At 36.2% G+C, this 103,552-nt stretch overlaps 4 protein-coding genes across 6 annotated transcripts; 3 read left to right on the top strand and 1 right to left on the bottom strand.

Annotated features, from left to right (window-relative positions):
- The first annotated feature begins 2,708 nt into the window (after positions 1 to 2,708).
- Positions 2,709 to 7,587, top strand: MS3_00010733 (uncharacterized protein). Its single transcript, XM_012937960.3, has 2 exons — positions 2,709 to 3,327; positions 7,330 to 7,587. Exons 1-2 carry the CDS (start codon positions 2,723 to 2,725, stop codon positions 7,514 to 7,516), a joined length of 792 nt encoding a protein of 263 aa, XP_012793414.1. The 5' UTR covers positions 2,709 to 2,722; the 3' UTR covers positions 7,517 to 7,587.
- Positions 7,588 to 8,037: 450 nt separating this feature from the next.
- On the bottom strand, positions 8,038 to 31,945 carry GTPBP6 (putative GTP-binding protein 6). Its single transcript, XM_051214224.1, has 7 exons — positions 31,759 to 31,945; positions 28,969 to 29,073; positions 21,342 to 21,500; positions 18,249 to 18,517; positions 15,509 to 15,698; positions 14,253 to 14,385; positions 8,038 to 12,881 (listed from the first exon to the last, which is right to left on the bottom strand). Exons 4-7 carry the CDS (start codon positions 18,281 to 18,283, stop codon positions 12,448 to 12,450), a joined length of 792 nt encoding a protein of 263 aa, XP_051067371.1. The 5' UTR covers positions 18,284 to 18,517; positions 21,342 to 21,500; positions 28,969 to 29,073; positions 31,759 to 31,945; the 3' UTR covers positions 8,038 to 12,447.
- Positions 31,946 to 50,265: 18,320 nt separating this feature from the next.
- Positions 50,266 to 67,329, top strand: ADCK4_1 (putative aarF domain-containing protein kinase 4; the record flags this gene model as incomplete). 3 transcript variants are annotated; one of them, XM_012937958.3, is made up of 9 exons in its annotated part: positions 50,266 to 50,831; positions 50,861 to 50,924; positions 50,954 to 51,019; positions 51,061 to 51,186; positions 51,553 to 51,757; positions 59,269 to 59,608; positions 62,102 to 62,209; positions 63,932 to 64,084; positions 65,853 to 66,143. In XM_012937958.3, the coding sequence occupies exons 1-9, from the start codon at positions 50,367 to 50,369 to the stop codon at positions 66,141 to 66,143; spliced, it is 1,818 nt and encodes a 605-aa protein (XP_012793412.2). In that variant the 5' UTR covers positions 50,266 to 50,366. The 3 variants fall into 3 exon arrangements, with proteins under 3 accessions (XP_012793412.2, XP_051067370.1, XP_051067369.1); XM_051214223.1 differs by having other exon boundaries at positions 50,865 to 51,019; positions 65,853 to 67,329; XM_051214222.1 differs by having other exon boundaries at positions 50,266 to 59,608; positions 62,102 to 64,084; positions 65,853 to 67,329.
- Positions 67,330 to 67,385: 56 nt separating this feature from the next.
- On the top strand, positions 67,386 to 77,849 carry MS3_00006111 (uncharacterized protein). Its single transcript, XM_051214221.1, has 4 exons — positions 67,386 to 67,536; positions 67,572 to 67,897; positions 71,678 to 71,777; positions 75,576 to 77,849. The coding sequence occupies exons 1-4, from the start codon at positions 67,452 to 67,454 to the stop codon at positions 75,713 to 75,715; spliced, it is 651 nt and encodes a 216-aa protein (XP_051067368.1). The 5' UTR covers positions 67,386 to 67,451; the 3' UTR covers positions 75,716 to 77,849.
- Positions 77,850 to 103,552: the final 25,703 nt, after the last annotated feature.

Genomic DNA, 103,552 nt, shown 5'->3' with positions numbered 1-103,552 from the left:
TCACATTTATCACGAGAACACGACTAGTTTAATAAAAACAATTATTATTATAACCAACTGTACCAGTGTTTGTTTTAACGTGCTTTTGTTTGACTGTGCTAATGACAGCTATTTTGTGCTTCCATTCTTATACTTACACTTTGATTGTAACTTCGCGCGAATTCGGTTACGTTCTGTAACCAAGCTTGTATCCTGGCACGATCTCGGTATCCTTTCGATGCCACGAGATCGCCAGCAAATAAACCTCGACTTGGTCCATTAATTGCCTTCTGGTATTCGGCTTCTCGGGGATTTTATGGAGTCATTTGGAACGAGCTTCTTACGCCTTCTGATCTATTTGGCACGTGTTTCTTGGTAGCGGTGTTCATAGTTAATCACAACTCGACACCACGCTACAGATTCGTAGTTCGTATTATAATTCAAATACTCCTAATCCTTATAGTCCCAGACCTGAAGACTGAGAACTGCATCCCATAATTTTACCAATTGCTTGGAGAGATTAGTTAGTTGTTTCTAAATGTATGTTAGGTTAACCATGAAGGATTTTAGCAAAGTTGTCACAGCGCGTTAACACTTCTAGAATAACCATACAATCCCATCATTTTGTTGAACACGCTAATGGATTGATCTTAACTGATGGGTTTTACATTGAAGCTCAATACTCTTGACATGCATTATGCCAGTCCGCGTAACCATATGTCTCAAAATGTTTCGTGATACATGTATTTTACTCTAATGTATTAATAAATTACATGAGGATAATAGTCTAAATTATAAAGTACTCCTAGCTGTTATATAAATCTTGACGACTGTGATGGTTTCAATCATCTAGGTTACATACTGTCAAAACCTGTCTTAGCCTTCCCTCATCTACTATCAATGTGAGTTGTGTGACCACTTCCCTTCATTTATTGTATTGAGTATTAGGTGGTATTGATCAGGGCATACAAACACCTCTCACCGCTGTTGCATACAAGCAGTAGAGTTAGGTAGAGTTGCCCAATCTCACCATTCCTCTTCAACTTTGCCATCGATGACATTCTGGAAACAGCTCTGATGAATGTAAGTAATAATGGTGTGGATCTGTTGCCTGGAGAAAGACTTCTCGACCTTGAGTATGCGGACGATATTGTCTTACTGTGCGATAATGCCCCAGGCATGCAACCCGCACTTAATCAGTTGACAATCAGTGTCCGTAGGTATGGTATGTGCTTTGCACCTTCGAAGTGCAAAGTACTTCTACAAGACTGACAGGATTCTAATCCTGTACTCACCCTGGGTGGTGAGCAGATAGAAGTAGTCGAGAAGTTCGTGTATCTAGGTGGCTACATAAGTGCTGGTGGTGGCGTGAGTGATGAGATCATTGCACGTATAGTGAAAGCCAGAGAGGCTTATGCCAATCTGGGCCACCTTTGGCGGCTTCGTGATGTTAGTCTGGCTGTAAAAGGTGGGATCTACAACGCGTCGGTGAGAGCAGTTCTGCTTTATGTTTGTGAAACCTGGCCTCTCCGAGTTGAGGATGTTAGACGACTCTGTGTTTGATGAATATTGTCTCCGAAGGATAGCTGACATCCAATCGCAACACCATGTTAGTAATACAGAGGTTCGGCATCGTGTATTCCGGCGCTGGGACAATTATTCAATTGGTGTCATTATCTTGAAACATCGACTTCGGTGGCTTAGACATGTTCTACCAATGCCGTCCCAGAGAATTCCATGTCGTGAGTTATTTGCCGACAATGGGACCGTTTGGAAAAAGAGAGCTGCTCAGTGTATGACATGGTATCGTGGTGTGAAAGAATGCTGCACGGTACTGGCTTCTGTTGGTCCTTCACAACTCCGCGGTTGGAGTCCGAGAGATGGTGTAACGCAGTGGCTAGAGACGTTATCAGACATGGCTCAGAATAAAAGCCAGTGGCGATCCTACTTAAACTTTCTTCATAAAAATGGATGCATTTTCTTTAACCCAAAGAATTCTTTCTTGTTGTATTTTTCTTAAATGAACTGTTTCTCATTATTATTACTTCACTCCCGTACATTAATTTCTGTTAGATTTTGTCCTTCTGATCACACGTACTATACATTTTCCCCTCGCAACCCTGTTGTTATCGTGTGGCGCATATGTATTTCATACTCACTTGTACCAGTGTTTATGTGATCAAATAATTAAATAAATGGAATACATGTGTATATATTGTTTTATGTAGTAATTTCAGCGCACGACAGAATTACTCACTAATGTGAGAGTCGCAATACTAAATTGTTGCTAACACTGCAATGATGAATACGATAAAAGATTTTAACATAAAAAGAGCAAAAAATTTTAGGGCTATCAAATTTTTCATGCCGAATCCATTAAACAATGAAACCATTAACATTTGCCAAACCCGCTAAAATTTCGTAGTCTCACTACAATTTTAATAAACTAAACTTAAGACTCGTTAACTTAATTTCTCTCTTCAAACTTGTCTCAGCCATAGTTTTTCGATTTTCCCCCATATTTCTATTATGATCTAACAAACGACAGGCATTTGACGAGACCTCTACCGGATTCCCACTACACTATCAGTAACCTAGAACCAGTAATAAGCGGCAGCAAACTGGAACGAAATAACGAATGAGTCATTTTACTGCATATATGTAATTCGAAAATGCAACTTTCTGGTATTGTACATCTGATTGTTTTAAGGAACAGTAGTGTGCATAATATATATTGTGTAATATGTTGTCGTGTACTACATTCTATGACGGGGACGATGAATGTTGTTTGACTGTCGATAGTCTAAGAGAAGCTAGAGTGGTGGGTCAGTTTGATAAAAAGTTTATCCTGCTGATTGCTAATGCTAAAAGTAGTCATTATCAACTGTTTGAAGAACCATTCTCCAAACCACATGGATACAGATATAAACATTCCTACATTATTGCAATTGATCAACACGCTGCACATGAGAGAATACTTGTTGAATTTTTTGAGAAGGAGTGCTTGAATCATTTTGAAATGTCTTCAAATAGAGCAACACGTGAACTCCAACTTTTGAAAATATTTTCCAGGAAAATATCTTTAAAACTATCAAGGCGATTGGTTCCCGATATCTTTAATTTAGTGAACCAAGAACCAGTTAAGTTATATTGGCTATTAAAGTATGGGTTCTCAGCTATTCTTGATTGTAACTCCATGGAGCAGTCTATTATCGTTACTATGATCCCTCGAGTAATTCCTCAAAGTCATTCGTCAGAAAAACTCCTTAAGAAAATCATCGCGAGTTGTATTCAGGTTATACTGTTAAATCAGGAGGAATCAAACGTCAGTATTATACACCAGATCATGTATGTCACCGGAAGTTATATGTATTTTTACTTTATATATTAAAAGTCCTTAATTGTATTATAATTCAGTCGGTTGTTGTGTTAAACTTTGCAATATCCTCGTAAATATCCAATATTCTTTTTCAAAACGGTTGTTGGTATTCAGCAATCGATTCCTCTGTGATAAAATGACAGTCCCAATATAGATTTATTCAGTCATAATTTCGTGAACTTCCGACAATGTTCTCATATACCAACGGCTGTCATCAGAGTATAAGAAAACTTATTGTCACCAAACTCATTATTAAGGGTATCGAATAATAACACAAGGTGACTCTGTACTTCAAAATTAAGTTAAGAAAAATTCCTAAGCGTTTCAGTAACACTTTCTACAAAATATTTGTTGTTACGGTTATCAAACTAGTATCTTTTATTTATCGAAATCCAAGACTTTCATTCTGATGGAGCTTGAGCAAACTTACATGTGATATTTTAGGCAGACTTGGTGAAATTATTAAACATATTTTAGACAAGTTTTTACAATGGTTCTCAAGTAGAATTTTAACACGTGAAACCCCTTAACAACTGCTGCATATCAATGTTCTGTTGTTTGCAATCTACGGTCTGGAATTACTCCCTAATTTGTTTGTTTCAGGACTTGTGGTGCTGATGTTTATTGCTACTATATCAAAGACTATTGCTGCGACTGACTTGAATTTGTAAACTCTTGCCGAAGTCAATTTTCATGCACCATTTTCAGGACCATCTTTGTAATCTACTGTTACCACCTTGTATTTTTGTGCTACTAATGATCACATAGAATTACATACTACGGTTAATTTCCTTTTACATAATACCTTGTATAATATCGTTAGATTTCTGTGCAACCTTACGTAAACCACCCGGGTGTTTTACTAGTTAATGAATAATAGATCAGTAGACGGACTGTTATCTTCAGCTATATCTCCAATCCTCTATCAAAGAGATTTGTTGGAGAAATATTTAGTACCCAAAGTACTTTATTCTGGTGCTAGCAGATTCTGTGATTGCATGAGATTAGACAGCTTGTCTTGAATCATTTTATTTTTTGAGGACGCTGGCAAATGTAGTAACCAAATTGATAAGGATACAATGACACGATCTATTTAGTTCAATCCTTAACAGAAGTTACCAGTATCTTCTAGTTCTCGTGAACTAATCCTAGGGTAGGGAAACAGCAAGAAACTCAACCAGTAAATGATTAGCAATGTCTGTAGAGATTAAAAACAACATAAAGTGTAATCATCTACAATTTGGATTTAGAGATGAAAGTCCATCCCCGCATACAAGTATAATAAGTCACTGAATTAGTAAGCTGTAAGAGGGATTATCGCTGCGATAATCAAATTTTCTTTCAAGACGTTGATGGGAAGTCCAAGATCCTGATTAACTTGTGTAAAATTTAGAATTCGGATTTTATTTCGATTATGTTAAAGTATTTTGTATTGGCTATATGGACTATCAGTCTCGTATGAAAAAAGTAAAAATGGTTCGTGATTTATTATATCGAACGCTTCTGTGAGATTAACTTATACTTGAAGATAAAAACTAGGAAACGTCGAAACTCAAGACCTAAAGTCAATCCTTACTTCCAGACATCCAAAGATGTGCCAGCTATTGTTCTAAAATATGGGCTGGCCGTAATTATTTAACTGAGGCCCTGTGTAAGTCGGCCATCAAAATCCATATATTTATATACTGAATCCGAAGGTTCTGAGAACTGATTATAAAATTTAAAACTATGGATTCAATATCTTTCAAATGCGCTCCTATTTTAAAGTCACTATTAATAATACGTCACAAATAGTTCCATCCGATTGTTAACTGAATTGTTGGCTAATCACTGGTATAAAACTGATACATAATGTAAACTATATTGATTATTTCATGTTTTATGAGATAGGTGTTAGACGCTGCCGCAGCTTTGCAGGTTTTGGTACCAAAGATATCTTAATAATATCCCTCATTTGTGTAGTACTAGAGCAGGGATTTTTACTAATGATGTAAGTCGTCTGTTAATCCAAGAGCGGCATAACGTGTGAGAGCAGCTAGAACATAGTTCAAGTAAAATAACTATCGCTGGATGCCTTATTAAAAGTGAATAAACCATTCATGTACGGAAATGTTTAGCCAATCCAAACTCTAGTGGTCATATACACACCATTCATGTGACAAACAGAAGTTTAGTTGACATTTAAAGCTAACACGAATATAATATCTAACAAGTTCTCACTTCCTGGTGAAAGTTTATTTGACTTTGGTAGTTTGCCTCAAATACAACACGGAGAACACCAACCTAATCACACTTGATGAAGAAACACTGGAAGATGTGGGGTCCTCCGCGTACCGCATCATCGATGAACAACGAGGATCGGATGCAGACGTAAATGTAAGGATCGAAAATATAACGGCCGCATTCCTACAATTGAAGAGCATATAGAATTCAAGACAACTGTCAACCAATGTCAAAGTCACAATCTTCAATACGAACTTCAAGACAGCCCTACTGTGCAGAGATGAAACATAGAGAACTACTACAACCATCATCAAAAAGGCACAAGTATTTATAAACATTTGTCCACACAAGATACTCAATATCCGTTAGCCGGATACCATCAGCAACAGTCTACTGTGAGAGAGAACGAACTAGCTGCAGTTGAAGAGAAAATCAGGAAAAGACGTTGGAAATGGATAGGAGACATACACTACGTAAATCACCAAAATGCATCATGAGGCAAGCCCTAACTTGAAATCCAAAAGGGGAACGGAAAAGAGGAAGACCGAAGAACACGCTATGTCGGGAATCGGAAGCAGACATGAAAAGGATGAATAGCAACTGGAAAGGATTTCCCAGGACAGGGTTGGATGGAGAGTGCTGGTTGGTGGCCTACGCTCCTCCAGAAGTGGTAACTGGCGTGTTTGTCTAAATAATTCTGAACAATTTAATGTACGTTATGGGTCTGTGCTAACAGCAACAACTACTCGTAACAGTGAGTACGCAAAATGTGTAAAGTTGGACCTAAAGAAAAAATAATTACAGATACCAAAAGATGATATTATAGGAACACTCCTACGACTAATTTTTGTCGAGCCCTTTTATTAACTTACTTAACATACAATATTGTTCGAACATTGAGAATTCGTATATTTACTTGTATTATTATGATCGCTATCATGTCTGTATAAACGTGTATACTTGATCACATGTGACAGCGTACACGCATATCTCTCCCTAACTTAAATATTACTCGATGAATCATTCTCTTCCCCATGTATATATGTATTCGAATAGCATTAATAACCTTTACCTTGCCTTGGTTCGATATGACTATAAATTCACATCTGTATTCGCTCACAAATACACTGGCCTTTCTGCTCGAATTCGCTCGATGTGCTTGTAACTTGGTTATCTGTGCTATCCGCTAATAAACTATAGCTGCCGCTTCTTATTGCCCTCCGAATTCAAACACCGTTGGGATTTATATAATAACGGTTATCAAGGTGATTGGTAGGCGAAGCCTACGGAATCATCTCGAAACCAAGCCACAAAAAGTTTTAGCATCCAAAAAAGGTTTTTGTTCGTATTACTCTGCGAATTGTAGTAACTAAAGGGTGAAATATAGTAAAAGTTGATGTTCAGTAGGAAAAAATAAAGTTGAGAAAGTCCCTACTGAGCAGGAATATTTCTCAGTCAGTTTATCATTGTGGTTACACACGATTATAAACATTAAAAAATCGATAGGTGTCATTTATATAGTGAAGGTAGGTATTCGAAGTAAATAATCTAGGAAGCCATTCAAGATGAATATCGATAGTTCCCGTTTGTGTGATAGACATGCATGTAAACCATGTAACAGGCTGAATAATATACTGCAAATGGTAAGTGTATAAGCACAAAAATCTTTACATGATTTTGGTGCGTTCGCGCAGTTAGAATTAACGTAATTTACGACTTAAATAAAACAATTTTTCTTTCGTTTTCAGGCAAGCGATTCATCCCCTTCTAGAAAGTCGAGCTTGTCATCAAGCAATTCGTTTCGGAAGAAAACTTAGCAGAAAGCAAATGGAGAAACTTATAATTGAACTTTCAAGATGTCGTATACCTTTCCAATGCGCACATGGACGTCCAACTTGTACTTTAATTAAAATAACTGATAAGGAATATGATTAAATTTTATACATAAAAATGTCCATAATACTAAGAAGTAAATATTTCAAAATAAAATCTATACAGTACTATAATTGTCTAGTTTTAATCTGTACACCTTAATCTGAAGACAATAGTGTGGTCGACATTTATACTTTTTGTTAAAACAAATCTTAAAAAATAATTTATGAAAACAGAACAATGTTACATGTCAAACAATTTGGAAAGGGATATGGTTTAAGAAGAAAAATACAGTGTTTGATATTCATGAAGTATATCACTATATGAAATATTACGAAACATTTTCAGAGGATGCCATTTTGAATGTTCTGCAAAATTTAATCCAACCGACAGGAGTGAATATTGCAGTTATTCTAAGCCTTTCTGAACTCGAAGGGGAGGTGTCCACGCTTGTGACCATAGCATTAGAATAAATCCATCTATAAAAACAAAATAAAAATCCACTCGTTGGAATTACATACTTGTTAATGATTGATATTAAAGATAGAAATACAATTTTTAAAAATCGCTATCGAAACTACCATCAAATGCTTTACAGTGTTGTACTACATATATTACGTATGTTATTTTTGCGTTGGTTGTAAACTTCTAATTTCGAATCGCTGAATTAAATGAGAATGATTAAAGTGCTTGTGCATTAATAGTATCTGATCACCTAACAGTTAAGATAATAAATATAGCTAGTCCGATTTATTCTCAGTTCCAGTAGATTCAGTTCAAGTTAAATTGAGGATTCTTCATTGTATCTAAACATATATATAGACCAGCACAAAAAGATTTCCGCTCAAAAAGTTCTACCTTAAATGTTCCTCTTAAACAGGTATCATTCCGTACTGTCATACTGTAGCCTGTTATATCGTAACCTGAGAGATGATAGGACATTTGGTAGTCGTAGGGCTAACACTAGGAGTCAAACATCTTATCTGTTTTAAGAGGTATGAATGAGAGATTTATTAATGGAAGTTGATTACCGATGTATATAATACACCTCTTCTGATTAGCTGATCTACTGATTGATCAATGTTGAGGTCAAGTACAGAGTTAAAAATGTATGTTAGATTATAGACATACTTAAATAGGACACTTATTAGATAAGTGGAGGAACTTTCTACATCGAAGTAGTATATTAGTTTGAGTGGACTTCAGGCAGGAAAAACTAGGGGTAGTATCAACAAAACAAGGTATCAATTCAGGTTTTGGCCATAATCCGACTAATAAGCACAATATACATCTTCGACATTTTCGCTGATAACGTTCACGTTAGTTAAATAATCACATCCACCAACCCGGTTATGAAAAATCTTACCGATTTAACTCTATGCACATAACCGAATTTCCGACTTCAAATGACCAGTATCATTTGAGAAAAGAATGACTATTATACAAGCATATATAGGAAAACTAAAATTCTTAAGTGTTTGAAGCACTTTTCACCTCTAATAACAGACAAATATGTTTCTACAAATTATTTGTATGTTCTTCTTATCTGAGATTTTATAATTCTGTAAATCTGACAGTTAATTTAGATACTACGGATGAAACAGATGATAGAATTACTATATTAGGATTACCAATACTCACTGAAAACTAGGACCACCTTGGCGAACATCCAAGGTGCGTGAAAACCATCCAAGACGTTTCATTAAAGCTAGTTGAACTTTTGAAGTCAACTCTTTCATACCTGTCCCAGTTTTAGCAGATATTAATGCATCAAATCCAGTGTACACATCATTTGATTCACTAAAAAGTACATACAAAAAAAAAACAAAGTAACTTAATAAGTACATAATATATAATGTTTATAGTAAAATATGTATCAGCTACTTAACTCCTACCATTTTATATATGGTGATTAATTTTAGTCAACTAAGTGTTTACCAAAACGATTTCTAATGTGCGTTAAACTAATGTCAGTAACTGTTAGTTTTGACTCTGATATCTGGATACCACAGCCTCTATTTTCCTTCTGGCCACAGCTACTGCAAAAACATCTTGTAGGGAAGACAAAAAGGACTGATTTAAGCAACCAATACAAGCGGATAACCACATTATCGAGAATGACCTTAAAAATAGGGCAAACTCTGCTATGGTTAAAGAGCTAAGAGTCAATTAAAAAAGTCTTTAAACACGACAAACTAAAGGATAACTACCGTAGGAAGACTTGGTGTGCAAAGTAGAGATTCAAATCTCTAAAATAACAAAATAATTAGTAAGTGATTTCTAGGGGAATTAACACATTCTGCCCTCCATCAACAATTCCGGAGTGAATTCCACATAAAAGATAGCCGATATTTCATGTCAGCGAATGATGATTTATTTACATGTCAGAGACGGGTGCAGTCAATCACTTAAGTCGAATGCAACGTAGAACCTAGCATGTGTGTACACCTGATCAGGTTTCCATACTTCATTAGCACAGTGGGATGAAATTGCTAGGCCAAATCCTGGAGTAGTAGAAGTGGTAACAACAGAGAAGACTAGGCACTGGATATATGCTTCAAGAAGATAGAAATCGGTGAAACAAAAACATTATCAGGAATTTAGAAACTTAGGATCTGGGGGAAGACAGAGTCGATGCACCTGAGCCACCGCGAACGATTTTGAGCCATGCCATTTAAAGTCTCTAACCACCGGTTAAAATAGTCACGCAGACCCCAAACGGGTAGTTTGCACCTATTAACATCCCTCAGTCCAATTAATAATGACTTTATAGGTGGTACCAAGTCTTGTTTTGACCACACCTATCTTTTTTTAACCTACTCTCAGATCAGACCACCCATTGAGGTAGGCAGTGGTCGTTTATATGAAATAGATGTTTCAACCACCTTATATGACTATAATGTACCACCCCATCAATCGATTTACCATCTTTATCTAGTATCATACGCTTAACCTCGGCATTGCTTATTCAGTAGAACTGAAATGCACGAGAAATGCTTTCAAGACACCTACGATTAAATACTAATAACCTACGAGTATCTTCAATTCTTAACGGCTGTTTCACACTTATAAAATAGAGCAGAGCGAAAGGCTGCACACCATACACGTTATTTAGTTGGCAGACAGATATCTTGTCTACGCCATAAATAGGTCAAGTTGGGAAAGGCCAATCGAGCTTTCTGAATTCGTGTAGAGATTTTGTCAGACACCAATCCACTAAGACTGGTGAAACTCTGAAAATAAGTGAAATGGTCGATACACGTTACTACTTCACTCCATATCATTAACTCAAGTGCTGATGCAGGTCAGTCCTGAAGTAACACTTTGTATTTAGAGGGGAGAGAATCACATTACAAAAATGCTTGCACTATTGCTCAAGTTGATCGCAAGACTATTTTTCAGTGTCTTTATCAAACAGAACTATGTCATTTGCAAGTAATAAGTTGGAAAGTGAATCTTCTGATAAGTGATCAACCATTGAGAAATCAAACGGGAGCGTTTTCTCGGAAGAATATCTATGATAAAAATAAATAAAAATAGGGAAAGTAGACAACCATTACGAACACCATTTGAAGTTAAGGATTTGAATAGCAGTTTCTAATAAGCTCTGACTCGACCAGTAGTGTTCGGGTAGGGAACCTGTACAGCGTTGGTGCATTTTTCAGTACGCCTTCGAATGACGGATACTGCCACAGAACCTGAAGGTCAGTTGGACTGTTTTACCCTTTAGTCCACTCTCTTGAATTGAGAGTGAATAATATTCGCATCTTTTTCCGGGATAGTTTCATTGACAGCCGGATTTTTAATACGCATTTCCTTGATAAGTCTAAATAGTTACCTGTTATTACCTATCACCGCTACCTTTCCATTTCATTTTCTTTCGCTACCTACCACTGCTCGCAATCATTGGGTAGGTTTTTTACCACCCTAAGTAAGTTGCTTCCGCTCTTCATCATGTTTAGAACCAGACAGGATAAGCTTCCAAGCAAGCATCAGTTCTTTAGATAATACACTTATCAGGTGATGAAAATATTTTTTAAGAAGTCTGCAAACTTAATACTGATATACATACAAATTACCTTTTTTGGCATTTCCATGCCAATTCATATATTCATACGCTTTTGATAAAGTCACGAATTCTGATGACTAAACGTCTATGATTAAATATGAGACCTTACAGGATCGCAAACAAAAGTTTCCCTTATTCCAAGCAACAACATTTTGGCGAAATAGCAAAGTGTACTTTATCGTATACACCTTTATATTCTAGGCAAGATTGTACTGTTATGTAACAAGAAATAAATTGACCTTATACTTTAATGATACCCTTATATTAATCTGGAATTCAGATATTACACATTCTCACAAAAGTCAACAAGAAAATGACCTCTTACTTTCCTTACATTCGATCTAGTTTGTTACCGATTTTTAACACTTGAGGTAGTTCAAATGCATTGAAATCGTTTGTATGTCCAGAATTTGTCGGTTTTTTTATAACACCAATATTGCACAACAGCTCCTCTACATGATTCACTTGTAATTGCCATTTAGGTTGACTTACATCAACTATGTGCAAAATTAGATCCTAAAATTCATGGATAATTGCATGAACAACAAAACGAACATAGGTTAAGTGAATGTAGTAACACAGGAAGAACAAAAGTTACGAATAGGTAGATTTCATTGTATATTTTTTGATTTACAAACTTCAAACATCAAATTAAAAAGCGGAGGTAAGAACAATCAATCCGAATTTTGGCAATAAGTTACATTCTTAAAAATACTGCAAGTCTAGTGAGCGCTAACATACAGTAGTATCTTCGAAACACGACAAAAATTACCTAATTGATATAAATGTGTATGTGTACGTATCATAAGTTTTGTCAGCTAGCACAATACAACAGATGAAAAACCCATAAGAATTTGAAATATAAGCTTGTGTCATCCTTTCGAAAGGGGGTAGTTTCTGAGATTCAAGGCAAAACATTTATCATTTAAAGTTGATATATGAATACCATTATAGTGGTAAAAACTCCTTCAAATGAAAACAACAAGCTAATCCGTAATTTGGTTACAACATGAGATTGTGTAATGAAAGAAATACAGACACGCAACAAACTCACTGCATCTAAACATTCATCTAAAGTAGCTCGAAACGCAGCCAATAAATTAGTTGGAAGATCAGACATAAATCCTATTGTATCCAACAGTAACATTTGTATCCCAGGCAACCCTATACTATTAGAACAACCACCATCGCTGCCATTCTCAGAAAACAACTGATCAGAAGTCATATTGTTCTCTTCTACTTTATTTGGAAGTATAGGCAACCGACTTCGATGATGTGTGATATCCAAAGTGGCGAACACTTCTGGGGATGAGGCAAGTTTGTCTGATTTGCTTAAATAGCGTATAAGACTTGTTTTACCTATGTAAGAATCAAAATGAAGTGAAATATTCATGTAAAAGTATAAAATTCAATTGGTGGGATATAAATTGGATTAAAGAATGTTCTGTGCAGGATTTTATTGGAGCACGCTGACGGGCTGTTTTTTGGCCAATCAGAGCTAGAGAATACTTGGAGAAGACACTAGAATCTTCTCATATAAAATTTTAAATAAAGTGACATTTTATTATTGTGATTCTTCCTCTCATTCGACCTTGTTTATTTGGAATATAATTACGTTCAACTTTGTTTTGATTTGGGGACTTTGTGAAATGAAATCAGGTGTTCGAAGAATGCTAGGCAATAAGAGTAGCTGGGTTGTTTTGAAAAAAATCATAATAGTATTGTGATTAGAAAACGATAGGCGGGAATAATTTGTGCATATCTAAACAAATGTTAATATTCGGTTATATATTTTCATGATTTAAAATGTAGTAAGCACTGGAAAAATAAAAATGTATATCAACATAGTCAGCCAGTCAATCACATGGGAACTTTTACTGAAGCTAATAAAAATATTACCACTTATTGCTATGACTTGAGACGCTAACTGATGTAATATGCTAAATCCAGCAATCAGAATTCTGAGTACAGTCATTTTTATCCCACGTCTACTATTGCGTCTAAGGTTTAGCTTCCTCAACTGAACAATTATATGTCTGACCTGAACAGTTAAACTTGGACAAACGCAAGCTAAGCAGCTCCTATTGATCCGCTATCCACGAGCTTTTTTCTATGCCATGTCTTGAGTCCAAAGAGAAGTCAGCAACAGTCACTTATCCGGAAAATTCATTGACAAAAGTCAAGTAAAAAAAATTATCTTAGAGACACCACTAAAAATAAGAGTGAATTATGGATTTAATAAAATTTAGTTTTCAGCAGCACTTATGCAAGTCGACAGATAATATTTAATACTACTTTAGACTACTACACCGATTCACAAAATCGGAATGAAAAGAATACGAAAAGCATAACCAGTCGACCGCTAATCATTTACAGTTCCAATAGACGAATGGAAAATACACTGAGTAACGATTAATCTAAAGCGGTACACCAACTTTGAAGAAGCCTGTTTGTTCTTTATTTAGATGATGACAAAATCGGCGGATACGCTTTCCAACATAGCACCTCATGGAGTCTGTAAAGTTTACTATATGGATAATATTCAATTTGCTCTCTTTTGTCGGTTTTTCTGTTTAGATATAACTGACAAGAGTTTGTTACCCAATGAGCTAAACCTTTGCTTATAAAACTCAACAATCTTGTTATAATTTGTTTTATGTTTACTGAACTGGAGAAAATAGACACTTGGAGATGGATCCGCCAAAAAAAATCTAAACTTATATATCTCACCAGCATTGGTATATCCCACAACAGCAACCAGTGGTAAGTGATGTTTCTCCATATCTCGTCTATGATTACGCCTATGATGAATACGTTGTTTGGAAATTTTTTCCAATTGATTTAAAAGACTAACTTCTGTTTGCTATAATGAAAGTAAAATTGAAAAGGATTTTCGCAATCAGAAAAACCATTAAAAATTTGTTTAAAATTGAATGAAAATAAGATATCTGACGAAACAAAAGTGACCTACAATCACTTGTTTGTTAACTGGCATTTTATCATGTTTGGGTATGCAATCGACATTCTGTAGATAAGCACAATATTTTACTAGAGAAGAATGATTTATCCTCATGACTAAAAATTCCACTTCTCTTGATAAGGGTTCATTCGGGGAACTTACGACAATAATTCAACCTCGTGACCAGTTATCTATCAGATACTAGATATCATCTATCGAACAATATTCTTATTTATTCACTCTTACAAACCCAACGAACGGGTCAGTGTAACTCACTAAGAAAGGCCACATCGTTATTGTGTTGCGAGGTTTTTGATCCTGAAACTGATAAACAAGCTCCATATTCGCAACCCCGACTCAGCACTTGAGTGAGAAGCAAGCGTTTTATTAGCAAAGGAGATCGAGAAATAACTACGTATATAAGCCATATTTTATTCCTTAGAAAATGACGTCAGATATTGACCAACGGCGTAGGCTTATCATTGAGTCGAGGTCTCATTGGTTTACTGTATCAATCATAATCTTAAACATTTATAGTTGATTGTAGATTCATTTTGCAAATAGAGTTTAAATAGGTTAAACAAATTGAATAATCTTTGACTAGATATAAATAAACTGGAAAAAGTCTATTTATTTCACATGACTGGTGTCTGCAAGCTACGCAACAGAAAGTAATACTGAGAAACGAACCAGATATAAGTGTTACTCTGTTACAATTCTGCTTCAGAATGCATACTTTCTTGACCGGTTCAATATCTACAATCAGACAGTAATTCTACACATATTCTTTTTATCTACTCAGATGAATAGTAGTAGAGAAAAAATATGATCGCCTGCTGCAGGAATTCAAATGCTATACAGTAAATTAGTCCTGTTGTTACATTGATTATTTTCGTACTAACTATTAATTGTGAGAGTAAAAAGTACACAAGAAAAAAGTTTCTTCGACTAAGAAACACAGCTTAAAAACCCTAGAAAACTTATTGCGAAACAAGTTTTTTAAAACAAATTGATAAATAACTCTTACATTAAGTATTTGTAATAAACGTTCCTTTGTAGCGAAATCTGACCTATCAACCAAGCATTTAATCATATTAGGTGTTTCAAAAAATGCTGGAATACGAGCTCGAAGTAATCCAATTTCAGCTAACTTTGCTTGAAGTTTTGCTTCTGGAGTACGAGATCGAAGATTAAAAAGCTGAACAACGAGGGTGTAACTGAAATTACAATTAACAGCAAAAAAACTAAACAGCTCTTTTTCCAGCAAATAAAGGAAATTAAGTTTCATCGACCAAAAAGTACAGCACTATCCAGTTGGATGACAGGAGATAAAGTCTATGTGACGCTTAGGAGGATTCCTGTCAATCATCAATATAGAACTAGTTGAGATCTACACACTTAGCAGCAGTATAACATAAGGAAATTATCACGGTGAAAGTCAAAGTTGGGATAATAATAGTAGCAACTTGAGTAAAGAAAATTAAATCGTACAGCCATACAAGGTCTCTAACCATAAACTACGATCACCAGACAGACTCCCATCAGGATCAGAAGTAATTCCAGTCAGATGCATCCACACTTTGTCTTACCTTAGATTTCGAGTTTTAAAATTAGCTGGTACTTTCTAATTCACGACTTTATTGTTTTTCTCGAATGATAGTATCTATGCCCAAGGTTTTCTGATACCATTGAAACTGCTATAAATGCCACTTTGAAGTATATATTGAAAAGTCTAACTCGCTTGTTCATAGTCATATGCAAACGAAGAATCAAGTAAATATGTGCATCTTTTTAAATTACCAAAACAAACTAAAATAATCAACACAAATCTCAGAGTAGGATGATTGATAACAATATTAGTAGTGGGGTAAACGATTAGGTATAAAAAGGAAAAAGAGGTTTAAGATTTCAGGACTTAGATTATAAGAGAAGACAGATTGAATGTACTCAAACCACTGTGAACGGTTCTGAGATATCAACCAACGTCTCCACCCACCGGTTATAATAATTACGCGAACACTAACCAGGTAGTCTGCATCTATCTACAAGTCTTGGTCCAACAGTCAATGAATTCATGAATCGACCCCTGACTTTGGTAAAACCTCAAAACATACTCATACACCAGTCATCATGAACAGCCGAGGTAGGTGGTAGTAACATATTAAGACATGTCCCAACAATGTCAGCTAATAAAAATTCACAACCTCATCAACCGATTTGTTCTCTTTACCTAATACTCTGAGTCCAACGTAAAAACTGCTTACTCGGCGGTCTCAATATACGCGAGTGATATTTTCAAGATAACTACGAATGAATACTATTTTTCTATGAATATTTTCTATTTTTAAAGGTCACTTTTCACAGCCATAAAATAGAGCAGAGTGAAGTGCTGTACAGTATACTCGATATTTATTTGGCAGACAGATATCTTGTCTACGAAATAAACAGGTCAAGTTGGGAAAAGCCCATCGAACTTTCTAAATTCGTGCAGAGATTTCGTCAGACACTAATCCATCAGGGCTGATGAGACTTCTAAAATAAGTGAAGTGATTGACGAGCTACACCAATTCACCCCCATTAGTAGATAAAGTGTTAACGCAAATTAGTTACATTTAGGTGGAGAGAATCTCATTTTAAACACCACTGTATCGTTGTTCAAGGCGTCTTCATCAAACAGAACTGTCATTTGTACATTATAAGTCAGCAAGTGAATCTTTCAGGAGATCAATTCTTGAAAAGTTAGACGACAAGAGCGTTATCGCTAAAAGAATATCTATAACGAGGTTGAATAAAATAGGGAAGGTGGACAACCATGAAGAACACTGTTTTACGTTGACAATTCATCTAGCTACACTGATATGGCGTGGCAACTTGAACCGATGCACATACGTACCAGGTTTCACGTTGCTTGTGGCTTGATTAACTAACTAACCAGGATTTCTATGGGCTTTTTGGGTTATATATGCTATGATTATGTCAATCCAGACATTATGTTTGAAAACTGGTTACGCTACCAGGGAAACGAAAACAAAGTAGAATGTGACAGGGCTATTTAGCGATTTAAGTTGTCAACTTAAAAAAAACAGCGGAAGACCAACTAGGGGAAAAACAAGAGTAATGGTGGCTAGGCCACTCAGTATACAACCACTAAAATTTTAAATCCACTACAACCACTTTAGTTCGAGCAACCAAATAGTACATCACAAACCTTCATATGCAAACACCACAACTTGAAACCGGGTATATAAACCTGTACTGGTTAACAAAATTCACGAGATTTGAAAAAATAACATGTATACATTAATGTTTATCCGGCATACTCTGAACTATGCGATTAAATTGTGAGTTTCTGTATTGTTTTTTTTCGTCATGATTATGAAGTTTGTATTTCTGTACACAATTCAAGTCAAAAATCGATGTTGTGTTCTGACCATAATGCGGTCTCTTCTATCCCGTTTCTTTTTTAGTTGTTTACAGTGAAACAGCTATCCAACGCTCACTAGTTTCTAATGCTTATTCAGATGTCACTTAGTGAAGAAAACTATTTCTAAACTAAGCTGATTTTCCACAAACTTACAAAGAAAATAATTAAACGAGATCACACATAGGAAACAGATGAATCTTAATTAACAAGTACACCAGTTTAAGTTGTTTTATTGAGAAATATTAAGATCAAAGAAAAAACCCACAGAGATCTTGCCATAGTAACAAGCTAAAAACCTAATAATTCAATTATTAATTTTCAGTAGGTTCAAAATAAAACTAACCGATCATAAACAGGCATTAGCCAGGCCTGTTGCATAAGTTCCAGTTGTAGTGTTGTTAAACGAGGCCAATTTACGAGGACTGCTGTTGCTCGCTTTTTAACTGTATGATCAGAGGATGAGTTATTTTTTTCGTTAGGAAGTGTATCACCAGTTTGAACAGACTGTTTCCCATCACGATAAGCAATTACAGACTCTGATACATTTTGCCATATACCTTTACTAAAAAACGGTCCTTTGTTAGTTTTGGTGGCTTTTACATTGCAAAATATCTAGAAATATGATTTAAAGAATTAATGAAAATATCATCACTTATCCAATACTTCTCAAACTAACAAAAACAATTTCCCACTTCGGGATAAAATAGTAAAACAAATTTGCATTCACAAATAAATATAACCAAATGTGTGATAACGCATGAAAATAGTTTACATAGCAAACTGATATCAATTAGTGAACCAATGGGGATCGGGAAGCACCAGACAGGTAGTTGGTTTTTGTTTCAGTGTTCTCAGAAGTTGTATACTCACAACACATATGATAAAACCTGGGAGAATGTCTTTAGATCGGTGGGTAAGAAGTCAAGTGTTCAGTTTTTCAACCTCAGTCATATTAGATTAATGAACAGCATATGGCATAAATCATTTATCCAAACTGGATATATTATTTATACAAATCCCTATGCCTTGCCTGATAGTTACATGCTCATAAACCTGCTATAACTGGATAAATACTAAGCAATGTAGAACTTTCAGAACGGTCCTACCTGAAGTCATTTGTAATTTTGGTTGTATAATTACTAAATAGTTGAACTATTGTGTTTTTGTGTTCTCCTACTTGCATGTTTTCCAGTAATGTATATACTGATATTATGTATTGTACCTTTTCCAAGCCACTGCTGCTTATTTACGGACCTATTACTCAGTCCTCACCCACTTACGGCGTAGTTATGCGGACATTGCAATCCCTCAATTATATTGACACATGGCCAGGATTTTACGCTATATTACTGTATGAGTGACTCATACATTCAACTGTATAATCAGAGAGAGAATGGAAAACTACAATTCGTACCAATAGTCATTTAATGTTATTGTCGTTTGTTATCTCACCATTGTCGTGTCACTGGTTAACCGTCGATTGACACTAGATAGACAGTCTAAGCGAACCAATTAACTAGAGCGATATAACTGCTTTACTGTATAACGGTTGGACTAAACGGGCCCTAAAAACAACTAGCAAAAAACTTAGTTCATTTTTTTTTTACTATCACATCAAAAAGACAAGAAATCCTGACATCCACCCTCGTGATTTAAAAAATGAAAATTATTGTGCTAGCTATAAAAAATCCTTAAGCTATTCTACTCTACTCCCTAAGATGTAATATTTGTAGTCTAATTGAGAACCCATTGAAATAATTACTGTGACGCCTGCTACTTTAACAAGAGGAAACTTTAACGATCTAATATTGAATTAAATTTGCCGAAAGAAAACATGAACTTTCAAGTCAATATTATCTCTCTATATGAAATATTCCAAAACAAACAATATTATATGTAAGCTAGTATTAATTTTTCATCATTAGGTTAGTCACAAAATTAACAGAAATAGAGTAGAATATGAATTCGACCATACAGCAATCGCTTGTTGGAAGCTAGACTAGCAGTTAATTTAGAAATGTGTTACCTATGTTGTAAACGCTTATATTAGTGGAATCAGAGATAAACAACCGAATTACCATATAATCCTAATGATAATGATAATAATAGTAATGATAATATTGTTATTATTATTACACAACTCATTTACCAAAAGTACAACCATATTGGCTCTGTTCTACAAAATCCACTTATTCTCATGACGCTCAGGCCATAAAAGAATGTGTTATTTCTAGAGAAATACTGCAGTTATCAACTCAATGTTTACAATATAAGGAAGTATAATTGATTTGGTGAACCATTCGCGGTTTTACAGTTTTGAGGTATGGGTTTAGACGTAAACAGCCTCATATATGAGACTAATGAAAGGATTAACCAATTTGTTCACATCTATATACACACTCCGAAGAAAGGTAATTTGTTATTATACTGGTTTTTAGGAGAACCAAACATTATTTTGGCTCTCTACAAGCTGAACAGAACAGTTTCAACTTGCAAGAAAACCACACAGGTACCAAGATCTTGAGTCATGTGATCACATTACACTTATGTATTACTTTCGACCAACAATCCCATTAACCAGTTATGCGCAGCATAAACAGGACAATTCTAATCTATTTCGATCACACAACTGCTAAACTTAATATTATAAGCAACAGCGATATGGATTTAATCAATCAGCTACAATTATATGGATTACGTCCTAATGAAACAGGCTCTTAAGAACGCAGAAAGGGATTGCCGACATCAATGATGCCAGTTACCCAACAAATCAATCTGAGTATGAGAGGCTATTAAAATCTGGAGAGATATGATGAACCCTTCATAATATCACTAGCGAACATTAGGTTACTTAAGAAACCCTTAGCTCTTTACATTAATATAACTTATGCTATGTGCTTTAGGGTTCTTACATATAGCGATTCACAAATTACCACATTAAGATCTTGTATACATGCCTAGAAGACAACATGTATTCGTGACCATTAGTTCTACATACACAGTTAACATGCTAAGTGCTCTTATAAGTAGTTGGAAGAGTCTTTTATGCAAACGTAGAATACTAGAACAAACAATTATCTCTGGAACTAAAGTAATGAAATTTTAAACAATGTTAAAACAGCCTATTGAAGATGAATATGAGCCTGAATATGATCAGATGAGACTTCTTGATTCAATAATTTTGTGGTCAACACGAAGAGAAATGCTACATAACAACCTGTTTACATCGCAGTAAAATTCTAGTTATCTTTACTTTATTCACCTATTTTTATTAGCTGATGTTGAGGAACTTTTCATGAAATACCGCAGGATATATTAAAGATTAAAACGAATAACTAGATGGAATAAAATGTTTTCTTTACATCAGTAATGCAGTATTCAACCTAGAAAATTTATGATTAATATTAGACTTTAATGAACTAATAATTACACTTACCACACCAACGGTAGTCCAAAATCCTAATGAATCCACAAGAGCGATAGCTTCGTCTACATTGGGATCATTTTTAGGTGAGTATGATAGGCTGTTGTTGATCCTAGTGTAAAATACACCTTTTAAATCTTTAATGTAAACATTAAACAATTTGATAAGTTCCTATTAATAAATAATATTAAAAGAAAAACTACTAAATAGACAACTAATTTGTTTTTGTTTAAAACTCTATAATATTGTGTATCTATAATATTATATATATATTGTGTATCTCCCGAACGAAGCTGTTACCTTGACGCGGTAGTCGGGCTTGCCTATCGTGATGACCCAACCGAGCTGTATTGGCTGGAACATATGTTTCTGTAGGTTCTACCATGCCAGGCAGGTCGACTGGAGAACGTTAAGACTAAAAGCAGCAACTCAAGGTCTGAGGGCGAAGTCGTACTGCTGACTTTAGAGGGGTGTGACAGCAGTAAGGTGTTTCCCTCGGACAACCAGCATGACAGCGATGCTGACTTCTCACAAGGAAGGAAAGTGTTAGAAAAGGTCGACCCTAAAAATGTCATACCTCACCTTACCTCACGGATTTCCGTCTCCGGCGGTAAGGCCCTTTGAAGAACGGAGCTAACACGTCAAAAACCTTCCACAAAAAGGCCGTGTGCGACCGGCCACAAGCAGTTGTCCCTTGGGCTCTGCGGTCACGCTCCCAGGTCGTCAAGACCAACACTAATCCAATTTCCTTTTCAGGTTCCTCAAGAAATACCCTTCCACGGTGTGGGCAGCCGGGAAGTGATATCAGCCCACATACCCGTAACAGCACAAGAGACCAAGGTGGTCACATTCAAATCCCTCCTACACCTCCTAATACCTCTCTTATCTCCATGACTTACCCTCCTCACGTCTCTTTATCACCTCGCACAGCTAGGGCAAACGATTCGAGTACGCGGAACGCTATTCCTGGTCTCCTGAAACCACGCTCCAAACTACACGTAGGAGCTTTTAACGTCCGAACACTGTGCCAAATAGGACAACAGGCTTCCTTAGCTAGGACTTTAGAGTCCCGCGCCATCGATGTGTGCTGCGTCTCCGAAACGCGCATACAGGATCCGAGTAGCGTCATTCACTTGACTTCACCATGCCAAAATAAAGAACCGACTCGATCCACACTTCGTGTATCTGGAAGCCCTGATTCTGCTTCCCGTGGCCTCGCCGGCGTAGCTATCCCATTGAGTCCTAGGGCAGAACTAGCTCTCTTAGAGTGGATCCCAGTAGACAGTCGTTTGTGCACTGTCCGACTGAACGGAACAGTAAGGATCCGAAAAGATAGGGACACTCGTCGTTGCCTCTTTGTCGTCTCTGCCTATTCTCCCACTGACTGCAGCTCAGATGATGTAAAAGATGGGTTTTACAGAAAGCTCTCCGACCTCCTCCTAAAAGCTAGGCGCTCGGATGTAGTAATAGTGGCTGGTGACTTTAATGCTCAAGTAGGTAAACTAAGCGATAGGGAAAGACACCTGGGTGGATCTTATGGTGTCATGGCTCAAAGAACAGATAATGGCGACCGTCTGTTGCAGCTATGCTCAGATAACCGCCTGTTTCTCGCAAATACTAACTTTAAGCATAAGGAAAAATATCTTTTAACATGGAGACCCCCTAATTCGTCCTAACGTTGGACCCAAATAGATCACATCGCTATCAGCCACCGATGGAGGGGCTCGATAGAAGACTGTCGCTCACTCTGGAGCACATGCTTAGATTCAGATCATGCTCTAGTACGAGCGCGTATCTGTCTGCGTCTTACTGGACGTAGGAAAGACGCTGCAAGGAAACCTCTTAGGAGCTTACTTAATGATAGTTAAGCTAAGAGTATATTTCAGGAACAACTAGGAAAACAGTTAGGCAGCCATATAGGTGATGCCCACCCCGAGGCAGCATGGAATGATATCCGAAAAGCTGTGGAAACAGCAGTGATATCTGCTAGTACGGTAACCCGTAAGGTTAGGGAGCAACACTGGATCTCAGCAGCATCTATCGAACTGATAGATGCTCGGAAACTCATTCCACCTGGCTCTGAACATAATGAGGAGCGGAGTCAGCTTAAGCGCAAGCTCACAAGAAGTCTACGCAATGATCGTGAACAGTGGTGGGTAGCGAAAGCAAGAGAGATGGAAAAGGCAACGGCAATAGGTAATAGCAGACAACTGTTCAGGCTTGTTAAGGAAACCGGTATTAGGAAACCGACTGTTAGCGAAACACTCTCAGAGAAAGATGGACATATTATACATTCTCAATCCAGGAGATTGGATCGATGGGTAGAACACTTCAGGGATCAGTTCAACTGGCCTTCAGTCACACTGCGGTTACCCACGATCTCCAGTCAACCTGAATGGCAAGTTAGTGTAGGTCCTCCAACTCTTTACGAAGTTGAAAAAGCTAGAGGAAATCTCAAGCGAGGGAGAGCAGCAGGCCCTGACAGGTTTACTCCTGAGATTTTTAAGGATGGTGGTCCAGTATTAGCAGTGAGATTAACTGAGGTTTTAGGTAGGATTTGGGAACTGGACGTAATCCCATCTGACTGGTCTCAATCACTGATTGTGCCAGTTTTTAAGAAAGGACAAAAGTCCTCTTGTGACAATCACAGAGGAATCAGTTTGACTAATATGGTGTGTAAAATATTAGCTTTAATAATACTTCGACGCCTAACCAAAGCTCGCGAAGAACAGACTAGAGAAAATCAGGCTGTTTTTCGACCTGGACGTGGTTGTATAGACCAGATATTCACACTACGTCAGGTTCTAGAACACAGACACACGTTCGGACGCCCCACAATCGTAGTATTTCTCGACCTTAAGGCGGCATTCGACTCTCTGGATCGTAAGGTTCTATGGCAGTGTTTGTCAGTGAAAAGAGTACCAAAGAAGTATATTAACCTTATAAAGGCTCTCTACTCGAACACAACTGGTCGAGTGAGAGCTTATGGCGAACTGTCATCAGAATTGATTACCTCAATTGGTGTTCGTCAGGGCTGTTCACTCTCTCCATTCTTGTTTAACATTGTCGTTGACGTGTTTTTAGAGATGATACTTTCCTCATCCGAATTTCCAGGGGTTGAACTTCTACCAGGAGATTCACTTGTTGACTTGGAATATGCCGATGACATAGTTTTATTTGGTGAAGACGCTGACAAAAACCACAGTGGAGAAGATTTGTAGCTCACGTGGATGATTTTGATGGAGTTTTGTTCTCTGAGCTGGATGGTTTGGTCGTGGAGCTTTCATCGTTCTTCTGAACGACATCATCAGCACAAACTTCAGATAGAAGTGAAGTGTTCGAATTTCTCCATATGTGTTTCACAGCTTGTTCTGTGCACCTCGATGTTGATTGGTTCTTGTTGACCTTAAATTTATCATTGTTTACTTCTTTGTTTTGGTTGTGTCTCCCATTGGTTTGATTTTTGTTCCCATATTTATGCATGGTTTTCCTGATTGGTTGATAAATTGGATTGATTTCAATATGTTTGTTGATTGCTGATTGACCTGAGTGCCAGGCTTCTAGAAATTCTAGAAATTCTAGAAGCCTGGCACTCAGGTCAATCAGCAATCAACAAACATATTGAAATCAATCCAATTTATCAACCAATCAGGAAAACCATGCATAAATATGGGAACAAAAATCAAACCAATGGGAGACACAACCAAAACAAAGAAGTAAACAATGATAAATTTAAGGTCAACAAGAACCAATCAACATCGAGGTGCACAGAACAAGCTGTGAAACACATATGGAGAAATTCGAACACTTCACTTCTATCTGAAGTTTGTGCTGATGATGTCGTTCAGAAGAACGATGAAAGCTCCACGACCAAACCATCCAGCTCAGAGAACAAAACTCCATCAAAAAAAAACCACAGTCTTATGACCACTCTAAGCAACAATGCACGCATGTTCGGGATGCGATTCTCCCCCTCGAAATGCAAAATGTTGCTTCAGGATTGGGTTGCATTGACACCCGAACTAATGATAGGGCGTGAAGTAATTGAGCGTGTCGACCGCTTCACTTACCTTGGAAGTCTCATCAGCCCTTGTGGTCTGGTATGTGACGAAATCTCAGCACGGATACAGAAGGCTCGACTAGCTTTTACCAACTTGCGTCATTTATGGCGTAGGCGAGATATCCATCTATCAAACCAAAGGACGTGTTTACTGCGCAGTAGTTCGTTCCGTCCTACTTTATGACAGTGAAGCATGGCCGGTAAGAGTAGAGGATATTCGTAGGTTAATAGTATTTGATCATAGGTGTCCTCGAAACATTGCTCGTATATCCTGGGACCACCGAGTAAGTAACGCAGTTGTTAGGAAACGCGTACTAGATAAGGATAGCAAATCAATTGAAGTAGTGAAACTTCATCAGTTGAGATGGCTGAGACACGTGTTACGTATGCCCAACGAGCGACTGCCTCGACGTGCGATGTTCAGTGGTATAGGAGTAGGTTGGAAGAAAGCTAGGGGCGGCCAGACCAAAACATGGCACAAGTCCATGAAGTCACTGAAAAGTGGGCTGAGTCATGTCGGTAGGTGTAGACTACCTGGTTGGGATCGGCGAGATGATAGCAAACGATGGTTAGAGACCCTGAATGACATGGCTCAAAATCGTTTGCAATGGCGCAGGTGCATACAATCTTTGTGTTCTCCCAAATTTTGATCTCCTTATTCCTCCATGTCTCTTTTTTTCTCTTCCCAAATTTATTTCGCTATATTATACTTTTTAAATAACATCTCCAAACACTAATTTTCCTGATTACTGCTTATACTCTTATTACCTCTACCACTACGGGATTTGAATCGACCACTGCATCTCTGTGCTAATGTGGTGTGGCAACTCGAACTGATGTACGAACGTACGAAGTTCTACGTTGTTACTGACTGACTGACTGATATTGTGTATCTTAAGTCTCCTTTCATAACTAAACCCAGAATCTTCAGATTACTATTACATATGCATCACTGTTTGCTTACCTAAAAGAAATGTTTGATGCTTAGTGGTATTTTACAGATTCAGATGATCTATGGAATAGCGCTGGTACTTAACAAGTAAAATTATCATGTCTTTTCCAGTGAGTTTATTAAAATCCATAATTACTAAATGCGCTATCAATTTGGCTGGAGTTGTGAGGTGTGACATTTTTAGGACCAACCTTTCTTAACCTCTTCTTTTCGTTGTGAGGAGGCAGAATCGCTGTAGATGCTATTGGTTGTCTGAGGGGACCAACTTACTAGTCACACCCCTGTACATGCTAAGTTATAATGTAACTAACCGGAAACATTTGTGATGGAAAGTCAATATTTAGAGAAAACCTTGGATGCCATGGAATTTAGAGTAATAGAAGTTTGTTGCAATATTTTATACTTTTGTGCTGAGGATTCTTTGTACTGAATAAACAGTAGTGAATAATGAATACATAATTCTGTCAGCTTTTATATCGATTTACTTGTTTGGTACCATGTTGCAACGGATTCGAAATACAACGCCAGTTTCTAGTATCGAATTTTCTTGATTTTACATGTTATTGCCGATTCTGGTCATTATTAAGTGTATTAAGTAAATTCTATGGGCTCACTGAGTTTTTGGCTCTTGTTTTTTTAATAGTTTCCTTACTTTTCAGAGTTTATACACGCTGTTTTGAATGCTTCTACAGTACAAAACGTAACTTCAGATGACACACGAATCGCTATACATGTGACTGAAGTGCATCCTAACAGTCTGAAACTATAAACTTCTGGTACTGATATTTTTGGTGAGACCATAATTTATGGACGACCTTTGAGCGACGCCAGATTGACCTTGAGTGTCCACTTAATAACCAAGACCAAATAGGGGTTATAAAGCTGTGTGGGGAATTAGAATTTACAGTTGATGATTAAGGTTAGGAATTAGATTTCGGGTTTTCATCACGAACTGACATCAGCAATATTGCTAAAACTCTGTTTATCCAAACGGATAAATGAATTTCGCGCCAAAATCCGAGACCTGTTACCTTATATCTGACTGGTCCATTCATAAATTATAGTCTCGCTGATATTTTTTTCCTTAAAAACGAGGAAAGAAAAAGGAAGCCCGTATTTAGTTCATATTTTAAACTGGATTCATTCAGAGTATTTTACGGATGAACCGAAAAAGCTAAGCATAATTAACCGGTAACTTCAGATCACCGAGATAGGTTAGGAAGAACTAGGCTGATATCAAGTGATTTGGGAAGTGGGACAAGTATTGGAAAAGTAGACCTGCAATTAACAATGTAGGCTGCTATTTACTACCAAAAATATCCACTTATTTAGGAAAGAACAAAACTCAAAAAAGAATGAGTGAAATGTATATATACCAAGTAGAGGAAAAAGCCAAATATTGAGTGAGTATTGCTCATGACAACAGAATCGTAGTGTTTGACCTAAGGAATAACTATCAACCAAATATTCTGTCATAGGCAATTGGAGTAAATCAGCTTGTAGATCACTAATTCTCCAATTAATTAAGACCTGACCAGGAGACTTAATTTTTGAGAATCTGATCACATAGACAGATTAAGCTGTCAACAATCCGATTTGTAGATGACAGAAATAACTGGAGACATCGGTAGCCTTAAGCCCCATGCCTACTTAGATGAGCCAGTTAGATGGTTACAGAGCTTGAGTATGGAGAATAATTCTGGAAGCAGTACATCAACACAGAAGAGAATGGTGATATCTACCAGCACACTATCAACAGAACAACTTAACCAAAAAAGAATCTCGCTAAAGAAGTGTTAACCAGAGTAAAGTGACTAATCAATTTAAACTGCTTGAGGGGTTGCAGGGTCTTTATGTGTTATGTCCCGACAAGCATAATAAATGGTAACTTTGAGATCCATTTATGGACCAATACCATGCGTATATTTTTATCGTATAATTGTTATGTAACTAAACTATACATATTCATGTGCCTCTTATTATGAGCCTTATTTTGACCTATGAACTATTATTATACGATTTACCATTCTTGGTCGGCTATTAATAGACCTTTCGATTGATTTTCTCCCAAAAAATGCATAGCCCTCAGCAAAGACCATGAAAAATGAATTACATGATAACTAATCTCGAAAAGTGTAGGGACATAATCTTTTTGAGAGCTGGTATTTCAGTTTACTACTTTTATGTAAGTCGAAAGTCCTATCCACTAGCAATTCCTTTAATAGTATACCAAGAGTATGACAGAAAATCCAGCTTATTTTCTGAGTTATTACTATTCACATAGTGTTAGTTATAGGACTTGTTTGACGAGCATATCAGGTTATGATATAATTCCCGTCTATATGAAAAATCATCATGAAAAACTAACAATGTGACTTTAAAGACCACTTTAGTCGCTGAGATTTCTTAATATTGACAAAATTTTGTTGATCTAGCTTGACAACAGTACTGAATGACATAGGTTCTAATCTTAGTGGACGACATGAAGTTCCCTGAATGTTCTAACATAAAAACTCAAATACGGAACCGGAGTCGGTCTCGCTGAATTAGTGTTTACAAATATGGAATATAACTAAATGGAACCAAAAAAAATCAAAATTTAAACAAGGAAACAACATGCAACTTACGTGGTTGAATAATCACAACATTATGCCCATTTTCAGGTAGTAAGTATGATTTCTTCAGTAACTCATCGTACACTTTATTTGAATCCACATCTACTAAATTTGAACCTAGATAATGAACATGATTAACAACAGAATAAGTTGTAATCCCATAAAATATCATTATGAACGACGGCTAACACAAAACACTATAAGCTTTTAAGAAATTAATGAACTGAATCATTTATTGAATACTGTAATTGAATAATAGGTTTAGAAAAGACGTAGTCATGAGCAAAGTTAACGTTGTAGAACTGTAGAAAAAACACGGATGGTCGTCGTGTGTATATATCACAATGAAGCTAAGACAGTTGTAAGAAAACTTCAAAACATTAATGACTTAAAAATCCCTACAGAATATTTAAAAACAAAGAGCATTAGTGCGAACGATAGTTTTCGGTAACTTCTCCATCAGGCTCTGCAATTATATGTCCAAAGCTTTCGTTTTTGTTTTACGATAGGCAAAATATTAAAGCTGAATTAACATATGTTACAAAGCGAAAATGGAAAACTTCACGCCAATCGAGTCATAAATAGTAAAAATTACTGACAAAACATCATTGGTAATGTCAAGAAAATGTCATACATAAAGGATGAGAAGAATCAAGTCCTGATTAAGGTGATGAGTTGTAATCAATAAGATAAAATCGTATGCAAAATAGCACAATATCGGGAGCGTTATGTTATAGTTGTGTGGTGTTTGTATGAACTAACAATTCATTCGTACTTGTTGAATGCTTGATTTCGAATTCCAAATACAGTACATTCGTTCGTGCTTATCTCAGTCAGTTAGTCAGTAACAATGTAGAACTTCGTACGTACGTACGTACATCAGTTCGAGTTGCCATACCACATTAGCACACATATACAATTGTCGACTCAAATCCCATAGTGGTAAAAGTAGTAAGAGTATAGGTAGTAGTCGGAAACATTAGGGTTTGAAGATGTTATTCAAGGAGTATAATTCAGTGAAATAAATTTGGAAAGAGAAAAAAAGGGAAATGAAGAACTCAGAAGATTAGAATCTGGGAGAACACAAAGAGTGGATGCACCTGCGCCATTGCAAAAGATTTCAAGCCATGTCATTCAAGGTCTCTCATCACCGGTTGCCATCGTCTCGCCGATCCCAACCAGGTAGTCTACACCTACCGACATGACTCAGCCCACTTTTCAGTGACTTCATGGACTTGTGCCATGTTTTGGTCTGGCCGCCCCTAGCTTTCTTCCAACCTACTCCTATACCACTGAACATCGCACGTCGAGGCAGTCGCTCGTTGGGCATACGTAACACGTGTCTCAGCCATCTCAACTGATGAAGTTTCACTACTTCAATTGATTTGCTATCCTTATCTAGTACGCGTTTCCTAACAACTGCGTTACTTACTCGGTGGTCCCAGGATATACGAGCAATGTTTCGAAGACACCTATGATCAAATACTATTAACCTACGAATATCCTCTACTCTTACCGGCCATGTTTCACTGCTTCACTGTTTCGTGCTTATCTAGTCCTTCTTGATCCGATTGCGTTATTTCTGGGAATTCTAGCTTGTACTATAATTCAAATACTACTAATTATCATAAGTTGCTGTGATAATAGTAATAATAATGACGTAATGGCAATATTAATAATAACAGTAATAACATCATTAACAATAACTATTGATGAAAGTATAGTGTAATAACTCATTCCAGCTGAGTTTACAGCAGAGAAAAAACAATTTGCCACAGCAGTGTTTCAATATTCTGTAAATGTCATGCTAGGAAAAATCAAGTAATGGTAACACGTTAATTAATAGTTTGAAGTAACAAACAAAGAGTGTATTTCCTGAACTACTTGCTTACGAAATAATTAAAAGACAGCACCCTTTATTATGAAAAAATTTAACACAAGGCAGTACATCATCGTCCTCAGAAATGGACGAAGAAAATGCTATCGGCTTGTTAGCCTAAGAAATTGCGAGAAAACTTTCTGCAACTGCAAGAATATGTATCGAGCACACACAAAAAAAATTTGAAAGCCACCTGGGTTTTTAAAAGCAGTTTTTTGTGAAGACTACAAAAAGTAGGTAACAAGGGACAGAGGGATCATGGCAGAATGTATATAATCATCCAGATGGAAAATGTTAACACAGTGAAGACGTGATATAAGAAACGCACCATACAGAAAAACGCAAAAAATGAAGAATGAAACAACGGTATGCAACAAACAATACAGTCCCAGTAAGACATTTCATTTAGTAGTTTGTATCTTGATCTTGGTGACGAATGAAAGACTGGAGATTTGTTACCGGATTTTAATTTGAATCATGTTCAGTGATATTTCAAACCACTAAACTGCACGATCTCTAGGACCTAATTTAGGAAAATATAAAGAAATGTTAGGTGAAAACCTGACACATTTGTCATCCAAACTCCAAGCAGTCACCTTTTGTTATACGGAGATAAATCTCGTCTCATACACCACTTCTGAGTGACGTTAAACTAACTTTGAGAGTGTCCACCGAATGAGGGTTATAAATTAGTGTTAGCAAGTAGAATTATGGTTTAGAGTTGATGGTTAATGTTAGGGCTTAGGTCTAGGGTCATCATTATGGACTGACATCGGCTACAATGCCAAAACTCTATTTAGCCAGATGGGTGAGTGAACTTCGCTCCAAAATCTGAGACCTGTGATCTTATACCTGATTGGTTCGTCCATAAATTATAGTATCGCCGAAAATTACTTTAAATAAATCCTTTATGTATTACTTACATCTTCTGTCAAGAGAGTATCGAAATAAACGCCCAACATTTCGAAACATTTTATTAAACACCAGGTGATTATTAGTAGAACTAAAATTTACATAATTTTTGTAGTCAATGCGATTATGACTATCACATTGATGACCCACAGGAAGCCAACCAATTTTAAAATAGCGCCTTCTATGTCTCAGTTTCAGTCTCAGTTTGGAAAGGATAGGAGACTAGATGGCCTGTGTTAGTCCTGGTAATGGTGGTCCCTCAGTTGACCGATGGAGCCTCAACCACGTGCTGAGTTAATGAATTCCACTCGTTGATAATTCGATGGGAAAGTCCATAGTCAGCTGACAAGTAATTTGTTCTAGGCTTGTGAACATTTTTGGAGTGTCCTCGTAAATTCTCTGTTTTGGAAGACAAGAAAAATGAGGGCATATAGGTGCGAATTCGGCACTAAGCAATTTGAAAACTGCAACCAAGTTGCCTCTAGTTCTGCGATATGACAACGGGAAAAGGTTCAGCTTGGCCAGTCGAGCTTCATACGGAAGCTTCTCTTTTCCGAGAATCAGCTTAGTTGCCTTCTCTGAACCTTTTCCAGAGGCTCACAGTCTTTTTTTAAGCAGGGGCTGGTCGCTTGTATGCAGTACTCAAGTTTAGGACGTACGAACACTGTATACAAAGTCCAAAACGTCTTAGCGTCGACATGACTAAAAGCCCTACGTATTGACCATAAGGTTCTAAAACTTTTGGTGGCTATTGCGTGGCAGTGTGCAGTAGTCTTTAAGTCTTGGCGAACGATGACTCCTGAGTCATTATGTGTCTGGACGACAGGTAGCTCAGTGTTATTCATCGTGTATGTATCTGTACCTTGATGACCGATATGCATCACAACACACTTGGAAGTATTTATCGGCAACTGCCAGGTTTGAGACCATTCAGATAACTGCTTCAGGTCATTTTGGAGTTCTAAGCTATCACCCTCACATCGTATCGTTCTCCATATCTTGACATCGTCAGCGTATAGCAAGGCCGATGATGATAGGAGACGAGGAAGGTCATTTACATACAAGAGGAATAGCACTGGCCCCAAAACTATGCCCTAGGGCACTCCACTAAGCACAGTTTCTCAGCTAGATAACTTTGAGTTCACTCGAACTCTTTGTTGACGCCCAACTAAGAAGTCTTTTATCCACATAAATAGATTGCCTCCAATCCCTACATTTCTTAACTTATATAACAGCCGGTTGTGCGGAACCTTGTCAAAAGCTTTGCTGAAATCAATGTAGGCTACGTCTACAGGTAACTTTTGGTCCTTAAGAGCGCACCAGACAGGGATAACCTATTCTGAAACCGTGCTGCTTTTCCGAAAGGATCCAGTTTTCATCGAGGTACTTAAACATCTCCTTCCAAATTATCTTTTCTAAGATTTTAACAACCACACTAGTTAGGCTAACTGGCCGGTTATTCTCAGGTTTGTGTTTCGTACCTGTTTTGAAGACAGGACTTACTATGACGTTTTTCCAGTCTTTGGGTAAACGACCTTGCGTTACGGATAGATTAAAGCATATACTTAAAGGTTTCGCAACGAAGTTAGATAATTCATTTAGTAGCCTAGGCTGTAATTCATCGGGCTCCGTGGATATACCTATGTCAAGCTTATTTAGTGGACCAAAGACATCGAGTTCCTTAACGGTCACGCTATCCAGTGTATGTGTGGGGGATCTGTATGCGCTGATGGGAAGGGTGCTTCTATGGTGTATACATTGCTAGAGTGGTTTGAGAACACTTGAGCCTTACCAAAGTCATCCTCCACTAGTGACGCGGCAGTACTGTCTCCCAATAGAGCAGGAATATTTCCTCTTCTCTTTGTCCTTTGGTTTATATAAGAATACAAGCGTTTAGGACATTTTATGGATTCCTTAACAATTTTTTCTTCGTACAACTTTCTAGACACCAAAGTAATGGTGCATTGAGCATGCTTTAATCCAGTCTATGTCCCGCTAACACAAGCCCTTTCAATTGAGGACTCTGGGTCTATTTTCTAATGTTCTAACAATGCTAAGTGCATGATATCTGGTATGTTTGCTTCACAGATGTTAGGTCTGGGTTGAGCTAATGCGTGCTCGTGATTGACAGTTATATGGATGTCGAAAATTAAAACTGCGTGATCACTTTTACCTAGGGGTGGCATATAATGAAGGTTCGCAACGTCATCCACATAGTGAGTGAGTATCAGATCTAGTAAGGATGATTCAGTGTCCGGGTCGTACCTAGTCGCTTCTTTCACATGTTGCACTAGAGCACATGTGATAACCACACCAACCAGTTCCCGATCGAAGGAATTTTCTGACGATTCAGTTCGCAGATTTTACCAGTCTAACATAGGTGCATTAAAGTCCCCTAGGATTAGACATCGACCACTTTGTGACCAAGCATTGAGACTGCTTAGAAGGACTTCATTTATCTCAGAGCTTGGACTGCGATAGACCAAACCAATCAGCAGCTCTTGTCCCTTGCATTTCAGGCGGCAACTTACTAATTCACACGTCCCACTCTCATGGGATACACTGTCGATAATGGCAAATGAGATAGCATTCCTAATGAATAGAGCTACTCCCCCTCCTTTGCGCTTTTGTATTATGTCGGCCCTTACTAACGTAAAACCCTCGAAATCAAGTTCCATACTATCTATAGCATGTGTCAGCCAGGTTTCTGTGACTGCGATTATGTCTGGCTTTGTAGAGTCAATCTGTACACTTTGTTCCGACCGCTTATTGAGCAATTTTCAGACATCTGTGTAACAGATTCGAAACCTACTTAAATGACTTCGTGTTGCATCCAGCATGGCTTCGACATCATTCTCTGTCGAAGCCTCACAACCCGGAAATTTACATTTTTCAGATCCTTTTCGTCAGCGTCTAACCTAATTTGTAGTTATTTTTCGGCTCCCCGTCTTTTTACGCGGTCTGCCAACGGTAAGTTTTTACGGATAAAAGCTCCTGAACCCTTTAATTTATGTCCATTCTGTAAGATTAAACCGCGTTCATTCGAAGATTTGAATACTACTTTAAGCAGTCTGGATTGATTAGGCTTCAAATTCGCTAGACTACCTAGTCTGTACACCTTTAGCAAGGTGACTCCGGAGATATTTTGAGGCACATGTTGACTAAGTAGCTATCTTATCAGCACAATGTCATGCTCAAAACGAGTTTTTGGTTCAGAGCTTTCACTCTCCTTGATTCTATGAAAAATAACTGATCTGTCAGTGTGATCAGCCTTCGATTTCCCGACTACTTTTTTGGGGGCGGGATCCCATTTTACATCGTTATGCTGTTTCCTCTTCACAAACTGTACCCATTTATCAACCTTGCTTGAAGAAGCAACCAAAGTCGCGTCAAACATGCTGTGGGATTCCGGAGGGTTGGCAACGATTCTGGAGGTCAGATTATGTTTACCGATTGAAACCGATCGAGCCTTGCGATTGCGGCTTCTACGCGTCTCCTGTGGGATCCCATCTGGGAGACGGGGAACAGAAGAACCTACTTTCCTTGAGCTTTTGTTTAAGATATACCTCTTTGAAGACTGCTTTTCCTCCTTTGGTCAGTGTGAGTCACCAGTGAAATGGCCTCGGTTAGCAAGCTGTTTTCGTCCGAGCAGCAATGCTGTCAAAGCCATACTCAACCGTCTTTACTGAACCGTTTGAAAGCCGCATGCGTTGAATTCGTGCAAACTTCATGGTACCAGCCTTTGCACTCATCGCACTTCATGCCGTTTTCAACGGGATAACAACAGCCCGGATGTTGGCAATTGCTTTTTTGCACTGTCCAGTCATTAAACAGAGGTCTTCTTTTTTTAAAAAGAAGAATTGGATGCAATAGTACTCGGAGACAAAAATAGTTTATGACCAACAAAATTGGAAAACTGCAGATTGTTAGAGCCAAAACTACTAACAGATACAATGAATGAGTAACAGGCTCCATATATGCAAGACCACTGGTAGTAGGCAGTCGATTGTGTGGTTTTCTTCAATTTTTAGGGTAGTAGTGAGCGTCCGTTAGCCACCGAGTTCAGTTGAGCAGCATCGATAGGTCCAGTGAGTTGTCTGTCTACTTCAAGTATAAAGTTAGCGGGGGAAAGTATCTAATACAACTGCAAAGTAGGAAAGTAAGGCAAATGAAATTAGAGTCAAATTTGGTCTATACATGTAGAGAGCCTATGATATCTGAGTGGGATGCAGATGTGTTCGTACGTGCTAGATCAGTGCAAGCGAGGGCTTGATCAATAAGTCTTACAAGCAATTATAATTCACCTGCCATATGTATCTCAGGGAGAAGACTGTTCCATATTAATTCATACTTGATGAGGACGTTTTCCCGGGTTTTTGATTTTTATTTCTCAATTTTGACCGTAGATACTTTATCTCGAAGAATGTATTCATGTGAGTCTTGGGCAAGAACTATATTACGTGTGGAATAAGTAAGGTTTTTGAAGGGCTTGAATTAGATAATTAAATCGGACCCAATTCGTTCTTTCAAAGGGGTTCTAGTTCTAAGATATGGCGTCGGGAACTGCAGTCAATGACTGATATGGTCTTAAGCATTTTGCGGGTGAAATCTCATTGTATTCCTTTCAACTTAAGTAGGCGTATGTTGGAAAATAAGAGTGAACAGTATTCAACAATAGGTCTTACACAGACTTTATAAAGAATGATTTCAGACTTATTTTGAAGGGAATTATAATGAATGAAACCAAGCAATTTACGCATTTTACATGCTTTGGTTGAGATATGTCCAGATAAATTAAGACTATGTGAGTAATGTACCCCTACGTCAGTTACTGATGTGAGTTGAGGCAGCGTGCTCTTGCTAAGTAAAAGTCTTATTCTAAGAGAAGTGTCTCCAACACATAGCCAGCCGCATTTCTCTGTGTTGAGCTCCAACCTCCGGCGTTTGCACCAATTGTCAACCTTGTTGAGTTCATTTTGGATTGTTTGCACAGTACTACGTACATCGCAAATGTCAGTTATATAGATGACTTTTAAACCATCAGCGTAAGGGTAGGTCTTACCTGTGATAAAGCACCTGCATATATTGTTGATGTAGATTGTAAGAAGCAATGGACCCAAGACACTACGCTGCACAACACCACTAGTTATCGGTCGAGGTGTAGATGTTGTAGAGTTAATCTTAGATATTTAGTATCTGTTTGTGAGAAAAGACTTGACCCATTGCAATGGGGGTTTGTAGTTCCAATTGACTGAAGTCTGTTGATTACAAAATTATAAGATACTTTATCAAAGGCTTTCTTAATATCGAAAAATGGTATAACCAAAAGTTTCTTTTGGTCACGTATGCCAGTAACCTCGTTAGAGGGGTTTATGCGATATGTACTGCAGTGTAGGATCCAAACTACGGTTTGGATGTTGAAGAATAGCCGACCGAGGATTTTAGACACGCGCCCTTTCCCGTCGAAATCAGAACAAGTAATCGGGTAACTAGCGGTTCTATAATTCATAATAAATTTAATGTAAATCATTACCTAAACAAATATTATCACCCGGCTATTCAACCAATGATTGTTCAATCAATTAAATCTAAATTACAATAAATAAAGAAGTTGATAGAAGATGAGGAAAAATTACCAATCACAACAAATGAACGTTATTCTATCCTGACTGGATAGATCACACACAACAGGAGGAACAAATCAATATGGCTACCGCCAAGAACAAGTGTCAAGTAAAACAACGCAGATGCAGTTCAGGAAGAAACACAAACTTAGTGAATGCGTAATAAAAACAAAAACTATAACAAAAATACAAATATTAACAATTCAAATGTGATCAAAATACAACAATGTACAACTAATGTGATCAATAGGAATAAAGTACAAGTATATACATGGAGGGATTTTCACCAACACACAACACATTCAAAATGGATCTTACACCGGCCCCCAAAATCCCTCCATACCACACAAGCTACCTTGATGCCTACGGTCATGGTTCATTATATAACATATCACACCATAGGAACGAGCGGGACTTACAACAGTACGCCTACTCGACCTAACTACATTAATAACAACAAAGACTAATCCAAAGCTTCAAGGAGACCCGCTTCACCTGTTCTCTGATGATGAACAATAACAGTCGTGATATAGACCTAATCACTCTTCCCCAAACTCCACCCATGCTTTTGGATGAGAGCCTCGCTGACAATTCAATGTTTATCTTCTGATTCGACTGCTGCACAAACTTGCTTAACTCAGAAACTGTCCCCACGAAGCTTGACGCACTGACACTGTAAATCTCTGGAGGTTTCCTTCTTCTTCCAATAAAACGTAATAGAGCCATTAAAAATGAATCAGTAATCAAACTACACATCATTTCAATATGTACTGCCCATGTTTGCAAACAAGTAAACATATATCCATACCCTTTTTCTAATGATCTTCCTACGTGTCCTTGTTCTTTATGACAATGTCTAATTATAATTTCCGTCACTAAGTGTCGACTAGGTGAAATTACTGGATATCTAAAAGCATTTGGGAAATCTGAGTATCTTAGTCGACCTCCAACGCAGAGTAACCCATCAAGCATTATCAACGATAAACCTTTCAGACCATCATGACTTACTACTTTACTGCTGTTTTTAAATTCACTAAGTAATTCTCCATACACTTCTCTCTGAGCCATCAATAAAATCTTACGCTTGGCAATCTCAAGCTCTTTGACCTTTAAACATCCTAGATGAACGGGTCCTTCACAACTCGGCAAACGAAGTACCATCAGGAATTCGATGAACCTTTTAAACCAGGTTACAGCTCTGACTAATTTCAACCACTCGGAATAATAAAAGAGAACAGGTGTCTTGTTGTACTTTATACTACTCAAGTTAACCACAGCAGTTTTTCTAAACTCAATATCGTCAAGAGTAGGTTCCGTACAGTCAGTGATTGTTATATAAAACTCGCCATGCAATAAAATAGGACATTTGAACCAAGATTCAAGATCGGTCATTTTTTGTATACTTCCTCTACATAATAATTCACTTATATGCTTAACGAAACTCTTTGCTTGATCACAAGTGGGAACAGATATCAAGCAATCATCAACATAGAAATTATTCTTGACAGTATCTACGACATAACTATCATAATCGTCAGAGAATATTTGGGCCGTCTTATTCAAGGCAAGGTTAGCACGAAAGGGCGATGATGTGGCACCAAATGCATGAGTTGTCATTTGAAACTCAGACGGTTCTCTCGACATGTCCCCCTCCTGCCACCACAGAAATCTTGAAGCTCCTCGATCAGACTCAGGGACATTCACTTGCATGAACATTTCTTCAACATCTGCAGGAATTGCAACTGCCTCCTTGCGAAAACTTAATAATATACACATTAACTCAACGGTAGTATCGGGTTCTTGATAAATCATATCATTTCGGGGGACCCCTGCAAGCTGGGCGGCACAATCAAGGACCACTCTAAGATCTGGTTTTTTCATGTTTAATACTGCACGATGAGGTAAATACCATCGAGGGCGATAATAAGACTGCAGATATATTTCAAAGACCCTCTCCGCATAGGTCTTAGTAAAATCGCTTTCAGTACTTTTGATATACTTGATGTGCAGACTGACATCCTTCGACAACATACCCTTCAAACTTTGTAATCTACGGTTTGCTACTTCATAGTTATCCACTTTCATATCTGGATTCTTTTTCCAAGGTATAGAAACTACAAAATGACCGTTGCCGAAGCGCGTGCCACCTTCCACAATCTTTATAGCCACCTTGTCGTCTACTGATAATGATTTATCACTTGAATAAGCATCTGAAAACTCTACGTCATAAGGCTTACGTATTTCGTTCTCTAATGTCTGTATCTTACTGGTATGATTAACAACTCTTTTCCTATATTCCGGGCATGATGGCTTATCATTTACGACGTTGCTTGTCGAGTCAGTGTGCAGCAGAGCGTGATGTCTCCTCCCGCAACTGTCAACCTTACAGAGCCTTGTCATCTTACATTCATTAACCTTATGTCCTTGTCTAAGACAGACGAAACAGATACCCTTGCTTTTAGCGTGAGACCATCGGTCTTGAACTGTAAGCACTAAGAACTGTGGACATTTATCAATGGCATGGTCGTACGAACACATACTGCATTTAGTTTTCATTGTCGAACTATTCCCTTGCTCTGATTGCACGTGACAGTTCGTCTTTACGTTATGTCCTTTTCTAGAACGGTTTGGTAACCGTCCAAATCTACTACAAGCCACTCTCGCACGCGATGCGATAAACTGAGTGAGCTCGTCGAAGGTCGGTTCCCTGTTGTCTTCAGTCAATTTATCCACCCAGTCCGCCCACTGGGCTTGCATAGGTTGAGGCAAGAGTCTCACTATTCTTTCCAAGGTAACTAAGGAATTTAGATCAGAAGTATAATTCATCTGCTCCAAGACCATGGCACAGTTTTCCATTTTAATAGCCAAATTTGATAGTTGGTCCCCGTCAATATACTCAAAATTCACAGCACTGAATAAGTCCTCTAGTGTTTCTCGAGCAATTACGTGAGGCTGTCCGAAAAAACGTTTTAAAATCTCCCTTGCTCTTTTATAGCCAGAGGATGCCTCCATCATGACGCAACCTACATCATCTGACATCGAATTAAGGCTAGAATCACTGCCATGATAATTAACCCTATTTAAGTCTGAACCATGACCCTTAAGGACGTCAAAAGGCACTTGCTTGACAATAGGGGATTCTTCGTTAACATCGACGAACTTTGAGCCTGATCTCCTTCGACGATTAACTGGCATTATAAGCGACACGACCAATTATTTCCAGAAAATCCGTGAACGATTACCAAAGGATTTCGGCCAAGTAATAATTGTTTAGAACTGTAGGATCCAAACTACGGTTTGGATGTTGAAGAATAGCCGACCGGGGATTTTAGACACGCGCCCTTTCCCGTCGAAATCAGAACAAGTAATCGGGTAACTAGCGGTTCTATAATTCATAATAAATTTAATGTAAATCATTACCTAAACAAATATTATCACCCGGCTATTCAACCAATGATTGTTCAATCAATTAAATCTAAATTACAATAAATAAAGAAGTTGATAGAAGATGAGGAAAAATTACCAATCACAACAAATGAACGTTATTCTATCCTGACTGGATAGATCACACACAACAGGAGGAACAAATCAATATGGCTACCGCCAAGAACAAGTGTCAAGTAAAACAACGCAGATGCAGTTCAGGAAGAAACACAAACTTAGTGAATGCGTAATAAAAACAAAAACTATAACAAAAATACAAATATTAACAATTCAAATGTGATCAAAATACAACAATGTACAACTAATGTGATCAATAGGAATAAAGTACAAGTATATACATGGAGGGATTTTCACCAACACACAACACATTCAAAATGGATCTTACATGCAGGACCTTATTCTAAGTAAGCCGTGTTGTGACGGGTTTATTAGATCTTCCTTAAATAGTGGGTAGTTGATTTTGCATCACTTCTATTATGCGTGATATAACTGGAGTGATATTTATAGGTCTGTAGTTATCGAATAGGTTTCTCGGTCCTGATTTTTGTTTGAGAAGAACATACGTTATCTTCCAGGTTTCAAGATATGTACTTGCCCCTAAAGTTAATGTAAATATTTTGAGTAATAGTGTCTGTATGTCCGGTCCTGACATTTGATGAAGAATTGACTGGGTTTCATCGGCACCAGAACTCGCATTCGGCTTAAGGGTTTTGATGGTGGTATATATGCTTTCAAGATCAAGGTTAACGGTACTCAAATAATTTTTGCTGATGCACTTTATGTTAGTATCTGGGGCATGAGATGTATTCCCACTGTAGGAATACCAATCACTTAACAGCTCACATATGACGGTTTGGTCATAATATGTTAAACCATCGTTCAGTAAGGAGTGGATGTTGTGATTTGCGTTCTTTCCTATGCATTTTTCAAGGAAACGAGATAAGTTTTGGGCTTTAGATGCAGCAGCGAGTGCAGTACGTTTCTATGCCTGTTTATGTTTGTTGTGTTGATTTTGTACTCCTTCGCTCTGCATTCTGCGGCAAGATGACGGAAATAAGTTGATGTGTCTCAGTTTGTTTTCATAAGATAGGTCAGAGAGACCTCTTACCAAGTTAGTCCCTCGTTCAAGCACATCCGCCTCATACTTGAAACAAGTACTCGCTGCTTGAATCTCATATTCCAAATGCAGTCTCACGAATGTCAGATATAACAATCTAAACACTTCGTCCAAATACTGAAAAAACTCACGAATAGCCTGTAATACCCTAAAGCTGTTTGCAGCAGCAGCCTTAAAGTTACTCATAGTTATGAGGTCGCTGCTTACTATAGCTCGTAAGTCTTTATAGTTTATTACTTTGGGTAATACGAATCTGCGTATTGTGTGGTGATACGAATCATAGCTATTTAATTACATCACCACACGCTTGTTAGAAGTCAGTCCTAGTGACCATCCGTCCACCTATATTGTCAATTAATTGAGATCGTCCTGTGATATTATTCTACCTAACATACATTACATGAGTCTGTAGTGGCATTGCACAATAGCCACACAATCCACAAAGCTGTGAACACGAGACTACTCAGGAAATAGATATTCAATATTTAACGCGGAGAAATACCTAACAATGGAGAAGGCGCGAAGAATGAATTGAATGGACTGGGTTTGATCGGATGGCATGGCTCGTCCATGCAGGCGTGGTCCATCTCAATGTTACTTTATATCTTCTATTCATATTAAATATATTGTTCTTTCTCTAGCCTAACCTTGTTCTACATCATGTATTGGTAATTGATACGATACAGTGAGTTGGTGTAGTTGATGGTGTGACTTCAACGTAAGATCTTATAGATTAGGCAGTTATATCATGACAAATTTAGGATTAGGTCTATTATAAGGGCAGTACTAATATCATAGTAGACCATGAGTCTACATTGGTGAGGCCAACTAAAGAAACGCAACCTGTTATTGTTAATCCTTATTTCCACCTTAACCTTCTCAATCGGTTTTTATTTTTGTAAACCCAGTATTCTAATAGTCCTTTGATTAATGGTCACATATATTATCGTAATGTTATATCTATCAGTTCACATAACTTACTAGCTCAATCGATAATAAAAGTTGATCATCTATATCAACTAATTAGCTTTGATGGTTCGTTAACAAGCTTTAATAGCATTTACCTGCTTCAGCGACATAGACTTGTTTAAACATCAAGCTCTAGCAAATATGACCTGTTAATAGCGTAAATATACATTGACTAACAATGCAATCAAGGATTGAATAGTTATCTGGATCTAATTCTTAGTGTTCCTTCGCCTAACACCTCATCCTGTTTTAAACTATGTACTATCCTGTAATATCTTTTCTTCCGACCACTGCCTGCCTAATTTCATATTCTCGAGTTCCATTGCCAAACAACAAGGATGACACTTCTCCAAAAAAATACTGAGTTCCAGCTATAAGTTTTCTGCAATCATAAGTTCATTTTAGATGGCTCATTCATCGGCACACACAATTATCTGGATTCATTCAGTTGTTCTGATCAGAGCGAGTCCCAAAAACCTCAACAGCATCAAGCACCCTGGAAGCGATTGCCATACTGCATGTTTTATTCTGGATGCTTTTCGATCATTACTACTCACGAATGGCGTTATGTATGTCGTCCACTGAATAACCTAATTTTCAAAAATAACCCAGGCGAGTTCAACTATTTTACTTAATGATTATTTGTACTTAACATGTATGTTTTCTAGTTGCTTTTGCCATATATTTATAAGTGTCCCTAGGCTAAACGCAGTAACTTCTAATGGAATGTTTATAACGCATCATATTCCTGCCTGAAGCTTTACAAGCAGTCTTAACTTTAAAATTATTTATCTGGTCATGTTCATTATTTTTAAATTGTCATATACGTCAACAACCTGCTTGTTAACCTGACCCATACACGCGTTGCACTATATCTTCATGTCTTCTAAATTTAGAAATCATCTGAATCGCCTTTAACATTTATTAATAAACCCATCATAGTCGTTGTTGCTAATCGTATTTGGGTTTATGGATTGGTTTATCATATTAGCAGCCTAAAATGCGAACATAGTTTAGATAATAAGATTAAAAATTTAGGTACTATCAACTGCACTAGTAAAATAACTAAATCCTCAGGTAGCTGTTAGCTAAACAAACGTTTAAAATCAAAACTCCGTAGCCTACTAGAATTAACACTAAACGAATCTTTCTGAATTAAAATTTATAATTAAATTAGGCGTCTCGGATTCCTTAACGTTATAAATTTCTGATGATTTCGAATCACCTAAAGCAACAATACCTATTTTTCTACTGACTAATCCTCAATCAACACTATAACTAGCTAAACGTAATAGTTTCAGGATATCGTCATAAAGCATTGTCATGACTTGGCAATCACGTAATATGATTGATAAAATTAATGAAACTATTAACAAAATCGGTCAGCAAATCGACTTACAATTATTACTAGTGTTGTGTTTCTTTTATCTTCATTCACTACAGATGATTACAGTATGTTTCTCTATCGGTTGCTTATTCAGTAAATATCTCAAAACCTTGTCAGTCTAATTGAAGGTTTAGCGACACAATCATACATGCAAATAATCAGTATAAGCAGTCGAGCAAATCTGCAAACTGAAAACATCAATGTCGAATTTACCCCAACACTGACTAAGGTTCAAGCCATTATCATAGACATGAGTTGGGAGTGTACTCCCCTTGGTTACAACTTATGTACTCCCTGATAATCACATGAGCATCACTCACTATTAATCATCTTGTAAAAACTTATTTAGCCAAGTCCATCTTGCAACACCACATCACTTAGTAATATGACACATAGGCTTAACTGATTTTAATAACTTATAACCACTATATCTCAGTTAAATCGTGTTCCGCCTTATGATAAACTGCATACTTGCAACTAACTTGTATGCCCATCAGCCGGCAAGTATAAATATAAATAGTCTATCGCAGATCAGAACATTGAGTCTAGAGCATGTCTCTTACGAACACATGTTTAACGATTTGTTCCTAGCTATCTGTCCAAAATCCATATAATTATCACTCGTGTATTTAAATTCTATTTTGATAACCATTCATGTGTATTAGTAGTATTACTAAATTCTATCACGGTCAAGTAAAAATGAGGTTGAGAAAATCTCCCCGTAACTAAATAAACCGTATCAAACTAACTGGAACACCAGTTGGGATTCTTCTCCACGGTAATACTTTTGTTCCTTCAGTTAGCCTACTAATACAGATGCAATTGGAATTCAACACATATGGACAACTTACCGGCATAATCGTTATCTGACTTCATAATTTAAACCAAAACTAATACCAATATTAACATTTCTACAATATTCATTACTTTAATATGTCTAAACACAAAATACTTACTACCTATACGTTAAGTTATTAACAAACGGCTATTAACACGCATCGTTTTATTATTATTATTATCGTAATCCCATTTTTTATAGCTCAAATAATCTTCACCCAAATTTTCATTTTAAGCATGAAGGCAGATATTTTAAAATTATTACATGTATTTCCCGACCAGATGCTGCCGGTTTCATTTTGATTTATCTTTCAGCTTGTCAATACCCGGAGGATTCTTATTATCCTTGGTAAACTCCGGCGCGCGGCGATCCCATCCAATTTGGTATCGAACCAACATCACGTTGATTCTGGTGGGAGAGTAGTGTAGTGGCATTGGACAATAGCCACACAATCCACAAAGCTGTGAACACGAGACTACTCAGGAAATAGATATTCAATATTTAACGCGGAGAAATACCTAACAATGGAGAAGGCGCGAAGAATGAATTGAATGGACTGGGTTTGATCGGATGGCATGGCTCGTCCATGCAGGCGTGGTCCATCTCAATGTTACTTTATATCTTCTATTCATATTAAATATATTGTTCTTTCTCTAGCCTAACCTTGTTCTACATCATGTATTGGTAATTGATACGATACAGTGAGTTGGTGTAGTTGATGGTGTGACTTCAACGTAAGATCTTATAGATTAGGCAGTTATATCATGACAAATTTAGGATTAGGTCTATTATAAGGGCAGTACTAATATCATAGTAGACCATAATTCTACAAGTCCTCAAACCTTTATAATGGATTCTAGGACTTTCGGGTTTTAATTTAATACCTGAATGGGATGCCTTATCAAAGGCCTTACTTAGATTTATGAAACTCACATCTACATGAATATATCGATGTTCTGTCACACCCCAACCTTCTTTTGGAATGAACAGATTCGTCAAGCATGATAGGCCTTTCCGAAAACCATTTTGTTCCCTGGATAAATGATTATGCCCTTCCACATAGTTTATAATGGATATCTGAATAATCTTTTCTATTCGTTTTAAAACTTCATTGGTTAGACTAACGGGCCGATAGTTACTAACTAAATCTCTACTCCCCACCTTTTACACCGGACTAATTATCGCATCTTTCCTGTCTCTTGGGTGTCTGAACTGCCACAGAGACATATCAAGCAGTGTGGCTATAGGTTCAGCAATTACATCCAATAGGGCTTTCATAATCCTAGGATGAATATCATCAGGACTACTGGACTTACCAGGTCTGAGATGCTGAAGTAATTCTAAAACAGCATCTTTCTCAATAACTACAGGATCCATCAACAACCCGTCACAATCACAATGAATCGTTGATCGTTCCTCATTACCGATAGAAAACACTTTACTGAAATATTCCGATAAAGCCTCAGCTTTCTCGGCATCATCTTTTGTCAGTATTAACGGATTTTCTTGTACTAACGTGATGGAATTCCATCACCTCTGAGTTCGCCTCCTTATATACGAGAGTAACTTTCTCGGACTATTTTGATAGTCCACAACCAATTGTTTTTCTTATGACTATCTAGTCTTACTTATTAACATTTAACAAGCATTCCTAGTCTTACAATAACTGGATCTATACTGTTCTAAGCCAGTAGAGATGAACATATTCCAGTGCTTTTTCCTAAATCTAGGACGTTTCTCGGGTTGTTTAGTTATCCATGATGGACAGCTATTCGGTCTATGTGTTAACAGGGATGGTATAAATGAGGACGGAACTGAACTAAACTTGCCTTTAAGTACAGACTATGCTTCTCCAACTGGTATTTAATGACAAATCTGTCTTAGGAGCGCACTCATGGATGGCTAATATGTTAACTTCCCATACATTTGGGCGAGGCTTAACCTGATCGTATATTATGTCACTAGCTCCAAACGTGAATGATAAAACAGCGTGATCACTATTCACTAACGGTGGAAAAATATTTAGGTTGGCAATATCCTCAGTCTCATGAAGGATTACCAAGTCCAATAGAGAAGAACCTTGGTTTGCATCAAAACGTGTGGGTTTGGATACATGCTGTATTAATGAATGCTCCATTACTGTTATCAGGAACCTGTCATCAAAGGAGATTATAGAGCCTTCTGTGGTCATCTCCGTTCAACCAATATCAGGTACATTAAAGTCACCTAATATCAAGCATCTGTTGTTTGCAATCCATAGCTGAATGCTCTCTAGAATAAAGTCGTCAGCTAAGCAGATTGGGCTGCGATAGATGACACTGAGTATAAATGTACAACATCCGATAGTGAGCTCACAACTAATGACTTCACAAGTTCCACTATCAAGTGGTTTGCAAACAAGGGGGCGGATATTCATATTATTGACTATATATAAAGAAATATCATCTCCTTTCCTACATCTATGCCTGTCATTTCTAAGGTGGTGGTATCCAGATAATTCTGGAGTAATATCGAAGTCATGGATTAACCGAGCTTCTGTCGCAGCTACAATGTGTGGCCTTAATTTGTCTACTAATGCTTCTAGTTCATAGAATTTACGTCTTAGACTACTAGTGTTGACACGTAGAACTCCTAAAGAGAACGGCCTTGGTAGCATTCACTTCCAGTACCTGACTATTCGAAAACCCACTAGTCGAAAATTTTCTTCACCATTTTGTCGACGGGTTTCTAGTTCAGCTAGTGCCAACTTACTTTTTATTCTGTCTTCAAGAAACACATCAGGTCTTATTCGAGTGTTGCTATTGTCGTGACTACGAGCACTGCTTAGAAGATCATGCTGCTTCTCCGACCATAGGATTACCTTAAGGAGTCTATATGGTCGAGGTTTAACATTGTAGCCAATCATCTAACCGATTCTTATTGATTTTTTGGCTTGAACGCTTTTAGAGTTATCTGGTAAGATGCTATGGATATATTCTCCGAGTTTCTTCAAATCATGCGTGTGTCTAATTTTCGGGTCAGGATCGTTTGACCCTAGCGAATTACTCACAATAATATTCGATGAGATTAAATTCTTCTCAGCCACTCCAGAGTGGAGTTCTGTCTTACCATTTGACTTTGGTAGTGTATTTTGTGAATCAGAATAGGAGTTCACCAATGACTTGCCAACTAAGTGAGTACTGATTATAGTTATTTCCCGTCCACTTCTTTTTCTCCGTACCGTCGTCCATTTTTTATCACTCGGGACAGACACACTGGGACTATTAGGAACGGAGATTTTGCTTTCCGTCAGTCACAGTTGGGTGTTTAGCAGCATGTACTGCACCGAAATATACTTCACTGTCAGTACTCGTGTTATCAGCGCAACCACGAGGCCAAAACCAAGAGGATCATAGCCTCCTGGATCAGTAATGTTTTATTCGTATAGCAAAATATACAAAGCCAGCGTGAGTTAGGCTTCGAGCATCTTCTGTATGCGGTTAGGCTTAAACAAGCACACATCTTATGGAACCACGTTTTACACTAATTGCACTGCATTTCTTCCTCTACATGAAATAAAAATTTTATTTGTCCACAATTATAAGTACTGTCAAACATTGTAATCAGATTAAGGCTTAAAACACAACATGAAAACAAGTGTCAGAGTCAGTGAGAAATAAGGCACCACAATACAAATTTTATCAAAATTTCAAACCTTAACCGAAGTAGGTTTCATTACCAAAGTTTGATTTGAAAAGTTCGAATAAATTGAGCATTGGATAGATCGTTATAAATAAATAACATATTTGTAATAGCCCAATGAGCAGAAAAACTAGATTTTCTGACGTTTCGCGACTTAGTGTAAGACACTTCTTCAGAGAATGAATAACCAAATCAAAATCAATCCAAGTTTTCTTGGATTAATTTAAAAGATAAGTACGAAGTGTAGCTGGAAGATTATATCATCCATTCATATAATGCTAAACAACCATACAAGTGTATGGAAATGGCATTCGCCGAGATGCTCATTTAACTTATTGTCGCAGATTCCACACTTCAGTAGACAGGGATAGTACAAACGATCAGGAAAAGGTAGGCAAAGATGTATCAAAAATGTACATGAAAGAAAATTCACGACTAACTACATATAAATGCATACAAATAAGATTACGATGACGTATATAAGGGTCAGATAAGTTTTCCGTTTTCTACACGGGTTCGTATCTAGTCATGTCAACTAATGAAGCAAGTATGAATGTGAATGAACTTTTTAATGCTCCAGGTTATGCTCCAAGTTATAGATCACTAACGTAAATGATCTATGTCGAGTTAGATGGGAATAGTGTGACCAACAGCTAACTTTAAAGTCACACCCCGCGGTAAGCACATAATGTGGATTACCCTTTTTCGTATCAAGGTACTATGGCTGCTCCGGAGAACGTATAACACAAAGGGTGTTATCACAGAAATGTGAGTAAAAGCAGGTACAAGGGAAAGGTTGCGACCACCACCGCATGGGCCAGTTCATGGTGTGCAGTTAATCGATGCGAGCTTGTTGCCTCTGAATTTGACGAGAAACAGTGGAATATTCGACATTTAGTGACCCGACCACGGGATGGTTTGACATTTTACTGGCCCTGAAAGGTCTTAGTACGGAAACCAATTGTGTTCCAATAAGTCCTGGTTTCCAAAAAGTGATTTGGAGTTTGTCTGTAGTTTACGTCGGTGACAAACCAGAAAATTATCGATTCACTTTATTCACCTTCCAGTTTTAATAGGAGACCTGCTCAGTCTAGCTCTGCTTTGTTGGAATTCGATTCGTAGTTTATGATAATCCTTTCCTAAAGCCTCGCTTTGCACCACTTAACAAGTAACTAGTCGTCTTGATTGTTTCTGTCAGTATTTTGACTACAACATTCACGATACTGTCTGGCATCTGGTTCGGCGGATGTTATCTTGATCTAGTTTGGTGAATGGGAGTGATTGTGGATTCCTTCCAGTTTATTGGTAACTTGTCTCCCGGTTGATCCAGTGATGGAAGTATTATTTATTTATATTCAGGATTATTTTTAATACACAAAATCCAACAAAAGCAGCATTGATAATGAAATTTCGAAAAAAGATTTCCCACTTACGAAGAGGCACGTTTGATAATTTAGACATACATTTTAAATGATTTTCTTCTGTAGATTAACAAGCGGGAGATTCGAAGGTAGAGTTATTGAGCTTCTGGGCCAGTAAATGCGCGAGTTTAATATCAAATGCAACGGAGGCTGAATGACATAAATGGTGTTTTGCGTGGGATTGGGGTGGTAGTGAATGCCACATTGAAGGAGCAAACTCTCAAAGCTTCATGGGCGTGGTCAAAATCTGACTATCGCAACATTCTGACTACTGTATCGAAGTCTCTTTGTAGTAAAATAAGTGATCAGAATCTATCTCAAACTGCCAGTTATATAGCTGGAAGAATATGGCTTCTTAATCAACAGAATTTTATCATTGCTAAGTCACTCATTTTGCCAAAACTCGCAGAGAGCTTTGGGTTCGTTCCAGCAACTAACGTTGGTGATAAAGAGGGCACCTCTAACTCGGGTACTGACATCAAAACCGCTAATGATGCAGAAACGTCACAGCTTAAAAGTCAGAAAAATACAGCTGAATCGAATAAAAGAAAACCACTTCTTCTTCAGGACTACCCGATTCCTTCTCCGCCAACCCTTGATCAAGTAAGTATAATATAAATGTTCACTTCCAGAAAGCGTTCTCCAAAGAAAGACGCGTGCCTTCATCACGTATAGGACGAGTAGCTGGTTTTGGAAGTAAGAACAGGTTTCGGTTTCACTTCCAGATTTGGCATTGAGTCTTGGTGTTGGAGCAGCTACTGAGTGGGCTAAACAGAAAGTTGGATATCCTGGTAAACTTACTTTTTCAAGCATTAATCAACTTATTTTGTAGTTTCTGGTGATTCAGCTGCACCGCCAAATGTGTTTTTGGCTGAGGCTAATCTTGAAAAGATCGTAGACACGTTGTGTCGTATGCGCGGAGCTGCTCTTAAGCTTGGACAAATGTTAAGTATCCAAGGTCAGTTGATTCTCTTCGGGGACTAAGAAATCGCTTTGTTGTCGATTTTGCCGGTTCCATGGAATCCAAATTTTTCCCCTGCTTGTCAGTCCGTCAGAATTTATAGCAAACTATATCTTGGTTGAGTAATAAGTTTAGACCCCTTCCATATTAGCGCTGTACTAGCGGTCAGGTTGTTTCGGATCCTCACAAAATATGTAGCTCATGGACTAGTGTGTTATTAAGCATTTGTTTAGTTATTTGCATGATTTCGAGTTATGTGTCACTGTTTTCGCGTCAAATTTCTTTTACCTCAGGTGTTTTTTGTAAAGCGTCAAATATGGTCTTTAGTAGATTCTTTTTCTATTTTTTCCTGTCCTTGACTAGATGAAAGTTTTGTCAGTCCCCAGGTCCAAAAGATATTTGAACGTGTAAGACAGGCAGCAGATTTCATGCCAGCTAAACAAATGAGAAAAGTCCTAACATCAGAACTAGGTGAAAATTGGACTGAACATGTCAATGACTTTGAAGAGAAGCCGTTTGCTGCAGCAAGTATCGGTCAGGTTCACAGGGCAACACTTAAAGATGGAAGGTTAGTTTTATATTAACCCTATAATTGTCACAATAATTGTGTTACTGTTGGATTACTGAAAAGCAATCAGTCGACAGAAACTGACGTTAGTGGCAGGTACTTTTGAGTTTACTGATATGAGTATCTTTAGCACAGCAACATCTTCATACCCCTTGAAATAAGTCATAAGAAACTTTGTTACATACACCCCGTCAATAATTGTTAGACTTCTAAGCATACACTTTTCCTCGTGGTATATATCTAACTGTTTTGAATTGTTATCTTTTGAATTCTATATTAATACCTGCTTTACTGTCAAACAGTATTGTATATTAAGAGTAGTTCTTGACATTTAATGAAACCCAGTTATGTATATAGATATATATTTATATAGACACATAACATTGGTACAAGGAGGCACCAAATAGATATGCGCCACATAAATCATTCGATTTGTGTGGGCTATGATATTGCCCGGGTGCCCAAACCGAAACAGGTGAAACCAAGTTAAAATAAATCACCTAGTCTCAGTGTTAACAAACAGTGTACGGTGTTTATTTATTTATATTTGAACACATGTTGGTACGAGAGAACACCGAATACATATGCCCTACTCCTGACCGTAGCTGCTTCCTTGACGTGGTAGTCGGGCTTGCCTATCGTGATGACCCAACCGAGCTGTATTGGCTGGAACATATGTTCCTGTAGGTTCTACCATGCCAGGCAGGTCGATTAAAGAACAGTAAGACTAAAAGCAGCAACTCAAGGTTTGTGGGAGAAGTCGTACTGCTGACTTTAGAGGGGTGTGACAGCAGTAAGGTGTTTCTCTCCGACAACCAGCATCTGCAGCGATGCTGCCTTTTCATAAGGAAGGAGGGGGTTGGAAAAGGTCGGCCCTAAAAATGTCACGCCTCATGTTACCTCAAATTTCCGTCTCCAGCGGTAAGGCCCTTTGAAGAACAGAGCTAACACGTCAAAAACTTCCCACAAAAAGGCCGTACGCGACCGGCCACAAGAAGTTGTTCTTTGGGCTCTGCGGTGACACTCCCAGGTCGTTAAGACCAACACTAATCCGACTTCCTTTTCAGGTTCCTCAAGAAGTACCTTTCCACAGTGTGGGCAGCCGAGAAGTGATATCAGCCCACATACCCGTAACAACACACGAGACCAAGTTGGCCACATTCAAATCCCTCCTACACCTCCAAATAAATCTCTTATCTCCACAACTAACCCTTCTCACGTCCCTCTATCACCTCGCATCGCTAGTGCAAACGATTCGAATACGCGGGATGCTATTCTTGGTCTCCTGAAACCACTCTCTAAACTACGTGTAGGAGCTTTTAACGTCCGAACACTGTGCCACCGACTGTCCCGACGTGCGATGTTCAATGGCATAGGAGTAGGTTGGAAGGAAGCTAGGGGCGACCAGACTAAAACATGGCACAAATCCATGAAGTCACTGACAAGTGGTCTGAGCCATGTTGTTAGGTGTAGACTACCTGGTTGGGATCGGCGAGACGATGGTAACCGGTGATGAGAGACCTTGAATGACATGGCTTGAAATCTTTTGCAATGGCGCAGGTGCATCCACTCTTTGTGTTCTCCCAGATTCTAATCTTCTGAGTTCTTCATTTCCCTTTTTTTCTCTTTCCAAATTTATTTCACTGAATTATACTCCTTGAATAACATCTTCAAACCCTAATGTTTCCGACTACTACCTATACTCTTACTACTTTTACCACTATGGGATTTGAGTCGACAATTGTATATGTGTGCTAATGTGGTATGGCAACTCGAACTGATGTACGTACGAAGTTCTACATTGTTACTGACTGACTAACTGACTGCGCCACACAATACCAACAAGGTTGTGAAGAAATAATGTATGGTACATGTAATCAGAAGGACAAAATCTAACAGAAATTAATGTACGGGAGTGAAGTAATAATAATGAGAAACAGTTCATTTAAGAAAAATACAACAAGAAAGAATTCTTTGGGTTAAAGAAAATGCATCCATTTTTATGAAGAAAGTTTAAGTAGGATCGCCACTGGCTTTTATTCTGAGCCATGTCTGATAACGTCTCTAGCCACTGCGTTACACCATCTCTCGGACTCCAACCGCGGAGTTGTGAAGGACCAACAGAAGCCAGTACCGTGCAGCATTCTTTCACACCACGATACCATGTCATACACTGAGCAGCTCTCTTTTTCCAAACGGTCCCATTGTCGGCAAATAACTCACGACATGGAATTCTCTGGGACGGCATTGGTAGAACATGTCTAAGCCACCGAAGTCGATGTTTCAAGATAATGACACCAATTGAATAATTGTCGCAGCGCCGGAATACACGATGCCGAACCTCTGTATTACTAACATGGTGTTGCGATTGGATGTCAGCTATCCTTCGGAGACAACAATGATCGAACACAGAGGGTCGTCTAACGTCCTCAACTCGGAGAGGCCAGGTTTCACAAGCGTAGAGCAAAACTGCTCCCACCGACGCATTATAGGGCCGACCTTTTACAGCCAGACTGACATCACGAAGGCGCCAAAGTTGGCCCAGATTGGTATAAGCCGCTCTGGCTTTCACTATACGTGCATTGATCTTATCACTCACGCCACCACCAGCACTTATGTAGCCACCTAGATACACGAACTTCTCGACTACTTCTATCTGCTCACCATCCAGGGTGAGTACGGGATTAGAATCCTGCCAGTTTTGTAGAAGTACTTTGCACCTCGAAGGTGCAAAGCATATACCGTACTTACGGACACTGATTGCCAACTAATTAAGTGTGGATTGCATGCCTGGGGCATTATCGCACAGTAAGACAATATCATCCGCATACTCAAGGTTGAAAAGTCTTTCTACAGGCAACAGATCCACACCACCATTACTTGCATCCATCAGAACTATTTCCAGAATGTCATGTATGGCAAAGTTGATGATAAGTGCTGCATTTGGGCAACTCTACTGCTTGTATGCAACAGTGGAGAGAGGTGGTTGTTTGCCTCCACTCTACCTAACGTGTTAGTAAATAGGGCTATCAAGATGTCAATAAAATTCTCAGGCATACACCCTTCTTCAACAGGCAACCCCAGATAGCAGTCCCGTCCAACGAATCGAAGGCGGCGCTAATGTCAAGAGACACTGCGATTATTGGCCTTTGATAAGTATGACGGTGTTCTAACATTTGGCGGAGGGTGAAGATATGATCAATACATCCTCGACCAGAACGGAACCCAGCCTGCTCGTTGCAAGTCAATCTTTCTCGGGTTTTGAACAATTTACGAAGTATTACGAAAGCCAATAGTTTGGACGCTATCGAAAGTAGACTTATCCCCCGATAGTTCCTGCATAGGTGACATGAACCTTTTTTAAAGATAGGGACGATTATCGACTCTTTCTATGATGCTGGTACACTCTCTAGCTCCCAGACCTTTGTAAACAACGCAGTTATTTCCTTCACGAGAAGGCCGCCATCATCTTTAAAAAGGACTGGGGATAAGTCATATGGACCCGGTGATTTGTAGCACTTCATGAGTTGGAGTTCCGTGCGGACTCCTACCTCGTTAGGTGGATCAGTCGTCACGGGCTTTGGAAGGGACGAGTATACGGTACGGCAGTTCGTTCTGTTCTACTGTACGGCTGTGAAACGTGGCAACTAATAGTAGAAGATAATCATAAGCTACTAGTATCTGACCACAGATGTCTTAGAAATATCTCTCGTATCTTCTGGGATCACCGGATACGTAATAGTGATGTTAGACGCGGGGTATTAGGGACTGATGATAAATCAGTTGGTGAGGTTGTAAATCTTCGCTAACTGAAATGGTTGGGCCACATATTACGTATGCCCAACCACCGATTGCCATGGCGCACAATGCTGACTAGTGCTGGATATGGTTGAAAGAGAGTGAGGGGCGGCCAAACCAAAACGTGACATCAGTGCTTGAAGTCGCTAACTTCTGGTCTGAGCGATGTTGGTAGATGCGAATTATTTTGTTGGGGTCCTCATGACTCGTACCCGGTGGTTAGAGACTGGGTGACATGGCTCAGAATCGATCACAAAAGGTGTATACACTCTTTATCTTCCCTTAAAATATGAGATTAAAATCGCTTCATATCTTTCTTTCTACCAACTTATTCTTCCTATACTATATCTTTATATGCAATCTTTTATATATTACCACCAATGAATTAACCACTTCTATGAATCCGGTGCTCATCTTGCTATGCTAATAAGGTATGGCAAATTGAACTGATGCATATATGTGCCTGGTCCTACGTTGTAGCTGACTGGCTGACTAGCAATGGAAGGCAGGAAAGTCTAACTGATGCCGCCGGGACAGCAGACCAGTTGGACTGCTCCTCGAGAAACTGCCCACCGTCATAGACCTCGGTGAATGTTAGTGATTAGCATCCCATCGTCTTCGCAGCTAGTTTCACTCACACCAAAATTCGTGCTGCAGGTGACTCGGATGAGTTGAAAGGGCTTCCGTCAGTAAACAGGTGTAGCTGCTGCCTCCAACTCGTTGACACACTCCGACCACCAGACTTCTCACAATTCCATCGCACAACAATCTTCGTTTATGGTCAAACTCGCGATCACCCGGAGTAAACATACTGGCTTCAGTAAGTTGTAAGGAGCCTATAAAAACCCAGTGCTTGTAAGCGGGAAGTTTTGTGAAGCCGTGAGCTAATTTACTCGCCATTTTCACGACGTCATGCAATTGCAAATAATGCTCACTTATGCTTTTTGCCGGACTGGTAGCTATCCTTGAATCTAGATCGGTTCTACATTTATTTGAAACATAAGTTGCAACCAATTCGCTGACATCGATCTGTTTAGGAGGATGAATTTGTTAGCCACTGAAACATAAGGTAAGATTAGCGCAAAAAAGGGCATGATCAGAGTCCAGATAGGTACCCCAAAAGGAGCGGCAGTCTTGTACACAACCACGCTAACGGTAGCTGATCGTGATGTTACCACTCTGAGTCCAGGCTTAGGATGCAGAGAGAGGGCGCAAGGTGGCACATCGGTGATAACTGTACCGGTAGTTAGTGCTAGCCAGAAACAGGTTGTGGTCTGTGCACAGTTGCTGTAGACGGTCACCGTTATCTGACCTGCGGACAACAAGTCCCCATCGACCACCTAAACGACTCTCTTCTGTACCTAGACGCCTGACCTGAGCACTCAAGTCTCCGGCTGGTACTACAATATCTGTCGAACACACTCTCTGTAGAACTTTTAACTGGTGGTAAAGCTCATCTTTGATCGCATCCGGGTTGCAACCTGTAGGGGCATAGGCGGAGATGACGAAAAGACATCGTACGGTGTAAAAGCCACGGAGATAGTAATTATAAAAACGCCCAAATCGTTATTTCAAGATCATAACCCCTATCATCACTGCTCTCGAATACCGATAAGTAAACCTGGATACTCGTTATGTATTGTTGGAATGTGTCCCGTATTAACCAATCTTATTAAAAAACGCTAACCAGAAATCCAGTTTGTATTTGGCTTATATTACCCCCACAGTTGGCCTGAGTAAAATATACGGAACTAAACGGAGAATTTACGTTTCATGGTTCATTCATCATCTTTCACAATGGAGTTCGATAGAGACCACTAAACGTTCGTTCCTCTCTAAATGGGTGTTGTTTAGGGACTGATCTGTGTCAATGCTTAAACTAATGATTTTATTTGTTTATTTGTTTAAAAGCAAATATCGGCATAGAGGAATAGCAAAATATATACTCCACTCAAATAGGAAATGAGATTGTGGAAATATAGAGAAAAGGAGGTGAGTATGGTAAGAAAATGAACAAAAACGAATAAAAATAGGTGGATGAGTTTTAAAAAATGTAACGGGAGAAGCAGTTCAGTTAAAAATGTGATCAGAAGGGATTCTTCCAGTTAACAAAGCTCCTCTCACTTGTATGAAGAAAGTAAAAGAAAATTACAGTAGGACCGCCACTGCTTCCTATTCAGAACCATGTCTGATACTATTTCAAGCCAATGTTACACTATTTTTAGGGAGTGTCAACCTTTTTACTTATCCTAGAATTCTCATCACCCCCGGTGTATTGGTTTTTGACGAAATCTTGACATGGATTCGAAAAGTTTGGCTAACCTTTTCCTGCTTGAATCACTTGTAGTGTAGGCGAGATGTCCATATGCCGATCAAAGGGTGGATATACTGCTCAACAGTTTGCTGCATTACTCCATAGCTAGGAAACATGGTTTATGAAAGTTAAAGTGCGTAGACTGCAGGTCTTTTTAAAACACAACTCGAGTATCTTGGAACGACCAAGGGAGCAATCCTGTGCTTAGGCATATAGCATTAAGCAAATATGGCAAGTTAATTAGTGAGATTTCGGAAAAAGTATCTCATGTGCATAACTACTGCCTACCCTGATGCGCGTTGTTGACTGGTTTCGGAGTAAACTAATTAAAAGCTAGGAGTTACCAAACCAAACTTAGCATCAGCCATTTTTGGTTGATATGGATTATCTGGTTGAAGTTTATGTAATAACCGTGTTCAGTGATTAGTGACGTGTGACATGGCTCAAAACCAATCACAGTAGCATAAGTGTATTGGCGCACTTTTAATTTTCCTCCCAGTCTTGAATTATGTTTTTCCTCTATGCATACTTTTCAACTGTCTTTCCGAACTATATTTAAAGTGTTCAATTTTTCCAATTAATGTCTCTAAAACATTATTTTATTTTGCAGTATGTCTTATACTCATCCCATCGTGCTGATGTGGTATGGAAACTTGGGTTATTGTATTTTTGTTCTAGGTTCCATGTTGATAATGACTGACTACTAGATGTGAACAGTCCTTTGGAGATAATTATAATTTAACTTAGAAAGTCATAGAACATCCTCAGCTTGATGTAGCTAAACATTGCAAGCGTGTAATAGAATTGATTTCACAGTCGTGTTGTGTACTTAACATTTTACAGTTAGACCAACATCACAATGGTAGCAAAGGTGGTAGTAAAAGAAAGGTTGACTAGTATGTAAAAAAAACTGAAGCTGTGATGATTACTGTCTCATGCTTTAATTTATCCCCACAGGTCCTCTACTCAGACGTACGCGACTAATTTAGGAGAAAGGCTTTTTGATTCGTCCAGATAAATACTTTGCTACCACCAATGTAGTTTCGTGTCAAAGATCCACTATTAATATAGCAAAAATCTAGTACTTGTAAAATGGTTTGTAAGATTCCTTTAATAAATGTCACATTCTATCTTCGTACTATTTTGCAAAATTCTAATGTGTAAATTCCTGGAATTTCAAGTAAGGTAGTTGTTTTGATTAATTGAGTAGTAGTATCATCTCTAATGTATATCGAAAAATTATTAGCTAACTGTCAGTGTGTTACTGATTAATTTTCTTCATAGCACTAAAATATGTTTATTTCGACATGTTCAAAGTCATTTTGCGTACGTTTTATTTCCATTTCACCTGCGAATAAGAATTCCTAACCCTTATGCTATTGTCTCTTTTTTTCAAAAGAATTGTAGCAATCAAAATACAATATCCAGGTATAGCTGATAGCATTGATGCAGATATCAATAATTTGACATCACTTTTAAATCGTTTTAATATCTTCCCACGTGGTTTATTCGCTGACAAAGCAATTGAAGTAGCTAGAAAAGAATTAAGAGCGGAGTGTGATTATCTGCTTGAAGCGGTTTATAGTAAACGTTTCGCTCAGTTATTAGAGGGTGATCCTGTTTTTCAAGTTCCACAAGTAATTGATGAACTAACAACTAGTCGTGTATTAACCACAGAATATATGAATGGATTAGTGTTAGATGATTGTATTAGTCTTCCGCAAAATGTGAGAAATTGGGTAAGTATGTTGTCTCATAAATCCTTATTTTCCACTGTGTATAGTAATTGTTATTAGGGTATACGTAAATGTGTTATAGAAACGATGATATTATTTCAGCGTTTGATGTTTACGTTTAATATGCATATTGTACTGAGCAGTGGATCAGAGATCAGGGTTCTGATTTAACCGTTAAGTTGCAGGTTCGAACCCAGGATCACCTTTATTTTATTTTAACACATAGATATTGGTCCAAGGAGGCACCAAATACATATGCGCCACACAAATCTCATTCGATATGTGTGAGGGCTGTGATACTGCCTGGGTGCCCAAACCGAAGCAGGTGGTTTTCTTAGGGGGCCACACCCCGAGCCTTCGACCTGAAGGTCTGATCCACAAGGCAGTGGAGCATCGTGAGGAGATGCAGTCCCATGGAAGCCGGTGACCAACAACTGGTTCATACGGCATTTGTTCCTTCAGGATACTGGAGCCCATGTGCACCATTGGTTTGGAATCCGGTTAAATCGCCGGACATTCGCTTTTCGTAAACAACGCCCCCGCCACGGGAAGGCAGTGAGTAGGACTTCCCTGGCAGAGGCTATATACGCCTGGCCATGTGAGAGCATTTCGAGAGAGAGATTGGACTCTCCCCACTCTCGGTCGTACCAGGGCATTTACTTTTACTAATTCACTGATATCCATGGGTTGTGTGGCGCTTACTAATTTCAACTGTAGAGAAATGGCGGCAGTCACGCTCTCTATGAACTGCAATGCCAGCAACTGTGCTTCTGGCTCCTCATCCGAATTCGGCAGTGCACGACGCAACAAACTGGTTAACTCCACTGCCAACACCAGCGGGTCATCATCGATCGACAACTTTGCCAGCCGGAACTTCTGAGGCGCCTCCCCCTTATCTACCGGGCTGTTGAACTCTGCGGTCAACCGCTCTGTGACCACCTCCCATGTCGTATTTCCGCCAGCACTCTCCAGGCTGTCATATACAGCCTTCGCCCTGCCTCTCAGAAGTGTCCCCAGCACCACAGTATTCGCCTTGGGCTCCTTCACACCCATCGGCGCTGCGACATCTTCAAACTCCCTCGGTCATGGAATCTTCATCCTGAGTAGCGGCAGAGGTACCAATCGTAGTGAAAGAAGACTTGGTGGGGATAACCAATTTATTATTTCATGCGAAACCACAAAGTGGTTTAGTAAAATGTGAAAATCATACATTAAGTGCATCATTTGCATATCTTCTCTGAATTGTTTCTTATAAAGTTCATAGTTCCTTCATTCATGTTGTTATCTTGATTGCCTTCAGTTTCCTTCTCCCTTCATTTCAATTTTCTGCTCATAGACATTCCGATTCCGACTTGTGCTGCATACTACTTATATGTATCAACATAAGTAGCATACAACGCAGTATATGCATCTTCGCAATTTCAGCTGATTTTCATTTATGCTGTCCTGTGTGTCTGATTTGTAGTTCAACATATTGAACATATTTTAACTAGAGATTAACTTTACTTGAATAATTATTAAATTCATAGTTTCCTGTCTTATATTGGATTGACTGTTTCCAATTTCCGTAATCCCGTTTTATTTCAATAGCAGCACATATCTGTTTAGATCAGAAGTGAATATATTTGGTGCATGACCCAGTCATTTTAACTAGTACAGATTCTCAACCTTACTGATTAAATTAGTTTCCTTTACCAAAGCTTTACGCCTAACTTCAATAATCTATACTTTTATTGACCTTTAACATAGATTTTTATAATCTGTTTCTCACTAGTGCGTCATCAAAATAAAAACCGAAATTATTCTGTAGTTGTTAGTGGTGGCTCAGCATAATCAATAGTAGTACCATACGTTTGAGTAAGGACTTTTAAATCGAAATTTAAATTTTATTAGTTCTTACAAATATGAGGAGTATGGATTCCTAAAAAACTCAGGCTCACGTTAAGTTAATCAGCAGCTAGGAACATTGTGTTAAGTATTTTGTGTTGTGACTCTCCCTACTCTGCAAAGTCAACTATATCATAATATGTGACTAGAATGACAATAATGGAACTCATTTCAATATATGAAAATGTATGTGTTTCACTGTCAAGCTTGTCGATATAACAAATATATAAACTTTAAAATTGTAGTGGTCAGTCATAAACACTGTACAACCCTCCTATGCATCGGTTCAAGTTACTACACTAATATCAGCATAGCCAACTAGTCTATGTGGCTCGTCATAGCGTGCACTATGTTGAAACAGGGTTTCATGTCGACTACCTCCAGCCGCCACCCTACGTACTAACTTTCGTACATGTACTTTTAATTTCAGTATACTTTTGAAGTATATTTACAAAGTGAGTTAGTAATTAATTACAAATTATGTGACTTCGATAAGTACTTAAGATTGTGGCTCTTATATTCATTTCTACACAATTAATTTGGATAAACGTTTTTGTTTACTCATAAGTAGTCAGTTTATAGGTCTCAGTTTTTTATTTGCCTTTTCAGATTGGTGAACAATTATTGAGATTGTGTTTGAAAGAGTTATTTGTATTTCATGTGATGCAAACTGATCCAAACTGGTCGAATTTCTTGTACAATCCTCAAACAGGCAAAGTAAGCTCATGTTCTTGAACTATAGGTTGTTTTTCGTATTCTGCGCTTCTGTGGGTTGCTAAATTTTGCTATGTTCTTATGTTATCAAATTATTGCCCGAGTCACCTATTGTGTCGATAGGTTACTGTATTTACGCTATGAATACTACTTGATCCAACAGAAACCTTTATTTACCAAATCTATTCTGTTGTTTGTAACGACTTTCAAGTATTATCAACCTTTTATGTCCCTTAACCCCCAGTCTATGGTTCCTGGTACATTCTGTTTATCGTCTCTATTTGGTAGATTTGTTCCTAAACCAACATTTCAGATGTGCTGATATTTGTCATTCTGCAGCTCATCATGAAGAAACTGCATTTAATTCCGGCGAAACTTCTGTAACCCATTATCTTCGATCTTCCAGGTTTGTTTTCCTATTAGTCTGTCTACTGAAGATCTCGATCATGTGATTATGATTATTTCATCAGAAACTTCCTAAAGTAAACTTCATTTGGGCAATGTTTCAGGTGTACTTTTTCTATCTAAATCCATCTCGAAATCAATACTTTTCGTTATTTGAAGCTTCATAATTGATCCCCATTATAGTCGATCTTTATTATTTTGTGTTAGTGCGTATAAATAGTGACCTGTGTTGTGACTTATCTGCGTTTCTAATAAGACCATCCAATAGACAGTTGATAGATGACTATCGTCATGATTTCATTACAGATATAAACAATCTATCCTTGATTCTGGTGGTATTACACGTTTATGTTTATTTGTTCTTTAGATTAAACCAACATATACTATAATTGTAACGAGTTTTCTGATCGATTTTATTCGTATAATTAAATGGTTGTATGTTAGGTCTTAGGCACTGCGTTAATTATTCGTGGCCATAATGATACTATTCAGCTGTCGAAAGTTGAGATATATGTAGTGGATAACAGTTCGTAAACTCGAGCCATTAGTATTAGCGACACGCGTGGAAAAGTCGAAAATAGAGGTGAAGGATTGATAGTAGCGACAGAAAAATGTTTAGGAAGTAAAGGGAAAATGTAACTGTAGGAAAAATAATCTCGAGCACGATTACTTCCTCGTCACCTACCCCGTAGGTTTATGCTTCTTTTGGTAGGAACTTTAAAGCAAACTGGATTAATAGTGAAATGAACGAACTGGAAGAATGAGTACAGAGCCCAAGAGACAACTACATGGAGCCAGCCACACATGGTCTTTTTTCGAGTAGTCTTAAATGAGTTAGCGCCGTACCTATGAATTCTTACCGCTGGTGACTAAAACCCGTGTAGCAAAACAAGGTATGGTGATTTTAGGCCCGACCTTTTCTGAATCCCTCTATTCGTTGTTGAAAGAGCCGTTGCACTACCGTAAAGTCAGAAGTAGGACTTCACCATCAGACCTTAAGTTGCTGCTTTTAGTCTTATCAGTTTTTAACCGACTTGTCATTGTAGGATTTAGAGGAACACATCTTCCAGCTAATACATTTGAATTGGGTCATCATGATAAGAAATCCCAACCATCATGTCAAAGTGTCAGTCTCGGCCAGGTGATAAAGTAAATGCGAAATCGTGGCTAGAAGTCCAGTTTACAAATCACTTACTTGCAATTTTTCATCCTGATTTTCTTCTGAAGTTGTACTAAGGCTTTCGAAAATTCATTTATTCATGTCACGTATGATTTTTTGTCTTGAATTATCATTGTTATTTTTAAATATTTGTTCTGTAGATTGTTTTATTGGATTTTGGAGCTTCTAGAGAATACGATAAATCCTTTGTCGACACATATATTCGTCTAATTCATGCTTCAGCGGAACATGATGAAGAAACTATACTTAAACTATCGAAAGATTTAGGCTTTTTGACTGGTTACGAAACAAAAGTAATTTTATAGTTTGTTTTTACTGTTGTTTTTCCAATTATATCCTCCAAAATGTTTTTTTTTCTATCCGATTACACAAACATATCATTTAGATGTCAGCAGTTTATTTGATCTTTTGACAGTGATATTTTACCATCAGTGTGTATTTCTCACTTTTGAAGGGAGTAATTCTTCTTTTTGTATGATATACAATCATTTAAATGACTGAAAATCTTTTAGAAGTGGAGCGTTTGGATGATGTTCAAATTTCTTACAATTAGTCGGGATAGTTATATGTTTCCCTACGATCTCTTCTGGTTGTTCTCTTTTACCTGATATATTCTAGATCATGCATTATTTATGTTGGGTATTTTTTACTACCACTGATATATTATTACTTTTGGTATTCATCTTGATAAGTTCACTTGACTATGCTGATATGATGTGGTGACTTGAACTAATGAAGATATCTGGCAGATTCCATGTTCCTTCTGTCTAATTGACTTATCTGTGCAAAGTAGCAATATTCTTAAACATTAAAGGGAGAATAATTTATCAAGAACAGGCTTGCCATAAATTGGTACTTAGGGCTTAAAGGGACATCAGAGAATAAATGTATCTGTGATACCCTAACACATTTCAAACTGAATTGTCTAGCATCTCCTCTCCAATGTGTGCACTGCACAAACTTACATTTCTTCACGTGATTCAACTTCGAAGTACAATTCGATGTTCTGTTGTGGATTTCTGAACACTTCTGGTACATCATCAGCTAAAATCTAACAAATGTTGTTTAAGCGGTCGTTTTACCGTGATATATTCAATTGTAGCTTGTAAACTCAATAACTAATTTATGTTGTTTAATTAATAATTTCGTATTTATTTACGGTAGCCCTATATTCAGTCTGACTGTTTGTATAATTTTGTACCTGACATTGTTAAATCTAACTCAAAGTGTAAACCAATGTCTATTCATTGTAATTTTATTTTATCTCTTAAGGAAATATAGTAGGATAAACATTAGAAGGCAGGAAATCAACTCTTCATTGATTGGGATTTTTTTCTTCTAGTCTTTCTATATGCATATACCTTGTCTTTGTGTTCGTGTTTTCGGTATTCTGGATGAGCTGATATCAAGCCCACTTGATGTTTTCTGCCTGTCCGTCTACCAATTAGAGAGTATTTGAACTGTACAGAAATTCATTCTATATTAATTAATGACTTTGGAACTTTATCTTTGATGATAGATGTGTGTAGGTTATTAGTATTTGACTATAAGTGTCTCCACGACTCAATTGAAACGACAAATTGCACGGTGTTAAGATTAAACGTAAGGTTCTAGAAAGAGATGATAAACCCATTGATGAGACTGTAAGCTGTCGATTTGGATGATCTAAATACATCTAACCATTGCCTACACTGACATACAATTCAGGCTATCATAGGAGTGGTTTAAAAAACATTTAATCGACAGCTAGACCATGAAGTGAGGTTAATCAATAAAACCAATGACTGCCTCCGACCGAATCATGTTGAAAGGTATACATTTCCTACTGGGGGATTCGCGTGATAATCATAAACAATGATTGAAGATCTTAGCTGATATATTTGTAAATTGTTCTCAGTGATCCTGACTTATTAATTGTGAATGGTTGACCCTCATTTCATTTATTAACTGATTTTAAATTGAGTAATTTTTTATATAATATTCTACTGGAAATCTATGTAAGATATCATGTTGAATACACTCATTCTTATTTTATTATTCTCGTCTACTTTTAATCAACAGGTTTTACAACAAGCTCATGTGAATGCAGTCAGTATATTGGGTGAAGCATTTGCTTCAGAAGAAAATTTCGATTTTAGTCAACAATCAACAACTAAACGTATCAGTCATTTAATTCCTGTTATGCTTGAGCATAGATTAAGTCCACCACCAGAAGAAAGTTATTCATTACATAGAAAAATGTCTGGTTGTTTTTTGTTATGTAGTAAATTGAAAGCTGTAGTTAATTGTCGTCCATTATTTTATGAAATATGGAATAATTATCAGTTCTCCGATACTAATCCGTCAGATTAAAACTTATATATCTATACAGACATAACTTCTTGTTAATTATCATTTCGATTTGTTTTTAGTCTTTAATTAACAACGAACTACTGTTACTACTTTTACAGTTCGTTTTTATGTTGGTGGATTTTATGAAATAGAAGTATTTTATCACTGTAATTTTTGTTCTCTTGATGTTCGTACGGTTGTGTTTATGCATCGGTGTCGCTTTTGTGTATTTGTTTCTGTTATTTATTTTTTTTAAAAATATAGAATAGATGAAATGTAACTAGAAATGGAGTCCTAGACGCGTGTGTTTTTCCTAGTTGAACACCATCAACTGGATTTATCTGCATTTTCGGCAGCCCCCAAATGCCCTGGTATGATCGTGGGTGGGGAGAGTCCTCTCTCCCTCTCGAATTTCTCTCATATGTTCACGTGTATAAAGTCACTACCAGGGAAGTCCTACTCATTGTCTTCTTTCGGCAAGGGTGTTGCTTATGCAACGAATCAGTGTCATTTAAGGTCCTTTCAATCTGAAGGTAAAAGCGGGCGCTTTTAGTGCGAATATGAGAAATTTAAATTTCCAAAATAAAACTACAAAAATGTGACTTTTACCAAGTGGTTTCTGGGGACTTAGCATCCCCAACAGTTTACAAAATTGAGAGGACGAAAATGAAATAGCTGGTGCTTAAACCGGGTTGGTAGCTACAAAGGATCCACCTTGGGGTGTGGAAAACCCCGATTCCAAATTGATGGTGCATATCGGCTCCAGGGTTCTGGCGTATGGACCTATTTTTGGTTACCGGCTATCATGAGACTAGATCTCCTAACGTTGCTCCACCGCCTAGTGGATTAGACCTATGGGTCAAATGCTCGGGAAGTGGCCACCTAAGGAAACCACTTGGTCCAGTCCTAACACGCGTTGAGTACCTCAGCTCTCGCACTAATTCGATGGTTTTTGTGGTGCATATCTATTTAGATGCCTCTTTCTACAAATATTTGTGTTTAAATAAATAAATATATATATATATATATGAACCTCTGGGATTCGAACCCATCAATTTTCGTTTCAAATGCCTAGCGGGCTATCCACTTACTGATTTCAAATAGTCATTCACTTGTGCAATGAATATGAATTTTAATTCAATTTGGCATGTGTTGTTTTGTTGTTGGATTATTAACAATCGAAAATCTATTATAAATTAAGTTGTTGTTCAATATTATGCTTAATGTTAATTCATAGAGTTTTGTTTTTATTTTCTCTTTACAGTTGATATTTGTATACATGTATGTAACTACTTATAAAAGTACATATTGAATTGTGTATATACAATTATGGTAATGAAAAAATTTAGTGAACCATCTTCTCCAAATCCAAATGATGAAATTGGTGATAATCATAATGATAATTATATAAATGGTAAAATTATAATTTATAATAATTTCTTTGTTTAGGCATAGAAAATAATGAAGATATCATAGATTCAACAGTTATACCTGTTGGTTATGCTTTACTAGGTAGTGAAATTGTACATATGGCAGATGATAACATTGATGATAATAATAATGATAGTGAGATAAATGATTTGTCAGATAGTGAAAATGATGAAATTGAAAATAACAATGTAATCAGTCAGCATTTATCAAATTCTCAATCAATTGGATTTAATAATTATAATGATAATAATAATAGTGATCCAGTCAATTTACAAGTTGATGTAGACAATCTTCTGAATCGACACTTGAGTCGAACTGAATTTGAACCACGGGGAGCATTTACAGTAAGCCTTTGTGATATAGTGTATATTAATAGGATATAGAAGGAATAATTTTCAGTAACCCTTACCTTAGCAGAATTGTTATGCTTACTCCACTCTTATTACAAAAATGATCGTTTATTTTGAGATATATTCTCTCTAATATTTAACAGAAGTCAAGCCATAGCTTAAGATCCTAAACACTTAGATTTTATGTATTTAATTTTAAAAATGCAATCCAACCTTCATTTCAGAAACTTGACTAGTATCGGTGTTCTTCACTTAAAAAGTGAACATTAGGCCAGAGTAGATTGATGTGTACTTTTTAATGAGTTGCGTTACATTTAAATACACTATACATCTGCTCAGCGTGTAGCATGTTTTGTCATCACTGGCAGGTACTGGTTACCGCTCGCCGTTTGTGGAAACGGTCCCATTACATCCATTGACTATAGATCACCAACTGCGGCTACTGGGACTGACTGTACTGGCGATTGTATGTATCGACCACTTTTTATTCGTTGGTATTGCTAGCATGTTAACACATATTGTGCAACGTCGTCTTTCATACCTGGCCAGTACGTACCTTGTCGTAATAAGTCCGTTGTTTTTGCGATACCTGGTGATACTCATGAACCATCTTATGACGCAAGTCCTTCGTGATTACCTCCACATAATCCTCATCATCATCTATTCAGGTTAGGGCTCTGAATACGTTCAATCTCAGTCTTTCCTTCTCCCTAAGTAACATTGTTACCTCCTTGTCCATCACCTGTTTGTCGACGTCTGCTCCTTTTATCACTCTCAAGGTTTACGGTCAGCCTTGATAACGTCTACAACAATTTTTTTAAAGTGAATATACCGAAGAAATATTTCTTTTCAATTAGTTTTTCATCATGAATCCACACTAATACAGATGTTTAACAATAGCAATAATAAAATATGCCAGTCATCTACACCGTAGGTTACTAGTATTCGATCATAAGTGTCTTCGAAACATTGCTCGTATATCCTGGGACCACCGAGTAAGTAATACAGTTGTTAGGAAACGGGTACTAGGTAAGGATGGCAAATCAATTTAGGAATTAATGACACTTCATCAGTTGAGATGGCTGAGACACGTGTTACGTATGCCCAACGACCGACTGCCTCGACGTGCTATGTTCAGTGGTATAGGAGTAGGTTGGAAGAAAGCTAGGGGCGGCCAAACCAAAACATGGCACAAATTCATGAACTCACTGACAAGTGAACTGAGCCATGTTGGTTGGTGTAGACCACCTGTTTGGTTATAGACGTTGAATAACATGACTCAAAATCGTTTGCAATGGCGCAAGTGCATCCACTCTTTGTGTTCTCCCAGATTCTAATCTTCTAAATTCTTCACGTGCCTTTTTTTTCTCTTTCCAAATTTATTTCACTGAATTATACTCCTTGAATAACATCTTCAAACCCTAATGTTTCCGACTACTACCTATACTCTTACTACTTTTACCACTATGGGATTTGAGTCGACAATTGTATATGTGTGCTAATGTGGTATGGCGACTCGAACTGATGTACGTACGTACGGAGTTCTACGTTGTTACTGACTGACTGACATCTACACCATCGTAAACCACATTCAGAATCTGAACCATAAACTACGTTTAATATCTTTAAATATTGGTCACGTTATCATTTCCATTTTTTAATTGTTTAATTAAAACATTCAAAATTATTGTGATAAGCACTTAAATTTGTGTTATTATCTAATACATCACCCACTAGATGACTAGCATATTTTATTATTGTTATTGTTAAATATCTGTATTAGTGTAGAGTCATGATGGAAAACTATTCAGTCTGTTCGTCTTTTTATTTTGGTTACTAAATGTCTGAATGACAATTTTCACCAATATGGGAATATTTTTGTTGCTAGTAAAACGTTTTAAATTTTAAAAAAAGTGTAAAAATAGTTGGCCTATTTTCCAAATGATAAATTTTGCTTAACTAACCAGTCTATTTATTTAAACACATAAACATTAATACAAGGAATCACTAGATATATCCTTCGATTTGTGTGAGGACTGGAATACTACCTAGGCGCCCGAACCGAAGCAGCTTATAAGTCTCATTATAAATACTTTCTTTAATTGATTCTAACAACTATCTATACTTAATTGTATGGCTTCGTTCACCGATATAAAACTCTGCATCATGTACTTATTATCCAACTCAAAGATTATAAACTTGATAGAAACCCAAAATGTGAGTGAACATTAATTGACTAATGAGAAAAATAAGATGAAAATTTTTAAGGCCTTTGTGTTGTTTACGTATGTGGCGGAAAAGAGGATCTAAATAGAAATAGTTCCAGTGGGAATACTAGAATTAAATTATGAAAGAGGATTTTACGTAAAACTTCATTTGTTTTGTTTAAATCATCATAGTTAACAGGTTACATGAATCAGTATGACGACAAAAAAACAAAATATTTATAACAATACTTATCAACTACTTGATTACATTCTAATGCGTTCCATTCATTAGTGAGAGTTCCCTGTTCCCTTTTCACATTGACTAACCATCTGAAAATCTCACTCATTATTATTGTTTATTGAATTGAACAGTAACAGATACGCTCCAACGTATCATAAATGTTGATTAGACATTCTCCGTAATTATCAGTAATCAACCAAAATTCATAAAGCCCACGAATTATTTGAATTGATGAATTCTCACTTGAACTTTTAATTGTTGAATTCATGAGTCAATTGAAGCTAGACCACCATGGAAATCGTCGAAGCACTGGAAGGGTGTTTCGTCCTAGTATGGGACTGTTCAGCAATGCGCATCCACGATCTCGCCTCGCGAGATTCGAACCTAGGATTTATCAGTCCCGTCCAGTGCTTCCACCTTTTCCATGGTGGTCTAGCTTCGATTGACTTATGAATTCAATAATTAAATTACTATAATATCCACAAAACCCCTCTCTTACTTGGACTTTTGATTATCATGTTACTAATAATAAATAATACAGTAGACAAAAATATTCTAAACTACTCTGTATCGTATTTCAGCTAATATTATTAACTAATATGCATAAAACTACATTTCAATTCGATAACCATTCACAGCATAAATGAGTTGGAAAATTCGACCACTGAAATTAAAATATGATGATTTATTGATACTCTGGGGCAATCAGACGTAGATGTAGTGATAAAAAAGGATGCTAATGATAACATGGTATTAGTGAAGATTATAGACTTCCTAAGAAAGCAGACATACGCTATTGGTTTAAAATGTGGCTTCATTTTGTGAGGGACATGTATTTATAGTTATAAATGATTTATGCATATATTGTCAATACGGTTAACCATTTTTGGTTGTTTTCACTCGATTAACTGGTTTAAGCACTCTTATAAGAAGCTTATATGTATCAGTAACAGAACTTAGATGACTGCAAAAAATCAAATTTATGTTTTCTGATTTCATTGGAATGGTTAATCATTATAATAGTTAGCACTCAAATTTCTTCCCAAAACTTGTTTATCATTTCATCCCGGATGGATCGTAAGATTATGATCCCCAGTCGGATTAACGATATGCAGTTGATTACATTAAAGATCATTAATTGACTAGTTCATTGCTTTTTGGCTTTCCATGTTACTCTATCTGTTGACAGTATATAATACGAATAGACTGTCTAATCACTCAATTTCTTGATAAACATACAGTTCAGTATATTTTCGTGAGTTAAAAGTTGAATTGTACAATACGTTTCTATTTTGCTTCATTTTTTCGATATCTGTATATATTTAGGCTTCCAATTTGTGTACTAATACGATTGATGATTCATCTCATATAGAATTATGGAATCAGAACACACCGGCATCCACATCTCAAATTACAATTACTCCTGGTAAGTTATAAATGTGATCAGTGTTATTCAATTTTCGTCATTCTGTTTTCTTTTGTATTCCATCCTCTTCCTCCCTGTTTATCTCTCATATCTCATTTTTTATTAGTTTTCCGCTCTTATTTACTAAGTTTATCATCATGCCAATAATGTCTGAATATGATTGTTGTGTGTGATATTGAAAGTAAATTAGTTATGTGGTTTAATAACTTGACGATCAGATTTGCAGTCGTAGAATAATTACAAATCATTAACAGCTGAGGTGGTCAGAACATGTGTTGAGTATCTTCAATCCCCGCTTACCTTGACGCGCGATGATGGTCAATGTAGAGGAGTAGGTTAGAAGAAAGTTAGAGGCAGTCAATACGAGATTTAACTTAAATCCATGAAGTGATTGACTTTCGGACTGAACCATATAGGTATGTGCAAACTACTCGGTTGGGGTTCTAGTAATTATCATGTGTTAGGTGTTATCAGTGGTTCAGATGCATTCATTCATTATTCTGAAATACTGATATTTTTTATTCTGTTTATTTACTTTCTGTTCTGGAATCATTATCTATACCTTATATACACTATCATAATGGCAATTGTTTTGATAACTATACCTAACCGTACTGATGTGAATTGTGTCAACTTGACTCGGTGAACATCTATGCCTAGATTCAACGTTGCTTATGACTGAATGACTACGCATAATTATGAGTTGATATCTCTTATTACCCACATATATGCATATATTTACGTATCTATAATTCTAAGTTAATTAACTTAAACTGAATTTGTAATACAAATACCTAACCTTTTTTTACCGACTTATATTATTGAGATTAATAAAGTTTTATTTTTATATAAGGAATAATTAATGTTTTGATTTATGGATAACTGTTGAACGTACCATATTTTCCTGTTATTCCTAATATTTCTACAACTATGTAATGGAATTTTTCATGTAGTACTTATATCTTGTCAGTAATTTAGGTTTTTACGAATCATGTTTTATTAAATCATTATCATTATTTTTATCATGAACTGGTATCAAATGTAGAGAATCATTGAAAATCAGAACATACTTCTAAGATAATTGTGTCATTATTAGTTTGATACTTGTACAACAGTTTCATACTGATGATTATAGGCGGTGTTGAAATTAAGATTTGAATTTGTATTGTTGTTAAATACGTAAATCAGAATGATAGAGCTAATTTTCCAGTGGTTTTTATATTTTTCGTGATACCTTCAAATGATATTGTTTATTCGTTCTTGAAAGTGACTTCACCTTAAGCAGTCGACAATTAATGGGCTGTATTCGTCATCGGGTGGTCTCAATGGTGGGCGGTACCATTGAAAACTTAGAAAACAATAAACTGCTGCTTTGTTTCATTATGAAACTCTTTAACTGTGAGCACTCACGACCACACCAGGGATAGAACTCAAAACCTTTGTGTCTCATGATAAATACTTAGCTATTAGAATCATTCAGTTAATGTCCAATGGTACATTTCCAGCTTCAGTCAGCGTGTGATATATCGCAACGTTTATTCAGTGTTATTGGTGATAATTGTTTTAGTCCTCACATGCCTGACCTCCGCTGGTCTCAAATTCTCACAATAGCTTCAGGAACGTCTTGAAGTCAATCACAAGTGGAGCAACTCCAACGGATCTCAACCTGTCACGAATAGAACCTGCTATAGAGTTACACTTAGATTACTTGTTTGTTTTTATTTATTGGTTCAATTTTAAAGTCTGTTCGAGATGATCGCTGTGAGTTACGATACATAACCAAATTTACGGGAAGCTTATATCATTCCTAAGCTACTTTTATCTGAGTGAATAATTTTCTTAGTGACTCATCGTATCAACTCTGACATTTATATTTCTTTGGTAATTAAATCGCTATTTCCTTTACTGGTCGAACTACGATTATATAAGACAATTCAATATTGATGTTCCACTCCTAATCTTTTTTGTATTATAAATAACCTCTACAACTGATTTTGTTTTTCATTTTTAATAAAATAATGTTAAGTCATTTATCAAGTACGAGTTTGTGTACACTCAACTTGGAACCAAGTTTTTTTAAGTAATCTCTAGTGATTCTTGTAATAAATATAATTTCAACGCAGAGTTTTTCAGAACGTTTTCAGACGTTCACACAGCCTTTCCGAAAGTTTATTCTCGAATTCACTATTACAAGTTTGACAGAGTATCACAGAAACCCACTGAATTCTTTAACTCTGTCCGAGTCCTAATCAATCCGTAAATAATGAAAGAAACCCATTGGGTCATCAAAAAGAATAACGGTTTTCAAGTGAAAAAGTTTCTTTTTCACAATGTCGTCTACTAGAGCTATACAATCCTATTTATTAGTTACTACTTACACATACTGGTCTTATAAACTAACAACTGTTTTGTCATTAAATAAAATAATTTTTAACCTCACTGTTTAAAGGAAGATAAAGAGTGTATATACACCTACGCCATTGTGATCGGTCCTGGGCCATGTCACCCAGAGTCTCTAACTATTGGTTAAGATAGTAGCACAGACCCCATACCAAGTAGTGTGCATCTACCAACATGGCTCAGACCAGAAGTTCGTGACTTTATGGACTAATGCCACGTTTTAGTTTGGCCTCCCCTAACTTTCTTCCATCCGTCTCCGGCACTAATTAGCATTGCGCGCTATGGTAATCAGTGGTTGGGAATGCTTAGTATGTGATCCAACCATCGTTGTCGATAGAGATTCACAACCTCATCAATTGATTTACCACCATTCCCTAATACCCTGCGTCTAACTTCACTATTTCTTACTCGATTATTCCAGCAGATGCGGGCAATATTTCTAATACATCTGTGACCAAATACTAGTAACTTACGAGTATCCTCTATCCATAATGACCACGTTTCTCAGCCATACAGTAGAACAGAACGAACTGCTGCGCACTATACTCGTCTTTTGATTCATAGACGGATATCTCGCCTTCACCATAGGTGACATAAGTATACTATCGCTTCGAGTTACGTTTTCTGAGGATATAACTCTCAAGTTTATGATATCGTGTAATATAGACAAAGTCACAAAACACTACTATCCTTATTAATTTTTACTATATTCTAATAGTAAATATATTATCATCAAAACCTTTTTTTATTGTTTTTATTTTTAAAAGACGTAAGTATATACTGTCACCCAAATGCCCTGGTACGGCCGAGAGTGGGGAGAGTTCGCTCTCCCTCTCGAAATGTTCTCACATGGCCATGCGTATATAGCCTCTGCCAGGGAAGTCCTACTCACTGCCTTCTCGTGGCGGGGGTGTTTATGAAAATGAGAGGACGAAAAGCGAATGTCCGGCGATTTAACCGGATCCCAAACCAATGGTGCACATGGGCTCCAGTATGCTGCGGGAACAAATGGCGCATGAACCAATTGTTGGTCACCGGCTTCCATGGGACTGCATCTCCTTACGATGCTCCACTGCCCTGTGGATTAGACCTTCACGTCGCAGGCTCAGGGTGTGGTCCCCTGAGAAAACCACCTGCTTCGGTTTGGGCACCCAGGCAGTATCACAGCCCTCACACATATCGAATGAAATTTGTGTGACGCATACGTATTTGGTGCCTCCTTGGACCAATATCTATGTGTTAAAATAATAAAAAAGTATATACTTATATTCCTTCCTTGTATCAATATGTTCCACATTGGTAATATTATTTCCTACCTACGGTATATTTCATTTGTAATATAAGTTGTTCTCTCTTTCTTTCTTTTTTTTGTTTTTTTTTAAAAAAACTATTTTCTAGACGAAGCTGATAAAATTAAAATGTACATGTCTAATTTTCATTTACCCATCTCTCAATATCCTACATGGGCTACACAAATACCAGAAGAATTATGGAAATCGAAACTTTTGGAAAAAATTCAACATAATTATAAACCATGAAAAGGTGTTTGTATTTTCAAGTTTATTTTCTCTCTCTCTGTCTACTTTATTTTTTTATTTTCGGTTCCTTTAATAACTTCGAGTTATTCTCTGATTATATGTTGATTTGTTATTATTGTGATTATTTATTTACGTTTGAATAATACAGGCATTTACATTTGTTTTTCTTACATTAAGAAAGTGTTCTGGTGTTTGGTAGTTGGAGAGTAGTTCATTGGAAACTGTGAACCTAGGTTTTGTACTTTTTTTTCATCACTCGTTAACAAGGTGTACTTGTAACCTTAAAAGAACCTATGCTATCTGACGGATTCTATCTCGTATCATCTAGCTTCACAGTGTCACACGTTACCACTGGTCTATTTAGGCCGCAACTGACATTCTGTAGGACTGAGATGTATTTATAGTTGTTTGATCACTAGATAATGATAGATGTCATGTATGTCAAGTCCTTCTTAGAGCTGATCGGGACCCAAGTCCAGGGTTTCTTGTCGATCACCTTCAACCACCACTTCACATCTCAACATGGTACATGCGATGTCGAGTTCCTTTGACTAGTGGCCACATTACGACTTAATCGTTAGAATTATCAATATGACAGTGTCTACTAATTTTGATGGAGTTTTGTTCTCTGATCTGGATGGTCTGGTCGTGTTTACTAATCTATCAATTGTAAAAAAGGAGTAATATGTGTATTTACTATTGTGTGGCTAGTATAGTTTTCATTCACTTGCAAGACAATTAATTGACATAGTCTACTAATCCGTGTTCTTGTTTTGTATTAGTGTTTTCTAGATACTTAACGAGTTGAATTAGAAATAAGCCCACCGCATCATTCATTAAATAAAAAACAGTTTGGCGGAAAAAATTGCTTTTCGATGATATCATTTACTAAAGCTATAGAATCATATTTAAGAATTATTTTTACGCATAGTAATCTATAATAAAATAGCAAATATCCGCATAGGGTTGTTGAGTCTATTAAGTTTTTGATTGATATCGTCAACCGATTGATGTTAGACCACCATTAAAAACCTGGAAGCAATGGACAGCCGTTTCTTTCTATTGTGGGACTTAGCAGTGCGCACCCACGATCCCACTTCGCGGGATACGAACGCAGGGCCTTCGGTCTCGCACGCGAACGCTTAACCTACTAGAGCATTGAGCCAGCATCTAATGGTGTTAATGTCTAACCTCAACCAATCCACGAGATTGCGCGACCATCTTCCATTTTACTGAAGTAGATACCTGTCTTTACCCGACACGGATTAGCTCCACTGGTCACTGCTTCTCACTAGGACTCCGAGAATTCCCTCATTAAGCTAGTCACTAGTGAGCACATGGTAATTATCAGTATAGGGTTGTGGTTGTGGTCATAGCGTATTAGCAAAATGAGATAGATTATCAAACATAAGTCGTAGAGTAGTAGAAGAAACAGTTTGAATGATCATGAAAAAGATTACCTAATGATATTGTGATTAGAGAAGAAACACTGAGTTTAGAGAATACAAAGAATCATAGTTTTAAAACTCATGCTCAAAGGGAAAAATAAGAGTAAATTCACGTACCCCATTATGACCGATTTTGATCTATATCATCCAAATTCTCCAACCACTAGTAACGAAAATCGCGAAGACCCAAACCGAATGGTCTGCAGCTATATACACAGCTCAAATAGACATCGACTGCTACCGAAGTCACGGAACATTCGAAATGTAATGGGAAAAAATAACGTACTAGAAAGAGATGCCCAAAATAATTATCCACTTGACAAAAATAAGAATCAGAAACAGCTAAATTCAAGAGGTCGAAGTCATGGTGAGATAGGGTATTGAACTTATTACTACTGAACATGAAGACCAAGGGCGACTTAATGAATTGTCTAAGACTGGGCTGTGCACAAATTTATTATCCGATTTCCCGTAGAACCAGTTTATCTGGATAATTATGAATGAAAATTCGGATGGAGAGAAGTGACCATAGTTGAATATCATGTTCAACAACAACATAACTAATGACTGATTTAAATTCAGTAGAAGGAAGTTTTCTGTTTGACAGTTGGAACCGCACCTCGATACAACAAAGTTGTGTTTATTGCTATATGGAACACTAACTAGTTAGTTAACACACTTAACAGTCACAGATAGTAATCTTGTTACTTGAGTTCGAACAACTGAGCAGTATCGTTAGTTGTCGCGCCTTAAGTGTGGACCCTATGTAGAGTACTCATTAGTTAATAATAGCAAACATATTGAAATTTAAATGCCGAGGGTTGGTATTTTCTTGAGCTTTGACAATTATTCAATTCTATTACTATGAACATTTTCGTACGTGTCTAAGGAACATCGCTCGTGTATTTCCGAACCACAGAGTAAATAATGTCTGGGCTAGGAATAGAGTAAAGATCGGAAGTCGATTGATGCAGTAAATCTTCATCAGCCGAGATGGTAGGGACATATATTACGTATGCCCAACCAATACCTACCTCAAAGGACGATGTTATGTGGTGCAAGAGTGGGCTGGAAGAATGCTAAGGGCGGCCAAGCCAAAAGTGACATCAGTTCATAAAGTCATTGACAAGTGGACTTAGCCATTTTAATAGGCTCAAAATACCTGGTTGTTTGCCTCATGAATTTCGTAACCAATGGTTAGGGACTTTGAATGATATGGCTTAAAGTCATTTGCAATTCTACAGATGCGTCCATCCTTTGTTTTCTCCCGAATTTTGAATTCCCCATAACCGTTTTGGCTAATTTATATTTTTTTCGGAGTCGTATGTTCGATACTTAACCCTTACTACTACCTCTAGTATTCTGGGATTGGCCTGACAATTTCATCTCGGTAAGCTAATGGGGTATGGCAACTTGAACCAGTTTACGTAAGTACAGGTTCTACGTTTTGAAAACGGACTTTAAGATGACTAATCTGGTATGCAGTATGAAATGTATTTTACCAATCCTCAACATTAATTTTCTTAGATTGTTTTAACAAACAGTTTATTTTACTGGAATTAAAATTCATTTGCCTATTTGAGGGGAGTTTTTTTCCAGAACCTTCAGCAATTAGATAAAACGACAAATTAAGTACCAAATCTTCTCTTGTAGATTTCATCTAATTATTACAGGACAAGTCAACTATGACTTCAAAATATGCAAGTTTTCAATCATTAAAACAAACAAAAAAAACCCGTCAATAAGATACCACAGTGATTCTCTTCTCAAAAATATGATCTTCGATGTTTTGAAAACTTTGGAAAGAAATGTTTTTGGTTATTGGAAGCTGTTGCTTAAATCTAAACTGCTAAAATGTCTAGTAAAAGGTAAAACAATTAAAGGAGTGAGGGAGATAAGGAATATTTACTAACAGTATTAAAGCGAAACATTAATCAACGTTAAATCACCATTACAGTGTCGAACAAACTACCATATTCTTTTGTACATTGGTTAGAGTTAAGATAAGGAAATGTCACTTGCGTAAAAACGTAGTAATTCACTTTTGTTCTGATTATTTATTACTTGACATACTTAGTCGAAGTCTAAACGTTACTACATAAGCATTTTCTATAATTCGCGGTATTGTTAAGTAACCCTGAGGGCACTGACCTACACCACTTATCCAGAGCTTCTATGAAGTGAAAACAGCTGACGAGTCCCAAATAGGATAAAAACGCGTGTCCTAGATTCCATTGCTAGCCACTATCCGTCTTTGCTTAAAAAAAACTTGTGACTTAAGGCTATATATATCGCACAAGATGCACATATGCTAACATGAGACTGATCAGTTGCAGTCCTAAATAACAATGGGAAGATACAAGTAAAACAACACCGAGTGAATTCATCTTGGTTCTCAATTAGATTTCTCATTCAGAAAACTAAAATGAAGGTTCAATTATAAAGGGATTCTGATATATTGGAGAAGATTTATAGCTCAGGTGGATGATTTTGATGGAGTTTTGTTCTCTGAGCTGGATGGTTTGGTCGTGGAGCTTTCATCGTTCCTCTGAACGATATCATCAGCACAAACTTCAGATAGAAGTGAAGTGTTTGAATTTCTCCATATGCGTTTCACAGCTTGGCGAAATTCGAACACTTGTGCTGGTGATGTCGTTCAGAAGAACGATGAAAGCTCCACGACCAAACCATCCATCTCAGAGAACAAAACTCCATCAAAATAAAGGAATTCTATTGAAAAATTTGTAAAACCAAATATATATATATATAATCTGAAGTTAAATAACAACATATCTTTAATGAATGTATGTATCTGTTTATTGTTGGTTAAAAATTCATTCATCAAAAGACCATTGTTTTCTATATTTTATACTTTACATATTCTTTTCTATCTCCTACATACATATAATGAAGTTCGTTTATTTCAGCACGAAAATCCGGTGAACATTGAAAAATCACATAGATATATTCAGCAGGGCAAAAAAGGATATAAATATATGGAGGTTAGACACAGAGAGACAAGTAAATAAGGCGAGAGAGAGACATTTTATGATAGGTACGAAATTTTTTTTTGTTTTTTTTCTCCTATAATATGAGAGAGGAAAACGATATTATATACACCCATTTCCGTCAGACTAAATACAAACTATTTGTATGTCTCTTTTCGTACTATCTCCCTCTATCCCTCCCCCTCTCTCTCCCTCTCTATGTTTTATGGTTTAATACAAATAACAATGTAGGTAGTTGAAGTTAACTAAAGATTCAAGTGTTTGAATCTAATAATAATGATACAATACGGAGGAAAAAAAAAAGAAAACGAACAATAAATTTTATGAGAACAGGAAATCTTGTTTTTCTATTCGAATTAGAATAGGGAGAAAACAATTACACTATTGACAATGTAGAAAGATAGATAGGAATTCATGTAATTTCTTTATTTCTCTGTATATATCTATATAAAAGTATGTATATAGACATATGTATTTAGATTTAATTGTTTGCATGATTCTTTATTTATTTTCGTTCTGTTTGTTTGTTTATTTATATCGTTCTCATATTTAATGTTTAATATCTTGTTTCATTATTCATTTACTGATTGATTGACTGACTGATTGTCAAGTTGTTTCATTTTCGAACTTTCTTGTATATTATAAACGTGTACATTTGAAGTGTGACTTGTTGTAAGCGGAGGAACAATAAGATATCTATATATGATCGAACTATACACACAAGTGATAATGAAGACAAGTTACATTTCCTGTAAGAATGAAAAAAACTAAATTAGAATTTGATTAAAAGTTTATTTCTGGATACTTGGAGAGTTATTTGGTATAGAGATAATTTTTAGAAAAAAAAATGAAATAGTTTTGTGAAGTACTTTTTCTAGTTCTAACGTGAATTATCATTTTTATTATTATTATAATATTTATTTGAACATATAATTATTGGTATAAAGAGGCATCGAATAGATATGCGCCACACAAATCACTTGATTTGTGTGTGGGCTGTAATAGTACTCGGGTGCCCAGATCGAAGCAGGTGGTTTTCTTATGGAGCCACATCCAGAGCATTGGACCTAAAGGTCTAACCCACAAGGCAGTAGAGTGACGTCACGAGGTTCAGTCCCATAGTTGCCGGTGACCAATAATTGGTTCGTACGCCATTTGTTCACTCAAAATACTGGAGCTCAAGTGCACCATCGGTTGGGAATCAGGGTTTTCCAACTCCTCTGGGTGAACCCTCCGTATCCACCACACAGGTTAAAGCACCGGACATTCGCTTTTCGTCCTCTCAATTTCGTAAACAACACCCCTGGTGCGAGAAGGCAGTGAGTAGGAGTTCCTTGACAGTGGCTGTATACTTGTGGCCATTTGAGAGCATTTCGAGAGGGAGGGCTGAATCTTTCCACTCTCGGCAGTACCAGGGCATTCGGGGACCAGTAGTTGAATTCATGAGTCAATGTATGCTAGATGAGGATGATGTTTAGTCAACCGATATGGAGTATTTTGTGTTGACAGCTGCTTATAAATACGCTGTAGTTTCCCAAGTTTCAGCTCCGTATAGTAGAACTGTCTTGATGTTTGTATTGAAGATTAAGACTTTATTAGTATCTAAAGACAGTTGCTTTGAATCCCAGATGTTTTGCAGTTGTAGAAATGGTGTCGTTTGTTTTTTCAATCCATGCCTTCACATCTGCACCAGATCCCTTTATTTATTAATGGTGCTACACAGATATATGAAAGTTCCCACCTCTTACAGAGCTTCCTCATCAAGTGTGATTTGTTTGGGCCTCTCTGTGTGTATTTGAGGATTTTACTTTTTCCGTTGTATATGTTGAAGCCTTCTGATACAGACGCTGCCGCTACACTAGTTGTCTTCACCTGCATTTGTTGATGTGTATACGATAGAAGAGCTAGGTGATCTGCTAAGTCCAAATCGTCTAGCTACATGCAAGCTGTTCTTCTCAGGTATATCATCAAGTCGAAGACGTTTCTATAAGGTTCTTCTATCTACTCTGTCAAGTGTTTTTTCATAGTTAAAGGATTTCATGTGTAATGATGAATAATAAAGACAGCACAATAACAGTCTTACTTTATTCAACACCATATGTTTGATTATGGTAAAAAAAAATTTCGGAAAAAGGTACAGAAGAATCGTGATGAAATCTCTGTTTTAAAGGTATTTCACTCGTGAATATTCAAAAAATATATATACGAAACACTTTTAAAATGATCACCTGCTAATCTGTAATCATCTGTAAATGTTTTCTATCAGCTTTACCACTCATGATATCCATTTTCAGTGTCAAATATATTTTGACGTTTGTATTCTATAGTAGTTACCTTTGGTTTCCCCAAGTGCAGATGAATCAGAAGAAGAGACGAAATCCACTCATTAAATTTGTGTTCAGTTGTAAATATTTTATGAAAGCACATGTGTTTGACAGTTATATTTAATTAATTAAAACACATCTAAAACAATAACTTTAGCAATTGTGGTGGTAGTAGTAGTAGTAGTAGTAGTAGTAGTGCTAGTGTAGTGAACGAGAAAACAAGTGTGGACAATTGAATGTATTTGAATACGAAATTACAGAGGATTTTATGAAACTGAAACTCATACAGTAAATACTTCATTTGATTTTGATAGAGTTTTGTTCTCTGAGCTGGATAATTTGGTCGTGGAGCTTTCATCGTTCTTCTGAACAATATCACCAGCACAAACTTCAGGTAGAAGTCAATCAATCGTCTAAGACCTCATTGTTTTTCTTTGCTTTCTACACCAATCATTGTTGTTCTCTTTTCTTAGATGTCCTTTACTTTTTCCCTCCAAGCAATTCACTTCCGATTGTTGTTATATACTACTTACATCTGTCGACATCAGTAGCACACACCACATTAGTAATAATAATAATAATAGTAAATTCATATTTGTAAAAATGATGGCCTATAAGTTTTAACAGGTCACTCATTAATATACAGTCATTTCACATATTCTCAACTCTAAATATCAATCTTATTTTCATTAATATTTGTTTAGTCATAATCATTTAGGATTAATTTATCACCATAGGTAGCAACATAACTTAAAAGATACATTATCCTTACCTATTTTTAAACCAATTTTTTTGAAAAAATAAAAAAATAACCCCACCACCACTATTACTACCACCACCACCAACAACAACACAAGAACTGATAATATTATACTTAAATATTTAAAAAAAAACACAAAAAAATGGATATACATTTCATGAATTCAATTATTATTTATTAGTTTAATATATAAAAATAAAAGGAAATTAGTTGGTTAATGGTTACCTGTCATTTTATATGATTATTCATATTCAATAGTTCATTCAAGTGAATTTAATTGAAACATTGAAATTATTATTAGCATTACTATTATCATTACTATTATTATTATTATTATTATTATTATTATTATTATTATTATTATGATGTAACAAAATCATTTCCACTAATATTCATTACAATAATCTGGTTTATTCGGTAGAAAAAGAAAGAAAGAAAAACATTGTAGGAATTGGAGCTTTTCAAACTTCATATGTGTTGGTGTTGGTGTCGGTGTTGTTTATACCAGATCGGAAATAATGATGACTGATAAATATAAAACAAAAATATATCCAATTCAATTAGGTCTAATGATAGTAAAAATTTATTTATAACTCAATTGAATGAATTGAATTGTGTTTTCTAAGTTGGATGGTTTAATTGTAAAACTTCGTTTGAGGTTGTAAACTATATTATAAACTTATTTTGTGTAACAGTGAACTATTCAATTAATCTCTAAGTATTAGAACGGGTTTTGTGGAGATTGAAGTAATTTCAATAGTTGAGATTATGAGTCAATTGAAACTAGACCATCATGGGAAACCTCTGTTATGTGTTATAACTTGTGAACCTGTGTGCCCTGTATAGTGGATAACGCAACGATACCGCCAATCAGAAAGCAGTGAATTATCGATCGGACCAAGGACGCGTAAAGCACGTACGAGCAGTCTAGAGTTCTGATTGGTCCTGTTTTCCGCCTAGCCCAGCCAGTTAAGTTAAGAACACCAATCTCAGCCTCTGCAATATGAATTGTTTGTTTCAAACACACTGGCTTTATATACCAACCAGACAGACCACAACGTACCAATAAAGTATGAAACAACATTTGTACAAGAATTAGCCAAATGTGGCTATGAATGAGGGAGACTGTAATTAATAGACAGAATATAACTCAAGAATGGTAAATCGTATAATAATAGTCTATGGGTCAAATTAAAGCTTATAATAAGAGCATCATGAATATGAACAGTTTAGTTGCATAACAATTATACGATAAAAATATACTCATAGCATTGGTCCATAAATGGATCCGAAGAATTACCATTCATTATTCTTATTGAGATATAACATTATGTACGCGGAAACTTCATGTTCATTGGAACGTCAAGATTAGTTACTAAGCAAAAACTTTGTAGTTAATATCATTAATTATTTAAATCAAATGGAATTATAAAAATATGAATGATGTATTTCAATTTCAATTTTTTTTCTTTAACTATCTCCATATACTAAACACATCACTGAACAGTATCCATAAATATTGACTTACTAATTGTAGATATGTTGATCATATTTCCAGAAAGTTGTATATTAAAACAAAATTCCTTAGCGATTAAAACTTAATATTCACTAATTCACTAAATAGAAGATCAGCAGATAATTGTTTTTGACATTTTTCAATAGTTTACTTAATTTCTGATTAACAGTTTAGTTAAACTGTATGAGTTAAGGTTAATTGAAACGAACAGCTTTGTGAATAACTCTTGATTCTTTTGAAAAGGTCAATCAGAAAAGAGATTTAATATAAGATATTATATGTCAATTTAAACTAATTTTCCATAGGAACTGTAAATATGTTGTTGTTTATAGATTAGATATAATAGAAGTTTCATTCGAAAATCTTTGGCGAATTCTTGAGAAATTATGAAAATCTATGTAGAAACACATTTTTTTCTGGTCAGTGTTCTTTAGCGAGTTACTTTTTTACGAGATGGGGTCGCTTACCCCATGCTCAACCCTCCTCCTTTATCCGGGTTTGAGACCGGCAGTAGGTCTCAATGTACACAAAGGGAAAAGTAAGATTCTCCGAAACATCACAGCATACACCAACCAATTGACGGAGAAGCTCTGAAAGATGTAAAAACCTTTACATATCTGGGCAGCATCATTGATGAACGTGGTGCATCTGATGCAGATGTGAAGGCAAAATACTTCGGATCCGTTGGCCAGACACTATCAACAACAACCTATTGTGGGACATAACAAACTAGATCCCAGTGGAGGAGGAAATCAGGAAGAAGCGCTGTAAGTGGATAGGGCACACATTGAGGCAAGCACCTAACTTCGTCACAAGGCTAGCCCTCACTTGAAATCCTCAACGTAAAACGAAAAGAGGAAAACCAAAGAACACATTACGCCGAGAAATGGAGACAGACTGACATGAGAAGAATAAACAACAATTTGATAGAGGCAGAAAGGAAGGTGGAGGACAGAGTGGGTTGGAGAATGCTGGTCGGTGGCCTATGCAGGTGTAAGTAAGTAAGTAATGTAGAAACACATCATGTCAATACAAAGGAATGTACATGTTAAATTACCTTCTTGATCAAGCGGTTTTGAAACCAAAGTAATATCTGCAAGGGATTTGGGTGTGGATGTCAGGTGTCTAGATATTAATGGGAGTTGTTTGAATGGCAACTGAAAATTTAAATATTACATTTGGGCTGCGTTCTGACAATTAGCAAACTGGATTAGTTTTAGTGAATTAGCTTCATTTATTGTTGTAATCAGGGTCACTTGTATTTAAAGTCTCTTGTAATTCAACTTGATAACTTCGTTCAGCATTTTGTGTATTCATTAGATTCTATTAAAATATCGAGTTAAGTCACTAGTAACTCTGTAAAAAAACTTTGTGTATTTTAACTGATCATTACCACCCTACTTTTCACAATGCATCGTCATCATGCTTCCCGCATCCTAGTTCCTTATGTAAATGGAACAGTCTTTCTGATCAGGAAACTAGTAGGAACATTTGCGAGACTGTAGGAATCTCAGGTTGTTTGATCCCATTAATATTAGACATTTATCACATTCATATTTAAAAATCACTGTTATTAGAGTCTGATACCCACTGCATCTGAATTATTGGCTTCTGTCGTACTGCGAGGATTACGTAAAAATCATGAAAGATTATGTGGCGAAGAAAACAAGTCCGTTCAGGTTTTGGATACATTATCTATGCTTTTTCTTTTCAGATGGCCCTAAACACTGTCACAATTACCTGTGATCAACAAATTTCATATTCCTCATACCAAGGATTTTTTCGATATTTCGATCGTGACCGTACGACTGAGAAACTCATGAGCATTTCAAGAAGATCGACGTTATACAATCACCTTGTATTCATGTTCATAACGACAAATATATTAAGAAGTTTCTCGGATTTATTCTTCTTCACTATCGTTGCCGCATGAGACATTCTGGAAGCTACTCTGAAGTGACTGAATGGTGACATTGTAAATCAGTCAAATGGAAAAGTAATTTTCTGGCATGAACAGTTGGATATTAACCTAGTCCAATCAGTTTTTAGTAAGCGGTATTAGTACAGTATGAATTTTTGTATGGTCAGAATACTACTGCAAAACTGCCATGGTCCTGTGTCTTTACTCATGCTTTGTGGTGAATCATTGTAATAGTCAATAAGTTTTTGTTTCTAGGTATGTATGTGATTTCCGGTGGTAGGTTGAGAGACGAGATCAGTATTTGAATTTAAAGTGGTTTGAACAAATCATTATGATGTTCATGAACATAACACCTGTATTTCTTACTTGAAAGGATACATATCCTTTTCAATAATTTTTTTGTTTACCTGTGCGACCTAACTTATGGTAATCAAGGATATTCGAATGTTTTTTATCATCCTTACCTACATATCACTAGAACGTCTAGTGGAGGCAATTTGTAATGGATACTGATGCTTCATCACATATTAGAAATTACTAGTCAATCACTCATTTTATCTTCTCAACTAAGCTTCATTGATCTGGATATTTATTACATACTTCGTTCCAAGACCATTGTTTATTGATACTTAAAGATGAAAATATAAACAATCAGTGGAGTGGCATGGCTATCATGTACATGTATACACTAGTAAATATGCTTCAAGATGTAAACCACTGAATATCCTGAGATAGCTTTCTGATATATTATTCATAAACAATAAAAAATTAACTTTGCAGTAAGTGAAACCAATTTTACATGTAAACTTATTTGAACTAATCCCAATTCATATTTTTTTATCAGTATGGGGATTTATGGAGATTGTAGTATTTTCACAGTTAAATTCCCCAGTCAATTTAAGCTAGAGCAATAATAAAAACCTGGAAGCACTTGAAGGCCGTTTTTTCCTGGTATAAGACTCCTTAACAATGTGGATTCACAAACTCATACAAAGGTATCGAATCCAGAATATTTGGTCTCGGTTGTAAGACAGTTATCCATCTTAGACAATGGATGAAAGACTGTACAACATCATAGATCGATTGAAGTTAAACATTGGCACCACTGGATGCCAGCTCAATAGTCTACAGATTAAGCATTCACACACGAAACTGAAAGTTCTGATTTCGATTCTCTATTAATGCAGGATCGTAGATATACACTGATATGGATTTTCATACTAGAACGAACCAGCCATACAGCTAGTTTAGATCTAGATTAGATCGACTCTTAACAGTACACTTCACTAGATGTGATTTCGTCATATGAACTCATCTTCAGAATAATATAAAACTCTTAACAAAATTATCTAAATGAGTTTTGTGGAGATTTTAGGAAATTTCACAGGTTGAAATCATGAGTCAATTGAAGCTAGACCACCATTGAAAACCTGGAAGCACTGGACGTTGGATGCCGGCTCAGTGGTCTAAAAGTTAAGTGCTCGCGCGCGAAACCAGTAGGTCCTGGGTTCGAATCCCGTGGGGGGAGGGTTCGCGGATGCGCACTACTGAGGAGTCCCATGCTAGGACGAAACGGCCGTCCAGTGCTTCCAGATTTTCAATGGTAGTCTAGCTTCAACTAACTCATGATTTCAACCTGTGAAAATTATCTAACTTTAAATATTTCATTATTATCTACCTGAAAGAATTTTATCCATTTCTTAGAATGTATAATAATTAAATAAATAAATAATATCCACAATGATTAATTTTGGACAGAAATACTCATAAAACAACCGTTTCCATCTCATCTCTTATTCAATTTTTTGACAGAAAACAATCATATCCATCATCATTCTCATCAACAAAATTAATAATATTACTTTAGAGTAGTTATTATTATTATTATTAACTTCTCACCTTATATTTTCATTAACCCACCACCACCACCACCACAACCACCGCCACCACCCACATACTCACACACCCACACACACATGAATAAACAAATAGACATGTATCCAACTTATATTTTTGATTGATAGCCTATTTATGCATAATTCTTTTGATTAGAATTTAATTTGTTAGAATTGTTTATTATCAGTTGTTTTCTTCTTTGTTTTTTATTCCTACTATTCTACCTGGATATAAATGTAGTCACACTTATTCTAATTTAGATTTCACTTGTCTACTATCTTTTACTAATCTCTCATTCTATTTACTTAGAGATCTATCTCATTTTTTAAAAAAAAATTATTTATTTGTATCCATTCTCCATTACCATTTTATCAAATGTAATATACATTAAATGAAATAAACATTAATTTTCTTTTCTCTTCTTTTCTTTTCTTTTCGTTTCTTTCTTTCTTTCTTTCCTTTTTTCTATTTGATGTTTATGCGTTATCATTTATAATGAGTTGATTAGTTAAAACAATAAAAATACAAAATAATGAATTGAATACGTGAATGTTCTGTATGTTTGTTTGTTTATTTGTAAAATGTATTCTACTAATCATACAAAGTGGAATCAGTTATGTTTATATTGAAGTGGACAATAACATTAACATAAATTACTTTTCTTTTTGTTTTTGTTATATGACATTAAAACTTCTACTATTTACTATTACCTTATTAAATCTATCAATTAAATGTAGATTATTTTAAGAAATAATCATATTACTATCTTATTTTCCTATTAACATTAAACATACTACTATCATTGATGATTGTCAGTAGTATGAAATGTAATTTAAAAAAGTGTGATTAGATGATTTAGTGGAGTTGTATATTTTTAATTTATTTAGTATCGATACGTTTTTCTTTTTTCTTCTGGTTGTTTCAGTTATTATTCTTATTCATATCCAATATTCAACCTCTACACACACACACACACACACACACACGCATTCTCTCTCTCATATACAAATGCACGTTCCCAAACTACAATCATTCAGTATCCCTTTCTAGCAATGGTTTATGTTTTTAAAAGAAAAAAAACACCTAAGGGTGTTATATATTGATGTTAATGGGAGAAAAAAAATAACAGATTTTGTAACATTGTAACACTGATCATTTTTATATCATTACCAAATTATTAATGATATAATTCGACTCAATTTTTGCCCTGAGTAATTTACTGCGTTCTACATACACACACACACCCACACCCACGTGTATGAATGTATGTATGTTTGCATACAAAGTAACCAAATTAAGAGTTAAACAAAACTGAACACTTATTTATATACAAATGAATATATTACTGAGAATAATAACAGTAATTATTGTGACATCAATACTAATACTACTAATAAATTATTACACTAGAAAAATTCTCACTTCTATCTCTTATTCAAGGGTTGTTTTTTTCTTTCTAACTGTCTTACATTGAAATGTAAAGCAGTATAAAGATAAAAGTCAACAGAAATGAATTTATAGATGAAAGTGGGTAACAGAAAAAGAGACAGATATAGAGGGATAGATACAAGTGAATATATATATGTGTATGTTTATGCGTGACAACTATGTAGAAAAAGGGGTTGGTGAAACAAACATTCAAACGAAGTGAACTTATAACTAAACAAACAAAATTAATAATAAAAATATATAATATATATTTTCTTAAACTGGTTACTGTGACTTGGGTCTACATTCACATATCTATTTATCATTATTATTATTACTATTATTAGTGACTTTATTCAATATTATATTCTTGATACAATATAGAATTTTCGGAACAAAGTATTTCAACAAGTTTCCGTTTCTTATTTCTTGATCGATCCTGACGATAAACATTGGGTGGTCGCTGGTATATGATATGACCAGTTCAAGAATCCACATCTGATTTATGTATATTCTTTTCGATGCATATTACTAGTAAACACGATATCTCTGATTGGGCTCCTTTGTAAGTTTTACAGAGAAATGTCGTAAACGTTTCACAAACGCACCTGAATAGGTTATGCGACTAATAGGCATAATGATGTGTTAAAACAAACAAGAAAACCGATAACTTGTTGAAATATCTAGATGGTAGGGAGGGACAGGTAGCCCATAAATTTAAGCAAGTTGCCAAAAATGTCTCTCTTTTATCTATTTTTTATCAATCTATCCACATATTTATCTACTTATAGTCTGCCTGAAGCTTCTGTTAATCTATAATCATATTCAGTGAATAGGTGAGAATAGTTCATTTCTGAATGATATAAAAATAATAAACATTGTTCAAGGATAATTCATTTTCACGTAAAGCAAATTTTTATATTAGTTAATTTGATTAACCATTGAATTTCATGAACTTTAATGGAGATTCTGAAAGTAGTTTTAATCATGAACTAAATTTGAGGGTCAATAAAGATAGGAAGCACTGAACCACCACATTGAGATTTCTCAACAGTTTATTGCCAATGATCCTGAATACTTTCGAACTCAATCTCTTTGAATTTAGTCTCAACTTTATATTAGACAGTCAGAATTTAATAATATAATATTAGTTACGAAAAATAAAAGTCTCAAGTGTCAAGATATCAATCACTACGACAAGACAATTTTTCAATGTATTACAAGCAAAGGTTGTTGGTGGCTGGCTGTGAAATCCAGGATGCGCGTTTCGTCCTATTTTGGACTTATTAGATGGATGTAAACTCTGGAACCCGAACCCATTGCCGTCCTGTTGAAGCGCCATCGCGTTATCCACTTAGTTACTTAGTCCTGATAGTCACTTGCTTGTACAATGTTGTAAAGTTTAAATTCATTTGGTATTGTTTGTTTGGATCTTCACATTGCAGTTCTAAACATCAGTGGAAAGATTTAAACAAACAAATTTAATTTTTCAATGGTTTATAATTTTATCACTTTATCAGATGACATGAGTTTGTGAAATAAACGCTCTTTTCAAATTATTCATAAATCGATCTCAGTAAATAGTTGAAAGATTTCATAATTCATTGAACAAAACTAATCATCTTAGTTTGCTATAAAACAGATTTGGTGCTACATCACAAGTTAAGTATAACTGAAAATGCCAATCATGATAATTGACTATAGATGTAAGATAAATTAACTGTTTTATGTTGCAAATCAATTATAATTTCACTTTAAGCTTGTAGAGGCTAATTTCCTCTATATCTGACTCCAATAAATAGTATCCCGTTAAGTGAGTATTTAATGTAGACTAAATCTCCTAGTAGAATTATGAATTTAATCGAGATCATTCAAAAGCCTGAACATCAGTTATAAAGATAGTTTATTGTTAAAGATTGGTAAAATCCGCAAGCGTACAGGAAGAAAGCACACAAGGAAACCAAGAGTGTGTATGTGTGTGAGTGTTAAAAATCCATATATATTTTTGAGTGTTAATCAAGTGTGGATAAATTATTGATTATCTGTATGTTACAACCAATAGAAGAATAGATTGGAAATTGATGTGCAAACATGTGTTCAATCATACTCACACAGAAAATTACATAATGGATTAAATGTCTAAATTACAGTGAGCAGATAACACAGTAGTTGAATGGGCTAACTACAACATAATACAGAGTATTCAATAGAAAGGAATTACTAAAGGAATAAATTCTTACCAAATAAGATAGTCGACTATATATAATGTAGCTAGGTAATATCTGTCTTCACACACATTAATCAATCACAGGTCACTTTGACCATGTAAATCAGTTAATGATCTGCAAAGAGAATAAAACGTCAGTAAGTTTTGGAATTAATCGATTAAACATAATTGAATCTACCTTTCACTTAGAAAAAACATGACATCTTCCTGATATTGTTCATTTGGCTAAAGTCCAAAAATTTTATTTCCTTAATGTGAAAACTTTAAAGTCGCTTTTTTTTGTTTTCCAACAAAAAAAATTATTCATTAAAGTAGCTTTGATTGGAAATACGTTTAAACGTAAATTCACTTAGTATTGTTTACTTGAATTTTCCCATTGATGTTTAGGACTGCAATTGATCAGTCTGATGTTGGCATATGTGCATCCTGTGAGGATTGTCTCGATATAGCCTTAATTCACAAGCACTATAAGCAAAGATGGATAGTAGCTAGCAGTGGAATCCAGGACGAGTGTTTCGTCCTCTTTGGGACTCGTCAGCTGAATGTGCCTGCATCTCAGAATTGATGTTCACTCTGATAATCGAACCGAGCACCACTCGTTTCAAACACCATCACATTATCCACTTAGCTAATGAGTCCTGATAGACACTTGCTTGTGCAATCGGGTGAAGTTTAAATTCACTTGGTATTGTTTACTTGAGTCTTCTCATTGATGTTTAGGACCGCGATTGATCAGTCTCTTATTGAATAACACGATTGAGTTTGAAGCAAAAGGTACTGTGTTCCAGTCCCAGAGTGAACATCAACTCTGAGATGCAGGTACATCCAGATGACGAGTCCCAAATAGGATGAAACGTGCATCCTAGATTTCCCTGCTAGCCACTATCCATCTTTGCTTATAAAAGGTTGTGACTTAAGACAGTATTGAGGCAGTCCGCGCAAGACGCACATATGCCAATAAGAGACCGATCAATTGCAGTCTTAAAAAACAACAGGAAGATACAAGCAATTAATACCAAGTGAATTAGATCAGATATTTTATTATCAATATCTTTCATAAGAGAAAACACTTATTCCTCTTCATGATGACATTCTCCCTTCTTCTAGATTAATATTATAAACTAATTTAATATAAATTATTACTTTCACCTGAAGCGATGTTCTTGATGTTCAAAGTAAATAAATGATTTAATTACTTTAAAAAAAAGCAAGAAAGAATTCTTTCTTCCCTCAATTATTATTATTATTACTAATTCCACCAACAAAAGTGTCTATTTATTATCAGAATAGGGGTTTGTGGAGATCGTAGCAATTAGAATAGTCGAATTCATAAGTTTATCTAAGCTTAAACCACCATTGAAAACCTAGAAGCACTGGACGGCTGTCTCGTTCTAGTATGGAACTCCGCATTAGTGGCCATCCACGATCCCACACCAAAGCGACTCGAATCCAACACCTTCGCTATTGCGTCTGAACAATCAACCTCTATCTAGACCATCGTGGCGGCATCCAACTGTGTTTATGTTTAACTTTAATCAATCCATGATTTTGCTCAACCCTTCATCCATTTTCTTCAGTGAATAACTGCCTCACACTCGACAGAGATTGAACACCACTGGCCACAGTTTCTCACCAAAACTCCAGGAAATCCGTCTGTTGAATGCTGCCTCAGTGGTTTACAGGTGCAAAACCGAAGGTCTTGGGTCCAAGACCTTTTAGTTTGTGATCATGTATCCCCACTAATGAGGAGTTCCATATTAGAACGAAACAGTTGTCCAGTGCTTCTAGATCTTCCATAGTAGCCTAACTTACATCAACTCATAAATCCAACGATTACAACATATTTTACCTAAATTTACAATTTATTATCACACTATATTCATGATAGAAATGTTCAATGATGAACAAAAATACATAAATTTACATAGATAAATGTCGGTAAGAAAAAATAAAACAAAACAAGAATACTCAAAAGAAATTTATGTGTTATTAATTCAACTTTATATTAGTTTTTTATAATTATCCCTTTGTTAGACATAAAATTCTTGTTTTTTTATAAAAAAATAATCCTACTATCAGTAGTATTAGTATGAGTAGTATGAGTAGTACAACTATAATTAATTTTACTAAACTATAGTTACACATATATATATATATATATATATATATATATATATATATATATATATATATATATGTATATTGTTTTATAGAATGACTTACAGTTTACATATATAATTATTCTTTTTAATCTTATCAAACTGAATGAATGAGGCAGAATATAAAGAAGAAACAAAAGGAAAATGAAGAAGTGAAACGATAAGAACATAACAATAAACTTATTAAATGAAATAATGATAATGAAGAGGGAAAAAAAAGAATGAATGTACAACATTTATGATTTGAATAGATTTCTAAACTATTAAGGAATATTATTAGTTGAGATTATGAGTTCATTGAATCTAGACAACCATGGAAAACATGGAAGAATTGGGAAACTGTTTCGTTCTATTGTAGGACTAATCAGTAGTGCATATTCATGATTCCGCCTCACAGGATTCGACACTTTACAGTAGTTTGAACTCATTCTCAAGACAAATAAGAATAAATATACTAAAATTATGAATTTCTATTGCTGAGATCATGAGTCAATTGAAGCTAGACCACCATGGAAACCTGGAAGCACTAGACGGCCGTTTTGTCCTATTATGGGACTCCTCAGCAGTGCATATCCATGATCCCGCCTTGAGGAGTTGGAACACAAAATCTATTAGTCTTGCGCATGAACACTTAACCACTAGACCACTGAGCCAGTATCCGATGGTGTTAATGTCTAACTTCAACCAATCCACAAAATTGAGCCATTGTGATTTTAAATATTTATTCAGTCATTTTAAGTTGACAAAAAGTGACTAAGGTAAAAAAATTTCAATTTGGATCATGAATTGATCAATGTTAGATAAACAATGAAAACTTGAAAGCACTGGACAGTTGTTTCGTCCTAGTATTGGACTCCTCATAAGTGTGTACCATGTTTATTTTATGAAGCTATTATTATTACTATTATTTTGAAAGTTTCATTTATTCTTTTGATTTCATTAAATTATAAGCTTAATATAATGTCGTATTTTTCAACTCTTTTGGACTATATTTCTAATTTTAATTGTTGAGATCATGGGTTGATTGAAGCTAGGCCACCATGGAAAACCTGGAAGCACTGGGTGGCTGTTTCGTCCTATTGTGGGACTTCTCAGCAGTGCGGATCCGTGGTGGTCTACCTTCAATTGACTCATAATCTCAACTATTAAAATTACTATAATATCCACAAAACCCCTTCTGGTATTATTTTAATGTCTAGTTTTTACTAACATAAATAATATTATTTTACTTCCTCTGTTTCTCATCACTTTAGTTTGTTCTCTTTCAGTGCACTGATATAAGGCAATAACGACTTTCATAGAAGTAAATATATACTGAATCTTCCATTGTTTTCGATGATCTAATCAACCTGATTCGTAAATTATATGAATGAAACATTTGTCATAGAAATATTTATAATGTAGAGTGTATGATTCAGACGAAATATATACGCACAGGTAATAGTACTTTATGACAAAACATTGATTATCGGAGTATAATCATCTATCTTGTAAGTACAGAGTTACCTTTAACAGGTAGTGTATGAAGGAATGAAAGGCGTAATTCCAACGTCATTAGAATCTTTAAATGATAGATTTGAATAAGATACAACGGTCAAGAATTAACATTTTCTTGTCAGACGAATTGGGATATCATATTTGCAAATAATTAGTGTAGGGAAGGGGGTGATTTTATTCTCATTAAACTGTACTTATAACGAAAATAGAGCACACAATATATTACTAACAGTAATAATTTAAAGATAATATATGCCTGATACTTAAATTAACTCGAAAACTACTAGAAATTCAAAAGTACTAGACAATTCTAAGCAAAGATGGATAATGGCTAGCAGTGGAATCCACGATGAGTGTTTCGTCCTAGTTTTGACTTGTCAGCTGGATGTACCTACATCTCAGAGTTGTTGTTTACTCGTGGACTCAAACCCAGTACTAAACAGTTGATTTGTTCAAATTCAAGTTATCTAAACAATATTATAATCAGAGATGAATTTTATGGATATTATAGTAATTTCATTAGTTGAATTCATGAATCAATTGAAGCTAGTTCATCATGGAAAACGAGAAACAACTGGTGGGATCATTGATGTGCATTGTTGAAGAGTCTCATACTAGGACGAAACGACAATTGAATTCATAAATAAAGTTAATTGAAAAGGTAATATCGATTAAGAAAACCACAATAAATTAAATAAACTTCAACTACTTGATCATTCACTTAACTTTATTTATTTGAAAAGTTTATCGCTTCATTGAATCAATTTATAATTTCTATGAAAATGAATGAACCTTAAATGTTCTATGATAATAAGACACATTTCTTCTTTATAATGATCTTTATTACTAACCAATATCATATTCATAAATAACAATGATAAGTCATATTTTATAACGTTTTTTTTTTAAATAATGAATGTCATGTGTATGACAAAATACATTTATCATTGACAAGATAAATGGATAACATTTTTTGGTGACATAATAGTTTTTTTCTTACTTATGAAAGTCTTTATTGTTCAAGTTATTTATTGTCAGTGTTATCATTGTTTTAAGATAGAAAACGACACAGAGAGAGAGATAATAGTAATAATAAATTCCACGGTTAGTCACTATCCATCTTTGCTTAGAATGCTTGTAAATTCAGGTTATATCATAGTAATACGCACAGTTTGTACATATGTTAATAACAGACTGATCAATTGCAGTCCTAAACATTAATGAGAAGATTCAAGTAAACAATACCAAGCGAATTTAAATTTCCTCACAATATACAAGCAAATCGCTATCAGGATTTAATAGCTAAGTGAATAAAACGATACTGAGTTCGAATCCCGGAGTGAACATCGACTCTTAGATGCAGGTATATTCAGCTGATGAGTTCTAAATAGAACGAAACGCGTATCTTGGCTTCCACTACTGACTATTATACATCTCATCTTTGTCTTAGTTGTTCCCATCTCTTCATTGATGTTTAAGACTGATCAGTCTATGATTGGCATTTGTACACTCTGTGTAATAATTTGAAACATTATGAACGGTATACAAAGATATTTCTACTATTCATTAAGTGCAATATTTGAATTTTGTCTAAAAAATCTTAAAAGTCCTATTCTTAATTCTGATTAGTTTAACTCTCTGTTAATACTTTTACCCATAAATTTATTTGAAACTATACGCCATGATATCTCCTCACTTATATCAATACACGTGGACAACTGCGGACACTCATTCGATTAGAAAAATGTGGAAATCTAAGACAGAGGAAACTCCAAAAACACCAGAGAATTTTTAGAAGCCTGGCACTCAGCTCAATCAGCATTCAACAAGCATATTGAAATCAATCGAATTAACCAACCAATCAGGAAAATCATGCACAAATATAGGAACAAAAATCAAACCAATGGGAGAATTAAACAATGACAAATTTAAGGTCAATAAGAACCAATAAATATCGAGCTGTGAAAGACATATGGAGAAATTCGAACACTTCACTTCTATCTGAAGTTTGTACTGATGATGTGGTTCAGAAGAACGATGAAAGCTACATGACCAAACCATCCAGCTCAAAGAACAAAACTCCACCAGAAACTATACCTATTTGACTCAAGTTTCATATTTGGTAGAGAATTCGATTAAACTTTATGTATCTAATTTATTTTTGTTTAAGGATATTTTTTGTTAGAAAAGTTATATTTGTCTTTGAATGAAATAGTATTAGTAACCATACTGATAGTCATATTATTATTATTACTAATGGTAATGATAATAATAAACAATGAACATTGAACGTTCAATGAATATTGACAAATTGTAAACTATATTAATTTGTATTATATTTAGAATAAAATGAAGGGGAAACATTTTCTTTCCCACCCACCCACCACCCCCAACCCCAATTTCTTTCCGAAAAAAGGTAAGATATATATATCTAACTAAATATGAGTTTTTTTTAAAAGGGGTATGTATCTTGGATAAAGAAAATTAAACTATATTCATAGAGAAAATAGAAATTATCATAAATATTTGTGTGTTTTTTTGTTACACACACATGTGATCAAGGTAAAATACCGTAGGTTTCTTTTTTCTGTAATACATAAATCCATATATTTTTTTCTATTTTTTTTTGTCCAGTTTATTTTTCTGGTTTTTGTTTTCTAATTTATTCCCTAAGTTTTCAATTTATATCTATTTGATAGACAGCTGGAAACAGATATAGTGAGATGAATGAAGTTCTCATTGATTTACTCGTCGTTAATTTACCTAATAGTGTACATATAAATAGTATTATAGCATATATATCATCATTCCCCTCAGACTATTTATTATATACATTCGTATACTTAAAATATTCCACATGTTAAGTATATATATATCCATTTGTTAAAAGTACCGAACTACAGCTTATATATATATATATATATATATATATATATATATTACTAATGGTGATAATGATTGTGTACACTATAGAATATGAGAATAAAAGTAACTACAGAAATTAACCTAGAAAATAACCAATTTTATATGTTTAGTAACAAAATAATAGAATAGTATGAAACGGTGACAAAATTTAATGCTACAATAATTGTCTATAAAAGATACTCGTTTGTTTTGTAAAACTGCATATGGTTTATAAATGATTCTCTGTCAAGTGATATACCTTTTGTATATAAAAAAAAAGTTGTATTTAGATACATCTTATAATGAAAATGTTATGGATTTATACAAAACATCTATTGTGACTAGATTTGTTTTCACATGAATTGTTCAGTTATATTTCATAGGCAGTTATTCATTATAAAACAAAGTTTACTAATAAAAAACTAATAGAAATGAAGAGGAATTTGATGAATCTTTCATATGTGTGTTTACAACTCATTGAAAGTCAGTTAGGTACAAATAATGAAGAGGGGAAATAAATAACTAATGCATTTATCCTATTGTGACCTATTATGAGCCATCGACCCAATTGTTTTAATTCACGAATCATAATGATAGAGATTTTTTTCTACAACTCAGATGAACACTTCTGTTGTTATTGAGTTTTATGAATAAATAAATAGATTCATACCTCTTCATATATGTGAACCATCTTCCACAAATTCAATTATGATTCTGTAAAAAAAAAAGCAAGTCTCAATATACACAAAGCGAAAAGCAAGATTCTTCGATACAACACAGCATGCAACAACCCAATCACAATTGACGGAGAAGATTTGGAAGATGTAAAAACCTTTACATATTTGGGCAGCATCATTGATGAATATGGTGGATCTGATTCAGATGTGAAAGCGCGGATCGGAAAACCGAGGACAGTATATTTACAAATGAAGAACATCTGAAGCTCAAAACAACTGTCAACCAACACCAAGGTCAGAATTTTCAATACAAATGTCAAGACAGTTCTACTGTATGGCGCAGAAACCTGGAGAACTACGAAAGACATCATCCACAAGATACAGGTGTTCATTAACAGTTGTCTACGCAAAATACTTTGGATCCGTTGGCCGGACACTATTAGCAACAACCAACTGTGGGAAAGAACAAACCAGATCCCAGAGGGGGGAGGAAATCAGAAAGAAGCGCTGGATGTGGATAGGACACACATTGAGGAAAGCACCCAACTACGTCACAAGGTTAGCCCTCACATGGAATCCTCAAGGCCGAAGGAGGAGGGGGAGATCAATGAACACATTACGCCGAGAAATGGAGATAGACATGAGAAAAATGAACAAGCATTGGATGGAACTAGAAAAGAAGGCGGAGGACAGAGTGGGTTGGAGAATGCTGGTCAGCGGCTTACGCTCCATTAGGAGTAACAGGCGTAAGTAAGTAAGTAAAAAAACAGTTCATTGATTCTGCCCTACAAAATATGTGCAAGTGAACAATGATGAACAGTGGAAAACCATTTACACAAATCATAAACACTAAATAATTAAGTAGATGACAAATATTCACCTACCTATATTACTAAACAGTTAGTTGATATCTTAACTCGATTTTTTTTGTAGTTTTGTACAGAAGTGTTCAAAGGTGTAAATACTAATCTTTATGGAAGCTTTAGCTTTACTAAACTTCAACAACCCTTCAAATGAATTCTGTTATGTCACGATAAGCATAATGAAAGGTAACTTTTGGGATCTATTTATGGAATAATAATATGCGTATATTTTTATCCTATAATTGTTAAACAACTAGGCTGTACATATTCATGTCCCTCTTATTATGAGCTTTATGTTGACCTATGAACCGTTCTTGAGTTACACCCGGTCTATTAATTACAGTCTCCCACATTCACAGCCACATTTGGCCAAATCTTCTACAAATGTTGTTTCCTATTTTGTGGTACGATGTGGTCTGTCTGGTTGGTATATAAACCCAGTATGTTTGAAATAAACGATTCATATCGAGGCTGAGATTAGTGTTCTCGAGTTGACTGGCTGGGCTAGGCAGGAATCAGGACCGATAGGTACTCCAGACTACTTGCACGGGTTTTATGCGTCATTGGTTCGATCGATAATTCATTACTCTCTGATTGCCGGTATCATTACGTATACATTAACAGGGCACAAAGGCCACAAGTTACAACACATTCGAAACCGAATTGTTCAGACCCTTTAAATACCTTGGTAATATTGTTTTATTACTCAGTATGATGAGTTTCATATTATTTTCTTCATCAGCTTATCCCTCCTCTTAATTTTCATATTGTTTGGTCGACCTTCTATTTCTATACATAAATGTTTTTAACAAGTAAGTGTATGGTTAGATTGTTGGCAATGTATACTGTTATTATATCACATAATTCTGATTATCTTTGTTTTCTTATTACACTATCCAAATTTATCAAAAGGACTAATTATTCTAAGTAGTAGTGATTTAAATAATGAATAAGTATTTATACTACTGCTAACTAAGTTCATCAGTAGTATTAATGAATCAATTCAACAGAATACAGAATTAAATGGTGAAGGACTGATACTTGAGACTTATGGCTAAAATTTCACATTCTTTCATATGAATATTGTGAAATGGTTGAAGTGTACTGTTTATGATGAAATGATAATGATTTTACTGAATTACTAATCGTAATCAGTACCAAAAGAATGGATTAATTATAATCATTATTTTATTCAATACTGTATGCTTAACTTACTGGCGACCTGCTTGAATATCTGGACTACCTGTTCCTCCCTACAATCTAGATATTTCAACAAGTTATCTGTTTTATTGATTGTTTTAACACATCATTATATCTATTCATTGAATAACCTATTCAGATGTCTTTCTGAAAAGTGTACATTTCATTGTACAAGTTACTAAAGAGACCGATCAGAGATATTGTAGATGCTGGAAATATGCAGCGAAATAAAAATACATATATAGAGATGTCATTTGACTGGACTGCTAACTTCTAACTGGCGATCACTCAATATGTTATTGTCAGGATCGATCAAGAAGTAAGAAACGGAACCTTATTGAGATACTTTGTTCTGAAAATTCTGTATTGTACCAAGAACATATTACTGAATAAAGCTAATAATAACAAATAATTGCAGTAAGAGATTCTCAGCACAAAATCGGCAATATTTTTTACTGAGTTTTGCAAATAATCAGTGGTCCAGTAGGTTAAGCGTTCGCACGCGAGACCGAAGGCCCTGGGTTCGAATCCCGCGGGCAGGATCGTAGATGCACACTGCTGAGGAGTCCCACGATAGGACGAAACGATCGTCCAGTGCTTCCAAGTTCTCAATGGTGGTCTAACATCAATTGGTTCATGATCTCAATCAAAAAAATAATCATTTATTCCAGACAAGGTGTTTTTTTTCAACGGTGTTTATTTGTCACTTATTTTCATTGATTCACAAAGATTTTCTATCCGTTTTAATATTTCCTCAACAAAGTCTAATATATATATTCAATGAATGAATTTCGTTGTCCTTTTATTTTTTTCATCTTAAACATACCTAAAGTGGAAAATATCAAAAAACTATTGAGTTGTTTAGTGTTAGATAACACGTTACTTACAATAGATTGTGAGTAGATTAGATTGATATGTATAATCATGAAAGCAATTCAATATGAAGCTGAACAATCAAACACATTGTGAACATAGGTCACTCAATCAAAGTAGACTCTGCGTTCAAAGTCATCTATAAGGTAAGTGTTATGACTTTAAATTGCGGCCAATTTTTACCCTGTGCTAATTGTTGTGTCCTTGACTGGAAAATTAGAGAGCAGCGTACTTATCGATCGATTACAGTGACACGTAAACACGTACGGACGGCCTAGAGTCTCGATTGGTCCCACTTCCCTGTCTAGCCCAGTTAGTTGAGTCCAGAACACAAGTCACAGCCTCGGAGATATGAATCATTGTATTCCAGACATACTCTATTTATATACTAACCAAACATACCACATCGTACCATAAAAATACAAAACAACATTTATACAATATTAAACGGATGAAATAAATAATGGCCAATAGGAAATGTACATTTAACGTCCAAGGACATAACTAGGCTTAACATGATAATGCTTGGCACATTATTCTGCATCCATAACAGTAAGCAGAAGGTTACTAAGGATAGTGAAATTGCATCTTAATATTACCGAAACAATAGCTATACATCTTTAAAAACCAGAATTGTATGTCCGAAAGATACTGGTACAATCTATTCTCCTACCATGGTCTCAAGGTCTTATAATTTTTTCTCTTTTTCATCCTCTTCTTCCTTTAAAGTCACCTACTTTTTCATCGATCTTTTCCTTAAGCCTCATACTCCCAACTGGTTTATCTCTGTTTTTATGGTTATCGTGGATGCATTTTGTTTCAATTTCAACATTATGTCTTATGATGCTGAGCCATCCATCCACAATAATAGTTTCCCTATTTATCTTCATGATGAATATTTAAGCCTTAAACAATAAAATTATTTTATAATTGAATTCATGGGTTGATTAAAACTAAACCACTGTAGAAAAACATGCAATCACTTAACAGCTGTTTTGTCCTAGTAAGGGACTTCTTGGCAGTGAGCATCTAAGATCCCGCCCCATGGGAGTCGAACCCAGGACCTTCGGTCTTGCGCGCGAACGCTTAACCTCTAAACCACTTACCCGGCATCCAACGGTGTTAATGTCTAACTT

The sequence above is a fragment of the Schistosoma haematobium genome, chromosome 2, assembly GCF_000699445.3.
Source record: "Schistosoma haematobium chromosome 2, whole genome shotgun sequence".
NCBI lineage: Eukaryota > Metazoa > Platyhelminthes > Trematoda > Strigeidida > Schistosomatidae > Schistosoma > Schistosoma haematobium.
This window is presented reverse-complemented; position numbering and strand designations above follow the sequence as displayed.

Bases quoted from the DNA above. Each gene is read 5' to 3' on its own strand.
- MS3_00010733 (XM_012937960.3), top strand. From the start codon at position 2,723: ATGTTGTCGTGTACTACATTCTATGACGGGGACGATGAATGTTGTTTG. The intron at 3,328-7,329 runs GTATGTCACCGG...TTTCGTTTTCAG, and splicing joins AGTATTATACACCAGATCAT to GCAAGCGATTCATCCCCTTC.
- MS3_00006111 (XM_051214221.1), top strand. From the start codon at position 67,452: ATGGTAATGAAAAAATTTAGTGAACCATCTTCTCCAAATCCAAATGAT. The intron at 67,537-67,571 runs GTAAAATTATAA...TTCTTTGTTTAG, and splicing joins TAATGATAATTATATAAATG to GCATAGAAAATAATGAAGAT. The intron at 71,778-75,575 runs GTAAGTTATAAA...ACTATTTTCTAG, and splicing joins TCAAATTACAATTACTCCTG to ACGAAGCTGATAAAATTAAA.
- GTPBP6 (XM_051214224.1), bottom strand. From the start codon at position 18,283: ATGCAACAGGCCTGGCTAATGCCTGTTTATGATCG. The intron at 15,699-18,248 runs GTTAGTTTTATT...TTGTAATTTCAG, and splicing joins CTAATGCCTGTTTATGATCG to TTACACCCTCGTTGTTCAGC. The intron at 12,882-14,252 runs GTGAGATATATA...ATTCTTACATAG, and splicing joins TGTGGGATATACCAATGCTG to GTAAAACAAGTCTTATACGC.